The 140,228-nt window shown below is 55.6% G+C and overlaps 2 protein-coding genes across 6 annotated transcripts; one reads left to right on the top strand and one right to left on the bottom strand.

Moving 5' to 3' along the window:
* Positions 1–34,146: 34,146 nt before the first annotated feature.
* PLPPR5 (phospholipid phosphatase related 5) lies at positions 34,147–78,321 on the top strand (the record flags this gene model as incomplete). 2 transcript variants are annotated; one of them, XM_079760441.1, is made up of 6 exons in its annotated part: positions 34,147–34,350; positions 55,021–55,153; positions 56,466–56,716; positions 63,913–64,089; positions 66,141–66,260; positions 78,289–78,321. In XM_079760441.1, the coding sequence occupies 6 exons, from the start codon at positions 34,147–34,149 to the stop codon at positions 78,319–78,321; spliced, it is 918 nt and encodes a 305-aa protein (XP_079616567.1). The 2 variants fall into 2 exon arrangements, with proteins under 2 accessions (XP_079616567.1, XP_079616566.1); XM_079760440.1 differs by having other exon boundaries at positions 66,141–66,284.
* Positions 78,322–93,931: 15,610 nt separating this feature from the next.
* On the bottom strand, positions 93,932–134,129 carry SNX7 (sorting nexin 7). 4 transcript variants are annotated; one of them, XM_079761323.1, is made up of 9 exons: positions 133,823–134,129; positions 122,149–122,331; positions 119,678–119,788; positions 118,943–119,107; positions 118,294–118,492; positions 116,355–116,554; positions 113,980–114,066; positions 103,249–103,401; positions 93,933–94,319 (listed from the first exon to the last, which is right to left on the bottom strand). In XM_079761323.1, exons 2-9 carry the CDS (start codon positions 122,317–122,319, stop codon positions 94,242–94,244), a joined length of 1,164 nt encoding a protein of 387 aa, XP_079617449.1. In that variant the 5' UTR covers positions 122,320–122,331; positions 133,823–134,129; the 3' UTR covers positions 93,933–94,241. The 4 variants fall into 4 exon arrangements, with proteins under 4 accessions (XP_079617447.1, XP_079617449.1, XP_079617446.1 ...); XM_079761320.1 differs by lacking the exon at positions 133,823–134,129 and adding an exon at positions 133,317–133,491; XM_079761322.1 differs by lacking the exon at positions 133,823–134,129 and adding an exon at positions 124,466–127,046.
* Positions 134,130–140,228: the final 6,099 nt, after the last annotated feature.

The following is a 140,228-nucleotide window of genomic DNA, read 5'->3' as shown; positions in this document are numbered from 1 at the left end:
AGAAGAGACAGGACCGTCCGAGCGGAGGAGCATTTTCTCCACACCTGGGGGGTGTGGGGGGGGGGTGCAGAAAGGGGCAGCTCGGGGTCGGATCCCCAGGGCGGGTGGGCATGGACCCCAGCACGCTCCGGCGAGACCCGGCCATGGGCCCCGCAGGGCAGGAGCTCCAGGAACCTGGCCCGGCTTCCAGCCCCACCGGAGCTCTGCCCAGCAATGCCACCTATCGCCGTGAGTTCCCACGCGCAGGAAATGCAGGAAGGGCCCACGTGGACCCCGGTGAGCGTCCTGGGGACCCCGCTCGGTGTCCGCAGCTCGGTCGCCATCGCCATGAGCGTGACCCACCATCCTGTCTGCTCACGGCGGGTTGGTCCGCCACGGTCCTGGCTCGGATGCAGCCGAAGGGAAATGGTGCCCGAGCATCTGTGGGCTCTGGTCCTGAGTGGGAGGCGGGAGTGTGGTGTGGCACGTTCTGCCTCCACGCCCATCTGCCGTTCTGAAACAAGACAAGCCAGGCAGGGCCGCGGGACGTGCCCATGGCAACCGGAGGAGGAGGAAGCCCGGGCGGGGTGGATGCTCGGCCTTGTCTGACCCCAGTGCCCGTCGGCAAGGGACCCCCCACGGGCCGGGACACACCTTTGTGTTCCTCGGACGGATCTTAGAGACGCTGCCCTTCTCCCTCAGCGGAGGCAAACGTGCTGTTCCGGGTACATTCCGTTTTTTAATGGTAAAAACTCCAATCCCAGGGGAAACGGCCGGTCTCAACGTGTCAGGGACTATTCTGTTCTGTGAACATCGCCCACACGCAGATATAAACGCATCTCTTGTACATGATTCCTGTCTTGGATGGTTTAATTCTATTCAATTATTTATGGATATAACATTTCGATATGAATCCTCAATGTGACAGCAAAAAAAATGCTTGGAAAAAAAAAAAAAAAAACCAGAAAAATCACAAAGGAAAAATACCACGACTCTTGTTACCAAAAGACCAGCCATTAGCGGAGTCTTTCCGCTACCACGTGGTCTCACACGGTTAAACAACGGGGGTGTGGGGGGGGGGGGAGAGGCAAAGGTAGGCTGACAGCTGTCCATATGGAAAGCGATGCAGGAATCAATAAGTAATGACATGAGAATAAACTGTTTCGTGCACCCACACATGTAAACCTACTTTTGCCCCACCCCGTGCATGTACAGCGTCCCCCCAAAATGTAATTTGCACATTACTTTGTATGCTGCTCTACTCATTCAGCGATAGACGAGGGACCTTTTCCCGTGGCCATACTCAGCCACAGCTTTTATTTATTTTTAAAAAAATATATTTTATTGATTTTTTACAGAGAGGAAGGGAGAGGGATAGAGAGTTAGAAACATCGATGAGAGAGAAACATCAATCAGTTGCCTCCTGCACACCCCCTACTGGGGATGTGCCTGCAACCAAGGTACATGCCCTTGACCGGAATCGAACCTGGGACCCTTCAGTCCGCAGGCCGACGCTCTATCCACTGAGCCAAACCGGCCAGGGCTCAGCCACAGCTTTTAGATCAGCTGTGTTTAGAAACAGCTCTATAACCAGACGTTGTGAACTTGACGTTCAGCCCATTGTGAGGAAGGGATCATTGGCTTTTTCGTTGGATGCAAGCCTGTTGTTCTGTCCGTGGAATTGGAGGGAAGAGATGCCACGAGACAGGCTCTCCCGGAGGGCCTGCTGGCCCCTCGGGCCCACGGGCTAACCGATGGGCCGCGTGTGGGCACGGCCCTCGCGGGGGGCTGCTCCCTGGGACAGGCCCCGCGTGGTTGGAAGGCCCCCCCGGAATCAGAGAAACGTTTCCCGTTTCAAGCACGAGTGGGTCGGAGTCCTGCTCACGTCTGGGCTGTGGGAGCGGGCAGCACGAGACCAGGCCACCGGGGGGGCAGGACTTCCACGGGCGGGTCCGTCGATTTGCTGGGCACTTCACTTTGAGAAGGACTTCCGCTCAAAAAGGACCCTGGCTGAGCAAGGGAGCATCCCTCTTCTTCGTGTCACAGCCTTTGCCTAATTTCGCTGTCTCTCTCCTCCCTCCTCCGAGCCCAATTCCAGGGGTGGCCCGGCCGCCGGGGTCTCCAGCCAATAGCGACAGGCCATGGGTACCTCATTCCCACCAAAGCTTTGCGGGAGCGTCTGTGTTCTTTCCCAAGCACTCGCTCCGCCTCGGCTTCATCATAAAACCTCCCTCGTGCTGAGATCGTGTTATTGAAAACAGTAGTTTTCCATAGCCGGTGTTCTTTAACTCGAAACACCGCAGCAGCGGAGGTGGATAAGGCCTTAGAAACTGCCTCAGAAAGGGCCGCAGCATAAGGCCAGCTCTATCCGATGACCATGCTCCTCGCCGTCGGCACGCACACGAGGTCATTGTCTCTCTCAAAACAAGGCATCTCTCTCGAAACAAGGCAATCTCATTGCTTTTTCGTTTGGTTTGGTGAAAGCAACTACTGTTTTTGCCTTCTTGGATTTCCAATCTGTCCTCTTGACATTCAAAAAGGAAATTTTTATTATTATTATTTTACTTCTCCATATGCTGCTGTTTTTCACGAGGAACTAGAACATGTGAAAATCATGATGAAAAGCGTGTAAGTGTGAAAGACCACCGGGGACATTTTCTCATTCAATTAGCATCCAATTGGCACAATCACATGGCTTTTCCCCTGTAATTTTCACGCTGAAGCGTTGATTAAGCTGGTTCGGGAGGGTTTTGTATGCAATCTAGAGGGCTTTCTTAACAACGCATTTATTTCAATCCCATAATTTTGGGGAACACTCTTACTTCCATTGGCAGTACTAGCTCTCAGGTGTTTCGCTAACTCACAGATTCCTGACAAATCAGACAAATCGATAGGAAAACTGAACTTTTTTTTTTTAACCCCACAAGTGGGGGATACCCTCCTTAAGGCAGTCTCTGTCTTCACAGTACTTTTCTTCTAGTGTATTACATGTGAGATTTTCTTCATGGTGATAATGCTATCTATGTAGGGCTTCTGTAGGGTGGGAAATAAATTAAAAATAAATGGTTGCTATAAAGATATATTTGCACTAAGGAAGTCTGAGTACATAGGACATTTTGAAATTATTTGAAAACTTAGGAACATGTGGCTAGGAACAAGTTAATCGTCGATGGAGCCTCTCTCTGTAATAAATTTCAGATACTGGCAATACATGCATACATGTCAAGCCAAAAGCACTTTCATTTTGGATCCCAGATGGAAGTTGTTTATGAGCAGAGAACATCCCGTTTATTTATAGCCCAGACATTACTAACACTTGAAAAAAAAACAACAAAAAAAACCAATTACTGTATCTCCAAGCGTGTAATGACCATGTTAGACACAAGAGTCGCAAATTTCGCTTCATCATCCTTCAATCAAAAGCTGGATGGCAGAGATTATGGCTGCGCCTGGGAAATTATGGGAAAAACAACACTTTCAGAATTAGAACATAAAAGGACAATTAAGCTGCTGCCATTGTTCTCCCGAACAATAAAGTTCCATTTTGGAGAAGACATAAAAGTCATCAGAGAAATATTGAAATAAAATTAGATGATCAAAGATTCTTCCCCGATTCTCTCTCTTCCTTCTATTGTGGGTATCTCCTAATACCCTCTTTTTATTTCCAACTTTCCCTTTTCTTCAGAGTCACCATTTTCACACACACACCCCTTTTTTTTAAAGGGATTTAAGAAAATGTTTTTATTGATTTCAGAGAGGGGAAGGGAGAGAGGGAGAGAGACATCAATGATGAGAGAGAATCAAGGATCGGCTGCCTCCTGCACGCTGCCCCCCATGGGGAATGGAGCCCGCAACCTGGGCCTGTGCCCTGACCGGGAATTAAGCTGTGACCTCCTGGTCCCAGGGTCCACGCTCAACCCCTGAGCCACAGCGGGCGGGCTCCGCTTACTCTGAATTCCCGTGCTTACGTGGAGAAGGCCCGTTCCAGGCCTTGGCCTTCGGTCCGCAGGGCTCAGAAGCGATGATCAGTCATTAGAGAAGGAAAGGCGATACTGAGAGGTGAAGATGACTCCCAGCCCCTCGCCCCCTCCCTGTCCGTTCCCCTTTAAACATTAATGGCGCTGCCCTGGCAGCCTGCGAGCGTGACGGGGCTGGCACTGGGCACGGCCAGGGGAGCGGCAGGCGCAGTCCCAGGTAAGAGACTCAAGACGTCTTCTCCCTCCAGCAGGTGCTCGCCCTGCCCGCCCGCCCGCCCGCCCGCCACGCTGCCAAGGACAGGACACCCACGTGCGCCACAGGAGATCGGCTGTGCCCGGGCCGCGCCTTGTGGCCAGGACACGAGCTCCCGTGGCCACGGGACGGGGGCCCTGCTCACGGGGAGGGCGACCGCCCGGCCGGGGTTCCGGGGTGATGTCTCCACGCTCCGGGGTGGGACGAGGAGCCCCATCGGGGGCGGCCCCGCAAAGGTCGCTCCTCCCACCACGTGGGACCCCGAGGCCTGTGGCCCCCGCCCCGGGGAGGGGCCCGGAGTGAGGGCGGCGTTTCCTGACTTTCCAGGGGCTCCCTGGGGTCGGGGGTGAGGGCGCTGAGGCTGCGACGGCGCCCTGAGTGACGGGTGGTGGAGTCAGAGCAGGCCCCTGTCCAGCGCCCTGGTCTGTCTGTCACGCGCTGACACGCAGGGCGCAGGCGAAGCGAGTGGGGTTGGGCCCGTCATGAGGCTTCACATGTGGCTCAAGGGAGCGGGCACGTTGGCCGGCACGTCCCCGGGTCACGTTCGGACCATGTTGGCAAAGGGGGCACCGGAGGCATGAAAGACGCGGCAACCTGCGCCTTCTCTGGGCCTGTGTGTGTGCCTGCATGTGTGTGTCTGCATATGTATGTCTGCACGTGTGGTGTATGCCTGATGTGAGTGTATATGGTGTGTGTGTGTGGTGTGTGTGATGTGTGTGGTATGTGTGGTGCATATGTGATGTGAGTGTGTATGGTGTGTGTGTGCGATGTGAGTGTGTATGCTGTGTGTGTGGTGTGTGTGTATGGTGTGTGTGATGTGTGTGGTATTTGTGGTGTGTGTGTAGTGTGTGTGTGTGGTGTGTGTGTGTATGGTGTGTGTTGTGTGTGTGTGTGTGGTGTGTGTGTGTGGTGTGTGTGTGTGAGTATGGTATGTGTGGTGTGTGTGTAGTATGTGTGCATGGTGTGTGTGTATGGTGTGTGTGTATGGTGTGTGTATGTGAGTATGGTATGTGTGGTGTGTGTGTGTATGGTGTGTGTGGTGTGTGTGTGTGTGTGGTATGTGTATGTGGTGTGTGTGTGTGAGTATGGTATGTGTGGTGTGGTGTGTGTGTATGGTGTGTGTGTATGGTGTGTGTGTGTGTGAGTATGGTATGTGTGGTGTGGTGTGTGTGAGTATGGTATGTGTGTATGGTGTGTGTGTGCTGTGTGTGTGTGAGTATGGTATGTGTATGTGGTGTGTGTGTGTGAGTATGGTATTGTGTATGGTGTGTGTATGGGGTGTGTGTGTGTGAGTATGGTATGTGTGGTGTGGTGTGTGTGTGCTGTGTGTGTGTGAGTATGGTATGTGTGGTGTGGTGTGTGTGGTGTGGTATGTGTGTGTGTATGGTGTGTGTGTGTGGTGTGTGTGTGTGAGTATGGTATGTGTGGTGTGGTATGTGTGTGTGTGTATGGTGTGTGTGTGTGGTGTGTGTGTGTGAGTATGGTATGTGTATGTGGTGTGTGTGTGAGTATGGTATTGTGTATGGTGTGTGTATGGGGTGTGTGTGTGGTGTGTGTGTATGGGGTGTGTGTGTGGTGTGTGTGTATGGGGTGTGTGTGTGTATGGTGTGTGTGTATGGTGTGTGTGTATGGTGTGTGTGTGTGGTATGTGTATGTGGTGTGTGGTGTGTGTATAATTTCTATGAGGATAAGGGTCCCTTCAGCTCTACCTCCTGGTGGGCGTGCACTGTCCATGTGAGTCTCGTTTCCCAAGGACCAGACGTGCTGCTTCTGAAGCTGTGGTCCTAAAGGTCCCCCAAAGGGATAGTGCTGCTTCTAACCGGCTCTGAAAACTCAGTTGAATTGAACAGCGGAGTCCTGGCCAGCGGGTTTGCGATCACCACGTATCAGACCAGACGCCACACTTTCTCAGTCCCTCCGAGGGGGCCCTCGCTGTTACCACCTGCGAGCAGGTCCCCCCCCCACTGCGCCCCAGGCCTAACGAACTGGGGACCCAGGGCCCCCCAGCAGATGGCCGCGCAGTTAAGGCGTTTAACCCGGGGAGTGATACAGGAGATGTGCCTGTCACAGACAAGGTCAAGTTACCTCCAGACTCCGCCCCGCTCAGCTCGCTATCGCCACCCCAAATCTTGATTGTTCGATTGTCCGCAGGTCAGACGCGGGGGAGGGCTGCGTGGAGTTACCGCGCAAACTGCAGGCTCACGCCCGCCTGGTCGGGAAAGGCTGCCGTTGGGGGGCAGCCCTCAGGAGGGGCTGGAGTGTCTTCGTGTGAGGTCAGTCGTGTGCGTGTGAGAGGTCGGGGCCAGCCACACGGCGCTGTCACGGACCCGGTTCCCGCAGCAGAGGCTCCCAGGGGCAGGTGTTGGGGTACCCATCGCCCTGAGACAGGGTTCCGTTTCCAGAGCGCTGCGGGCCGGGCGCCAGAAAGCGTGGGTCTCCCTGCACCTCCCTTCCTGGCGGGAACCGCTTCCATCCGGTGATGTATAGAGCCCGTCACAAACGCATTTGCACGTGCTCCCTCCCCGGGGACCAACCCCGTCCCCCCCACGCCAGCTGCGCCTTTTAAAGGAGGCCCCGACTTCTCAGGGTGTTGGCGAGGAGTTTTCGCGATCCAGGGCCTTCGCCCCCGCCCCGGCCTCCGGTCTGTGGGCGCCCGGCCTCACGGAGTCACCGTTCCCGTTCCCGTACAGCAGCCAAGCCAGACGCCGCTCCTTCCCGGGCGAGAGATGGAAGGGGCCGGGCGCCTGACAGCGGAGGAAGCTTCTAGCGTTCGCGTCCACAGGTGGATTTTAAGTTTCTAAGAAAGCACCGTGCGCCCCACAGCTGAGTCCCTCCCACTGACCGGGAACGTGCCCGAAGCTGCTTGCCCAGGAAGTGCTGGGGCGGCCCGAGGCCTCGATCGCCAGCCTGACCTCCGTGTAACGAGACGTGGCTCTGGGTGTCCGGAAAGCCGAGACTGGGATGCTTCCAGATGATTCATTCATGGAACTGAATTAACTGCGCCTCTCGGGCAGGGGCACTGCGTGCTACGGGCACGATGCAGGGGCCAGCAGCTCTGTTGTCGGCTTTCCGGGCGGACGGAGCGGGAGAGAACCCCCGGAATGCTGCGGGTTCGCTTGGGTTTCACTCGGTGGGCGAGTGGGTTTCACTTTGGATCCCACCCTAACACGGCCCCGAAGAGGGGACCTGAGCATTCGCATCTGTCTTTGGAGGCCAGAAACCAGGCAGCGTTTAGAAGAGAATCTGTTTTATTACTTTTCAAATTTTTATTTTATTTTTAAAAATATTTTTATTGATTTCAGAGAGGAAGGGAGAGAGAGAGAGAGAGAAACATCACGGATGAGAGAGAATCATGGATCGGCTGCCTCCTGCACGCCCCCTACTGGGGATGGAGCCCGAAACCTGAGTTTGCCGACCACGGCTCTAGCCCCCTGAGCGATCCAGCCGGGGAGGTACCTTTCTGAAGGGAAGAGAGAAGTACGTGCTCAGCACTTTTACGGACCGACATTCCATTATCCCCCGCGGCAATGTGTCCGCATGCTCAGGAATTTCAGCAATGTCTTAAATTCAACAGCAAGTCTTTCCTACGATTGCTCCCACGCAATTACGTGAACGCCTGGGTCCCTTTGGTATCTTCATTAATATATGTTTGAAGGAGCTGGTGGTCTTGACGCTCTTATTCAAATACCATTATAGATGCTTGGAAAGTCATTGTCGTAAAGTCCCTCCTCCGTCATCCGCTGGTCATGTACCAGACTCCTCGTTCTGCTAACCTTTCTGTGCAAACGTCACGTTTCACCCTTTAAGCATTTCCTCGGGACCCTTCGGGGCAGAGGGAACCCGAGCCCACGGATGGTCTCACCAACAGCGAGAAACCCCGGCGCGCCTTCCGAAGAGGAGAGGGGGCGTGAGGCCTGCAGATGAGGCCATCATCTGGCCGCAGTGTGATTGCTATTGGAAGGAGCGGGCTTCTCCCCTTCCACAAACACAGCCCACGGGGCGCCGGAGCCCAGGGTTTTTGAGAATGCTGGCGCGGAAAAGCTGTTGTCGAAGAAAGAGATAATGGCAGTGCGTCAAATGGCAAAAAAAAAAAAAAATTAAAAAATAAAATTACATCTTTCTGTTTGCTGATGGAGGGGAGAGCTGGGGCTGCTTATGTAAAGCGTGTTTCAAATCTAGCCCCCCCCCCCCATCACCCCCAAACAGGCTCTTTGATTAGAATCAGCTTAATTTCTCTAAACCCCTCCAAGAGGTGAAAACCTGCTAGGACTCTGTTGTTTTTCCCCTTCCTGACAAGATGGTACTGTAGCTTTAATTGTGCATGGAACGGGAGGTTGTCATGGAGATGAGATCTGTGCTGGGGCTGCTCCACTTCCCTGGCCTGGTTCTGCGCCTCCAGTGGGAGGTTCCATTGTTCCCAGGGCTGGGGCTTCCTCCCGCTTTGCCTGTTTACATGCATGTTTCTCCCCGTCCCCGTGTCGCACTTCATGAGCACAGTCAGGGCGCTGGGAGCGGCGACGAGGAGGACGTGGGGAGCGGGTTTGGGGCGCCAGGGCTGCGGGGCCCCGGAAAGGTGTCCTGTGGGCGCAGGGTCTGCAGCCGCTCTGGCTGCGGTTGGAAACGCCCGCCCTCTAGCGGCGAAGGGGAGAACTGCGCCCACAAACCCGTCCTTCCCGGGATGGATGCTTTGGGTCCACCGCTTCCAGGGACACCTGCGCCTCTCTGCGCGCTGCTGCCTCCAACAGGTTTAAGGCTCAGCTCCAGCGCCCGTGCCTTTGCCAGCCTTGCTGGCCCCTCCGCAACGTGGTCGGAAAACTGCGGCTCGCGAGCCACATGCGGCTCTTTGGCCCCTTGAGTGTGGCTCTTCCACAAAACACCACGGCCTGGGCGAGTCTATGTTGAAGAAGTGGCGTTAGAAGAAGTTTAAGTTTAAAAAATTCGGCTCTCCAAAGAAATGTCAATCGTTGTCCTGTTGATATTTGGCTCTGTGGACTCATGAGTTTGCCGACCACTGCTAGGAACACGCCTTACCGCTCTGGGTGTGGAGGGGGGTGGTGGTCTCTGCACCGACCGCATCAGCAGGGACACGCGGGCTCCCGGTACATGTTCACTCCGGGAGGGAACTGGGGCCTCCAACCTTCCCGCCTCCCGAGACCCTGCGCCTCTTTCCTCGCTTTATCCCCCCACCTGCTCCTCGCACACCCCGGCTGCCCCCGCGAGGCCTGGCACACTGGTTCCCTGTGCCTGGAGCCAGGGCCGTCCCCCCTTTTGCCTGGTGGGCACGGAGGCGCCCTGGGCTCCGGGTTCGGAATCGGGGTGGCTTCCTGCTGCGCTGCGATGGGGAACACCCCTGTTCTCCCGGCTTTGCTCTGCAGAGAGCTCATGCTCTGGGGCAGCTGTCAGCGTCTCTTCCTCCGCTGACCCGGGGTGGGAGGACTGCCCCGCGGCCGCCACACCTGCCTGGTCAGTGGGTAACCTCAGGTGAAAAAACGTCTGGCTTAACTATTAATTATAACCAAGTTCAAGATTGCGCATAGAGACATTTTTATTTATTTTTTAATATATATTTTTATTGATTTCAGAGAGAGAGAGAGAGAGAGAGAGAGAGAGAGAGAGAGAGAGAGAGATGGAAACATCAATAATGAGAGAGAATCTCTGATCGGCTGCCTCCTGCACCCCCCTACTGGGGATGGAGCCTGCAACTGTGGCAGGTGCCCCAGCTGGGAATCCAACCGTGACCTCCTGGTTCATAGGTTGACGCTCAACCACTGAGCCATGCCAGCTAGGCCATAGTGACTTTTTTACACTTATTTACTTTTTAATTTTTTTAAAAAAATATTTTTATTGATGTCAGAGAGGAAGGGAGAGGGAGAGAGAGATAGAATCATCAATGATGAGAGAAAATCATCGATCAGCTGCCTCCTGCACCCCCCCACTGGGGAATGAGCCTGCAACCCCAGCATGTGGCCTTGACCAAAATTGAATTATGACCTCCTGGTTCATAGGGCAATGCTCAGCCACGGAGCCACACCGGCTGGGCTTATAGTTATTTTTGTTGACATGTAGCACTGTGTATGTTTAGGGTGTACAGTGTGTTGATTTGGTGTTTATATTTTGCAATCTTATTACCCCGTAGAGTTAGCTAACTCATCTATCAGGTCACACGGTCGTCATTTCCTTTTGTGGTGGGAATAATTAAGATCTAGTCTCTTAGCAACTCCGGACTGTACAATACAGTGCCGTTGTCTGTAATCACGAAGTTGTGCGCTAGATCACTAGGACTTATTTATCCACTGGTTGCAAGTTGGTCCCCTTAAAACCATCTCCCCCACCTCCAACCTCTGGCCACCAGGATTCTACTCTGTTTTTCTGGATTTGGCTTTTCAAAAATTCCACATGTAAGTGATACCATGTAGTGCTTGTCTCTCTCTGACTTATTGCACAGAGCATACTGCCCTGAAGGTTTACCCCAAGATTACATTGTTTGAAATGTTCCCCCAAAATAATGGTCAGAGAGGACTGATAAAGTCAGTGGGAGACAGGAAGCCTGAGATAAAGGTTAACTTCCATCACGACTAGCTCACACCAGTTGGTGGAAATGCCAGTTTTAGTTCAAAGTAATTAAAAAAAAATTAGTAAAATCTCAGGGAAATATTTAAAAACTAGAGGCCTGGTGCACAAAATTGGTGAACTCATGCGGGGGGGGGGGGGGGGGTCCCTCAGCCTGACCTGCGCCCTCTCACAGTCCAGGAACCCTTGGGGGATGTCTGACTGATGGCTTAGGCCTGCTCCCCCAGGAGCCGTCTGTCTGACATCCTTAGCGCTGCTGCGGAGGCGGAAGAGGCTCCCGCCATTGCCGCTGCGCTCACCAGTCGTGAGCCCGGCTTCTGGCTGAGCAGAGCTCCCCCTGTGGGAGTGCACTGACCACCAGGGGGCATTGAGCGTCTGCCCCCTGGTGGTCAGTGCGCATCATAGCAACCGGTTGTTCCACCGTTTGGTCGATTTGCATATTAGCCTTTTATTATATAGGATGTTGCCTCTCTACTGTTTACCAATCCACGTGGGCAGCTTACTGATGACGGGCATTTTGAGGGCCCTCTTGTGGGAAAGGTAACTCCCAGGGCAGTGGTTTTCTCTATCCGGGGATGGTCGGCCATGGGGCAGAAGTCCTAAATGCACAGACAATGCGTTACTGTCGCCACATTTGGCATCACCGCTCATGTCACTGAACACAGCCGGTCCCTCTCATGACTGACGGCTCGATGGGAAAGGAACTGGGGAAACGCTGCAGCGTGCTGAGCAAGGAAAAAACAACTTCCTAGAAAAACCGCCATCCACTTAGTCCGTATGGTGCTCACACATCGCAATAGAGCAAACTTTCCACGACTTCACCAACAGTTTCTCGAACCTTTTCCATCATCGGACCAACCCCAGGTGAAACATCGCGAGAAAACCGCCTTCGCCAGAGGAAAGGGAGGCGCCCTTGGCATTGAGGATGAAGTGATCATGTGCTTTTTTGTTTTTCGTGTCATTTATTCATTTTAAAATAAGTTTGATTAAGAAATGAACCTCCAACAACGATGAACCCTGGATATGTTAAATATGCCACGGTGTTCAGAAGGTTCTCGGCGCCATGAAAGGTCTGAATGGATGAAACGCGTGTCTGGAGGAGCCCGTTGTTGGGAGGGGTGGGGAGGGTTGAGGCGCGGGCCCCGTGGGAGAAAACATCCCCCTGGCGACGAGTGTCTGCCTATTTGTCGCCGGGTTCCCTGGCCTGTCTGTGGAAATGAGTTATCACAGCGATGCTATCTCCACTGTGGTTTACAGAGACGGTGCTGCTGGCTGCTCTCGTGGGAGGCGGACACTGCACCTCCACGCTCCTGCTTCTGCATCCTAATGAGTTTCTTTCTTCCCATCTCCCCTGCGCATTTAGAGATGATACCAAGGACCTAGAGTCCTTTCCCACAGAGACGAAGCCAGAGGAATGAGCAGGAAGATGGCCTGGGCAGGGCCGGGTCGCTTGGACATGTCACCATCCCGTGTCATCTGCTCCTAGCAATGGGACTACAGACACCCCCACGCATATGGCAAGGAGGCTTAATTCACGGGAGCAGCGGAGGGGTGAGCGGGGAGGAAGAGAGGGAGGGAGAGAGGAAGCAGGGATGGAAAAGGAAACTCGGTTTTGATGGAGCTGCATCGAAAGTTTAAGAAACGAACCTCCAACAGCGATGAGCTGGAATGAAAGCACCTCGCTTGGGGAGGGCTTGCCTTAGACATCCAGAATAGACAACTGGCTTCAGGAATCTTCTATCAGCCCTGGCCGGTGTGGCTCAGTGGATAGAGCGTCGGCCTGTGGACTGAAGGGTCCCAGGTTCGATTCTGGTCAAGGGCACATGCCTGGGCTGCAGATTCAATCCCCAGTGTGGGGCGTGCAGGAGGCAGCCAATCAATGATTCTCTCTCATCACTGATGTTCTATCTATGATCCCGCCCTCGATTGGGACCGCCCACGGGAGGCTTTGGGGTTACAGAGCGAATATTCATATCGCTCTCAGCATCGAACGTCTACCGTCTACGGGGGCTCAGGCCTTTAAGGCAGTGGTTTTGATCTTCACAACAATGTTGTAAGTTCATCGCTATGATCTCCGTTTGCTGGATGAGAACATTAAGGCCGAGTCCCCCGACAGCCCCAGAGCTCACACAGGCCCGAGGGGACGGTCCATGCTCTCACCTGTTGTGTTCCGAACCCCAATTTTTTTCCTCACGCTGTGCAGCCTCTGGAAACTGCCCCGAGGGTGAGCTGAGAAGCGGACCTCAGCTTCTGAAACCAGCCCTGGCGTGTCCTCTGTGCACGGCAGCAAAACAAACACAGCACCCCCATCCCACGTCCAGAGGGACCCCTTTCAGGTTGTGCTTGCGATTCGCCCCCTCCATCCCTTCCCAACACCCTTCCCACGGCTCCCGTGAGGATATACACTGAGTGGCCAGATTATTATGATCTCTGAATGCATAATCTGGCCACTCAGTGTGTGTGTGTGTGTGTGTATATATATATATTAGAGGCCCAGTGCATGAATTCATGCATGGGTGAGGTCTGGCCAGCCTGGCCATGGGGAGGGGACATGGGATGTTGGCCAGCCTGCCTGCTGGTCGAACTCCTGGTAGAGGGGACAATTTGCATATGAGCCTTTTATTCTATAGGATATACACTGAGTGGCCAGATTGTTATGCGTTCAGAGATCATCATCATCTGGCCACTCAGTGTATAATGGGGACACTCCCATTCAACCCTCCCTCTCAGCCCCGGACGGGGCTCCTCTCACTCCGGCAAGAAAGCCATTGCTGTCAGGCGCTGCCAGGGAGAATGACTTTCAGGTGGGGCCACCGTGCAAACTCCTTGCAAGCCCCGAGGGGTAGATGGATGTGGACAGAAAGAGGGAATTTCTTTTCGTTGCAAACAACCACTTGGTCGCTTCTGGGGAAAGTGCGAACTTTTCCTTTGGATGGAGGCGAGGAGGAAGCCTCATGTGGCCCCGGCCGAGCCCGTCGGGCACGTCTGGAATGAAGGCACCTCACTTGGGGAGGGCTTGCCTTAGACATCTAGAATAGACAACTGGCTTCTTGTATCAGCCCTGGCCGGTGTGGCTCAGTGGATAGAGCGTCGGCCTGTGGCCGTTCGATTCTGGTCAAGGGTGCAGGCCCGGGTTGCGGACTCAATCCCCAGTGCGGTGCGTGCAGGAGGCAGCCAATCAATGATTCTGTCTCATCATTGATGTTTCTCTCCCTTTCCCCCTCTCCCTTCCTCTCTGAAATCGATAAAAAGATATTTAATAAATAACTAAATGAAATAAAAATCTATTGGCTCAGTGTTTTTCTTAAACAGGTCATGGTTTGATGAAGTTTATAATAAAAGATTCTTTTTTTTTAAATTTTAAAATGTTTATTGATTTCAGAGAAGAAGGAGGAGGGGGAGAGAGAGAGAAACATCAATGATAAGAGAATCATTGATTGGCTGCCTCCTATGCACCCCCCACTGGGGGGCCTGTGCCCTGACTGGGAACCAAACCGTGACCTCCTGGTTCATGGGTCGATGCTCAACCACTGAGCCACGCCGGCCGGGCATGAGCCGATACATTTTTAAAAGCATCCGAGCACTCGCACTACCTGTTCTGAGCCTGCTGTTGACACAATCCTAAATTCTTGGGCGCCGTACGCAACTGCACTGGCGTGGACCCGGGTAGCTGTTCAGATGTCTACATGTGACCGCCTTCCTGAAGGGTCGCCCCATCTTGTCCCTGAACACTCACTTCACTGCTCGATGTTCTGCACGAGGATGTGAGGGGACCCTTTAGTGGCTGCTCTCTCTATCCTCAGAGAGCCCTGGGTCAGTACAGAAGCTTTGACCCCCCCGGCTGGCGTGGCTCCGTGGCTGAGCATCCACTCACGAACCAAGAAGTCACTGGTTCGATTCCCAGTCAGGGCCCAGGCCCAGGTTGTGGGCTGGACCCCCAGGAGGGGGCGTGCAGGAGGCAGCTGATCCCTGATGTTTCTCTCTCATCCACGTTTCTATCTTTATCCCTCTCCTTTCCTCTCTCTCTCGAAATCAATGAAAAAATCTTTGAAAAAGAAGAAAGAAAGCTTCGATCCAGGACTGGCTTCAGTGCCTCCGGTACCCAGACCTGTGACCTTCGGAAGGCCCAGGACCGGGGGGCAGGGAGAGGACACGGTTCTCAAACTGCACACAGCTCTGTGGCCACAGACAAAGCGTGGCCTCACCCGCCCTTCCCGGGAGAGGCGGCTGCAGGAGCTGGAAGTGTGGTTTCCGCAGCCGCTCCCGCTCCTGCCATCCGGCCGCCGCCTCCTCCCACAGAAGTGCGTGCGTCACGGAAGCCACACTTCCCACAACGGCCCTTTTCTGATTTCGCTCCAGCGGCTCCGCCACTGCCTGCCTGCGTTGTCTGACTCCGGGTCCAAACTGCTCGCCTCTCTGCAGTCTCCCCTTTATAGACACAGCTGCAGGCCTTCCTGGTGATTTCTGGAATAGGCAGGGAGCCCACAGTCTTTGCATAACAAAGCCGTAGATGGTGCAGGTGCACGTGTGGGTGGGAGGAGGAGGAGGGTCCACAGCAGCAGGAACCCCGGTAGAGGTCAAGGTCGGCGGAAGAGTCCATGTAGGTCTACATGCCCCATCGAAAAATAACCGCGGAAAACGAACCGCTTCCCAATAAACGAAGAACCCGAAACTCGATGGAAAACACAGCTGGAAATGCAGAATATATTCCCAGATCTCTGCGTGGCTTTAGGAGCAACAAAACCCAACATTCCAGGAAATTATCTTCCTGTGTACAGCCTGTGCATAGTGTTGGATCTACTTACTCGTCTACAAGGTTCACGGGTAGAAAAAGTGGATAGAATTATGGCCAATTATAGGGGGTTAAGCCTCCTTGTATGATTTGGGTTAATCATTTAAATTTTCATTGCTTCTTAGTTTTCCTTTGTATTTATTTTTTTTTTGCTAATCCTCACCTGGGGGTATTTTTTTCCCATTGATTTTTTTTTTCTCAGAAAGAGTGAAAGGGAGGGAGGGAGGGAGGGAGGGAAGGAGGGAGGGAGGGAGAGAGGGAGAAATATCAATGTGAGAATTTCACATCAATTGGTTGCCTCTAGCAGGCACCCCGACTAGGGTCTGGGAATGAACTTGCAACCCAGGTACATGCCCTTGACAGGGGATTGAACCTCAGACCCTCTACCATAGGCCGACGCTCTACCCCTGAGCCACACTGGCCAGGGCAATTTTCCTTTATGTTCAAACATAAATTTAACATCGTGTGTGTGTGTGTGTGTGTGTGTGTGTGTGAGAGAGAGAGAGAGAGAGAGAGAGAGAGAGAGAGAGAGAGATCAGAATACCCTATGTAAATCCTTACTTTAAGTAGGTTATTCTCACATGCTCTTTTCCTCACATAGCTTTAATGAATGTTAATGTGTTAACTGTCCCAGGTTAAAAGAATCATTCTGTAGTATTGTGTGTGTGTGTGTGTGTGTGTGTGTTTTCATTTTAAACAAGAAGTTTGTTCAACCAACAAGATGCTTGACTTGAAGGGAGAGCCATCCAGGATTCCTTTCTTTAGAGTGATTTACCTGCCGGAAGGAAGGAGATCGCAGGTGTAACATGTAACAGGGACGGACGTGCGAAAGTTGTCCTATCTTTGCAATGATGAATGGAGAACATTAACTCTCCAGTGAACAGGGCGCGCAAGGGTTTCTGTGTTGCTGGTGTTTTGTTGAGCAGCGAGAGCCGGATCCCTGCAGGGGTATCCAGATAAGAGGGCTGAGCGCCCCTCCTGGAGAGGGCGGCACTGTCACAGCACCTGCCTTTCCCGCATCTCCGCTCCATGGCATCAAACATACCATTGGCCACTCAGCTAATAAAATGCAAGTGCTGTGCACTCACCTCCGTCCCTGATGGTCCCTGGAGGAGTGGGGGCGGGGAGTGAGAGCTGGAGAAGCCTGGCCTGCAGGAGGCAGCGTGGGGAGCCCCTCGCAGCTGCTCACGGAGGCCGGAGGCTGTCTGGGGGGCGGAGGCGCGGGGTTCTGGGCAGAGCAGCAGGTGGCCTGTTCCTGGCGCCTCCCGACGGCTGCTGGGGCGCATCACTGTCTCCACCGCCCTGCCCGCCGTGCACGTGTGTGTGTGTGTGTGTGTGTGTGTGTGTGTGTGTGATTGCGTCATCGACGGGCCGCCCACCAGGTCGGAGTCTGATCAGCTTCATTGTCAAACCCTGTGGTTCATAACAGGTTTGCATGAATTCGCGAGGGGGGGTGTGCCTCTTACTCTCACACGGCACCCCAGATCCCTCCTGCCCCCATCATTCTTCTCTGTCTAGACTCCTTCCTGGGGCTTCTTGTTGACTAGGGCGCATGCCAGAGTCTCCTCCGTCCCCGTCACCAGAGGCACCAGGTCGGCACCAGGCACAGTGCTGGTTAAATCCTCAGAACATCATCAACTGATAGTATTTCTGTTCTACAGCCCCGGGGGCTTGGGGTCTATTTCTGAGACCACGTTGTAGATTTGGCACAGATTCTAACACAATCGTCACACATTTTACGTCACTTGCTCACTCCTACCACTGCTTTCTGTAGCTGCTGGTTTGGAGCCCCAACTCTCACCTCTGCATTTCGTACCGTGGTTCCTAAGATGCTCAGTGATGGGAGCAAAGAGCTTGTCCTAAACGCATCATTCTCTTTGCGTCACTGACGTCTTTACCCCCAGAAGTACCCCTGCCTGGTTCTCTCTCCCCAGTCTCCGTTCACCGTAGACGCCGGCTCTTCCACATCTGCCCGCAGCGCGGCCTCCTCTGCGCCGTCACCGCCCCGGCCCATGCACAGCCTCGGCCTCTCGTGTCCTGAATCCGCCCTCTCTCCTCCTTCAGCCCCTAACCAGCCGCCACTGTGCCCGTGTGTCTCTCTTCGGAGACCTACCGCGCGGGGCTCCTTTGATGGAGGGACTGAGATACCGTGATATCCACGTGTGTTTTTTACCCGACATATTTCCTGATGTATACCATTGGTTTTTAGTACGTGCTCAATAAAGAACAGCAATTGCTTTGTAATGGTTGTTACAATTGAAAGTCAAAACATCTCTGTGCTTTTATTATTCTTTTTAATGAATGTCTTCCCCATTAGTTAACAGCTTTACTGTCAGGGACATGTCAGTCTTGTTTACCGCTGTATTCTCAGGGTCTGGCACAGAACAGCTCATGTATCTGTTGCATACGTTACTATTACTTATTATAAATTAAAAATATTATTACTCTCATGTGAAACCACAGCACATATTCATATTAAAGGTTTGCAACGAGAAATTGTGATGTAAAGGACTAGGAGATATCTCAGGAAAAGAAACAGTATCATTTCATGATGTTTTGAGGATTTAAATAAATTCCTTATTTTGAAAGTCACCAGGAGACTGTGGCCAGGGGAGAAGATGTCCTTCAGCAAAGGAATGTCTTTATTTTGCTGTAAGTCAAAATATGATGGGAGATCGACCCATGAAACATTTATGCAACGCCTATAAATAGGCTGTTAGCAATAGAAACAGCGGCCAACTGGTTTACCCTGTCAACAGCAACTTAGTAACATGGCCGATCGGTAAAATAACATGTAAAATGAGTCAGAATTCTGCTTGATTTTCATTTCGATGATCACTTCCAGAAGAAACCGTGACATCCTTGCATTTAATTGCTTCCTTCTTAAATATGCACAGCTTTTTTTTTTATAAATAAATAAGGTTTGCAAGATGATCCAGAATTTTTTAAATGACATTCCGAGGGAATGTACTTGGAGCAGCACCGTTTTGAAAGGAGAATAACTATGAAAATATAGAAGTTACAGGCTCTCCATGAATCTGATAGAAAAGATATATACAGCATTACTGAATAATGGCCCAGCCAGGAGTCATCATATATCAAGTCACTGTGGCTGATATATACATAGTATACTTGATATATAAGCATATACATTACACTGGTAGACGTAACTGCTGGCGTAGAGTCTCATAATCACCTTTCAGTAAACATTTAATTTAAAATCTACCTCTCTAGCTCCTATTAAGAATAGGTTTGGAATCCTAACTGGTTTGGCTCAGTGGATAGAGCATCAGCCTGCGGACTGAAGGGTCCCAGGTTCAATTCCAGTCAAGGGCATGTAGCTTGGTTGCGGGCACATCTCCAGTAGAGGGTGTGCAGGAGGCAGCTGATCAATGTTTCTCTCTCATCGATGTTTCTAACTCCCTATCTCTCTCCCTCCCTTCCTCTCTGTAAAAAGTCAATAAAATATATTTTTAAAAATTAAAAATAAAAAAAATAAAAACTTAGTCCCGATTCATTAATGTGAATAGCAGCTAATATTTATTGAGAATTCACCATGCACTGCTCAGAGCAATCTACACACATTACCTCCTTATGTGACCTTTCCTATGAGCTGAGCTATACAGGGATTCTCAAACTTTTTAAATGGGGCTAGTTCTCTGTCCCTCAGACCGTTGGAGGGCCGGACTATAGTTTAAAAAAAACTATGAACAAATTCCTATGCACACTGCACATATCTTATTTTGAAGTAAAAAAACAAAACGGCACAAACACCCGCATGTGGCCCGCGGGCCGTAGTTTGAGGACGCCTGCCCTAGAGCCTAGGGCGGTGGTCGGCAAATGGCGGCTCGCGAGCCACATGCGGCTCTCTGGCCCCTTGAGTGTGGCTCTTCCACAAAATACCACGGCCTGGGCGAGTCTATTTTGAAGAAGTGGCATTAGAAGAAGTTTAAGTTTAAAAAATTTGGCTCTCAAAAGAAATTTCAATCGTTGTACTGTTGACATTTGGCTCTGTGGACGAATGAGCTTGCCGACCACGGGCCTAGGGCCCCGTACAAGCTGATTTCAAAATCATCCTCTTTCCCCGCTGCCCCAACAGGAGAACATGCTTCCGAATCCTCAGAGACGGGAGACCAGGAGCGCCACGATGGTCCCCTGCTTCATCTTTGTGGAGGTAAGAAAACCCGGAAGCTCTTCCGTGGAATCTGTACGGGCCATTTCATGAGCGTCTGGACGGACCATCACTCGTGTTGGCCTCTGGACTGTGTGTGTGTAAATAACACCCCCACAGCACAGCCACAGTGGTAACGGACACCCAGTCGAAAGGTGTTACCAGCCCCGGGTGCTGCTGTGCATTTACTTGTATCAAGCTCCTGGGGGAGGGGAGGTGGTGAAATACCCAGGCAAACGGGTTTTCAATCTTTCAAACTTTTGTGCTCCAAAAATATGTGCCAGCTCGGCTGGTGTGGCCCAGTGGGTTGAGCATCATCTCATGCACCAAGAGGTTGCTGGTTTGATGACCAGTCAGGGCACATGCCCGGGTTTCAGGCTCCGTCCCCAGTAGGGGCTGTGCAGGAGGCAGCTGACCCGTGTTTCTCTCTCTCTCCCTCTTCCTTCCTCTCTCTCTCTGTCAAATCAATTTAAAAAAAGCTTTAAAGTATGAGAACTATAAGAAATTAGGTTTTAAAGGAAAAAATTAGTAAAAAACACAAACGTAAGGTGGAATGAACTATATTCTATATTTACGGCAAAGAACTTGGGCCTTAGCGTAGGGAATATTTATGTAAAGGTAATAAACTGACAAAGGATGAGCTTTCGCTCATGATCTGGGAACGGGTTAGCACAAAGGCAGGAGGAAGAATCTGGAAACTCGGTCGGACTATGAGCCAGACGAGAAGAAGCTCCGAGGTGGCCAGGTGGGGCCGGGCCGGGGGCGCAGGTGTGAGCTGGTCACTGTCTCAGGTTCTCATGATGGGGCAGAGCGAGGGAGCAGGTCCCGGGCAGAGTGGGCGGCCACCCCGATGCCGTATCTCGTGGTTCTTTAAACGGAACCGGTTCTGGCGTCTGGGGAGCCGTGGCGCTCTGTAGAAGGATGCCAACAACTGACGCAGTGCCCGGGGGTGAGCTGGGACACTTCCCCAACCCTCGGCAGCGTAAACCCAGGGAAACAGTGAGGCAGAGAGAGAACAGCGGAGGCTGGATGGGGACGGCATGAGCGGTGACGAAGGCCTTTTAAATTAACCTGAAATAGCCCGGCGGCGTGGCTCAGGGGTAGAGCGTCAACCTATGAACCAGGAGGTCATGACTGGATTCCCGGTCAGGGCACATGCCTGGGTTGCGGGCTCCATCCCCAGGGTGGGGTGTGCAGGAGGCAGCTGATCCATGATGCTCTCTCATCACTGATGTTTTTCTCTCTCTCCCTCTCCCTTCCTCTCTGAAATCAATAAAAATATATTTTTAAAAATTAACCTTAAACAAGCTGCTGTTAACGTGTGAGCAGAGACTGTTAGTCCGTCAGGTCACATTAGGTCCGTGGCCGGCAAACTGCGGCTCGCGAGCCACATGCGGCTCTTTGGCCCCTTGAGTGTGGCTCTTCCACAAAATACCACGGCCTGGGCGAGTCTATTTTGAAGAAGTGGCGTTAGAAGAAGTTTAAGTTTAAAAAATTTGGCTCTCAAAGAAATTTCAATCGTTGTCCTGTTGACATTTGGCTCTGTGGACTGATGAGTTTGCCGACCACGGGGTCAGGTGATGTGAGCTTGGCCTCGGGGAGCTGGAAACCGGTAAAAACGCTTCGGGAGCGTCCATTCGTCCACCGCACGTTGCACAGCCGCGAGAGGAAGCCAGGCCGGCCCTCCTTCCCCCCTTCCCCGCCGCCTCATCCTCTGTCGGATGGGCCGGGAGGTGAGGGACCCTCTGATCTGGTGTCCAGGACACCCCCTGGCTGGCTGCACCCCCTGAAGAGGCGAGGCCCACGTGGGGTGTCCCTGCTCCGTGCCCAGGGGCCAGATCCTGGGACACCTCGCAACGCAGAGACCTGCGTGACCGGCCACCCCACCCCACCCCACCCCACCCCACTCCACCCCACTCCACCCCACCCCACCCCACCCCACCCCACCCCACTCCACCCCACTCCACCCCACCCCACTCCACCCCACCCCACCCCACCCCACCCCACCCCACCCCACTCCACTCCACCCCACTCCACCCCACCCCACATCCGTGAAAAGGGACCGACGGGAGTGGGTTCTTCACGGGATGGTTGAGAGGAATCCGTAAGTTATTGTTACTTTTTGTTGTTGTTCATCCTCACGCCAGGGTATTTTTTCCATTGGTTTTTAGAGAGCGTGGAACGGAGGGGGAGAGGCAGAGAGAAACATCGGTGTGAGAGAGACACATCCATTAGTTGCCTCCGCACATGCCCCAACCTTGGGCCGGTGGATCGATCCTTCAACGGAGATACGTGCCCTTGACCAGAATCGAACCCGAGACCCTTCGGTCTGTGGGCCTGTGTTCTAACCACTGAGCCACGGGCCAGGGCTCCACGTTATCTTAAGGAATGTAGGTAGCACAATGCCTGGTATGTGCTCAGTCCTCAGCGATGTTGTTATGTTTTTCATTGATGCAACACATGTCTGTTGTGCCGCACCCATGTCCTTGTCCTTTTTGAGTATCTCACGTGGGTCCTCCGTCCAGGGCTCATGGGCAGGTCACAGAAACCCGAGGGGCCTGCGGGGACAAGCCCGGGGAGCCGTACGGCGTCTCTGTCCCCTCGCCCTTCTGACCAAGTGATTGGGCCTGGAGTCGATATCCGATTCCAGGGGACTCGTCCGTCAGCCAGGTTATGACTTCGGGGAATTTGGAACTGATATTAAGAAGTAAAACTCAATCTCTGAAAATTGCCTGCATCGAGGACAAGCACACCCACGAATGACGGAAGCCACGGCCGAGGCGTTCCAACAGGGACCGGGAATCCGTGCCAGGAGGGAAAGGATGGCCGCCTCCGGGCCTGCTCCCTGGAAGGTCTCCAATCCCGGCTTCAGAGCCTCATGAAAGCCGGCTGTGCTTCCTGCCCAGAGGTTACGTTAAGAACCTGTACGGAACCAGCAATTTCCATTGTTGCTTAAGTTTGTAGGGTTTCATTTCTTAAATCTAAAGTGCTATGCTCAGCCGGCGTGGCTCAGGGGTTGAGCATCGGCCTATGAACCAGGAGGTCAGGGTTCGATTCCCGGTCAAGGGCACATGCCCAGGTTGCCTGCTCCATCCCCAGGGTGGGGTGTGCAGGAGGCAGCCGATCCATGATTCTCTCTCATCATTGAGGTTCTATCTCCCTCTCCTTCTTCCTTCCTCTCGGAAATCGGTATAAATATATTTTTAAACATTTAAAGTGCTTTACCTCTGACCCAGGATGCGATAGGAGGGAGGGAGCTGACGCTGAAGGACCTGAGACTCTCGGAGCTGAGGGTGAGCGCTCACAGGCCTAGGGAGGAGACCTGGGCTCTTTCTGGCGTTTCTCTGCCAGTAGGGGGTGTGCAGGAGGCAGCTGGTGGATGTTGTTTCTCTCTCATCGATGTTTCTGACTCTCTGTCCCTCTCCCTTCCTCTCTGTAAAAAAATCAATAAAATATATTTTTAAAAATCTTGTTTCCAAATAAGGTCACATGCTGAGGCCCGGGGGGGTTACCTATCTTTACGGGGGGTTGGCGGGGGGGGGGGGGGAAGGAGACCCGACGTAATTCTATCTACAGCACAGGCATCTACTGCTTCTTAAAGAAGCCAGCTAACGTCTAACCCGCCCCCAACCCAGAAAGGCTGAGTCCCAAGCCCTTCTCGGAGAAGTGTCCCCGCGTGCCCTACTTTTCTCCACCTCGCTGCGCGGCCACGCCCTGCCAGCCTCATTTGAGAGCTGTCCCTTGGGTCTGGGCCAGCTGTCACTCCTGGTCTAATTAGGGGCGCCACTCGCTGACCTGCGCTTCCGTGCCCAGGGGGCCCCAATTCTGCGACTCCTGGGTCAGTCCCGCCTCCCGTAATAAGACGGCCTCCCTTGGAGGCTGACCTTGACCTCACGTTGCCTCCATTGGCCGTCTTTCAAGGTCGATGGTAGCAGGAACAGCTCCTAGTTCGTGAAAGCTCTTCTGAGCGGGAGTCACGCCCAACGCGCGGCCGGCCTGCCTCCCGGGATCCCCGCGGCAGGCCTGGGTGGTGGGCCGGCCCCCATCACTAGGACGATCCTGGACCTTCTTCTCACACCAGAAGCTGGGAAACTAGCCACGGGCATTAGAACTCCATCGCAAGGACCCAGGCAGCCAACGTGAGGACGCTCCCACCAGCCAGCATGGGGAGAATCGAAGTGCAAATGAGAGTAACAACCTAATGGCTGCGAGCTCACCCAATACCCTTAAGTCCGTACATTTCAATTGTAGATGTTTTCCTGGCTGTTTCACAATAATGCCCAAAACACAGCATTATTTATTTATTTATTTATTTATTTATTTTTAATATATTTTATTGATTTTTTTTTTACAGAGAGGAAGGGAGAGGGATAGAGAGCTAGAAACATCGATGAGGATGAGAGAGAAACATCGATCAGCTGCCTCCTGCACACCCCCCACTGGGGATGTGCCCACAACCAAGGTACATGCCCGTGACCAGAATCGAACCCGGGACCCTTCAGTCCGCAGGCTGACGCTCTATCCACTGAGCCAAACCGGTCAGGGCAACACGGCATTATTTAGATCGGGGCAATGTCCATCACGTAAGAGACAAGCTGGAGCTCTTATCTCTGTCCCCACACCCCGGGCGCGGCCAGCGTGCGCCCCAGACCTCCTGTTACCCATGCTTGCATGTGAAGAAGTCCATTCTGCACGGATACTGACTTGCTGAGTCGAGGGAAATCATTGAACTGTCTTATTCCTCCTGGTCCTTCATTTCCCTCCTTTTAACCACTGCACATGGGTAATTAATAAACTTGATTTTTCTCTGCTGCGCGGTACTGGAAGAAAGTCGTTCTGGAAATGCCATGCTTTTCCATATCACCCGTCTCCCCATCAGCCACATGGCTTTGGCCTCTTGCTTTTCACACGAAACCGCTTTTACTTCACATTTTCTGGCGTGTTCGTCTTTCTCAACAAGAGGGAGGGGGCGGGACACGTGACTGGTTTTCACTGAGGAGCGCGGGACGGTGCGCACAGCCCCGTGGGGTTCACTCTCCGCGTGGCCTTTGTCTCAGATGCGCTGAGTGAGGTCAGCCCCGCGCATGGCACGGGATCAGTCGGGGGGCTTGGCAGGACTTGAGTTGCTCCACTAGAGGATTTATTAGAAAGGAGCCATAGCCACCAGCTGTTTTCTAGCTGCTCAAAGAGAGAAATAAAAGTGTGTTGAGCCCTGGTGCGCCCCCCTCCCTCCCTCCCAAAGGCTAAGAGCAGAGGGGCGGGGGGGGGGTGCTGGGGAGCGGGAGGGGCCGGCAGGAATCGGGAGGGAGCCTTTCAACTTCAGGACCAAGCTGGTTTCCCAGGGGGGTTGGGTTCAAACCAGGACGCCCAGCTCCCTTCCCCTGTGCATCCTCCTAACACTCAGCTTTCCAACTGGGCTGCGTGTTCTATTTTAGGGCGCCGCTCACCTGCTCCATCTACAGGACAGACCTCGATGCTGCAGGGAGCTGGGGAGGAGACAGGGCTGTTCGCAGGGAGAGTGAGTGCTCAGCCTTCCCCACAGCAGCAGGTGGGGTGGCCGCGCTGCCCACTCCCCCTCACGCCCCTGCCGCTTTCCAAGCCCACCCCCAGGAGCGCCCCCGCCCCCCGCCCCCCCGGCCTCTTCATCCTCTCTGACCTCGGTGGGTCTTCTTTTTATATATTTTTTATTGATTTCAGAGAGAAAGGAGAGGGAAAGAGAGATAGAAACATCAATGATGAGAGAGAATCACTGATTGGCTGCCTCCTGCACGCCCCCTACTGGGGATTGAGCCCGAAAACCGGGCATGTGCCCTGACCAGGAATCAAACCCAGGACCCTTCAGTCTGCAGGCCGATGCTCTATCCACTGAGCCACACCAGCCAGGGATGTGGGTCTTGATCATCAAATGTCTATGCTGATCATCCTTTCCTGGAAAGCAAGACAAAACAGAAATAAACAGACTTGACCCCAGGATGCCCTCCAGCCCCTGTTCTATTCTCCTCCCACGACTGATTCTCAAACTACGACAATAAGTCGAACGGGACCCGTTGCCTCCGTGTCTCCGTTTCCTTTCTGCCTCCTGAACTCCGGCTTCCTCTCTGGCCGTCACCACTCCCGGTGGCCGGGACTCTGTCCCGATGCCCCTGGTCCGCTGGGCGGGTTTGATCTGAGCCCGTCTCCCGCACGCGCCGCGAGTGAACGCTCCCTCCTCGTCTCCTGGGCGCTGGGAAATCCGCCGGATCTTCCAACACGTTCAACAATCATGTCTCTGTTCGACCGGCTGCTCTACCCCCTTCACCCTCACCCTGTCCCCCTCAACACCACTAGGATACTGGGCGCCCTGAAGGCTAACGTATAGCAGCCCTTGGTCCTACGGCCCTATGACAAACTGGACGTAGGCGGTCAGCGGTGGCTGCTCAATGTGACCGTAGCTCCACGGCCAGGGAACGGGGCGCCTTTGTTCGCTGCCGCTCCGCTCATCCCGAGCTCGGAGCGTGAAAGAATTTATTCAAGGAGACGAACTGGACCCGCAGGGCAGACAAACTACCCAGGACTTCAGTCTCCGGGAAAAGGGAGGGAGGGTGGGTCCCGGACCCTTCAGCCTTTAAATAGGTACGATTTGCCCAGAGGAATTGTGGCCGGGGAGTGTGATCGCCACTCCTGTGGGGGAGGATTCATAAGACTCATGGGGTGCTACTCCTGTAAGGCCGGTCCCTCCATAAGGAAGCAGGAAGCTACATGAATACACAGGCCGTCTGGCATCCTCTTTAAAAAAGATTTTTTTGAATTTTTTTAAAAACATTTTTTTTATTGATGTCAGAGAGGAAGGGAGAGGGAGAGGGAGAAACATCAACGATGAGAGAAAATCATGGATCGGCTGCCTCCTGCACGTCCCCCACTGGGGATTCAGCCTGCAACCCGGGCCTGTGCCCTGACGGGGAACTGAACTGTGACCTCCTGGTTCATAGGTCAACGCTCAACCACGGAGCCAAGCCAGCCAGGCAGTATGGCCTATTCTTCATTCTTGTATTAGTCGCCACCTTCATGTAGATCATTCCCAAGTGGTGACCCTGAGCCTGGTGTATTTCCGAACGTTGCAATTTGAAACCCACCCCTCCCTCCCCACTGTGGTCCGTGGCCCTGCCCCTGCCAATCATCCAGGCATCCTGCTGTGTCTCTCCCTCTTCCTGTTGCTCCTTCTTCCAGAATGGCTCTCCTACCAGATCTCCCTCTCAGGTTTGCACCTCTGCCATGCGCTCGATTCCTTCCCTACCACTGCTGCACCGCCCCCCCCACCCCCAGCTGCTGACTAAGGACCCCCGGGTGCCAGGACAGTCTTAGGCAGTGGAGATAGAAAAGGAAAGGAAACATGGATTCAGCCCTCCTGGCGCTCAGAAGAGAGGACAGAGGGCTCTCGGCCAGCCAACCAGCAAACGTCTCATCACCACCTGGATGGTGGGCTCAGAGCCGGCAGGGCGCTTGGCGCTGTGGACCCTGGAACAGGAGCCTGGGGAGGGCGGGGCATGGTGTCTGGGGAGTGAGGCTCCCACTGAAATGGAAAGTGTGAGCCGGCGTGAGGGAGGCAGAGATGGCGGGAGGAGGCGCCAGGCACACGCTATGGTGGACGGAGGCTGCGGGAAGCGAGCGCAAACTCAGGGGGACAGAGGACCGAGTCGGGGAGCTGCTGGGAGGAAGGGAGTCAGGCCCCGTGGGGCCCTGTTCACCGCGTTAAGAAGTGTTTTCCTTATTTTGCGATTAAAGAAAGCCACCGAAGTGTTTAAACCATGGGGCCACGTGATTAGCATGGACTCGGAGAGGGCCCCTCGTGCATTGTTGGATTCTCGCCTTTGCTCCCCGGATCCCGTGGTCTCCCGTCGCTCCTCCGCCCGGGGACCTGACACGAGCCGGCGTCCAAGGAGCCCTCACAAGGCGCCGCTCGAACGGCGTGTTTCCTAGGGAAACAGCTTAGATGACGCCCGTTATTTTTAGGGTAAAACTCACACAGTTGGGCCTGTTTTGCTAAGGCTTGCTACCATCTGCTTCGGTCTCCCAGTCCCAACAATCTCCACTTCTCCCCTCCGCCACCCCCCGCCCTGGCCACGCCCGTCTTCCCAGCGCACCTGCCTCGCACCTGCCTCCGTTTCTGCGCCCGAAACTTTGAGATTTGGGAACTCCTGCCAGAATGCTTCCCCTGGGAAAATCCAGGCGTGTCCCAGGCCCCGCTCACGCAGCCGGGCTGTGGCTGTGACGGCGCTCCCCGGAACAGGCCTGGCATCGGCCGGCTCCTCCGTGGCACACGGCTCATTGCCATTTCGGGTACAATCCTCCCGGCTTTTGTGTCAGCGTAGACCTGGGTTATGGCCTCCTTGGTGGTACCGCTTTTGTTCTGTTTTGCTTTTTCCTTAGGAATGTGATGTTTTTCCTACAGAAAGTTTTAGGAATAGAGAACAGGAAAGGATACTAAAAGAGTCTGAGGAGCCTCCATACTGTTTCCCACGGTGGCTGCAGTCACGAGGGCTCCCTTTTCTCCGCATCCTCGCCCGCACGTGTTTGTGGATTTACTGACAGCAGCCGTTCCGACAGGCGTGAGGCGACGCCTCCTGGTGGCTTTCGCTCGCGTCTCTCTGGTGATGGGTGAGGTTGAGCATCTTCTCATGCGTCTGGGGGCCATCGGTGTGTCCTCTGTGGAGACGTGTCTGTCCAGGGCCTTTGCCCAGGTTTAGTTGGGTCGATTATTTTGTTGGTGTGGAGTTGTATGAGTTCTTTGTAAGTAGGTATCTGATTAAAACCCGAGTCACCCATCACGCCACACCCCGAAAGCCTGGAGTAAGTGGACGAGGGTGAGTAGGGGCTCCCACAGACTGCCTCGTGGCGGACACTCAAGCCAAGTCTGAGGGTGTGACACCTCTCGGGGGGAATGGGGTAGTCGTGGGGGTCAGAGATATCTGAGTAAGACACCCCCCCCCCCCGTTTCTGGTGTATAGTAGTCACTCAATAAATACTGTTGTTTTAAGAAAACCAACACCAATTTTAGGCATTTTCCCCCACAAAACATCCAGAGTATATCCCACCACTCAGAATGACAAAACTCCGTCTCCCGCATCCGTGTCGCCACAGGAATGAGCAGTAGGACCTGAGCTTCCAGCTAATGGCTCCTGCCAGACCACAAAAGACAAATGGAGTCGGCTCAGCCGCTCGGCTGACTGATGGGCGAGTCCAGGCGGAAACACGTGGAAGATTCCTATGAATAGAGTGGAGCTTCCCCAGGATACCCTTCTCTTCAGGAGACTTTTGCGAAGCTAATTAAGGTTTTACTCTTCGTGTTCTATTTTTATCGGAGATCTATCTATATCAGAGTCAAAGAAATATTAAAGCAAGTCATCGGGTGAGCAGAGCCCAGACTGAAGTATTTTGTTCTTATCCATTGCATTACATGGAGGACACCATTCCCCATGGACGCATTCATTACAATGATAGGATTAACATGATGACGTGTGATTCGTTGAACCCAATTTAGGGACAAGCAGGGACAATCAGAAGAGTCAACAAAACAATAAGCAACGCTATGTTTCTCTTCCCCTAAGTCCTCCCAAAGCAGCACAGCACACACACAATTCCATTGAGGGCCACCTGTCCCACGACTCAGCCTCTTCCAACTCGGCAAGGAAGACGATATTTTCTCCCCTTGACCAAAAATTGCTTTTTTTGCTTATAGTTGTGAACTCCCAGGGAGAAAAGTGCTCGGTCAGCTAATAATCCATTTAAGGGTGATGACATCGTGGCAGGGAAATGAAGCCCCCATGGACAATGAGCATTTGGAAAGTCAGCTGACTCCAACCGAACAGTTGACAATGGCCCGTCGATGGCCAGGAGGGGCCGTTCCGAGTGTCTGGCTCCCACTGCCGCTCTGTTTCCGTCATGACCCAGTTCACTGAAGGACAACCCAGCCGATGCCCAGTGGCCGTCACAGTCTGCACCGTCAACAAAGGCCGGCAGCTGCCGTCAGCGTGGTTCGCCCCGTGAGTCCCAGGCCACCGGTGATGCGTGTGCGAAGTCGGTGGTTTGGGTTGGGATGGTCCTCGTTTATCACAGCGCGGCGGGGGGGCGTCCAGGTGGCCCCGGGGACCAGGAAGCTACAAAGCCGGGGCCGCGGGATTGAGGCAGGCACATTTCCAAAGGGGTCAAGGCAGCGGTTGCTGCCCGCCCCGCCGGCCTGGCTCCGTGGTTGAGCGTCGACCTAGGGACCAGGAGGTCACAGTTTGATTCCCCGTCAGGGGCCATGCCCGGGTTCCAGGCGTGATCCCCAGTAGGGGGCGTGTAGGAGGCAGCCGATCGATGATTCTCTCTCATTATTTTTGTTTCTCTGTCTCTCTCCCTCTCCACTCCTCTCTGAAACCAATAAAAAATATAATTTTTTGAAATTTTCAAAGGAAAAAAAATAGGAGGTGTTGCTGACCCAGCGGGGGCAGATGAATAGACGCGGTGCTAAAGAGCAGCAGTCACCACAGCCGTCATTGTCGTGGCGATGGCCTGGGCTCTGGGCTCCGTCGTGGTGACGGAGGCCACGTCACCCTCCTGTCAGGGCACTGCACTAACTGAGAAAGCGCAGCAAGTTGGCCAGGATCCCACGGTTCCGAATCGACAGAGCAACGATGAGAGCTCAGTTCGGCTGAGTTTCAGTCCTTCGGGTTCACCATCATCCTCACAGTCCCGCGTCCTTTTCCTTCATGATTGTTCCAAGTGACTCTCGGGGAACGTGCGTCTGTTGAAACCTCCTCTGATGTTGTGGGTCCACGGAGTTTGTCCTTAAAAAACAATGTGTGTTTTTACGATGGGAACATACGGCAAACAATCCCACAGTCCCCGAGGCGGACACAGACCAGGCGGCGATCGCTCGGAGTGGTTGGCGCTGGCGCTCTGTGCCGGGGAGAAAACCAGGACCCACCACATTGTCATCCCGCCGCCTCCTGATTCGAGCGCGCGTTGTAACGGAGACTTGCGCGATGATGCTTTAAGGTGTACGCAGCGTGTCGTGGATGCCAGCCTTTCAATGTCTTTGTGAAGATTTACTAATCCAATTTCACAGATGAGCACACGGAGAGTCAGAGGCCTAAGGGATTGCCACGCCCACAGAGCAGTTCCAATCAATAATTTTACCAGCACGTTGCAATGATTAGTGATTCAAATTTTTAATTTTAATATAGGAGGATTCAATTGCTAGCATACTAGTTAAGCTGTTCTATTCTTTCCCAGGCTTAATATTTTTAAAATATATTTGTATTGATTCCAGAGAAGAAGGGAGAGGGAGAGAGAGAGAGAAACATCAATGATGAGAGAGCATCATTGACCAGCTGCCCCCTGCACACCTCCTACTGGGGATCGAGCCCTGACCGGGAATTGAACTGTGACCTCCTGGTTTATGGGTTGATGCTCAACCACTGAGCCACACCGGCCGGGCCCAGGCTTAATATTTTTATAAGTGTGGGCTCTTTTGCTTAGTCCAGCAATGCCATGCCTAGACCCTCAGGAACTATGTGTACTGGTTACCAGGGCCTCTACGAGAACATGTGCTCTGTGGTAACTGTTTCGATAGCTATTCTAGCTGAAGAAGAGTACCAGTTGTCCAGGTCACAAGCAGCTGGCCTCAGAGGTCAACATCCCCTGACAGCAGCACCTCAAAGACAGGCGGACAGATTCCTCCACTCCCTGTTTTCCGTCCTGCGTTCTTGAGAAAGCAGCTACCTCCCGCATCACGCCCTGAAGACCATTCTGTGAGGGAGCAGCATGCTAGGTGTCCACAGCGGGGGGGGGGGGGGGTGTCAGCCCTGGCGGGGGGACTCGGTTGCTTGGAGCATCGTCCTGTGCACCAAAAGGCTGCCGGTTCCATTCCTGGTTGGGCGCATAGCTGGGCTGGGGGTTCCATGTCCGGTTGGGGGGTGTATGGGAGACAAGGGCCCCATGTTTCTCTCCCACCACGATGGTTCAGGATTAACTTCCATTTCAGCCATGGACCGTGCGTCTACCATGAGTCTTCCAACAACACTATTTGGCCACCTACTCTGAACTAATGATGGGGACACTGAGAATTCTGAAGGAAAATAATATCTTACTCCTGTGTTGGGTAGCATTTGAAAGAGAAGACAGAATGTGCACAAATCTATAGAAGAATGTACCCGCCTACAAAAGCATGGGTACTCCCAGCATCACTTTGTAAGCGAAGGGGAGGGATGTAGGATGGCCTGGGTTAAGGTAGGGCAGATACGTTGATGTCTAGACGTTACATCTCACTTAATGTAAACGCAGTAAGGTGTTCGTTACGTGCCAGACGTAACTGAGTGTGATTAACCCTCCTATCACCTTGGCGAAGGGGTGAGGTCCCAGCAGAGCAAGGCCGAGCGTCTTGCCCAGGTTTGCGCGGCTGGTGAGGGGCAGAGCTGGGTGTGAAGCGAGGCCGTCCCCACATGGCTGCTCTCACACGGACCTGGTGCCTTCCCCGTCAGTGTGCGTGTGCGTGTGCGCCCCGAGTTTACCTGGGGACATGAAGGTGGGGACCCCTAACCCTTGACATAAACTTTCTATGTGAGAACCCTTCCCTGCTGTTCTTAGAGGAGTGAGTTCATTGATTTAGTTTGATTTATTCAAGGGACCCTTCTGGAATACCTACAGTGTGCAAACGGGGCTCCCCCTGGGGGCAGAGCCGGGACATGACAGACAGGGACCCTCTGTTGTGGGACTCTGCTGGGCACTCACTACTCCTTCACAGTGGATCACAATGCGTTTTCATTTAGGAAGTGATGCATGAACACGTCGCCTACACGAGACTCTCCCTAACCCAAAGGTAACGGTGCGAACTTAAAAATGAACACCACCCTTCCGGGAGTTCCGTTCAGTGGGAAGGTTGGGGAGTCCTGTGGAGTCTCAGAATGGTTCTCTGAATGGAGCAATCCACCAGGTATCCGTGTAGCAGCCACACCGTCTGGGCAGCACAATCTTACCAGAACACGGCCCATGTAGGGGCCGCTCGCTCCACCGCCCCGGATGGCACCTGCTGCCTGGTGTCGCCTGTCTGGTCAGCGCTTGGCCGTGCGCTATTAAACGATGTCTGTAGCAACGTGGAAGAATTCACACCGCCATCAGAACAGCACCCCCAAACCACCCATCACCTGCAAATGCAAATGGCCTTTTAAGGCGAACATTCCAGAAACCCGGAAGGCAATGCCACGTTTTAAGAAGGACAGGAACATTTTCATCCCTTTGCCTCCTACACACGCTTCCTTACCTGCTCTCTGGAGTGGGGCGTGTGAGCAGTGGTAGGCTCTGGGGAGCCCCCCCCCCCAATGTGCTGCTTAAACTTAACATGCAAGACAGGCACCCCACATGGCCTCAGGAAGCGGGCTGTGTACACCTGTGGGGTTCCACCGTGACTTCCCTCCCACGCACACGCGTGTCCGCGCACGCAGGGTGCGTTCTGTGTGCATGTTCCGTATGCATGTTCCGTGTGCATGTTCCGTCTGCATGCGGTGTGCCCGCCTGGTCTCCTGGCCCTTGGGGAATCAGGGACTCAAGGAGCAGCGAGATGAGGCAAACAGCCCTTTCCTCTCCGGCGGCTGCCCCCGCCCCCGCCCCGGTCCCGGAATCCGCCCTGGCTGGCCTCACAGCAGCTAATGATGGCAGACGGAAGATGAGCAGGCGGGGGAGACGGGGCCGGCCGGGGCCACTGCGCCGGGGACAGCGCGCGGGATCGCGGCTTCCACCCGCCCAGCCCGGCACCGGCGCCGGAGGAGAGGCGGCCCCGCGGCTCCAGCCCCCCGGGATGCCCTTCCCAGCGGCGCCCGCACACCAGCGCCGGGCGTGCGTCCTGCGCCCCGCGAAGCCGGCCGAGGGCGCGCGGGCTGGGAGTCGCTCCGGCGGCGTTTGCGCTCCGCAGACGCGTGCGCGCCCCGCTCTCCCCGGCGCCGTGCGGGTTTCCTGAACCGCCCAGCGGCCGCCTCGGAAGGGAGTTTCCAGCGGCTCCTTCTCAGCCGCCTCCCCGCCCCCCCGATCCGGGTTCCCCTCGCCCCCCGCGAGCAGCTTCTCCTGCTCCACCGCGCGCGCCCTCCGAGGGGCGCAGGTGCCGCTGTCCGAGCCGACGCCGCCTCCTCCGCGCCGGCCTGGGGGCTTGACCGGCGCCGCTGCACCAACGAGGCTCCCACGCCCCGGGCTCCCCGCCCTCCCGCGCGACCCCGCGCCCCAGCGGGCGGCGCTTGCAGAGGGCAGGGGGCGGGAGGGGAGCGGGGCCGTCCGGGGGGAGCCGCCCCCGCCCCGCCCGCCGCGCCTCGCCGCCCGGCCTCCGCGCCTCCGCCTCGGCGCCCGCCCGCCCGCCCGCCCGCGGCTGCTCGGCTCGGCGGAGCGGCGGCCCAGCAGCATGCTCTATTTCCAGATGGTGATCATGGCAGGCACCGTGATGCTGGCGTACTACTTCGAGTACACGGACACGTTCGCCGTGAACGTGCAGGGCTTCTTCTGCCACGACAGCGCCTACCGCAAGCCCTACCCGGGCCCCGAGGACAGCAGCGCCGTGCCGCCCGCGCTCCTCTACTCGCTGGCCGCCGGGGTCCCCGCGCTCGTGGTAAGCCCGCCCGCCCGCGCCCCGCTCCCTTCCTTCGGGGAGGAGGCCCCGCCGAGCCTTGGCCTCCCCGAGCGTGTCCGTGTGGCGGGCAGCCCCCTCCCCAGGGGACCGCTAGGGCGTCCCCGTGGGTGCGGAGGGAGCTCCCATCGACCTCCCCCGTGCGCCACCCCGCACCCCTGCGGCGCCTGCAGCCAGCGGGGGAGGGGCGCGGAGGGCTGTCGGAGAGGCTGGGTGGGGGTTGGGGCCTGGGGGTTGGGGACCTGGGGGGTGGGGGCGAGCATTGGGGTGCATCTCGACTTCATCAGCGCGGTGGCCGGGCTCCCAGGTTGGACAGGGACAGGGGAGCCACTGCTGGGGTGTGGAGGGGACGCCCCTCTCCCCAGTCGGGACGCCTGTTCCCATTCCACCACCTCCTGCCCCGTCCATGAAGGTGCCCATGGGGCCCCCCTGACCAGGGGCGCAGAGACGCCCCCAGATGGAGAGGCTGAGCTGGGAGGTGCTGGGGGCAGGCACTGTCAGCCCCAGCGGTTACCGAGGCCGCTCCGCTCCCGCCCCCGGACCCGCGAGGTCCTCTCCGGCCACAGCCTCGCTGGCCACGAAGGCCTTTGGGCTCAGGGACTCCGAGTGTGTGTGTGTGTGTGTGTGTGTCTGTGTCTGTACGGACACCCATGTGCATGCATATGCAGAGGCAGTTATTAGATTGACATGCAAATGCAGTAGAGCCAACATGTTCTATTAATAAGCATGTAATCAGTTACACATGTGCAGAGGACGCACAGGTCCTGGTAGGAGAATCGGTGTGTTTCTGCAGAAAACATTGTGGTTCCTGTGATCTTGTCAGAGTATGGAGGTTCCCTTCCTGTGGCCCCCCATCTCCTCCCTCCCCCTCTCTCCCCCCTCCCTAGACAACAGATAACCAACAGGAAGTTAAAAGGGAGGAGGGCAGTGTTATTCTCAGGGGCGGGGGCTGCCCATGGCAGTGGCGAATGCTCGGAACATCTGTTCTATCGGCTGGGACATTCGTGTTTTCTCGGGTTTTAGGGGGATCGTTTAGTAAGTCACAGCGTCATGAAAAGTGCCCGGGGCACCTAAGGCATTCCAGGGGCAGACCGAGGGCCCCCGGCTGACCTGGGGTGACTGTCCTGGCCCGGCTTGCCCGCAGCCCAGCCTGCGGTGTGGGGAGGGGTGGCCCTCGCACCCGGAATGCCCTGCTTGGTTTTCGTTGTCATTCGCTCACGTGTGTCAGGCACCCGGAAACCCGGCCCGGCTTCATGGGGGTGTTCTCTTGCTCCCATTGAAAAAAAGTCGGTTTTCCTTGAGGCCGTTCCTGCAGACGCTGGGCTCCCAGCACGTGTTTTCCCGGGAGGCAACCCGCTCGGGTTGGTGTGTTTTCAGAGGAAAAGCCTGCCCCTCCGGTCGCCGGTTCCCTGGCACCGTCACCGGGAGGCTGCGCTCAGCCTGGGTCTGGCTGTGCTGGGTTTTCCTGAAACGAGAGACTTTCCGAGCCTCGCTGCTCGTCCGTGGTGGCGGGTGCCAGTTCGAGACGCCAAGGTATTGGCCCGAAGATGCCTGACTCCTGGCCCCTTGGGGGGACTGAGGAGGGGAAAGGGGGTGTGTCTGCTCAGTGCGGGGGGTGGGGGGGTGTCCACGTCCCCAGAGCCCCCTTCCGGGGACACTCTCCACGGAGCGTGGAGGACTCTGAGGGTCAGGCGTGAACTAGGGCCCCCCGCAAGCCGAGAGCAGGTGCGGGGTTCGTGTGCCCATGAGACCCGTGTCAGGCCTCCCGATGCCAAAGGGAGACCAGAGCGGCTGAGGGGGGGCGCCAGTTGGCCTACGTGTTCGCCGTGTTTCTTTGGCCCCAGAGATGGGACTGGGGGTCCGTGTGCAGAGGGCGGCCGGGTTTCGGAGGCTCCCTGGGGGTGGCCTCGGCTGCCCTCGGCTCTGTGGCGGGGACGGTGGGCCGTGTGCAGAGCTGGGCGGCGAGGCCGCCCCACGCCTCTCGGGGCTGGTGTGGCAGTCACGTGTGTGAACACGCGGTTGTTAATGGCCATGCAGCGCTGCCATCCCGGGTTGAGTTCTCTACCTTCTACCCATCCCATGTTTGCATTCTCTCTGACAGCAATTATTATTTTTTAAAACATATCTTATTGAGCCCTAACCGGTTTGGCTCAGTGGATAGAGCGTCGGCCTGCAGACTCAAGGGTCCCAGGTTCGATTCCGGTCAAGGGCATGTACCTTGGTTGCGGGCACATCCCCAGTGGGAGGTGTGCAGGAGGCAGCTGATCGATGTTTCTCTCTCATCGATGTTTCTAACTCTCTCTCCCTCTCCTTTCCTCTCTGTAAAAAATCAATTAAAAAAAAAAAATATATATATATACTAGTAGCCCATTTGCAGGAAGAATCCTGCAAGCGGCCACCCGCCCCGCTCCGCCCCGCCCGGGCTTTCCCTTTGGCAGCCACCTTGCTTTCCGCTTTTCCTCCCTCTTCCTTCTAAGTTGTCTTCAGTCTTCACTCCTCCCTCCCTCAGTGTATGCAAATTAACTGCCATCTTTGTTGGGTAATTTGCATACTCACCCTGATTGGCTGGTGGGTGTGGCTTGGGCATAGCAAAGGTGCAGTCAATTTGCATATTACTATTTTATTAGGTAGGATATATATATATATATATATATATATATATATATATATATATATATAATATATATAATATTGATTTCAGAGAGGAAGGGAGAGGGAGAGAGAGGTAGAAACATCAGTGATGAGAGAGAATTATGGATCGGCTGCCGCCTGCACGCCCCACACTGGGGATGGAGCCCCCAACCCGGGCATAAGCCCTGACAGGGAATTGAACCATGACCTCCTGGTTCCTAGGTCGACACTCAGCCACTGAGCCACACCGGCCGGACTGAAAGCAATTATTATTATTGTCACCTGCCACTTGGGAAAAGGAGACGTAGACAGATGAAGTACTTTGCCCAAGGACCGCAGCCAAACATGCTAGGCCCGGAATTTGACCGGCTCTGCCGTTCCTGTTGCCACAGGCGGACTTGGTTTCTCACACGGCGTTCTGTCAGGCACGTGCTCCGTCTCCTCCCCCGTTTCTCACAGCCCTCGGGCTGCAGTGATAAAGGGTCTTCAGAATAGATGGTTTCTCACTTCCGAGACTTGCCTCTAAAGCTTCAGGCTGATTTTGGAAAGTGGCTCCTCTCACTGCCACAAGCTGAGCTTTGGTTTCATTCTCGGTACACGTGGGTATCTAAACATCGAAAGCAATGCATCTTTTCAGTTTTATCATTTTTCTGTGGTGGTGACTTGGGGACCAGGTTGGAGTCTAACAAATTTGGCTTTAGATTCAAAGTCCATCCTGCTGTTGTGTTAACAGTTGGGGATCCTTCTTGCTGGGTGACCTTGAACATCAGGGTGACCTTGAACAACGGGGTGACCTTGGACAACAGGGATCCTTGAACAAGTTACTTAAGCTCCTTAGGCCTCAGTTTTCTAAGTCACAGGATTTTATTAAATTAGATTTAATAGATAAATACCACCCTTGGCCCATAGTGGATAAATACCACCCTCCGCCCTACCTGGTTTGGCTCAGTGAATGGAGCGTTGACCTGCGGGCTGAAGGGTCCCTGGTTCGATTCCCAGTCAAGGGCACATGCCTGGTTGAAGGCTCCATCCCCACTGTGGGGCGTGCAGGAGGCAGCCGATCCATAATTCTCTCTCATTATTGATGTTTCTCTCTTTCCCTCTCCCTTCCGCTCTGAAATCGATAAACATATATTTTAAAAAAAGAATTCACAGTAAGCATGTGTGACGTACTGAGTAAGCGATGGCTCTTCTTCTCACGTAGACGCCGATGATGTTTATTGATTGTGCGCAGGGAAAGGACCCTGGGTGTGTTCATCACGCCTGTGGAGTGAGGGAGCCGTGTCCTGTTCGCACCCACCCTCTCGGGTGGGCCGTCTGGGGAGCTGAGGCGGTTTGCTCCGGTTGCTGAAGGCCACATCGAGGGCGGGAACCCGTTACTTCGCGGCCAGTACTCCCACTGGTGTGATTCCTCGCACCAACGGTGGCCCTCCTACAGGACGGCGGCCGCTCCTCCGAGGGCGGGTTACTTGCTCAGTCACCTGTGACAGGTGTGGTTGGAGAGTCACCTGCTGTTTTGTACAAACAGAAACGTGGAGATCTATTTTGCAGACCAGGTGTATTTAAAACGCTCAACACAGTCTTTGGGTGGACATTTCTCAGTGCGTGCGTGTGTGTATAGTGTGTGTGTGTGTGTGTAGTGTGTGTGTGTGTGTGTATATATACGCACTGAGTGGCCAGATTATTATGATCTCTGAACGCATAATAATCTGGCCACTCCGTGTATATCCTATATAATAAAAGGCTAATATGCAAATTGTCCCCTTGACCAGGAGTTCGACCAGCAGGCAGACCGGCCAACTGCCCTTGTCCCCTCCCCGTGGCCAGGCTGGCCGGACCCCACCCATGCACGAATTCATGCACCGGGCCTCTAATATATACACTGAGTGGCCAGATTATTATGCATCCAAAGATCATCATAATCTGGCCACTCAGTGTATGTATCCTAGAGGCCCAAGGAACGAAATTCATGAAAGAGTAGGCCTTCCTTCTCCTGGCGGCCGGCACCGCTTTCCTCTGGCACCCGGGAATCGGGCTTCCCTCTCAGTCCCGGCTTTGTCCAGAAGGACGTCCAGTCTGATTAGCATATTACGCTTTTATTATTTTATATATATACTAGTAACCCTGCGCACGAATCCCTGTGCCAGTAGGTCGCTGCCGCCCTCCTGTAGCTCTCCACCCACTGGCCCACCCTCCTGTAGCTCCCCCCACCCCTCCCTCATAGCTTGCTTCCCTGCCCCCTCTTGTAGCTCTCTGCTGCCCACTTGTAGTTTGCTGCCCCATCCTCCTGCAGATCCATCATCCAGTCATTACGCAGTCAGTCGTTATGCTGTGAGGATAATTAGCATATTCCTCTCTTATTATATAGGACTAGAGGCCCGGTGCACAAAATTTGTGCACGGAGGGGGGTTGTCCCTCAGCCCAGCCTGCACCCTCTCCAATCTGGGACATCCCTCTCACAATCCAGGACTGCTGGCTCCCAACTGCTTGCCTGCCTGCCTTCCTGATTGCCCCTAACTGCTTCTGCCTACCAGCGTGATCACCCCCAACCACTCCCCTGCAAGCCTGATTGATTCCTAACTGCTCCCCTGCCAGCCTTTTTGCCCCTAACTGCTGTCCCCTGCAGGCCTGGTCACTCCCAACTGCTCTCCCCTGCAGGCCTGGGTTGCCCCCCAACTGCCCTTCCCTGCAGGCCCGTCACCCCCAACTTTCCTCCTCTGCCAGCCTGGTCACCCCTAACTGCCCTCCCCTGCAGGCTTGATCACCCCCAACTGCCCTCCCCTGCTGGCCATCTTGTGGTGGCAATCTTGTGTCCACATGGGGCAGGATCTTTGACTACATGGGGGCAGCCATCTTGTGTGTTGGAGTGATGGTCAATCTGCACATTACTCTTTTATTAGATAGGATAGAGGCCTGGTCCATGGGTGGGGGCCAGCTTGTTTGCCCTGAAGGGTGTCCCGGATCAGGATGGGGGTTCCCTTGGGGTGTGGGACTGCCTGGGCGAGGGGCCTATGGTGGTTTTCAGGCCAGCCACGCCCCCCAGAGACCCAAGCCGAGGCCCTGGTATCTGGGATTTATTTATCTTATATAATTGAAACTTTGTAGCCTGGAGTGGAGGCCAAGGCAGGCCAGGGCTTCAGAAGCTTGGCTTCCTCCATCACTGGAGGCAACCCTAGCCTCCTGCTCTTTCCAGCTCCGTGGCTGCCGCCATTTTTGTTTGGATTTATTTATCTTATATCATTGAAAGTTTGTAGCCTTGAGTGGAGGCCTAGGCCGACAAGGGCAGGCGGAAAGCTTGGCTTCCTCCATTGCCGGGAAACCCAAGCCTCCCTCCTGCTCTCTGTGGCCACAGCCATCTTGGTTGGGTTTATTTGCATATTTGCTCCTGATTGGCTTGTGGGCGTGGCTTGTGGGTGTAGCAGAGGTATGGTCAATTTGCATATTACTCTTTTATTATATAGGATGTGTGTGTGTAATGCATCTGTTCCTTTTTGTAGGAATACATTTTTATCTCCTTTGCTTCTAACACATAGGCCGTCTCCCCCTCCCAAAGAAAGCCCCACCTTCCTGGCCCATTCTGCATCGCCTTCCAGACCTGGCATCCGCGCCCCTGGGCAGGTCTCGTGGGCTCCCCGGGTGGAAGCCCTGCATACCCCCCTCTGACGCCTTCTCTCCGTCACGCATCATGGCACTGAGGTGAGCTCATCTTGCTCTCACTTCTCTGCACGCCCCATCCCTCGGCGTGAGCCTCTCCCAGCCGGGGCGTTGCCGTCCGACACCAGCCGTGCCACCAGATGCCCTTCCTGGCTGTTTGTGGTGGACGGTTTTCCAGACGCCGCTGACATCTGTGGTGATGAGGTTACCATGGCCACACAGCTCCGTAATGACCGTCATTAGCGGGCCGAGCGGCCAGCGCCCTCCCTGCGTCGTAAGCGCGATGTGTTTCGTAGAGGAAACCCTGAGTGAAGGGTTCAGCCAGGGACTCGGGGTTCTGTGTCCTCAAGCTGACAAGCTTCAAGCAGAACCCCCGCCCCCCAAGTCAGTGGCTGTGCCCTACACCCCGTCCCCAGGGAGCCAGCCAGGGGGTACCGGGGGCCGGCCTCATGCACCTTACGCGTGTTCACTCCCGGGCAGGAAGTGTCTTCAGCGATTCCCGTCGACCCACAGAGCCTGGATGTCTGTCATGGCACCAATAGAGTCCATGTTTAGCATTCGTCAGGTTCATTAAAAGTCACTACTTCCATCAATAAAAATCATTTTTAAAATAGCCACAATGCTCATTAAATCAGTTGTTAATTAACAGCAAGACAGCGAAGACTTACAGCAGCCTCTTGCGGTGGGACCCTGGGGATAAATGCTGGTGAGGACCCAGGACTCTCTCCCTCCCTCCATCCCTCCTTCCCTCCATTCCTCCCTCCCTCCCTCTCCCCTCCTCCCTCCTTTCCCTCCCTCCCTCATTCCTTCCTTCCTTGAACAAGTATTTGTGGAACACCTCCCATGCGTGGCACACCTTGAAAATAAGGATAACCGAGGTTACCTGACCTGCTCCAAAGCCCCACCCCAGGAGTAAAGTCTCCCCCTTCTCCACAAGTTCCAGAGCAGGCTCAGGAGCTACGAGGCTGTGAGGCCAAAGGGCAGCCGAGTGGGGATGCAGGCCTGGCACTGCACCTGCGTGGCCCACACCAGCGCTGTCTCCTCCCCCAGGGGGCGGGACTGTGTCCGTACAAACAGCACCTCCGCTGGGTGTGTTGTGAAAGGTGCTTCCAGTGCGAGGATCCCCCCTTTTTTAGGGGTGCTTTCGGTCGTGCAGCAGAAACTGTACTTTTCCTTTTTTAAATATATTTTTATTGGTTTCAGAGAGGAGGGGAGAGAGAGAAACATCAGTGATGAGAGAGAATCATGGATCGGCGCCTCCTGCACGCCCCACACTGGGGATCGAGCCCTGACCTCCTGGTTCCTGGGTCCACGTTTCTCACACTGGGGTGCCTGGTAGTGTGTTTCGTGCTGAGAAGCAGCTTATACTCCCAGAAGGCCGGGTTCGCAGACACCACGCCCCGCCGTGTGGGGGTGAGCTCCGGGCCCCTCCCGGTGAGGAACCAGGCCTCCCGTCGGTGCCGTGACTCTTCCTGCGCACCTGCTGCTGGGGCCAGGGGTGCTGCTGGGGCCTGGGGTGCTGCTGGGGAGCTGCTGGGGCCTGGGGTGCTGCTGGGGAGCTGCTGGGGCCTGGGGTGCTGCTGGGGAGCTGCTGGGGCCTGGGGCGCTGCTGGGGCCTGGGGAGCTGCTGGGGCCTGGGGTGCTGCTGGGGCCTGGGGTGCTGCTGGGGCCTGGGGTGCTGCTGGGGCCTGGGGTGCTGCTGGGGCCTGGGGTGCTGCTGGGGCCTGGGGTGCTGCTGGGGCCTGGGGCGCTGCTGGGGCCTGGGGTGCTGCTGGGGCCTGGGGTGCTGCTGGGGAGCTGCTGGGGCCTGGGGTGCTGCTGGGGCCTGGGGTGCTGCTGGGGCCTGGGGTGCTGCTGGGGAGCTGCTGGGGCCTGGGGCGCTGCTGGGGCCTGGGGTGCTGCTGGGGCCTGGGGTGCTGCTGGGGTGCTGCTGGGGCCTGGGGTGCTGCTGGGGCCTGGGGTGCTGCTGGGGCCTGGGGTGCTGCTGGGGAGCTGCTGGGGCCTGGGGTGCTGCTGGGGAGCTGCTGGGGCCTGGGGTGCTGCTGGGGAGCTGCTGGGGCCTGGGGCGCTGCTGGGGCCTGGGGAGCTGCTGGGGCCTGGGGTGCTGCTGGGGCCTGGGGTGCTGCTGGGGCCTGGGGTGCTGCTGGGGCCTGGGGTGCTGCTGGGGCCTGGGGTGCTGCTGGGGCCTGGGGTGCTGCTGGGGCCTGGGGCGCTGCTGGGGCCTGGGGTGCTGCTGGGGCCTGGGGTGCTGCTGGGGAGCTGCTGGGGCCTGGGGTGCTGCTGGGGCCTGGGGTGCTGCTGGGGCCTGGGGTGCTGCTGGGGAGCTGCTGGGGCCTGGGGTGCTGCTGGGGCCTGGGGTGCTGCTGGGGAGCTGCTGGGGCCTGGGGTGCTGCTGGGGCCTGGGGTGCTGCTGGGGAGCTGCTGGGGCCTGGGGTGCTGCTGGGGAGCTGCTGGGGCCTGGGGCGCTGCTGGGGCCTGGGGTGCTGCTGGGGCCTGGGGTGCTGCTGGGGTGCTGCTGGGCCTGGGGAGCTGCTGGGGCCTGGGGCCCTCGGCACCATCGCGAATGAAGAGACTTAGTCAAAACCCCGGGACAACCTTTTGGTCTGACAAAGAGTCCCTTGTTCCTCTCCCCTCGGCTCCCCGTCACGTGACGCCTCGGGGTCCCCTTCCACCTCTCCGGGGTGAGGTCTGGAATACAGATCCGGGAGGCCGGGGGCACCCCCTGCTTTGGGGAGAGATGTGTGATCAGCGTGAGAGAGAACGTGCTGCTTAGCTGGGACTTGTTAGTCATGACGAAGGCTCTCCCTCTTTTAAAACATTTTAAATAAATCCTTACCCAAGGACTTACTTATTGGTGCTAGAGCAAGGAATGGGGAGAGAGAGAGAGAGAGAGAGAGAGAGAGAGTGAGAAACATTGATGTGAGAGGGAAACATTGATCAGCTGCCTCCTGCCGCCCCCCCACTGGGAATCGAGCCCCCAACCCGGGCCTGTGCCCTGACCCACAATCGGACCGTGACCTCCTGGTGCATGGGACGACGCTCAACCACTGAGCCACACGGGCTGGGCTACCATTTTGTTTAGCAAATCATTAAAACCTTCGTTTTTCCCCTCTGGAGCCACTAAGCTCATTTCCCCAGACGTGTTCTCTATCCCAGGACTGTTTTTCCCAAACAGCACCCTGGCTGGTTTAAAGGGCACACCATCTCCTTCCTGTTTTGTAAATCAGGCCGCCCACCCTCTCCACAGCTGGACCCGCGTGCACGGGGCCTGGGACGCGTTTCCGGGGCTCTGCGGTGGGAGGGGGGGCTGGCAGCGCCGCTGAGCGAGCTGAGTCACATTCTCCCTGTCGCCCGGGCCTGTGACTCACGCCCGGTACCTTTCATCAGTAATCATAGACTAAGAGGGGACACAGGGGACTCAGCGCAGCAACTCTCTCTTGGACAAGAGTTGCTTTCCTGGGGACGAGAGGGGGTCGCCGATAAAAAGTGGGGGGACTCTGCAGAAAGACGTTGATGAGTAGAGACGAGATTCAGTGTTGCTCGGGCAGGGCGATCATCGCTTACGACTTCCATTCACGTCGGGAGGAACTGGGGGACGGAAAGCAGGGTTTTATTGTTTATGGAGACGTTGCACTGAAATCCAGGAATTCCCGATCAGGGTGGAATATCAAACCCGGGCACCTTAGCACCTCCCCCACTCAGATGGGTGCAGGCTCTGTCGCCTGCGAGCAGGCTCAAGCAGGCCCAGTGAGCGAGGGTGCAGTAATTCGCTCTTCCAGGTTCATCACAGAACATCTGCCCGCCAGCTTGACTCTGTGGGCTGGGCGTCGTCCCACGCACCGAGAGGTCACTGGTTCGATTCCCGTCCCCAATACGGGGTGTGCAGGAGGCAGCCGATCAATATTTCTCGCTCATCAATGTTTCTCTTCCTCTCCCTTCTTATCTCTCTAAAATCGATTAAAAAAAACATTTAAAAAAACCACAAACATTCCCTCAGCCCTCCCACAGGACGAGGCTGTGTGTGTGACGGGTTCTGCAGATTCAGAGGTGGGAGAACGGATTCCTGTCCTCCAGCAGCTCAAACGCCCCCGTCCTGATCGAGGGGCGCCGCGCTGGTGCTGGTGAGGGGTGAGGATGATGGAAGGGATAGAAGATTCCGGAGAGGAGGTGATGCTGGCTAGTCAGGGGAGCAGGGAGAGGGCCCCAGGCCGCCTAGGCTGGGATCCCTCCCTGGTGGATGGGGCCAGGGACTCCGAGGAGGTCGGCAGCGGGACGGATGGAGTGCGCGCAGAAGCAACTCATTTCGGCGCGTGAGGTTGTTTGGTAGAAAATGCGTGACAGTGACACTCGGGTTGAAGTCCGTTCCCGTTCCAGCCTGTAGAGGTAAACCTGGGATACACCTTCTACCTTCTCAGCCTCACTTTCTCCATCTGCAAAATGGGACAGCTGAGTCTCCTCCTCTTACAGAAGTGAGTCCAGCTCTGTGACCGGTTGGTTTTTTTTTTTAGTAAACTAAAGGAAACACACTCGAATATTGTTTAGCATTTTAAGGAATCCGGGGCAGCCTTCATCACGGGGCAGGCTGCCAAGTGTGTTCCAGAGTACTTAATGTTTTCACTGGAGGCCCAGTGCACGAATTCGTGCACCAGTGGGGTCCCTTGGTCTGGCCTGTGGGATCAGGCCGAAACTGGCTCTCTGACATTCCCTGAGAGGTCCCGGATTGCAAAAGGGCACAGGCCAGGCCGAGGGACCCCACCAGTGCATGATCAGGGCCAGGGAGGGACCACAGGAGGGCTCCAGGGCATGTCTGGCCCGTCTCGCTCAGTCCTGATCAAGCTAACCTACCGGTTGGAGCATCTACCCCCTGGTGGTCAGTGCACATCATAGCGAGCGGTTGAGCGGCCTTAGCATATCATTAGCATATTACGCTTTGATTGGTTGAATGGCCAACTGGATGACTGGACACTGAGCATATTAGGCTTTTATGATATAGGATAAGACACAAACATCGCTGTGAAATCAACTTTTAATTAGATAGTTAGGAAGGAGTTAATTCAGCCCCGGCCTCTGTGGCTCATGGGTTGGAGCGATGTAGGGAGTGGTTACAGGGTTAAGCCTCAGACTGACCTGCTGGCAAAGTCGAAAACAAGTCGCAGCTGGGAGGGCACAGCCCTCTAAGCATAATTAAGCTTGATCTTGTGACTGCTCCCTAGATCTTTCCTGGGTAGCTAATGGGCTGTGGGAGGTGCAGCAAGTGCTGCCAAAACAAGTGAAACTCACAAGAACATTGTAAATTACCTTGTTTACCTTTGACTATAAAATAAAGGCTCAGCTTGCTGTCTGGATCTGTTCTGTGGCCTCAGCCAGGCACAGAAGATCCACCTAGACCCAGCTTATTCTCTTTGTCTGTCTTTTCTTCATCCTTCGCTGGTCCTCCCTCAGGCTCGCTGAACCCTTGGCTGTGCTGGCACGGCTGAGAGGTTGTCAGTTTAATTCCTGGTCAGGGCACATTCCTAGGTTGCGGGTTGGATCCTCAGTGTGAGTGTGTATGAGAGGCAACCAATCCATGTTTCTCTCATACATCAATGTTCCTCTCTCTCTCTCTCTCTCTCTCTCTCTCTCTCTCTCTCTCTTCTCTCTCTTTCTTTCTCTCTCTACCTCCCTCACCTTCTCCCTCTCCCTCTCCCTTTCCCTCTCTCTAAAATCAGTAAAACATATCCTCCAGTGAGGCTTTAAAAAAAGTTAATGCAGTGACATGCATCCTATATGATCTTAAACCACTATTTGCAAAGTTAACAATGCTAACAGGTCACTATTTGTATAAGTATGAAAGCTCGTGTGTGCACAGTTAACATTTACATGGGCAAGGCTGTTTTTCCTCCTGTTGCTGTTTTGCTTCTGCAATTCGGTTAACCTGACTTGCATTTTCCAACTCGTATGCCCGGTGTGCTCAGCTGTGCGATGAATGTCTTCCGTCTCCTCTCTGGAAATTAAAGGGAAACACCCCTGTGTGTGGCTGTAGACACCTGGGGGCACGCTATTGGGATTCTTTCGGGAATGTGGCTGGAAGTGTACGTGAGGCGGAGCCGTGCTCGTCTCGGCAGGGGAAGCCCCGAGATGGTCCAGGTGACGGAATGGAGGACCACGTGTGCTCGGCTTCCTTGCAAGATGCTCTGTCCTGCTCCAGGCAGCCCTGTCATGACGGGTTCCGTTCCCGGGGAGTGACTGAAGGGTCCCTGCGGCCGGCTTTGGCACAGCCAGCCTTGCGGGGGCTCCCTAGATTAGCACACGGTTTGTGATGTGCAGGCGCTCGTTAGCGTCTTGGCCTCGTTCACGCAGACGGAGAACGTGACGGGACTCAGTGAGAACGCACATCACGGGCTGCGGAGGAAGCGGGAAAGCAGCCGGTGAACGGCACGGCGAGCAGAACCGCAAGGCCCTAACGTGGCGCTAACGTGGTCCCGGCTCGCAGGGTGGACGTGGCCAGGTGTGAAGAGCTGGGCAGGGAGAAGGGAGGCGGGAGCTTCAGGCGGGACGCAGAGTGGAGGGTTTTTGTTGTGAATTCTCACCCGAGGATAGTTCCCCACTGGTTTTTAGGGAGAGTGGAAGAGAAGGGGAAGACAGAGAGAAACACCCATGTGAGAGAGGCACATGGATTGGTGGCCGCCTGCATGAGCCCTGGCCAGGGCCCGGGCCGGAGAGGAGCCTGCCACCCAGGGACATGCCCTTGGCCGGAATCGAACCCGGGAACCCTTGGTCCACAGGCCGACGCCCTATCCACTGAGCCAAGCCGGCCAGGGCCAGATGTAGGTTTCGTTTTCCCCAAAGAAAAGGGATCTGGAGCGGCCCTGGCCCCTGCCGGGGGTTTGATGGCAGAGACTGGGAGCCGGTGGTACAGTGAGGACCGAGGAGGCCCAGGCGAGGGGGGCAGCCGGGCGTGTGGGCAGGCAGCGCCTGGCACGGGGTTCAGATAGACGGCCCCGTGGCCGCCAGATGCAGCGCTGAGCCCGGGCCCCGGAAGGGATGGGGGTCGGGAACTGGGCACTGGGAGGCGGGCCACGGGCAGGCAGAGGGGGCGAGGAGGTAGAGAGATGGAAGAAGGCACCCCTGAGTAAGACAGGGCGGCCGGTCCGGCAGCAGGCGGGGAGACACGCCCGTGGGGGCACCATCCAGGTCACGACCAGCACCCTTCCCGGCAGGCCCCAGCCAGGGCCTGTGAGGTGGGTTCTGAGCTAACAGGGTTACGCAGGCCTGGCTGGGGGGCCAGACTCCTGACCTCCGGCTGCCGGTGCAAATCACAGGAGGGCGGTGTCAGCGCCCACACAGCAGCAGGCCCCGCACGGCGTGAAGCTCTCACTCCCGGCGTGGCTCTCCGTCACTTGGGCGTGGTACCCAGGTGGAGAGGTTAGACTTGCTCACGGTCATGCCTCCAAACACGGCAGCAGAGGTCGGGTTAGTACCTGCCCTGCTGCTCCGAACCCCCGTCTGTGCCCGGCCCGTGGGGCCCAGTGGCTGAGCGTCGACCTCTGAACCAGGAGGTCAGGGTTCGATTCCCGGTCAGGGCACAGGCCCCGGTTGCCGGCTCCATCCCCAGTGTGGGGCGTGCAGGGGAAGCCGACCCATGATGCTCTCTCATCACTGATGTTTCTCTCTCCCTCCCTCTCCCTGCCCCTCTCTCTAAAAGTCAACAAAAACATTTGAAGAAGGTTTCCTGAACGCTCCCCTCAGATTGAGTTTGCTGGTTCTGCCACGGGCAACCCATCGGAGGGGCCGGCTCCGTCAACCCGTGGGGAGGCGCGGAGGGGCGAGGCAGAAACGGCCTTCCCGCGTTTCCGTTTGCGAGCGTCCCACCTGCCTGGATGCTCTGGCCAAGCTGAGGGTGGATAGGACACCCGGGAGCCTGCACCGGGGCGGGGAAGGCAGGGACCTGCCCATAACCTGGGGCCTGGGGCCCGTCCGGCAGCGCTGGGCATGGAGGCTGCTGAGCAGGGGCCACGGCGGGAAGGCTGGCTGGAGGGGGCACCTGGTCCTGCGGCGGAACCTGGGCTGTGCCAGGCGGGTCCCCGGGGCAGGTGCTCTGGGGGGGGAGGGTCTGGGTCGGCGAGGGGGGTCCCAGGATTGGCAGAACACAGCTCGGGGGTCTGGGAGCTGCCGGGCGTTGGGAAAACCTGTAGCCCAGGAAGAGAAGAGGGTCCGAGCCACCTCGCTGCCAGCTGGGCCGTGACGCTTCGTTTTTAATCTCACGCGCTCTGAACGGGAGTCCAGCCATGGCCTCCTGGGTCATAGGTCGATGCTCAACCACGGAGCCACACCGGCCGGGCTGGGAGTCTCTTTTGAAAAAGCAAGAACTCCTGTGTCGAAGCACCCACCCCTCGCAGAAGTCTCCTCCTCCTTCCTTGGGCGGAAACACCCCCACCCCAGGCCGACAGCTGCCACGGGCGGGGCCCTCGGGACTTGACAAATCTTCGGTCCTTTGAGGCCAAGGCCGGCCCCGCTGAAGGTCGCAGCGGAAGAGAAGGTTGGGAGCTGCAGGAAACCAGGGCTCCGTGGGAAGAGCGACAGCCAGCAGGGGTTCGGCAAACCTGCTGCCTGTCCGTGGGGTTCAGTCCGTGTTTACGAAGTGGGTCTTCGTCTGATTTCAGGGTGTGGAGCATTTCCGTTCACTGGGATAGTCTGACCTCATCGTGCGTCACAGAGGCTGGTGCTCGCCGGCCCTGTGAGATGCTCAGAGCTGACGGCGCAGGTTCAGGGCGACGCTGTTCTCCAGTTCATCTGGGGAGATGGTAGTGAGGGCTGAGGGAAGCCTGATGGAGGTTTTAACAGGCGTCGGCACCGCTCGGCCCGCACGCTGTGCTCAGACCCGCTCGGGAGGCGGGACGCCATCTGCTGCTTGCGGCGGGAACCTCTCCGTCCGAGTGCGGAGCCCTGGGTTCCACCCCCTCCACCCCCCCACCCCCCCCCGCCTGGGCCCACGGAGTCATCGCCCGCAGGACCCAAGTGCTCACAGGGTCTCAGGGTCTACAACCAACTTGCCTTTTGCTGCCAGATGGCAGAATTCTCAAGATACCTGCCACGCCAGGCTGTGGTGGCTCAGTGGACCCAAGAGGTCCTGGGTTCGATTCCCGGTCAGGGCATGTGCCCGGGTTGCGGGCTGGATCCCCAGTAGGGGGCGTGCAGGAGGCAGCCGATCCGCGATTCTCCCTCATTAATGTTTCTCTCTCTCTTCCTCTCTGAAATCAGTAAATATATATATATTTTAAATGCCAGTTGTGAACTATAATAAACCAGAGGCGAGAAGGTTGTGATTTTCCAGGGGAGCTGCAAAGAGGGACCGCTCCCTGGGGGCCCTCGCCGCTCATGCCGCGAGAGGACTCGCTTCCCTCCTGCCCGGCGCCTGGTCCCCGTGGGGCAGTCAGGTGGCAGCGGGGCGGGCGCTGGGAGCTGCAGGCAGCCCTGGACTCCGCCTCCCGGTGCTGCCCGGGTCCACACCAGGTGGGCCCAGCACCCGGGGCCCACACTGTTCACCGGAGCAGCAGGAGCAGGGAGACCCCCTTGTTTCTGCAGGAGGCAGGAAGGACAGAGCCGACGGGACTGCATCTGAGCCTCCGGGCACCGCCCGGCACCCCTGGGCTTGGCGCTGCCACGGCCCGTCCTAGCGACGCCGGGAACCGCTGAGCGTGACGCCTCTCAGGACGGGGCTCCGTGGGCAGCAGGTTTCAGGGCTCGGCGAAGCTGAGGGGTGACCTCCGCCATCCACACTGACTCCTCCGGGAACGCGTTTATAAGTAAAGTCCTTCCCGTGTCCCGGCCTCTCTTTTCCTCCGGGAAGGACGGATGGCCTGAGAAGACAGTGGCGGTCTCCTTAAAGCGGAGAGAAATGGAGGCCGAGGAAACGGGAGGAGAGGGCCCAGGGCAGGATGCGGGGGGAGGGGGGGGATCTGAACGCGCAGGGAGCGCCGTTCCTGCTTCCCTGGGCGGCGCTGTCCCATCCCAAGCCAGTTGTCGGGAAAGGAGAGCGTGAGCCCGAGCTCACAGGTGTAGGCCGATGAGTGCATGTCCCTTAGGGGGCCGGGCCCTTGGAGGTGACCGGGCGCCACCCAGGCCTGGGGTCCAGCAGAGCCTCATGTTTGGGTGCGGAAGGAATCTCGGTCACACAGCAGCGTAGATCTTTGGAGCGAGGGGGGGAAACGATAAAATTACTGTCCCCTACACGACGATCATGGTGAGCTGCCACACTGGGCAGGGGTCCCCGGGTAATTCTTCTTAAGCCGTGGCCAGAAGACACCCCAGGAGGTCCGTGGGAAAGCCGGCCCTTCGGTCCTAGCGGGGAGAATGTGAGTCTTCCTTCGCCCCTCATCAGAAAGGTCGGGCCAGGTCCCCCCTGGCCACGGCCGGCTGCACAGGTAACATCTCAAAACCCCACCTAAATGCCCTTGGATTTCCCACCTGTGTCCCTGGTCAGAGGAAGAGCTTTCTCTCTCATTGTGTGAATGAACCCTTGTTTTCTTTTTAAAAAATATTTTTTTATTATTGATTTCTGAAAGGAAGGAAGAGTGAGAGAAACATCAATGAGGAGAGAGAATCATGGACCAGCTGCCTCCTGCCCGCCCCCCACTGGGATCGAGCCCACAACCCAGGCATATGCTCTGACCAGTAATTGAACCGTGACCTCCTGGTTCATAGGTCCACGCTCAACCCCTGAGCCACGCTGGTCGGGCCACCTTTTTTCTTTTGCTTTGAACATTCTCCTCTCCTCTTCCTAATAGCCATGGAAGGGGCGACGGAGTCTGCTGTCACTTGACGGAGGTGGCCTTCCTCAGCTTCACTCTCTCTTTCTCGCAGAGCCTGGTGCTTTTACCCAATTATCAGAAATAGCTCTGCGGCCGGTCCTGCCTAAAGGCCAGTCTCTCCTAGGAAGGAAGAAGCCGTTTGCTTTTTTTCACTCTCCCTAGCGTGTCTGGGACCCACGCCCGGCCGGATACTCGGGACCATCCCTGGAACAGGTTCCTCAGGCCAAGTGAGCGTGGCGTCGGCAGCCAGGTTCACGGGTTGTCACGGGAAAGCTAACTGGGAAGAAACGACACTCCTCCGTGCGGAAGTCACACAGGAGCGCTTTCAGCTGCCAGACGCGTCTTCCTAAAATAAAGCAGAAGAATGAGCCAGCGTCACGCAGGCTGGGCCCAGAGCTGGCCAGCACGGGGTGGAGTCCGGGCCGTGGGACTGGCTCACCCAGTGACCCTGGATAAGTTATAGGGTCTCTCCGCGCCGTCCAGTGCTCATCTCTGAAACGAAGATAATGCCTCCGGGGCAGCTGGGAATTATGAATCTTGTGCTCGTGTGAATCTCTGAGAAGGGTTAGAACTTGTAACGTTGAGCTCGTTTTTTGGACCAAGAATGAAACCCCCCCTTCCCCCCGACCCACACCCCGGCAAAACACACACACTCACACAAACACACACACACACACACACACACACACACACTCCCAACCCACAGCACTTACCCTGCGGAACCTAGTTTTAGGGGCATCTAATGATTGCTTGTGCTTCAAGAGTCATTTCTAAAAACTCCATTATTTCAACGTCCCCAGAAGTGTTTAAATGTGACCAGGTTGCTGCTTTACTGTTGATAAGGACCCGGGGGATTAATTCGAACATGTGCTGTAGAAGCGCCGGCACGCGAGCTAATGGCCTGCACACGTTATTAATGAGGAGCTTCGTTAACCAGGAGGAAAGGTGGTCGGTGAGCGCGGCCCTGCCTGCGGGAGGTTCGTGAACAGGAGAAGGTGACCTCACGCCTCACAGTAAAGACTGCGCGTTCCACGCTGATCGGCATCCGGGGCCGTTCCCCCCTTCTCCTGTAGCTCACGGTCCCGGCATTTATGCGCCCGGTTGGGCAAAGGAAGGAAAACCGTGTAAAGTTTAACGAGCGGCATTGGTTTTAATCAGGGGAGACGTTTGTAAATCGTGCCCACCGGCTTCTCACCGGAAATAAACAGATTGCCTCCCGCTGGTAAACCCGTGCTTTGTGGTGGGACAGACCACGCTTCCTTCCTCTGTACCCTCATGGCCCCCCCACTTCCACCCCCCCCCGCCCCCAACACACAAGATTTGTGTCGGGACTTCCCGCTCTCTCAGCTTCTGTTTTTTCCCCACAAAGATATGTCCTTTATTTTTATTTATTAAATGTATTGGGGTGACGTTGGTCATCATGAGCACATCGGGTGCATGTGTGGATTTCCAGGTTACGAAATCTGTACGAAGCACCCAGCTTCTCAGCTACATCCTCTCCCAGGCGCCCCCCTCACTTCGAGGACCAGCCCTGCGGCTCTGGGGTGGGCGGGGCCTCCGAGGCCATCGAATGGGCCCTGTGCGAGCTGCAGGCCGCCCTGCCCTCTTTTGAGGACCTGCGGACAGTGAGCGCCGTGGGCCCTCCCACAGGCCGCGATGGTGGTGTTTCTGTCCTCGCTGTTTGACGGGGGAGGACACCAAGGCCAAGGGAAGGTCTGTGCCTTCGTTACGGTCATTCAGCGAGTGCGAGGCAAGGCCAAGACGCAGCCCCACCTCCAGGCTCTGGGCTCCCACTTCCCTGCTGTCTGGAGAGACAGGTGTGCTCGGAGCCCCCAGCCGGGTGCCACTGCTCCCCCCCCCACCCCCGTGCTCTCTCCTCGGGCCCTGGAGGGTCGCTCCTGACCACCCTGCCTGCATGGTGGCAGAGAGAGGACACCACGGCCTGGCGGGGCTCAGCTGGTGGGAGCTCAGACCGCGCACCAAAAGGTGGCAGCTTCGCTTCCCGGTCAGGGCACATGCCTGGGTCACAGGTTTGATCCCTATTGGGGCTCGAGGGGGAGGCAGCCGATGGATGTTTCTCTCTCCCATTGATGTTTCTCTCTTTCCCCATTCCTCTCTCTAAAATCAAGCAATCAGCCCTAACTGATGTGGCTCAGTGGATAGAGCGTCAGCCTGTGGACTGAAGGGTCCCGGGTTCGATTCTGGTCAAGGGCACATGCCTGGGTTATGGGCTGGATCCCCAGTAGAGGGCGTGCAGGAGGCAGCCGATCCATGATTCTCTCTCATCATTGATGTTTCCATCTCTCTCTCCCTCTCCCTTCCTCTCTGAAATCAATAAAAATATATATATATATATATATATATATATTTTTTTTTTTTAAAGGGGTCACCATGGCCCTTTTCCGTCCTCGCTTCTCACACCAGGTGGCCCGGGAGTCGGGGAGGTCCCTATGAGTGCTCTGTGCCCCATCCTTCCCCTGACAGCTGTGGGCGCTGGGGCTGTGCCCAAGCCTCGGGGGGCCCGGGCTCACCTGCTGACCCTGGGAAGTCGAGGACAAGCTCACAGCTCGGGCGGAGGCTGTGGCCAGAGCAGGCCTGAACTTGAATCGCGATTCCGCGGTTCTAGAGACTCGCTCTCGTCTCTGCGGCAGAATCAAACTTCGCAAGACCCATCACGTAAAAAACACGGAATGCGGTCACACACCAAGAACGAGTGAGCGCCCCCTGAAAGCCCGGGGCCTGGGTAGACTTCATTTATTTTATTTTTAATAAATAATTCTAATGTTGATACCATTGCACGTGCCCCCTCCTCCCCCTCCTTTGCCCACCTGCTCCCCGCTCCCCTGCCCTCACCACGCTATCGTCCGTGTCTGTGGGGTGTGCGTGTATGGGCTTTAGCGAATGCCTTCGCCTTCTTTATCCGGTCATCCCGGCCCCTCCCCCCTCAGGCACCGGCCAGCTGGGGGCCAGGTACCCATGCTTCCCATGCCATTTTGTTCATCAGTGTATGCTGTTCTTTAGAGTCCATGTATGAGTGAGATCATGTGACACTTGTCTTTCTCTGACTTGGCTTATTTCACTTAGCATGATACTCTCCAGGGCCATCCATGCTGTCTCAAAGGGTAAGGGATCCTTGTTCTTTACTGCTGCATAGTGTTCCATGGTGTAGATGGCCCACAGCTGTTTTATCCGCTCACCTGCTGATGGGCACTTGGGCTGTTTCCAGATCTTAGCTATGGCAAACTGTGCTGCTATGGACATAGGGGTGCACGCGTTCTTTCTGATCGGTGTTCTTAGGATGTAGTCCCAGCATTTTTAACGGTCTTTTATGAAAGAAAACTGTTATAGTCCACTCGTATTCATAACTTACCCGTTTCAGACTCCCTTGGATTGAGGGAAATGTGGGCTCTACACGTAGGGACACCGTTATAATCACGGGGCTCCGTGAGGCAGGCGGCTCTGTGTAATACTGAGGTTCTTGCCACTCGGGGAAGCGCCTCTGATGCTTTTTAAATGAAATTTCCTGCTTTGTGTTGGTCAGAGTCTAATGTTCTTTAACCTTTTGTTTTGTTGCCAGATAATAGTTGGAGAGACGGCGGTGTTCTGCCTGCAGCTGGCCACGAGGGATTTTGAGAACCAGGAGAAGACGATTTTATCCGGAGACTGCTGCTACATCAACCCGCTGGTGCGGAGGACGGTGCGCTTCCTGGGTAGGTGCTCGCCGAGTTGTTTTAATTCCGTTTTAAAAAAAGCCTGGTGCCCTGGCCGGCGGCTCGGTGGGCTGGAGCGTCATCCCGGGCACCGAAAGCTGGCCGGTTCGATCCTGGGGGTCCATACGGAAGGCAACGATCAATGTTTCTCTCTCTCTTCCTAACTCCCTCTCCCTCTCCCTTTCTCTCTCCCCCTCCTCCTCCCCCTCCCCCTCCCTTTCCCCCTCCCCCTCCCCCTTTCCCTCCCTCTTCTTCTCCCTCTCCCCCCAACCAACTGACCCACCCAGCCAGGGCAAAAGATACGTTTTGACAACAATGGCCAATGATAGTGCATTTAGAAAATGTTTTTGGTATTTGAGTAAACTGACAGGGGAGAGAAAATAAAATCCACGTACTTAATTTTATACCTTTAGGTAACCAAAGAACGTAAAGTTTAATACTGTGAAGATCATTGAAAAACTTACCATTTTGATCACTTTATTGTTTACTAAATTGCTCCAATTGTGATAATTAAAATATAATTCATGAAAGATAAGGTGGGACTATAGTACTAGCTGGTATGTGGCTTTAAAATGTGTTTCTGAAAGCGGTGTGCTGGATGGTGTGTAACTGAAGACGGATGGCATGGGGTTCAACCGCTAACTGGCCCCTCCTCCAGCATTAATAGCAGGCTGAGCGGGGTTCAGGGGCACCCTCCAGGGAGACGACTTGCTTTGCTTTCTGTCAGGAAAGATAAAAAAATACGTTCACCCGGCCGGTGTGGCTCAGTGGTTGAGCGTCAACCTATGAACCAGGCATTCATGGTTCCATTCCCGCTCAGGGCACACGCCTGGGTTGCAGGCTGGATCCCCAGTGGGGGGCGTACAGGAGGCAGCCGATCCATGATTCTCTCTCCTCGTTGATGTTTCTCTCTCTCTCCTTCTCCCTCCCCCTCTGAAATCAGTAAAAATATATTTAAAAATACTTTCAAAATGGGGACCAGTAAAGACTGAGGTGATAGACTGTGGCCTCGCTCGGGAGTCCTGGCTCCATGTATAAAAAATCAGTCCCAAACACAGGCTGAGAAGGTATCTTCTTGTCTTACAAGCCCGCCACGCATCAAGATGCGCCGAGGTGGCCGGCCGGGGATGTGAGCTCGTGCAGCACCCCACCTCCAGGGGCAGGAGCTGGGGCCAGGGGCCAGGGGTGCATGTGGGAGCCGTGTGCGGGCGGGATGGATGCCTCTGTGATGGTCCCTGGGATCTTCCCTCGCTGGTTCACTGGGACCCGAGACACCAGCCCCGGGGCGCTCACGGGCTGCGCTTGCTTCCAGGCATCTACACGTTCGGCCTGTTTGCCACGGACATCTTCGTGAACGCCGGGCAGGTGGTGACGGGGAACCTGGCGCCCCACTTCCTGGCCCTGTGCCGGCCCAACTACACGGCGCTGGGCTGCCAGCAGCTCACGCAGTTCATCAGCGGCGAGGAGGCCTGCACGGGCGACCCCGAGCTCGTGCTCCGTGCCCGGAAGACCTTCCCCTCCAAGGAGGCGGCGCTCAGCGTCTACGCGGCCGTGTACCTGACGGTAAGTGTGGGCCTGGCCGCCCTGGTCCCCTCCGGGCAGCAGGGCTGCCTCCCCGCCAGCGAGGAGCCCCTTTAGCGGCTTCTGCGGCCGTTTAATTGTGTTTAATCAGAGCTATTGGTACCGGGAGGAAAATGAGTAGTTGGTTGACTCTCGTGAGGTGATGCGTGGGGAGTATTGGAAAACATCGCCGCCTGTGTTTCTATTGGAGACTGTGTCTGTCTCGTGGTAAACGGGGCGGGATGGACATAACTGTCCTGGAGCGGTCAGTCCCCATGAACTTGCAGTAGCATCATGAAGAGAGGTAGCCGGCCTCCTCGCCCCAATGGGCTCTGATGGGGCTGGGAAAGGGGCCCTCCTTTTCTAGAAAGTTCTCTTGGGGATGTTTGTAACGATAACAATAACATTGAGCATTTACTACGTGCCAGGCACGACGTGCTGCACTGTTGCTAATTTATACACTAACTAGAGGCCCGGTGCACGAAATTAGTGCACGGGTGTGGGGTATCCCTCAGCCCAGCCTGCACCCTCTCCAATCTGGGACCCCTCAAGGGATGTCTGTCTGCCCATTTAGGCCTGACCCCAGTCAGACATCCCTCTCACAATCCGGGACTGCTGGCTCCCAACCGCTTGCCTGCCTGCCTGCCTGATTGCCCCTAACTGCTTCTGCCTGCCAGCCTGATCACCCCCTAACCACTTCCCTGCTAGACTGATCGACACCTAACTGCTCCCCTGCCAGCCCGATTGCCCCTAACTGCCCTCCCCTGCAGGCCTGGTCACCCCTAACTGCCCTCCATTGCCAGCTTGGTTACCCCTAACTGCCCTCTCCTGCATGCCTGATCTCCCCCAACTGCCCTCCCCTGCAGGCCTGGTCCCTCCCAACTGCCCTCCTCTGCTGGCCTGATCGCCCGGCCTGATTGCTCACAACTGCCCTCCCCTGCCAGCTATCTTGTGACGGCCATCCAGGGTCCACATGGGGGCGGCCATCTTGTGTGTTGGAGTGACAGTCAATTTGCATATTACTCTTTTATTAGATAGGATTCTTATGTAGGCATCATTGCAGTGTATTCTTCCTTTATTGTTATTGGTTACATAATAATCTATCCTTTGTACTGACTTACTGGGCTCTCACAGCGGCTCCTTGAAGCATGTCCTCTCATCATGCCCATGTCACAGATGAGGATGAGGCGAAGGGACTTGCCCGGATCCATAGAACCGCAAACTGCCCCGACGCCAGTGATTCAGAATGTTCCAGAGAGGGGATCACGTCATCCCTGAGCCCCACGGGTGGGGGGTCAGGTGACTTCCTTCCTGCCCCCGCCCGGTCCCAGCCTCCCTGAAGGCGGAGGCCCAGGGTTCAGAGGGCAGACACGTTCAGAGAAGAAACATTCAGGAACGCCCCAACACTCAGGAATCTTAAATCACGTGGCGTCCACACGTCAGGACTCGGGCCTGTAATTACACGGAAGGGAACCGCTCGCTGTCTTCTTAACAATAGGTGCTGTTCCGTGCTGACGGCTTTTCCTCGTCCCCGCCACCCTGAGCCATGGGCGTGTGGGAGGCTGCCATGGCAACGCAGCCCGCCTCCCGCTGCCAACGTGGGCATCACCAGCGGCTCTGCTGTTCCACTTGAACCTACGTGCAGATCTATTTCTTCCCCGCGTCCCTAGAGACAGCTTGGGGGGACTTTATAATAGACGCATTGGGGTGTTTCAAGCGAGTACCGTCTCGGAAAGCGCTTGCCAGGATTTTGATAAGTAGGCAAATAGCGGGGAGTGAGTAGATTCCGTGATGGCGGGGGGGAACAGGCGTGCCCCGCGTTCAGGTAGAGCTGGCTCTGCTGAATGGGGTGCGGCGTTATAAACACGCAGGCGCCGCAGGAAGGAGCAGTGAACCCGGTGATGAAGTGTGTGGGTGAGGACCGGGGTGGCGGGGGGGGGGGGGGGGGGCGGTATTTTCCTGATGTTCCTCCTTGTGGTTTAGTGAATAACATGAAGGAACGGGGTCTCTCCCTTAGCACCTGGCTTTCCGGAAGGGCTTGGGGGTAATTTGATCACAGACTTATTCTCTTTTACTTCCCTGAGAACTTTTAGGGGGGAAAAATCCCTACGCCTCTTTCTGCAAATACAGTTGGTTTCCCAGGAGGGGAAAACATTCTGAAGGTGACTGAACCCTCCGGCATTAAATTTGTAATTCAGTGTGAGTGGCATTAGGTTACTATTTAAATTTAGCTTGGTGGTGTTTCTTTTCCCATAAAATGGGTAATGTTTATTCCCCAAGGAAAGTAAAATGAACTTCAGCCCGGCCCGTGTGGCTCAGGGGTTGAGCATCCACCTGTGCACCAGGAGGTCGCGGTTCGATTGCCGGTCAGGGCACAGGCCGGGTTGTGGGCTCGATTCCCCGTGGGGGGCGTGCAGGAGGCAGCCATTTAATACGCGTGTCCCACGCAGCAGGTAGAAAAGCACTTTAGGAGTGGCTCTCCATTCTGTAGATGACACACAATGCCGCCTCCAAGGGCTCTGCTCTTCTAGCCGATGGGCGGAGGGCCGCGTGGACAATATATTTATCCGGGAGGGAGAGGGGGTCAGGCTGGGTGGAAGTGGGCCCGTTGTGGAGCCAGCCAGGGCTGCGCGGCGGGAACGAGGTAACCGCGTGGGCCATAAAGGGGCTGCTCTTCAGGCCGAGCCGTCCATCGGCCATTGTCCTGGGGCAGCCGCCACCCTGGGCCCGTCCGATCCTCACTGCGTGACCGGCTGGTCCTGACATGGAGGACTGTTCTTAGCCTCCCACGTGTGACTCCGCCTGCTGCCGCCCATTCGGGACCCGCTACAGGGTAAGCCCTGTGTTCGCCATTAGGTAGCCTTCTGTGCCCCCCCCCCCCCCGCCCCGGGTATTGCAAAGGAGAGGATGGCTACTCTTTTTTCCTGTTGTCAATCCTCATTCGAGGATGTTTTTCCATTGATTTTAGGGAGAGTGGAAGCGAGAGGGAGAGACAGAGAGCAACATCGATGTGAGAGAGACACATCGATTGGTTGCCTCCTGCACGAGCCCCGACCAGGGCCCGGGCCGGGGAGGAGCCTGTAACCGAGCTACGTGCCCTTGAAGGGAATGGAACCCGGGACCCTTTGGTCCACAGGCCGGCGCTCTATCCACTGGGCCACACCGGCCAGGGCGGATGGTTACTCTTGATTTTCAAATACAGTCATCTGTCTAAGGCCCCTTGTCCCCTTGCTCATAAGTGAGGCAGTTGGGTTACTCCTCCTCCCGCAAATAGATAGTTTCAATCCACATATATCGTTTCAGTTTATTATTTTGTTGTTGTGGTTAATCCTCACCTGAGGATATTTTTCCATTGATTTTTAGAGAGAGTAGAAGGGAGGGGGAGAGGCAGAGAGCAACATCGATGTGAGAGACACATGGATGGGTTGCCTCCCGCACACGCCCCAGACTGGTGGGGCTGGGATCGAGCCTGCAGCCGAGGCACATGCCCTTGACCAGAATCAAACCCGGGACCCTTCCGTCCTCAGGCCAAAACTCTAACCACTGAGCAACCCGCTAGGCCCAAATATATCATTTTAAACCTTTAGGTTTATTCTGGTCACGGAGCAAGGATCTTCGTGGTGCCACGTGACAGTAAAAAAAAGTTACACTCCTTGTGTGATTCCTGAGCTAAATACAAACAATTCTTGTCACATTCACTTACAAATGACATTAACCAAGACTCCGGGCAGCGAAGGAGTTTGTCTAAGCTCACAGAACTAATCAGCGGGGTGGGTGGGCATGGTAACCGGATTGCTGAGCTCCCTCAGCGGGCCGTCCCTCCTGGCCTGCCCTGACCAAGCATGGCCTCTCTCATACCTACACGGGGTCCACAAAAAACCCCCCAAACCACCGATTCACTTCGATGAAGTAAAATAGAAAAGGGCAGCTGTTAAAATAGCCGGAACATGAAAAAACAGGCTCACGTGGTCAACTCTGAAAACTCAAAATAATCCCATGATACCATTCCATGGGCATTCTGTGCTAGTTGAATCGGGAATGTGTTTAATAGACAGAACAGATAGATATAAAAAAAGATACAGAAAAGCATTGTTTGACAAAACGCCAGTGTCCTAAAAAATCGTTTTTAATAATAACAGAGCATTAAGTCGACCAGCTGGTCCAATGCTTTTCGAATATCAACCGATAGAGTTTTCATTTCCGCTGAGCGAGGGCGCCCTTGGCTAGGTCAGCGTCGTCCAACAGAATTAGGAAGGTCATTGTCCGGTAGAAGCCTGAGACGGACCGCGTTTGTGGTTTTTAATTTCCTAGCGGTCACATTAAAAAATGCTTTGAGCCCTGACCGGTTTGGCTCAGTGGATAGAGCGTCGGCCTGCGGACGGAAGGGTCCCAGGTTCGATTCCGGTCAAGGGCATGTACCTTGGTTGCGGGCACATCCCCAGTAGGGGGTGTGCAGGAGGCAGCTGATCGATGTTTCTCTCTCATGGATGTTTCTAACTCTCTATCCCTCTCCCTTCCTCTCTGTAAAAAAATCAATAAAATATACTTAAAAAATGCTTTGAAAAGGTGAAATTCATTTTAAGAATTTGCTTTGACAGATCATATCCAAAGTATCACCCTCTCAGCATGCGTCCGCATGGAAATACCAGTGGGACGTTTTACAGCCCTTTTCTTTACAAAGTCTCCTAAACTCCCAGTGTTTCTGGACCCTTCTGTTTGTAGCTGCATTTTGACATCTGGTGAACCTGGATGGCTTCGTAAGTGAATTAAAAACCAAGCGAGCATAAATAATCAATTCCTGTCCCGTGTCCAACTCGCTCGCTCCATTCTTACGCCATCATTTCCTCTTCTGCCAGTTCGGATTAAACAGGCGTTCTGTAACGGTAACAGCATTAGACCGGCTAACAGGCGCCCGGAAAGCACCGAAGAGCTGCCCGGTATAAGGGAAAACGCTGGAATTTTCCTCTTGCTTTTAGAGTTCTGACAGATGTGAAGAAATGCAAAGTGAGAACTCGCTAGCCTGGCTCCGTGGCTCCGTGGGTTGAACGGGTCCCATGTACCAAGGGGGTCCCGGGTCCCATTCCTGGTCCGGGCACATGCTCTGGCCTCCAGCTGGATCCCCCATAGGGGGCGTGCAGGAGGCAGACGACGGATGTTTCTCTCTCATCATCCATGTTTCTCTCTCTCTCCCCCTCCCTCTCTGTCTAAAAAATTCACTAGTCAGCCTCACCACTGTGTGAACGAAACTCGCACACGCAGCCCGCAGAGCTCTCCCACTGCCTCTCAGGATGGCCACCGCGTGGTCTTCTCCTCCTCGCCGCCTCCCGGGCCCCCTCCCTGCGCTCACCCCCAAGACCCACCGGGCTTACGCCGCTCTCCCAGCGCGGTGAGCGTGCAGACCCGCCGGCAGCGGTCACGGCCCAGATGCGGGCAGTCAGCGTCTATTTTCTCCCTGGAGCATTGGTACCTGGGATGGACGGGCTGGAGGTTGGCGAGATAGAAGCTGTCGGTCACATGGGCTGTTCACATTCAGACAGCCTCTTCCGGCAGCCCACAGGGCCGTGAACTTGGCCCAGGAAAAAACAAAACACAACACAACCAGCAACAGGAGAGAAGATAATCGCTGAATTTCGTAGCCTTCTAAAATGGCTGCTAGGAACGGACACTGTGAGCACTGACCTTTGTTTCCTCTCTTAGGCAACTTTTTCCATTTTTAGAGAGAGAAACACGGATTTGTTGTTTCACTGATCTGTGCACTCATCAGGTGATTCTTATAAATGGCCTGTCCGGGGATCGAACCCGCAACCTTGACATATCGGGATGACGCTCTAACCAACTGAGCCTCCGGCCAGGGCCGGCAAACGTCTTTTTTATTCACCTCAGGACCATAGGCGAGTGTTTCTGCGTCTGTATTATCACTGTCAGCCACACACTGACATCAACACCCTACAAACGTGTGCAGTGTCAGAGCCTCCTTCTATGATCCCCTCACCAGGACGGGACTAGTAACTGACCCCTCCCCTTGCAGTCAGCCCGTTGGTTTCCATAGTAACACGAGTTAAAGGATGAGAACTTGCGCTACAGAATCCATCAGATTAGGGGAAGAACCGAGTTTTTCCTGAGCGTCGTGTTGGCCACTGGAGGACATGCCACTCACTAGTCAGCTGACACGTTCTTTTTGCACATGTGAACATACCACAGATGTATGCATCTGCTCACTGTTTTGCACATGTGAACATACCACAGATGTATGCATCTGCTCACTGTTTTGCACATGTGAACATACCACAGATGTATTCATCTGTTCACTGTTTTGCACATGTGAACATACCACAGATGTATGCATCTGCTCACTGTTTTGTTTTGCTTTTAGCTGACGTTTTCTGTTTGTATTTACGTTTCTGTGTTGTCCTAATTGGGGCCAATAAAATGTAAAGTCATTTCCCAATTTCAGATAGCAACATAAAACAAGTCTTGGCACTGCATTGAACCTTAAATTCCTTCTTTAAAGGACTAACTACGTAGTAAAAGTTTGCTCCATTTTACCTTTTATGACCATATTCACAAGTTTTGCTTTTATCGAGTATGCGTCTTCTCAAATGGTCTATAAAATGGAAATGTTAAGGACAGGTCTTCAGCCCTGGCCGGTGTGGCTCAGTGGGTTGGAGCATCATCTTGCCAAAAGGTGGTGGGTTTGATTCCTGGTCAGGGCACATACCTAGGTTTTGGGTTCAATCCTGGTTGGGACACATGCAGGAGGCAAGCGATCTGTTTCTCTCACATCGATGTTTCTGTCTCTCTCAATCTCTCTCTCAAATAAAATAAAAATAAAAAAGAACACGTCTTCCTCAGCAGTCCCTTGCTAACAATATGTATTTGATCTAAAATGTAAATTCATATAAAACAGGAGCATCGAATGCTTAAACACAAGGTTCCTTGGAATGGCTGAGCTGGGTGTTCCTAAGTGATGCCTATATCACATCAGAACCAGCTACTAGTAGATTTGGGGCAAGTAAATTAAATAACCACTGCCCTTAAATTCTGCTTTTAAGAAACGTCCTTCCAAGGATTAATAAACCGTCGTGAAGGGTTGAACCCCGTAGGCGTGTGCTCGTCTGTAAACACACGTGCACATACACACGTGTGCGGCGCCCTCGCGGACCTGCGGCGTGCACAGCGTGTCTCCGTTGCCGTTTCAGATGTACATCACCAGCACCGTCAACGCCAAGGGCACGCGGCTCGCGAAGCCCGTGCTGTGCCTGGGCCTCCTGTGCTTGGCCTTCCTCACCGGCCTCAACCGCGTGGCCGAGCACCGCAACCACTGGGCCGACGTGATCGCGGGCTTCCTGGTCGGCATATCGATCGCCGTGTTCCTGGTGAGTACCGAGAAGCGCCGTTAGGACAGAGCGCGGGGGGAGGGGGGGAGTGTTTGTTGTTGTTAATCCTCACTCGAGGATATTTTTCCATTGAGGTTTTAGGGAGAGTGGGGGGAGAGGGAGAGACAGAGAGAGAGGGACACATCGATGGGTTGCCTCCCTCACGCGCCCCGACCAGGGCCGGGGATGGAGCCTGCCACTAGGGTGGGTGCCCCTGGGCCGCAGCGTAGCACCCTCCACGGGCACCTGTCACAGCCACCGTCTCCCCAGCGGGGGACCCCCCTGGTGACAGGGCCTGGGTCCCTCCGGTAACCAGAACCCCGTGTTTCCAAGGCCAGGCACCGCCCCGCGGCTTTGGCGGGGCTGGAGGGCACGCGGGGGGACTGGCCACGGCCTGAGCCGTCGCTCCTCGTTGGAAATCTCCCTGGAGCGCTTCGTCGCTCTGGCTGCTGGGAGAGAGACTTCCGCCCGCTGCGGGGTGCGCTGGTCCATCGGAAGCAGGAGTAGCTGACCTTTCTATCCAGGAGCAGCTGACCTTTCTATCCAGGAGTAGCTGACCTTTCTATCCAGGAGCAGCTGACCTTTCTATCCAGGAGTAGCTGACCTTTCTATCCAGGAGCAGCTGACCTTTCTATCCAGGAGTAGCTGACCTTTCTATCCAGGAGTAGCTGACCCTTCTATCCAGGAGTAGCTGACCTTTCTATCCAGGAGCAGCTGACCTTTCACCCGGATGGAAAGCTGTGCCCACTGTAAATCGCAGCCGGTTTCCGCGGTGACGCAGTAGAGGACGCACTTTCGTTCCGTTCGGTTTCCTTTCAATTGCTCCGCACAGTCCCCTGTGCTCCCTGCCGCCTTCACCGTGGAACGCCCCGCGTGGGAGCCGGCCCGCGTGGGAACTGGCCCGGCCGCGGGAGCCCACAGACATGCCAGGCCTGTTAGAGAGGCTTTCCTTCTGGGACGCCCTGCGTAGAGGGGCGGCCGTGTCCCGTCCTCGGCGTGCGCCCCTGCTGCTTTTCCTCCCGATGCCATCCCTCTGACTCCCAAGTCCCTGGGAGACGGATCCCTCCTGCCCCCCGAGATTCCCAGCAGCCTCATGGGAGCTGGGCCCGCCTCCACTCTCCACAGTGGAAGCAGGTTCACAGTGAGCAAAACAAAACGAGACAAAGGGCATCTCCCAGGAACCCCAGGACGTCACCCCGGCGGGGCCGGGAGCCGAAGCCTGACCCTCAGCGCGAGGCCCTGGCGTCCCTGGGGTACACCCGCCGGCACGGGGCCCGCCCCCTCGGGGAAAGGCCTGCCAGCTCCGGAGCGGCCGTGAGCTGCCGCGGAAATGCGAGTCCACGCGGGACAGGATCAGGGACAGTAGCCGGGCTCGGTCAGAGGCGCTGCTGGAGGGGCGCGTGCCATGGGGCGGGTTTCTGAGGAGTGCTCCGTGACCTTGAGCAAGGGGAAATAATTAGCATTTAAATTAAGTTGTAGGTTAGCCACGCTGGGAAAGGTCAGCTTGCTCTGCATTTTTATTAGGTTACGATGTTATTTTTGGATTCATTTGAGCATGGACTGTTAACTAATTTAATGAACATTTTGGAATCATAAAATTGCCATGATTAACTGAGCTAGGCATTTTTAAAAATACATTTTTATTGATTTCAGAGAGGATGGGAGAGGGAGAGAGAGAGAAACTTCCATGTGAGAGAGCATCATCGATGGGCTGCCTCCTGCATGCCCCCCACTGGGGATCGAGCCCACAACCCAGGCCTGTGCCCTGAGCAGGAATCGAACCCTGACCTCCCGGTTCATAGGGTGATGCTCAGCCACTGACTGTACCCGGGCCTGAGCTAATGTTACTTGATGGATTTTCTTGAACATACACGCACCTGGAGTAACTATTTCAAATTTACACAAGCTAAGTCTGGGTGTAAAGTCACGTACATGTAATAGCCAAGTAGTTTTAATACTTTATTATTAGGATTCGATTTACGGAGCTACTCAAAGGTCGTTGTCAGGAGGGCATGGCGTGGCTAACGCTGCAGTTTCTTCTGACCTGCCAGGTGGTGTGCGTGGTGAACAACTTCAGAGGAAGACACCCCGAGAGTGAGCGCGTGCACGTGGCGGACCTGGCGCACGCGCCGATGATCAGCATCCCGCGGGTGGAGAGCCCTTTGGAAAAGGTAACGTCTGTCGGGTGGCGCCAAGTTTAAGTTCCGGGATGTGGTCCTTGCCTGGAGCGAAGGAGGATTGGTCCCGTGTCACCACAGTCCTTTCCCGTTTGCTGCCACGGGCTCCGGTCTCAGCGGCATTCAGCGAGGACTCCGTCCCTGACGACCCGGTGGAGAAGGGAGGTCCCACCTGAAACGTCCCGGACCCGCGCCGCCCGCTGAGCAGCGCGCTGGAGCGCTGGGGGCTGGGCCGGAGCGGAGCGTCGGTCGGGGGGGGGGGGGGGGGCCCGCTGGGCGGCGGGCTTCTGCGGAGGCAAAGAATAGGTGTCTGCGCTTGAGAACGTGCGCTTTCCCACAACACAGTCCACTCTCCCCGCTCCATGGACAGAGCCCTTGAGCAGGACGGGTCCGACCTGCCGGTCCACCCGAGCAGGTTTGTCAGTAAATGCAGGAAACGTGCTTTCCCTTCCCAGGACTCTCTTAGGGCGCTTCCTCGTCTGCAGCTCGCTGTCCGGGGAGAGGGCAGTGTGAGCCGCACATCACAGAAAACATGGTTCGTCCACTCTCAGGTGCCGGCAAGGCCGCGGTCAGCAGCCGGCGGTCGGGAGGTGCGTTTCGGGGCAGCCACAGTGGGGTCCCCTGAACCAGCTCGGTGACTCCCGTGGAACAGGACCAGCTGCTAGCCGGGGTCACTGAGAAAACTACCCCATCGCCCCCCAACAAACATGCTGCCCTTTCACCTACTGCCCTTTCACCCTCTGCCCTTTCACCTCCTGCATTTTCCTGTCTTCCCCTCAGAGGCTCTCTTGCCCAGACCTAATGGCAGGGAGTCCAGACATTGGCCCAGGACCCTCGGGGTCAGGCTGCGGTCACGGCAGCAGCAGAGCGCTGGGCACGCTTGTCCTGTCTCTCCTGCCCCCACTCGCCCTCCCTGTAAGGCGACGTTCAGCGTCCACAGGTGAGCACGTGTCAGGAATGCACGCGTGTGCCTTATTGATCCCCACGGCCGCCGTGCAGAAAATCTGAGGGAAGGGGCATTCTCTCATCCAAAAACCTTTCAAAATAAATATAAGCCAGGATGGGATGTGATAGAACATGGACTAGTTCCAACCGATCTAAGAGGCATTAATATCTACAGAGCTTCATGAGGCAGCTAGGACAGGCCTCTGTAGCCACATCCGGCTACTTTGGGGTAACGCCGAGAGGTAAATCAGTGGTATAGGAAATGCTTTTCGAGAAAATAATTTTTTTTCTTGGGTTTAGGTGATCTAACTGAAACAAAAGGAAGTCCCCCTTGCCAATGACAAGAAAGGGGAGCTAATGCCAGGAATAATTTGCAAATTACAGCCTGGTAGTTCCGGTCAGGGGCTCTGTACCAGCCTGACTACCCAGGATGCTGTGCGTGTAAGAGCACCCCGTGACTGAGAGCGGCGCCGCCTGAACGCAGGTGGTGAGCAGCGAGGACGGTTCCCCAAAGCGGGAGAGGCCAGTGAGTGCGTGCCGTCACGGACGGAAATTACCATGTTTCGTTCCCATGGCAACCGTGGAGGGAAAGTACAGGGCTAGGAATATTCTAAGGGGACTCGCAATGACCCGGAGAAGCAAACACACGGACTGTTTTGAAGGTTAGAACATCACAGGGTCAAGGTGAAGCCTGAGCTGCAGGTTAGGCAGAGTGGGGGGGGGCGGGTGGAGAGCCATGCTTTTGCAGGTGTGGGCAGCCCTGGGTTGGAGGGTTGGCTTGGCTATATAATGACTAAGTAGGATCAGACAAATTCCTCCTTTTCTCCTTACCTGAAAAAAATGGATACAATTATGGTTCTTTTATAGGGTAACTAGAGGCCCGGTGCACAAAATTCATGCACGGGTAGGGTTCCTAGGCCTGGCCAGCAATCAGGGCCAATCGGGGGCCTTCCAGCTGCCAGCCAGGGCCTTCCTTCATTCTGCACCGCCCCCTTGTGGTCAGCGCACATCACAGGGAGCAATCGGACTCCCGGTCCCTGGTCAAACTCCTGAGGGGACACTTTGCATATTAGCCTTTTATATAGAGAGATTGTTTGAAATGACAGATCACAAATAAACTTCTTGGCACACAGTTGGTGCTTAAATCAAGGTAGCTCCCTCCTGTAAAACGAATGATTCCCTTAATAGGATCTTCGTTGTATTTCGGACTGGGATACCCCATAGAGCTATTTCGTGGACTTGAAGGTTTATGCAGATTGTCTGTGCCATACGTAGAGCATATGGCAGAAAGTCTTACAGCAAAAAAATGCCGCATAGATTAGTGTCACAGCAACAGCAAAACAGCCCCATGGTTTCTTGCCAAGACCAACGTGATTACCCATGACTTTGCTGTCTGGGATAAGGCCCTTTGAGGCTTCAGCATGTTGGCACGAATACGTCTGGGAATCCATTTAAGTCGTGTTTGCTTTTCTCGAATGCAAATCTTTGTTTTACAGAGCTGCCCAACTGTAACGTAGACGTTCCATAGGAGCTTGTCAAAACAGCTTTATTAGGGGCCAGATATTGGAATAGTTCGTGGAACTCAGTCTCCTCATATTTTCGCCAGTTTTTCTCGCCGGAGCTTCGAGCACTTACGAGACGTATTCGCCGTCAATCAACGCTGGCGTGCTGTGCTCGGCTCTCGTTTGTCTCATTTCATTTCGCTTTGAAGAGTCCATTGAAAAGGGGAGTTAAACACCCCAACAGGCGCCAGCATTGCAGGATCCGAGGACGCGTGCACATGGCTATTGTTTGCCGTGTCATCTTCCCTGTCTGTGCCCTCCCACATTCAGTGCTTATTTCTCCACGCTGTTTACAAATTATAATACACTCTGCAAAAGATTAAAAGCCGGGTTTTTTTCAACGTTATCTAACAGGCCTTTTATGAAAGCATCTTCTCAGTAAGTTACCTCTGAGCACAAGCCGTCTTTCTCGTCTCTTTGGAGGGAATAAATAGCGAGTGGCTGGCTGCATCTTCGGATCCTAGGGTTCCTGCAGCCATCAGTCAGGGAGGCGATCAAACGACACAGGATGCAGAAGTCACTGGCAGTGCACACCCGCCAGGGACCCGGAGACGCCCCGCCCGCCCTCCCCGCTCCCTCTGCTCCCTCACGCACGGCGGACGGTGCTAGGAACGCTTCCCCGGCGGTCTGGCTGCCACGGCGCGCTGAACTTTGTTTTCTGGAAAAAAGGAAAGTTGCATCTGACGCAAGCAAGGAAAACGACGACCCTTCCACCATCTTAGGAAACAGCCACGTTTTTTTCTTGCTTGTTGCTTCCTTTAAAGAAGCAAAAAGTAATCCGTGTCCCTTGTTTAAAAGGTGACAGTCAGGCCCTGGCCGGCGGGGCTCGAGGTTGGAACGTTGGCCCAGCACGGAAGGGTCGTGGGTTCAATTCCCGGTCAAGGGCATATACCTGTGATGCAGGTTCCACCCCAGCCCCCGTGGGGTGTGTGTGGGAGGTGACCGATGCGTCTCTCTCACATTGATGCTCCTCTCTCTCTCTCTTCCTTCCACTCTCTAAAAATCAATGGGAAAAGTTATCCTCTGGGTCCGTGGTTGGCAAACCGCGGCTCGCGAGCCGCATGCGGCTCTTTGGCCCCTTGAGTGTGGCTCTTCCACAAAATACCACGGCCTGGGCGAGTCTATGTTGAAGAAGTGGCGTTAGAAGAAGTTTAAGTTTAAAAAATGTGGCTCTCCAAAGAAATGTCCATCGTTGTCCTGTTGATGTTTGGCTCTGTTGGCTAATGAGTTTGCCGACCGCTGCTCTGGGTGAGGATTCACCACAACAGCGAGGTGAAAACCCGGATAAGAAAACCACGTGAACTGGGAGTTCCTGTCTCCTGCGCAGCCCCTGGGTGTGATCCCCGGCCTCGGCCCGCGGTGCGTGGGCGCCTGTGAGCCGGTTCTCTCTGGCCTGCTCCTGCTCCTGCTCCTGCTCACCTTGTGCTTCCCGGGTGTGGCCCCAGGTCCACGCGGAGATCGCTGGCCAAGCCGAGCAGAAAAGGCTCGCCTTCAACAAGAGCTTCCGTGTCTGGAGTCACGCGCAGGACGTCACGCATGAAGCATCGTGCTCATGCCGCCGGGGACCATTGCGTGCACCTGCTTCCGTGTTGCAGAGGAAGCAACATGGTCAGGTTAGGGAGCGTGTCCACGGTCACACGACGGGTCCGGGCTCTGACCCAAGAACGCGGAACCGAATTCTCCTTGTTTATCAGGTCGGAGCTCACACTCCCAGCCCGCGCTGCACAGCAGGGGCTCCCCGGGGACAGAGCCCTGGCCCGGCTCCACGCCACCGGCGGTGTCCTCAGCCGGGGCAGAGGGGACGAGCCGTCCCCGGGACAGCGCAGGCCCTGGGCGCACACCCAGCGGTTCTGACCCAGCGGGCCTGGGGCGCACACCCAGCGGTTCTGACCCAGCGGGCCTGGGGCGCACACCCAGCGGTTCTGACCCAGCGGGCCTGGGCGCACACCCAGCGGTTCTGACCCAGCGGGCCTGGGGGTCTGGATGGCACCAGGCATCACCGGTGATTTGGGTCCAGGGCCAACCGCTGCCGGGGGCCAGGGGCCTGCAGAGCTGAGACAGTGGGTTTGAACATGGGCTGCGCATTCGTTCGTTCGTTCCAGCCGCCTGGAGAGCCTTTGCGAATCCCATGGCCCGGCCCGCTTCACACCAATTAAGTCCAAGTCCCAGGAGAAGCATCAGTGTCGTGGTAAAACTCCCCGGTGGTTCTGCGAGCAGCCAGGAGGGGGACCCAGGGCTCCTGGGGTTCCTGCGGAAAGCCCGCGCCCCCGAGCTGGGGCTTGGAGAGACTCAGATCTGAGCTGACACCCCTCCGAGGCTGGCTGCCTCTGCTGAACCCGCCGATCAGGGGAAGCCGCCCGAGAGTTCGCCCAGAAAGTAGCTCTTCGCCCCTTCAATTCGAAGTGATTCTAAAACTCTGCCCGGAAACAGGACCCAGGGGAGAGACGGGGTTCCCAAAGGCGCCTCTCCCCAGGGAACGGGGTCTGAGGTCAAGGCCCAGCGGCAACTCCCTTATTTAATGACGGGACCGAGACTCCTCATCCTAACCCTCAGGGCCAGGGGCCCCTCAGGACTCAGACACTGTGCAGTTCAGGGCAAACGCCGTGTGTTCTGTAGAAGCAGGACCGGAAGCAGTGCTTCACCATCAGCGATGGGCATCGGAGCAGACAGACAGACAGACAGACAGTCCCCATGGCCTCCCATCCACCCAGGCCCCCTCCTGCCCCCAGATGAGTTTGTAGCAACCGTGTAAGACATATTTGGGGGTTAACGTGTGTACGCTAGATCTGTAAACTTGCAGAATTGTGATGTTCCAACCAATTGTTTTTTTTAAATCTCCATGGTTTTATTTATTTATTACCTTGTATTTCGTTTCTGTGGCTTTTAAAAATATATATATATTTCTGCCCTAACTGGTTTGGCTCAGTGGATAGAGCGTCGGCCTGCAGACTGAGGAGTCCCAGGTTCAATTCCGGTCAAGGGCATGTACTTTGGTTGCGGGCACATCCCCAGTAGGGGGGTGTGCAGGAGGCAGCTGATCGATGTTTCTCTCTCATCGATGTTTCTAACTCTCTATCGCTTTCCCTTCCTCTCTATAAAAAATCAATAAAATATATTTTAAATATATATATTTCTTTTATTGATTTCAGAGAGGAAGAGAGAGATAGAAACATCAATGATGAGAGAGAATCATGGATCAGCTGCCTCCTGCACACCACCTATTGGGGATATGCCCGCAACCAAGGTACATGCCCTTGACCGGGAATCGAACTGGGACCTCTTGGTTCATAGATCGATGCTCAACCACTGAGCCACGCTGGTCAGGCTATCTCTGTGGCTTTTACAGGCGACTATAATGAGATGTTTGCGAAGACCGGGACCTTTGTGTGTGTATATGATCTCATTTGCTCTTAATTTAAAAAACCCGTGTAAATGGTCTTCTCCCCATTGCACAGACGAAAGAGCTGGGTCTCAGAGAGGCTGTGTTGCGTGTGAACATGCTGTGGTCAGGGGCCCACATGCAAACACACTGAAGCCCACCGGCCACACAGCTTCCCCACGCGGGAGCTGAAGACTGAGTCCTTGAATGGAAGACATTGACGCACAGACCCCGTTTTCTGTTTAGGCCCCAAACCTACGCCGACGGCTGACAGCCTCCTGATCAAACACAAAGGCTGCTTATGAGCGGCTGGAAGGGAAGGAAACGGGGGCCGTACCTGACCTCAGCCTTCGGCCTAACACCGGGACCCGGGGGCCTCAGACTCAGCCTGTCGGGCTGCATGAGTGGACACCCACAGAGGCACTGACGTAATGGCTGCGCTACCTTTTGTAGGTGTCCCGCGGCCAACCTGCGGAGGGCGGCGAAGAGCACGCACAGGGGAGGCCCTTCAAGGACTGTCTGGCTCGGCTCTTCGGCTGGGTCCTGGGGATGAGCCACCGCGAGCACCTCCGATTAAGGCAATAAACGTAGGTGCGCCGAGCGCACTGGTGTTGGAGCTGAGCTGCAAAGCTCTGGCAAATACAGAACACGCGTCCCTCTGGGCAGGTCCCAGGGCTCCCAAAGGGAGCTGGGTCCGCGGCCACTGTTCTCCTTTACCTTCCAAATAGGTCTCATTTTCCCACGGAGTGTGCACGCATGAGCGGGGCTTAGCATCCCTCAGCCCAACAGCCCTTGCTGGAATGGCTCTTCTCGTTTTGTGTGTTTTTTTACATATATGTAAATATGTTTTTATTGATTTCAGAGAGGAAGGGAGAGGGAGAGAGAGATAGAAACATCAGTGATGAGAGAGAATCATGGATCGGCTGCCTCCTGCACACCCCGCACTGGGGATCAAGCCCGCAACCTGGACCTGTGCCCTGACCAGGAATCTAACCGTGACCTCCTGGTTCATAGGTTGATGTTCAGCCTCTGAGCCATGCTGGCCGGGCTAGAATGGCTTTTCTTGTTTTCCTACATGAATTGCTCTTTTTTTTTTTTTGCATTTCCCCCTATTTTTCCAAAGGCAAATAAATAAACCGCCAGTGGCATGCCTTGTCTGGTGGCAAGTCACCCCAACATTGCGTGTCCTAAGTAAATGCAGTGCTGTCTGAAATCACCAGAGTGAAATACAAATTATTTTTTTAATATGTTTTTATTGACTTCAGAGAGAAAGGGGGAGAGAGAGAAATATCAATGATGAGAGAGAATCATTGAATGGCTGCCTCCTGCACAACCCCTACTGGGGATCGAGCCCGCAACCCGGGCATGCACCCTGGACCGGAATCGAACCTGGGACCCTTTGGTCCGCAGGCCGACGCTCTATCCACTGAGCCACACCAGCCAGGGCTGAGATACAGCTGTTCGCAGAGAGCACAGAGCTTCGGAAGTCGGCGTGCTGCCTGGCCCTCGGCACTTGCCGAAGGGGAGGCTCTGGGGGTTGCCGTCAGGGCCGGTGCTGGGTCTGCCTGTGCTCTGCCCTCAGGGACCGGGTTTGGTATTTGGCTCGTGGACTTGCTGTGAACTTGGGCGATGCTTTCTGAGGGGGCAGCGCTTTCTCGTCTTCAGCTCTGGGTCCCGCCTGCCCCCCGCACCCCAAGCCTCTGCCTGTGTGACGGCGGAAGCAGTCATCGAACTGGTACGTGATACACGGGGTGTCCCCCCAAACATGTCTACACACTCTGAATACTTACCCATTCCAATGCGTTCAGTCCGAAAGAGAGAAACGTCAGCGGAGCCACCCGCCGTAAAGGGTGCGTACATTCTGGGGGGACGCCCCGTCGATGACCACCTGTTCTCGTGACTCTGAATGACGTGCTTTTCTGCGTGCGTTCTGGCGTGGCCCGCTGCGTGTTTGCGCTGTTCTCTACTAATAAGATCGGCTGCTGCAAAACGCGGGTTCGGCCGGCTCAGAGGGAGACCCCTCGGCCCCCTGTGTGCGGGGAGCCCGTTCCCCGACACGGGTGACCTGGGAGTATCACACGCAGTTCTGTCTCACGTTCCCGAGCAGATGCCGGTGGGGGCCGAGCCGGCGCACACCTCCTGCCCGGGAACGCTGCCCTCTGTCCTGGCCGGTCAGGGCGGGCGCCTACGCACCTCGCCGCGGAGGCTGCTGTGCTGCAGACGCGTGGCCTGGTGGACGGGGAGGACCGGAGTCATTGGCTTGTCCCGCCTCCAGGTGCCGTCTGGGAGAGCCGCCCCAGGCCGGAGGGGAACCATCGCATTCTGTAAAGCCGACGGAGATCAACGGTCCCTCCCCTCCACGCCGCAGCCTGGCTGCACTTGCTCTCGACAGAGAGAGTAATGGCAGAGGGCGCCCGTGCCACCTGCACAGCCCTCCCGAGGACTCAGAACCGGGATTCCATTTCCCCCGCTATTGCTCTGCCCTCGGCACAGTCCCTCCCGTCCTGCGTTTTCATCTGCTTCTCTGCAGACGGCCACCTTTAACAGACAAGCCCGGCACGCGGGGTCCCTCTCGTCCAGTCGGTTTGGAAGTGACGTCCCACAGGTTAAAGCTTATGTGTGGCCCGGCCGGTGTGGCCCAGTGGGCTGGACATCGTCCCAGGCACCGCAAGGTGGCCAGTTCCACTCCCTTCAGGGCACCTGCCCGGGTGGCAGGCTCCATCCCCAATAGGGGGCGTGCAGGAGGCAGTAGCCGATCGATGTTTCTCTCTGGCATCATTGTTTTTTTCTCTCTCTCCCTTCCTCTCTCTCTAAGAAATAAAATAAAATAAAAACAACAACAACACCTTAAGTGTGATACGAAAAGGAAATAGCGCTGTTTGCTAAAAAGCAGGCGTTTTCCCAGGGCGCTGGGGCCTAAACATGTCGTCAGCCACCTGCAGTCTAACCCGGTAATGACTCCGCGGAAGCACGGGGTTTGGGGCAGGGAGAGGAAGCCTGAGTGGGCACCGAAACATGGTTTTATTGTATTATTTTTTAATACGTTTTTTATCGATTTCAGAGAGGAAGGGACAGGGAGAGAGAGAGAAACATTAATGATGAGGGAGAATCCTTGATCGGCTGCCTCCTGCACGCCCCTTTAGTGGGGATCGAGCCCACAACCCGGGCATGTACCCTTGACCAGAATTGAACCTGGGACCTTTCAGTCCACAGGCCGATGCTCTATCCACTGAGCCACACCAGCCAGGGCCTGAAACATGATTTTAAATGCCAGACTGAGCTCAGCACGCCGGAGCTCAAAGTTATACGTCCAAGGCCTTATTTCCCAGGTGACTTCCTGTCCCTCTCTGGGGCGGTCTCACCGAGGCCTGTTGTCTGTGTGTTATTAGCATCCGTTTCCCCCCTCAGGGGGTCCAGGTGTAGATGACCATTTACGCGGTCACACTGCACATTCTTTTTTGTTGTCGTCGTTAATCCTCACCCGAGGACACGTTTCCGTTGATTTTTAGAGAGAGTGGAAGGGAGAGGGAGAAACACAGAGAGAGAGAAACATCGATGTGAGAGGGGCACATCCACTGGCCGCCTCCTGCACGCGCCTCAGGGTCAGGGATGGGGCCTGCAACCGAGGTTCGTGCCCTCGACCTGAGGGGAACCTGGGACCCTGCCGTCCGCGGGCAGATGCTCTCTCCACTGAGCCGCACCAGCCAGAGCCCATGGCTCTTTCCTGGTGTCACTCACTACCTGCCTTCGCCTCTGCCCGCGTCCTGCCCTGCGTTCATTCTCGGCGGCTTGTCTCTGATCCTTTTCCTGCTTTGTGCCGCTCCTTTACGGTTTCTCTCCCGCCTTCCCAGGTCCTGGCTGTCCCCTGCGCGTAGGACCGCCTTCGGCAAATATAATGAGCCTCGCAGGCCTCCAGACCTAGGCCAAGGGGACCCGGCACCTCGGCCTCCCGCGTACCGTCCGTTTCCTGTCTGATCTTCTGTTCCTAACTCCTTTCCTTCCTTTTTAGCTGCCACTGCCTCGCCCTTCACCTCCCCACCTTGCCGCAGAGGGATGAGTCTCCAGTTTATTTCTTAACCTCTTCCCAGCAGGTCCTGCCCGGATGGGGGCGCCCTGGCCAGCTCTGTCCTGAAACCCTGTATCCCACACACGGTCTCGGCTCCCAGGGGTCGGGGCCTCTGAGGCCGGGGGAAGTGAGCCTGGGACGGACTGTGTCCGCCCTGCTCGGGGCTTCCATTCCATCCTCGGGCCTCCGACGCCTGGGCCAGGTCTGTGTGTCCTCGGGTCAGCCTGCGCTTCTGTGAGGGAGGCACGGGGACACGCAGAGCGGCCAAGGAGCTCCCCACGTTCCCACCAGGCCTTTCTCACGGGGCACCCACGTTCCCGCGGTCCTGTCGGAGTGACAACGCAGGCTCGCTGGCCGCTGGTTTTCACGGACACTGCTTCTCTCCAGGGTCCCACCCGGGAAATAGCGCCCGGGGCAGCCGTCGGCAGTATCCTCCGCGTTGGGACTTGATAGGCCCACATCCAGGGAAAAGGGATTTCCATTTCTTCACACACACTTTTTTAAATAATTTGTATTGATGTCAGAGAGGAAGGGAGAGGGAGAGAGACAGAGAAACATCCACAAGGAGAGAGAATCATGGACTGGCTGTCTCCTGCACGCCCCCCACTGGGGATTGAGCCTGCAACCCGGGCATGTGCCCTGACCGGGAATCGAACCGTGACCTCCTGGTTCATAGGTCAACAACCCCTGAGCCATGCTGGCTGGGCCCTTCACACACCTTTTTAAAAAATGTTCTAAGTAAACAGTTTACACTTGAATTTGCAAAAAGCTCCCGTGCACAGGAGACACCTCTTGGCATGCGTTCATTACACAGAATGCCTTTGTAGGATGCGCGTGACTTAGAGTGAATACAGAAGCCACTCTGATAAGCATTCCAGACGGGGGCTGTGAGGGTCACGCCCTTTTGTCCAGCCGCCGCTGCCGGGCCATCCGTCACTCACCTTAGATCTAGGCGCCCCTGGAGGTGGCGTGATTCGTTACGTCAGGGCCGTTTGGTGCTGCGATTCCAGCAGCCGCGGAGGGCCTGTTGCACGTCGGAATCCATTGAAATGTTAGTCGTTCCGCAGGGTTTCTTTGTACCCAATGCTGGGGCTTGGAAAAATAAGAAATAAAAACAAGCCAAAGGCTGTGGGGAGAACTCTGCGGTTGAGGTCACGGCAGACAGGGCCGTCTGGGGCCCGGCCTCCTGCAGCGGAAAAGCGGTGTCTCAGTAGGTCTCTGTCCGCCAGCCACGGACGGAGCCCATGCCCACCTCATCTGCGCCACCTGTCGCCCGGGAGCAGCGACGCCGAGGCTCCCACGTCCCGTCGGCCCTGAGCGGAATATTAATGTGTCCGGCTCTGCCGTTTCTCTCCAGATTTCAGTGTTCGTTTTGAAGAGAGCAGGTACAACATTTCCACTTATTTGGTGAATTAAGAATGTTGAAGACAGCCCTGGCCGGCGGGGCTCAGTTGGTTGAGCATCGTCCCTTGCACCAGGAGGTCACGGTTCGATTCCCGGTCAGGGCACAGGCCCGGGGGGTGGGCTTGATCCCCAGTGTGGGGCGTGCGGGAGGCAGCCGATGGGTGTTTCTCTCTCATTGATGTTTCTATCGCTCCCTCTCCCTTCCTCTCTCTCTCTCTCTCAAATTAAAAATAAAAAGCATAATAAAGAATGTTGGCCTGGCCAGCATGGCTCAGTGGTTGAGCATCGACCTAGGAACCAGGAGGACACGGTTCGATTCCCGGTCAAGGGCACAGGCCCAGGTTGCGGGCTCCATCCCCAGTGTGGGGCATGCAGGAAGCAGCCGATCCATGACTCTCTCATCACTGTTGTTTCTCTCTCTCCCTCTCCCTTCCTCTCTGACATCAATAGGTATATACGTATTTTTAAAGAACGTTGAATACAACATGTACTTAGCAGCTAAGTGTATGTCACGGTACATGGGACCTAATACCACTGTGTGTTGTGCAGCCTGAGCCTACGGGATGTGGCTGTCCGCGCGGCTGGGGACGGTTGGCACAAGCACTAATTCCTGGACGGAGTCAGCCCCGCCCAGACCCTGACTTGGCTTCCTCTCTCTCCCCGCAGAACCACATCACCGCCTTCGCCGAAGTCACATGATATAGAAGCCGCCGGGCCGTCCCTGCACTGGACGGCGTCCCTCTTCACCGTCCATTCCTAGCACCCAAAGTTTGTCCGACTGCAAAGGAGTTTCTCCAGTTGTCCGATGGTTTTCCTCAGTTTAAAGTCAGTGTCAACGTCTCCGTTTCCCCCACTAGACTGTGAGCTCCTCCCAGGCGGGCCGCGTCTCCCTCCTCCGGGCCCCCGTCCCCGGCGGCGCGGCCGGGCACAGAGTAGGTGTTCAGCTAACGCGGGAGGCCCCGGGGGAGCCCCTTGGTTCTGACCTGAAACACCCCCCTGGGTTTCTCCCTGAATCCCCGAGGCTACGGGAAAAGAAACCGGCTACACACACGGGTCACATCTGTCTCAGAAGTCCCTCCGTTCGGGGCTCGTTCGTGTTCTCCTTGTTCACGTCGGAAGGCGGAGGAGCCGGCCGCCCGCCCCGCAGCCCGCCGCGCTTCCTGTGACGTGGACGTGGAGCGACACGGGGGGGGTTTTCACTTCATTCGTCCGCATGACACCACGGCCGCCCTCGCCGAGCTCGGTGTGCGAACCGGCCTTCCTCCTGGGGAGTATGTTCTGTACGAGACCCCGTTTGCACACGAGGTTCCGCTCCATTTCCCTGACGACACCTTCCACTCAGTCCCTTCTCAGACTGGTGCTTCTGCTTTTGGAGGGGGAGATGCCAATTTTTACTGTAATCAGTAATGTATCATAATTAAAAGCTATTTATTTGGACGCGGGTTCCTGACGACTGTGGTGTGGCCGTGGACGCGAGGCTTCGGAACGGGGCAGCGGGCTGGGCGGCTCGGGGCGCTGAGTCCGGCGATGGCCCGACGCCCTGAGCGGGGAGCCGTGTCTCCCGTTGATGGCAGTGTCTCCAGACTGGTCAGAGCTCCCTTCTGGGGCTTTTTACGCATCAAGTTCCCACGTAACTTCTAAAAATGTGTTTCTATTGACGTCAGCGAGGAAGGGAGAGGGAAGGGGGGAGAGAGAAACATCAACGATGAGAATCATGGATCGGGTGCCTCCTGCACGCCCGGCACGTGCCCTGACGGGGCATCGAACCACGACCTCCTGGTTGGTAGGTCGATGCCCAACCACTGAGCCAGGCCGGCCGGGCTTGACCACGTTTTTAAACCGACTCCTCTCCGCATCAGGCGGGTCCCACTGGGTTCTCCCGCAGGGCCAGCCAGCCCTCCGTCTCAGCCCCAAGCGCTCACTGCTTCTTTCTGGTTTACACGGCACGGCCACCGGGGGGCACTGCGGCTGGCGACTATTAATAGTCACGCGACACGGAGAGCCCGGCTGGCAGGGGCGGCACGGCGCAGAGCATGGCACTGACGCGTGCAGGGGCCGAGAGCCCGGGGGAGGGAGGCCGGCCCTTCGTCTGCCCGAGACCCTCACACACGCACCACTTCTGCGCGCCTCCCATTGGCCAAGGCGCACCAGCATGCTTGGCCTTACTTGGCCTTGCTTGACCTTGACCTTGCTGGAATGTGACCCAGTGGGGAAGCACCCACACAAGGGGAGACGGACGAGCTGTCTGTCAAAGGTCCGAGTGGCCATCGGTCAGAATCGCTACTGTTATAAATTGAGATCCGTTCCTTAAGCCTTCATCGTCTCACTCAGCGACGTTTATCCCGGCCCCACCGTGTGCCAAGTCCCATCCCAGACCAGACCCGCCCTGCGCCCGCTGGGTTGCGCTTTATTGGAGGGGTTAGTGACGTGAAGACGAGCGTACACGCGCGATGCAGCTTCAGGTCCTGACGCGGGGGTGAGGCGGGCCAGGCTGCGGAGGGGCGTGGCGTGGACGGCGAGGCCGGGCCCTCAGGCAGCGTGCAGGTGCCCGCGAGGTGACGGGCAGGGGAGGCGCCCGAGAAATGCTCCTTTCCTCCCCCCACCCCCACCCCCCCGACACCGAGACCATGAGCACCCACAACGGGAGCCGCCAGTGGAGGTGCTGACTAGCCACTTACAAAACATGGAAAAGGTGAGAACGCCCCCACCCGGCAAGGATGGGACGTGGCCGACGGGACGTGCTTCCTGCTGGCGGGTACGTCGCTGCGAGCGCAGCGGGGCCACACACGTCGGGGTCCAGTCCCTCGCTTCCTGGGATCTGCCTCCCAAAGCAACGTGGCCACAGGTCTCAGAGGGGGCTGTGGCAGCGTGACCCGCGTGACCTCAAAACCACGTGCAGCCACGGCAGCAGGGGCCGGGCGCGGTGCGAGCCCACGGAACACTCAGGACGTGGTCGTGCGGGTGATAGCTACGCACGTTGTGTAGCAGCAGCAAATGTGTCTGCTGGAATTCCAGGTTGAAAAGGGATGCGAATCACACCCCATGATTGCTAGGATGCAGCCGTCACATACGTGACTGCGCAAGGTTGAAAGACAGCGCGGAGACGGGGCTTCCAGAACGTGCGCATTTGCCGCCGTGAAAGATACAGCTCGGCGACGCCGTGGCCTTTCGCAGGTGTTTACAGCGGTAAGGCGAAGGGCCACGGAGGACGAGGCCTTTCCGCTCCACGGGCTTGGTCTTGACCGAAGTCCTGCTATCTTTGTTCTGCAATCTGGCCGAACCTTAGCCGATCCTAATTTATACACCCCAACTTAGCACCTTTCTGATTTATTGAGTGGCTCTTTCTTTATTGAATGGCCTAGATCTTAAACAAATAAATCCTGACATTTAGTGAGTGACGTGTGATCAGCAGGAACGTATTTATGATGCACTGCAGTGAAATGTGGGTTTTACGTTATATGGTATGTGTTGTCTTCATTACTGAAGTTTGTGGGGGGCGGGGGAGGGGAGGATCTGGCCCTTCCTTGCTTAAAAACTGGTTGTGGGCGGAAGGCCAGCTGTCCTGTCACAGGGGCTCGATTTTGTCCCCCAGGGGACACTGGTGATGACTGCAGACATTGTCCCGCCATGGGGGAGGAGAGCGTGTGACTGCCAGCCGGCGGGCTGAGGCCAGGGATGTGGCTAAACACCCCACGTGCCCAGGACAGCCCCTCGATGAACAGTGATCTGCCAGCCAAGCCCAGGACGAGAAACCTGGTGGAAAAAAAAACACAACTTTTGGTTTTATTTCCTCTCTGAAAGCATGACTCTGCGCAAGCCACTTAGTCCCAGGTCCCAACTTACACATTTGTAAAACGGCAGAGCTCTGTGTCCCGATCACGGGGCTGTGCTGAGGGTAAAGAACAGGACGGGGCTTGGTGTTCTAAAACACGCCATCTCCACGTGATCCTCCGGGGGTCTGAGAAACCTCTGGGAGCGGGTCACAGAGAATGAAGGTAGGAGTTCTAAATCGCTGGTGACTAATTGCTTTTGACGCTGTCAATTTCCATGGCGGGACCCAGACCTCCACCCGGGGCCTTCACCTACATCCGGGTGTCTGAAGTCAATCCTGTGGCCCAGACCTCTATCCCGGGACACAGAGTCCTTACCGGAGGCCAGACCCCAATCCAGGGATCAGACCTTCATCTAAGGATCAGACCTCATTTCGGGGCCCAGTCCTTCGTGGGAGGACCCCTATTTATTTACAAGGCGGGACTAGGACCTCCCACAGGGCCCTGCACTGTGGCCCCGGTGCTGACTTCAATTCCGGGGCCGGTACCACTACCCCGGGACCCAGCCTCCAATTCAGGCACCCAGACCCCCATCCCGGGGCCCAGACCTCCATCGAGGGATCAGACCTCAACTCAGGGCACAGACCTCATGGGAGGACCCCTGTTTCCATGGCGAGACTCAGACCTCTATTCGGGGCCTTCACCTTCATCCGGGTATCTGAAGTCAATCCTGTGGCCCAGTCCTCTATTCCGGGACACAGAGTCCTTATCAGAGGCCAAACACCAATATAGGCACCCAGACCCCCATCCCAGGGCCCAGAACTCCGTCCAGGGATCAGACCTCAATTCGGGGCCCAGACCTTCATGGGAGGACCCCTATTTATTTACATGGCGGGACTCGGACCAACCACAGGGCCGTGACCTATGTCCTGGTGCTGACTTCAATTGCGGGGCCTGTACTACTAACTGGGAACCAATCCCGAATCCACGCACACAGACCCCGTTCCTGGGTCCCAGACCTCAATCCAAGAATCAGACCTCAAATCGGGGCACAGACCTTCATGGGAGGTCCCCTGTGTCCATGGCGAGACTCAGACCTCCATCCGAGGCCATCACCTACATCGGGGTATCTGAAGTCAATCCCGTGGCCCAGAGCCTTTGTCCTCTATCACGGGACACAGAGCCTTTACAGTAGCCATGACCTCAATCCAGGCACCCAGACCCCCATCCCAGGGCCCAGACCTCCATCCAGGGATCAGAACTCAATTCTGGTACAGACCTTCATGGGAGGACCCCTGTTTACATGACGGTTCTCGGATATGCCACAGGGCCCGGACCTGTGTCCCGGGTGCTGACTTCAATTCCCGGGCCGGTACCACTACCCCGGGACCCAGCCCCGAATCTAGGCACCCAGACCCCCCTACCTGGTCCCAGTCCTCCATCCAAGAATCAGACCTCAATTCGGGGCACAGACCTTCATGGGAGGACCCCTATTTCCATGGCAAGACTCAGACCTCTATCCGGGGCCTTCACCTACATCCGGGTATCTGACGCCAATCCTGTGGCCCAGACCTCTATTCCGGGACACAGAGTCCTTATCAGAAGCCAGACACCAATCTAGGCACCCAGACCCATATCCCAGGGCCCAGAACACCGTCCAGGGATCAGACCTCAATTCGGGGCCCAGACCTTCATGAGAGGACCCCTATTTACAAGGCGGGACTAGGACCTCCCACAGGGCCCTGAACTGTGTCCCGGATGCTGACTTCAATTCCGGGCCGGTACTACTAACTGGGACTTAACCCCGAATCCACGCACACAGACCCTGTTCCTGGGGCCCAGACCTCCATCTGAGAATCAGTCCTCAAATCGGGGCACAGACCTACATGGGAGGTCCCCTATTTTCATGGCGAGACTCAGACCTCTATCGGGGGCCATCACCTACATCCGGGATCTCAAGTCAATCCTGGGGCCCGGTCCTCTATCACTGGACACAGACTCCTTACCGAAGGCCAGACCCCAATCCAGGCACCCAGACCACCATCCCAGGGACCAGAAATCTGTCCAGGAATAAATCCTCATTTCGAGGACGAGACCTTCATGGCGGGGCGGAGAAGATTATCCCGGGGCCCAGGCCTCAAACACAGAATCCAGTCTTGTATCAGGGCAACAGTTCTTCTGTAACCCAGACCACCATTCCATAACCCAATGTCCAGGTGAGGTACCGGACTGCACCCGTGGCTCAGACCTCCCTCCCCAGCCTGAAATGCCCTCACAGGACCCAGACCTCCAACTGGGGCTCAGACATACATATGGGTCCCAGCCCATCATGGCGGGGCAGAGAAGATTATCCTGGGGCCCAGACCTCAAACACAGAATCCAGTCTTGTATGAGGGGTGTAGTTCTCTATCTGTAACCCAGACCACCATTCCATAACCCAGATGTCCAGGTGAGGGAACAGACGGCCGCCCGACACCCAGATCACCCTCTCTGGCCTGAACTGCCCCCCAGGACCCAACCTCCATCCGGGGCTCAGACCTACATCCAGGTCCCAGACCTTCATGGCAGGTCCGAGAAGGCCAACCCAGGGCCCAGGCTAAAAACAACGAACACAGTGTTGTATCAGGGGACTAGGTCTCCATGCGTAACCCAGACAACAATTCCATAACCCAGGTGTCCTGGTGAGGTACCAGACCGCCTCACGGGGCTCAGACCTCCTTCTCCAGACCAAACTGCCCTCACAGGACCCAGACCTCCATTCGGGTCCCAGACCATCATGGCAGGGCCGAGAAGATTATCCCGGGGCCCAGGCCAAAAACACAGAATCCAGTCTTGTATCAGGGGTGTAGTTCTGCATCTGTAACTCAGACCACCATTCCATAACCCAGATGTCCAGGTGAGGTACCAGACCGCCCCCGGGGCCCAAACCTCCCTCCATGGCACGAACTGCCCTCCTAGGACCCAGAACTCCAAACGGGGCTCAGACCTACATCCTGGTCCCACAACACCATTCTGGGATGAGAAGATTATCCCAGGGCACAAGCCTCAAACACAGAATCCAGTCTTGTATCAGGGATGTAGTTCTTCATCTATAACCCAGACCACTATTCCATTACCCAGATGTCCAGGTGAGGTACCAGACAGCCCTCTGTGCCCAGACCTACCTCCCTGGCCTGAACTGCCCTTCCAGGACCCAGACCTCCATCCTGGGCTCAGACCTACATTGGGGTCCCAGACATTTATCACGAGGACCATTCCAGGGATCCAACTAGAACACAGTGCCTATTCCTTTATTGGAATCTGAATAACCAGGCTAGTCCTGAGCATCATTTCATCATCCCGAGGTCCTGCCCTTGACCCAAACCTCCCACCTGGGCGCATAGCGCCCCGAGTGAACACACCTCTCTCCCAACACCCAGACCTATCAGGGGCACAGACCTATATCCGGGTCCCAGACCTTCATGGCGGGGCCGAAAAGATTATCCCCGGGCCAAGGCCTCAAACACAGAATACAGTCTTGTATCACTGGTGTGCTTTTGCATCTGTAACCCAGACCATCGTTCCATAACCCAAATGTCCAGGTGAGGTACCAGACCGCCCCGCAAGGCTCATACTACCTCCCTGACCTGAACTGCCCTCCCAGGACCCAGAGGTCCCTCCGGGGATCAGACCTACATCTGGGTCCCACACCATCATGGTGGGTCCGAGAAGATTATCCCGGGACCCAAGCCCCAAACACAGAATCCAGTCTTGTATCAGGGGTGTAGTCCTGCTTCTGTAAGCCAGACCACCATTCCATACCCAGATGTCTAGATGAGGTATCAGACCCCACTCCTCGGGGGCTCAGAACTCTCTCCTCGGCCCGAAATGCCTTCCCAGGACCTAGACCTCCATCCGGTGCTCAGACCTACATCCCGTTCCCAGACCTTACTGACGGGGCTGAGAAGGCCACACCGGGGCCCAGACCACAAACACTGAACACAGTATTTTATCAGGAGACTAGATCTCCATACGTACCCCAGACCACTATTCCATAACCCAGATGTCCAGGTGAGGTACCAGACCGCCCCCCGGGGCTCAGACATCCCTCCCCAGCCCGAACTGCCATCACAGGACCCAAACCTCCATCCGGGTCCCGGACCATCATGGTGGGGCCCAGAAGATTATTCCGGGGCCCAGGCCTCAAACACAGAATGCAGACTTGTATCAGGGGTGTAGTTCTGCATCTGTAACCCAGACCAACATTGCATAGCCCAGATGTCCAGTTAAGGTAGCAGACTACTCCCCCGGGTCCCAGAACTCCCTTCCTGGCCCAAACTGCCCTCCCAGGAACCCGACCTCCATCCGGGACTCAGACCTACATCAGGGTCCCAGTCCTTTAGGGCGAGAACCAAAAGGCCTCTCCGGGAACCCAGACTAGAAGCCAGTGCCTATTACGTAATTGGAGTCTAAATATGCAGGCTAGTCCTGACCACACTTTCATGATCCCCAGGTCCTGCCCTTTACCCAAACCCCACACCTGGGCCCATAGCGCCCTCTAGTGACCATACCTCTCCACCAGCACCCAGACCTACAAATGGTGCTCAGACCTACATCCGGGTACCAGACCTTCCTGGCATACCCCAAAAGGCCAACCCGTTCCCCGGGCACAAATACCGAACACAGTGTTTTCTCAAGGGACTACATCTCTATGCATAACCCAGACCTCCATTCCATAACCCAGATGTCCAGGTGAGGTACCAGACTGCCCCCCAGGGCTCCGACCACCCTCCCTGGCCTGAACTACCCTTTACACGAGCAAGACCTCAATCAGGGGTTCAGACCTACATCCTGGTCCCAGACCCTCATGGCGAGTCATTGAAGGTTATCCAGGAGCCCAGGCCTCAAACACAGAATCCAGAATTGTATGAGAGGTGTAGTTCTCCATCTGTAAACCAGCCCACCATTCCATAACCCAGATGTGGAGGTGAGGTACCACCCCCCCCCCCCCCCAGGGCTCAGACTTCCCTCCCTGGCCCGAACTGACCTCCCAGAACCCAGACCTCCATCCGGGGCTCAGACCTACATCAGGGTCCCAGACCTTCATGGTGGTGCCCAGAATGCCAACCTGCGCAACGGCCACAAACACCAAAGACAGTGTTTAATCAGGGGAACAGATCTCCCTGCGTAACCCAGACCACTATTTCATACCCCAGATGGGCAGGTGAGGTACCAGACCACCCCCTGTGCTCAGACCTCCATCCCCCACCCGAACTGCCCTCCCGGGACCCAGGACTCCATCCAGGTCCCACACCTTTGTGGAGGGGCCGAGAAGATTATACCGGGGCTCAGGCCTAAATCACAGAAACCAGTCTTGTATGAGGGGTGTAGTTCTCCATCTGTAACCCAGATCACCATTCCATAACCCAGATGTCCAGTTGAGGTACCAGACCACCCTCCGGGGCTCAGAACGCCTTCCCTGGCCCGAACTGCCCTCCTTGAACCCAGACATCCATCCGCGGATCAGACTTACATGGGGGTCTCAGACCCTAATGGCGAGGTCCAGAAGGCCATTCCTGGGACCCAGACTAGAACACAGTGCCTATTCCTTTACTGGAGTCTAAATATGCAGGCCAGTCCTGACCACCCTCTCATGATCCCCAGGTCCTGCCCTTTACCCAAACCGCCCACCTGGGCCCATAGCGCCCCCTAGTGACCACACCTCTCTCCAAGCACCCAGACCTACATCCGGACCTCAAAGCTACATCCAGGTCCCAGACCTTCATGGAGGGGCCGAGAAGGCCAACCTAGGCCCAGGCCACAAATACCGAACACAGTGTTTTACCAGGTGACTAGATCTTCATCTGTAACCCAGACCACTATTCAATATACTACATGTCCAGGTGAGGTACCAGACCGCCCCCCAGGGCAGATCCCAGCCCGATCTGCCCTTACAGGATCCAGACCTCCATCCGGGGCTCAGACCTACATCCGGGTCCAAGACCTTCACGGTGGTGCCGTTAATGACAACCCGCGCCCCGGCCACAAAAACCAGACAGTGTTTTTCAGGGGACTAGATCTCCATGCGTAAACCAGACCACCATTCCATAACCCAGAGGTCCAGTTGAGGTATCAGACCACCCCCGAGGCTCAGACCTCTTGCCCTGGCCCAAACTGCCCACCCAGAACCCAGACGTCCATCCGCGGCTAAGACCTACATCTGGGTCCCAGACCCTTATGGACAGGACCAGAAGGCCATTCCTGGGACCCAGATAGAACCCAGAGCCTATTCCTTTATCGGAGTCTAAATATGCAGGCCAGTCCTGACCACCCTTTCATGATCCCCAGATGCTGCCCTTTACCCAAAACGCCCACCTGGGCCCATAGCGCCCCCTAGTGACCACACCCCTCTCCAAGCACCCAGACCTACATCCGGGCCTCAAACCTACATCCGGGTCCCAGACCTTCATGGAGGGGCCGAGAAGGCCAACCTGGGCCCAGGCCACAAATACCGAACACACTGTTTTATGAGGTGACTAGATCTCCATTTGTAACCCAGACCACTATTCCATAACCCAGATGTCCAGGTGAGGTACCAGACCACCCCGCAGGGATCAGACCTCCTTCCCTTGCCCGAACTGCCCTTACAGGATCCAGACCTCCATCCGGGGCTCAGACCTACATCCGGGTCCCAGCTCTTCATGGTGGTGCCGAGAATCTCAACCCGCGCCCCGGCCACAAAAAACCAAAGCAAGTGTTTTATCAGGGGACTAGTACTCCATGCGTAACCCAGACCACTATTCCATAACCCAGATGTCCAGCTGAGGTACCAGACCACCCCCCTGGGCTCAGACCTCGATCCCCGACTAGAACTCCCCTCTCGGGACCCAGGACTCCTTCTGGATCCCAGACCTTCGTGGAGGGGCCGAGAATATTATACCGGGGTCAGGCCTAAATCACAGAAACTAGTCTTGTATGAGGGATAAAATTCTCCATCTGTAACCCAGACCACCATTCCATAACCCAGATGTCCATTTGAGGTATGAGACGGCCCCCGGGTCTCAGACCTCCTTAACAGGCCCGAACAGCACTCCCTGAACCCAGACATCCATCCGAGGTCAGACCTACATCGGGGTCCTAGACCCTTATAGACAGGACCAGAAGGCCATTCCCTGGACCCAAACTAGAACACAGTGACTATTTCTTATTGGAGTCCGAATATGCAGGCTAGTCCTGACCACCCTTTCATGATCCGCAGATACTGCCCTTTACCCAAACCGCCCACCTTGGCCCATAGCGCCCCCCTAGTGACCACACCTCTCTCCAAGCACCCAAACCTACATCCGGGCCTCACACATACATCCAAATCTAGAACTCCCCTCTCGGAACCCAGGACTCATTCTGGATCCCAGACCTTCGTGGAGGGGCCGAGATTATTATACCGGGGCTCAGGCCTAAATCACAGAAACCAGTCTTGTATGAGGGATAAAATTCTCCATCTGTAACCCAGACCACCATTCCATAACTTAGATGTCCAGTTGAGGTATCAGACCACCCCGAGCCTCAGACCTACTTCCCTGGCCCGAACTGCCCTCCCAGAACCCAGACGACCATCCCCGGCTCAGACATACATCGGGGTCTCAGACCCTTATGGACAGGACCAGAAACCATTCCTGGGACCCAGACTAGAACCCAGTTCCTATTCCTTTATTGGAGTCTAAATATGCAGGCTAGTCCTAACCACCCTTTCATGAACCCCCGATGCTGCCCTTTACCTAAAATGCTGACCTGGGCCCATAGCGCCCCCTAGTGACCACACCTCTCTCCAAGCACCCAGACCTACATCCGGACCTCAAACCTATATCCGGATCCCAGACCTTCATGGAGGGGCCGAGAAGGCCAACCTGGGCCCAGGCCACAAATACCGAACACAGTGTTTTACCAGGTGACTAGATCTCCATTTGTAACCCAGGCCACTATTCCATATACCAGATGTCCAGGTGAGGTACCAGACCGCCCCCCAGGGCTCAGACCTCGCTCCCAGCCCGATCTGCCCTTACAGGATCCAGACCTCCATCCGGGGCTCAGACCTACATCCGGGTCCCAGTTTTTCATAGTGGTGCCGAGAATCTCAACCCGCGCCCCGGCCACAAAAAACCAAAAAAGTGTTTTATCAGGGGACTAGTACTCCATGCATAACCCAGACCACTATTCCATAACCCAGATGTCCAGGTGAGGTACCAGACCACCCCAATCGGCTCTGACCTCGATCCCCCACTAGAACTCCCCTCTCGGGACCCAGGACTACTTCTGGACCCCAGACCTTCGTGGAGAAACCGAGAATATTGTACCGGGGCTCAGGCCTAAATCACAGAAACCAGTCTTGTATGAGGGGTATAGTTCTCCATCTGTAACCCAGACCACCATTCCATAACCCAGATGTCCAGTTGAGGTATGAGACTACCCCCGGGGCTCAGACCTCCTTAACTGGCCTGAACAGCCCTCCCTGAACCCAGACATCCATCCGTGGCTCAGACCTACATCGGGGTCTCAGACCCTTATGGCGAGGACCAGAAGGCCATTCCTGGGACCCAGACTAGAACACAGTGCCTATTCCATTACTGGAGTCTAAATATCCAGGCCAGTCCTGACCACCATTTCATGATCCCCAGATGCTGCCCTTTACCCAAAACACCCACCTGGGCCCATAGCGCCCCCTAGTGACCACACCTCTCTCCAAGCACCCAGACCTACATCCGGGCCTCAAACCTACATCCAGGTCCCATACATTCATGTAGGGGCTGAGAAGGCCAATCTGGGCCCAGGCCACAAATACTAAACACAGTATTTTACCAGGTGACTAGATCTCCATGTGTAACCCAGACCACCATACCATAACCCAGATGTCCAGTTGAGGTACCAGACCACCCCTGGCGCTCAGACCTCCTTCATCGGCCCAAACTGCCCTCTAGAACCCAGACGTCCATCCGCGGCTCAGACCTACATTGGGGTCCCAGACCCTTATGGCGAGGACCAGAAGGCCATTCCTGGGACCCAGACTAGAACCCAGTGCCTATTCCTTTACTGGAGTCTAAATATGCAGGCTAGTCCTGACCACCCTTTCATGATCCCCAGGTCCTGCCCTTTACCCAAACCGCCCACCCGGGCCCATAGCGCCCCCTAGTGACCACACCTCTCTCCAAACACCCAGACCTTCATCCGGGACTCAGACCTATATCCGGGTCCCAGACCTTCACGGTGGTGCCGTTAATGACAACCCGCGCCCCGGCCACAAAAACCAGACAGTGTTTTTCAGGGGACTAGATCTCCATGCGTAAACCAGACCACCATTCCATAACCCAGAGGTCCAGTTGAGGTATCAGACCACCCCCGAGGCTCAGACCTCTTTCCCTGGCCCAAACTGCCCACCCAGAACCCAGACGTTCATCCGAGGCTCAGACCTACATCTGGGTCCCAGACCCTTATGGACAGGACCAGAAGGCCATTCCTGGGACCCAGATAGAACCCAGAGCCTATTCCTTTATCGGAGTCTATATATGCAGGCCAGTCCTGACCACCCTTTCATGATCCCCAGGTCCTGCCCTTTACCCAAACCGCCCACCTGGGCCCATAGCGCCCCCTAGTGACCACACCCCTCTCCAAGCACCCAGACCTACATCCGGGACTCAAACCTATATCCGGGTCCCAGACCTTCATGGAGGGGCCGAGAAGGCCAACCCGGTCCCAGGCCACAAATACCGAACACACTGTTTTATGAGGTGACTAGATCTCCATTTGTAACCCAGACCACTATTTGATAAACCAGATTTCCAGGTAAGGTACCAGACCGCCCCCCAGGGCTCAGACCTCGCTCCCAGCCCGATCTGCCCTTACAGGATCCAGACCTCCATCCGGGGCTCAGACCTACATCCGGGTCCGAGACCTTCATGGTCGAGCCGAGAAGGCCTACCCATGCCCAGGCAACAAAAACCAAAGCAAGTGTTTTTTAAGGGAACTAGATCTCCATGCGTAACCCAGACCACTATTCCATAACCCAGATGTCCAGCTGAGATACCAGACCACCCCCCGGGTCTCAGACCTCCATCCCCCACCAGAACTGCCCTCCTGGGACCCAGGACTCATCCGGGTCCCAGACCATCATGGAGGGGCCGAGAAGATTATACCGGGGCCCAGGCCTAAATCACAGAAACCAGTCTTGTATGAGGGATGTAGTTCTCCATCATTAACCCAGACCACCATTCCATAACCCAGATGTCCAGTTGGAGTACCAGACGGCTCCCCAGGGCTCAGACTTCCTTCCCTGGCTCGAACGGCCCTCCCTGAACCCAGACATCCATCGCGGCTCAGACCTACATCTGGGTCCCAGACCCTTATGGACAGGACCAGAAGGCCATTCCTGGGACCCAGACTAGAACCCAGTGCCTATTCCTTTATCGGAGTCTAAATATGCAGGCCAGTCCTAACCACCCTTTCATGATCCCCAGGTCCTGCCCTTTACCCAAACCGCCCACCTGGGCCCATAGCGCCCCCTATTGACCACACCTCTCTCCAACCACCCAGACCTACATCCGGGCCTCAGACCTACATGCAGGTCCCAGACCTTCATGGAGGGGCCGAGAAGGCCAACCCGGGCCCAGGCCACAAATACCGAACACAGTGTTTTTTCTGGTGACTAGATCTCCATTTGTAACCCAGACCACCATTCCATAACCCAGATGTCCAGGTGTGTTACCAGACCACCCCCGTGTGGTCAGACCTACATCCGGGTCCTAGAATATCATGGCGAGTCCCAGATGGTTATCCCAGGGCCCAGACCTCAAACACAGTATCCAGACTTGTATGAGAGGTGTAGTTATCCATCTGTAAACCAGACCACCATTCCATAACCCAGATGTCCAGGTGAGGTACCAGACCACCCCCTGGGTCTCAGAACTCCATCACCCTCCAGAACTGCCCTCCCGGGACCCAGGACTCCATTCGAGTCCCAGATCATCATGGAGGGGCTGAGAAGAGTATACCGGGGCCCAGGCCTAAATCACAGAAACCAGTCTTGTATGAGGGGTGTAGTTCTCCATGTGTAACCCAGACCGCCATTCCATAACCCAGATGTCCAGTTGAGGTACCAGACCGCCCACCGGGGCTCAGGCCTCCTTCCCTGGCCCGAACTGCCCTCCCAGAACCCATACATCCATCGCAGATCAGACCTACATCGGTGTCTCAGACCCTAATGGCGAGGACCAGAAGGCCATTCCTGGGACCTAGACTAGAACACAGTGCCTATTCCTTTATTGGAGTCTAAATATGCAGGCTAGTCCTAACCACCATTTCATGATCTCCAAGTCCTGCACTTTACCCAAACCGCCCACCTGGGCCCATAGCGCCCCCTAGTGACCTCACCTCTCTCCAAACACCCAGACCTACATCCGGGTCCCAGACCTTCATGGAGGGGCCCAGATGGCCAACCCGGGCCCAGGCCACAAATACTGAACGCAGTGTTTTATCAGGTGACTAGATCTCCATTTGTAACCCAGACCACTATTCCATAACCCAGATGTCCAGTTGAGGTACCAGACCACCCCCAGGGCTCAGACCTCCCTCCCTGGCCCGAGCAGCCCTTACAGGACCCAGACCTCCATCTGGGGCTCAGACCTCCATCCGGGGCTCAGACCTACATTCGGGTCCCAGTCCATCATTTTGGGGGCTGAGAAGATTATCCCTGGGCCCAAGCTTAAATCACAGAATCCAGTCTTGTATGAGGGGTGTAGTTCTCCATCTGTAACCCAAACCACCATTCCATAACCCAGATGTCCAGTTGAGGTACCATACCGCACCCCGGGGCCCAGACCTCCCTCCCTGGCCCGAACTGCCCTCCCAGGACCCAGACCTCCATCCAGGGCTCAGTCCTACATCTGGGTCCCAGACCTTTATGGAAAGTATAAGAAGGCCATTATGGAGATCCTGGCTCGAACCCTGTGCGATACCTTTATTGGAGTCTAAATATCCAGGCTAGTCCTGACCACTTCATCATCCTGAGGTCCTGCCCTTGACCCAAACCTCCCAGTATGGGGCGTGCAGGAGGCAGCTGTCCAATGTATCTCCCTCATCATTGATGGTTCTCTCTCTCTCTCTCTCTCTCTCTCTTACTCTCTGTAATATAAATAAAAACATATTTTTTAAAAAAGAAATAAAAGCTAGGTCTGAGTTGTGAAGACTATATAAAAAAGACCCCCCAAAATTTACCACTGGGAATATGATCGCATAATGATTTCTAACTAAGAACTTCAATAACCATTTTGGTACCTTTTTTTGTTTTTAAATTGTGGAAAACACTTACTTGTCTTTTAACCAACCAACTAATAGTTATCATTCATGTTTAATGATATTAAATCATTTTCGTAATCACCTCAAGTTCCTAATATCGAAGTGAATAGTATTTCAAGGAAGCTGGGATGAAGTTAACGGTGACCATCCACCGAATTCATATTAGAACCTGCTTCGGGTTCTGTAGAAAAAGAACACACCGCAGCCCGTCCTTTCATATCAAACGTTTTATTAAAATTGAGTCTTTACAATATATTTGGAATGACACGTTCCACGGACAAATACTTAAAATGTTCGACATCTCACGGACTGTGGGCATACCAATGTGAGAACAGAAGGAAAACTAAGCGATACACGTACATCCCACTTTACAGCAGCCACCTGGAGCTCCGAGCTCCGCCTGCTGGCGTCCCAGACCCCGTGGAGGGTTTTCCGTCCACTTCAGAAGGACACGACCCATCCCGAGGGAGTCACTTTGGCCAGTGGATGCAGTCTCTCCGGGGCCCCAGAAGCCGGGCGGCCGTGGGACTAAGGCTTGTCCTCGGAGGGCTCTTTGGCGTAGAGGGCGGTCTGCGCGGTGAGGAAGGATTCCCAGGTGGCCAGGCACTGAGGAAGGGAAACACACACGGCAGATGAGCCGCGGCTCACGGTCAGTGTTCAAGCATGGGCGGCCCTGCATCACCTGCCCACAGCCCTCCGCCCTCTCCACTCTCCCCCCAGCTTGCCAGACCCTCGTCCTGTTCTACACACTTTAATTCTTTTTTAAAAAACACTCTATTAATCTCACCGGAGGATATTTTCCCATTGACTTTAAAATATATTTTATTTATTTTTTACAGAGAGGAAGGAGAGTTAGAAACATCGATGAGAGAGAAACATCGATCAGCTGCCTCCTGCTCACCCCCTACCAAGCTACATGCCCTTGACTGGGATCGAATCCAGGATCTTTCAATCAACAGGCCGACGCTGTATCCACTGAGCCAGACCGGTTAGGGCTCCACTGACTTTTAGAGAGAATGGAAGGCGGGGAGAGACACAGAGAGAGAAGCATCGATGTGAGAGAGACACATCAATTGGTTGCCTCCTTCACGCACCCTGACCAGGGACAATGATCGAGCCTGCAACCGGAGTAGGTGCCCTTGACTGGAATCAAACCCAGGACCCTTCAGTCCACGGGCCGACACTCTATCCCCTGAGCCAAACCGGGTAGGGCTCGACTTTAATCCTCAATGAGGGAAACTATTGCTCAGTGCGGGGAAAGCCTGTACAAGGTTGGAAGATGAGCAAGGGTTAGTTGGCTGAAATGACCCACTGGGACCCCACTAAGTTACCCAGGAAAAGGTGGGGCGTTTGGCTGTGAGGGGGCAGGTGTGAGGCAGCCAGGCAGAGGACGGAGACTCAGCCACGCCTCCGCCAGGTCCGAGTCCCACCACAGCAGACGGGTTCGCACCGGCTGGTGATCTAATCCGAGTCTCTGCAGCTGAAAACCAGGTCACTGACGGCGCTCCCTTACCACGAAGCAACCGTGAAAACGCATTTCCGTGACCTGCACGAGCTCTCGGCGGAATGCCTCGCACAAAGCCAGTGCTCAGCCAGTCAGCGGCGATGCCGTGAGGGTCAGTGGGATCCGCTGGGGCCAGCTGGCCATCGCTGTGCCCGGGAAGCGAGACCGGGGCAGGACACTGAAGAAGACGCTCAGACGTAAATGGGGTCGTGACCTTGCCTGGGGCCGAGCCTCCCGATGGCCTAGCCTCTGATGCCCGTGTGAACTTCATCCACGGAATCATCTTAAAGCTGTGTGTCATCTACAGAACCAAGGATGACAGCACAGCAGTTTTTTCAGTCGTGGAAGAAAACACACCATCAAGGGAATGATTTTTTCGATTCTGAAATCATCACAACGTGTGGCGTGAGCGAAAAACCTAAAAACCAGAGCAAGACCCGCAAGTGCCCCGTGTCTCCGATGGCCTGAACTTTCAGGGAACCCGTCAGCTCGCTCAGGCTTCGTCGTCATCGGAGAATCAGCACAGGAATTCCACGTCCCCGGTGCGTCTATTTCATCGGCTCCAGGCGCTGATGACACCCCGCCCCGTGGCTGATCGATGGTTACGGAAACTGTGACCTGCAGCGTCCAGGGAGGGCATCTCTCTCCATGTCCTCGGAGGCAGCGATGCCGGTGCCATTAGGAGAGACGCCTGGATGGTGACCCCACAGCGAGGGGCCGAGCTTCCTAAGGAACAAGTGAGGACACGCACGGTGTTCCCACAGGCACAGCAGAGCCTCCGCGGGAGCTTCCGCATTTCAGGGTGAGCATTTTCCGAGCCGCTGGGGCGGGAGGCGGCTGGGACCCGGTGGGACTGCGGGCAGACCTGGGTCCTCCTTTGGGCCGTCGTCACATGCCCAGGAGAAGGGCACGGACTGTGTGTGTCCATCAGGTGTCATCTGAGAACTAAAGGGCAGGTGTCCCAGGGCTGACTGTGACCCCACGCAATGGCTGAACTTGCCTGGCGCTGCGGGGCAGGACAAGGTGTGGAGACGCAGCAGGGGTAACACTGCCCCTCCCCGCCGTCCTCGATATTTGTCATCATCATCATCATCATCATCGCAAGGGATGTCCAAAGATGCGTACACCACGAGACGTACTGCCAGGGGCTGCTACTCCTCCAGGGGTGTGCGTTTACGGAAACCTCCCTTTGTGCTGGGCACGGAGCTAGGGTGACTTGTGTCTCACGTGTCTATCGAGCAGCTTGGAGACGTACGTTCTACGTCAGCAATTTCAGGCTCAAGGGAAAGAAATTGCGACTTACAGGATAAACTGGTTGAGACGCCAAAAAAATATTTCTGAGTAAGTAAGCTTCAAAATCGCCCTAACCGGTTTGACTCAGTGGATAGAGCGTCGGCCTGCAGACTCAAGAGTCCCAGGTTCGATTCCGGTCAAGGGCATGTGCCTTGGTTGCGGGCACATCCCCAGTAGGAGGTGTGCAGGAGGCAGCTGATCGGTGTTTCTCTCTCATCGATGTTTCTAACTCTCTAGCCGTCTCCCTTCCTCTCTGTAAAAAATCAATAAAATATATTTTTTTTTAAAAAAAAGAAAGCTTCAAAATCATTTATCTTAGTGACTTACCCAGAACGTTCAATGTTGCTTCTAGGCCTTTTCTTTCATCTGACTTCATTCTGTTCTACACACACACACACACACACACACACACACACCACACACACACACACCTCACACACACACACACACACACACACACAGCTCACTCACACATACACACACACCTCACACACTCACACACACACACACACACACACAGCTCAGCACCCAAGCATATCTGTGATTCTCAGTGCTTTATAGATGAAGACCCTGAAGTATAAATCTTCAAGGGCTCCCAGCTCAAGGTCACAGTTGCACCTGCCCACAGTCCGTGCTCTTAGCCACCAAGGGACAAGGCCAGTGTAAAGTTTAGTATTTTTATAGGTAACTAGAGGCCCGGTGCACGAAATTCATGCACTGGGGTTGGGGGGGTAGGGGGGGAGGAGGGTCCCTCAGCCTGGCCTGCACCCTCTCACAGTCCAAGACCCCTCAGGGGATGTCCACCTGCCTGCTCGCTGCTCCTTACCGTTTGGCTCACTGCTCCTTAGCGCTGCCGTGGAGGCAGAAGAGGCTCCCACAACCGCCACTGCGCTCACCAACTATGAGCCCGGCTTCTGGCTGAGTGGCGCTCCCCCTACGGGAGTGCACTGACCACCAGGGGGGCAGCTCCTGTGTTGAGCATCTGCCCCCTGGTGGTCAGTGCACGTCATAGCAACCGGTCGTTCTGGTTGTTCCGCCTTAATGGTCACTTAGGATTTTATTATATGGACTAGAGGCCTGGTGCACGAAATTCATGCATGGGGGGTGGTGGTGGTGGTGGTGGTGGTCCCTCAGCCCAGCCTGCACCCTCTCCAATGCGGGACACCTTGGGGGCTGTCTGACTGCCGGCAGTCAGACATCCCTCTTGCAATCTGGAACCGCTGGCTCCTAACTGCTCACCTGCCTGCCTGTCTGCCTGATGGCCCCTAACTGCTTCTGCCTGCTAGCCTGATCGCCCCTAACTGTCCCCCCCCCCCCCCCTTGCCAGCCTGATCACCCCTAACCACCTCTGCCTCGGCCCACGCCACTGTGGCTTTGTCCGGAAGATGTCCAGTCTAATTAGCATATTACCCTTTTATTAGTATAGATGCTACGACCCTGTTCACGGAACAGCTAACAGAAAATTTAGTTTCATCCAGACTGACAGATACAGAGAACAGATGGATGGTTGTCAGAGGGGAGGGGCCCGGGGGCTGAGTGAAAAAGGCGAAGGGGTTTAGAAGTACACAGTGGAGGTTTCAGAATCGCCTTAAAGACATAAAGCACAGCATAGGCAACATGGGCAATCATACTGTCCTATTTATGTACGGTGCCAGGTGGGAACTGAAGTATTGGGGGGACCACTTTGTAAAGCAGGTGATTGTCTAACCTCTAGGCTGTACACCTGAAACTAATCCAAATAACACTGAAGGCCAACTGGAATTGCAAAAGAAAACGTGAGAAAAGAAAATTTAGTTTCATCTGAAGTATCACATAAACACATTAATATTGCCTATGACAGTAAAGTAAAATCGCCATACGTTTATAAACTGTGATAAAAGCCAAACCTTGCCATGTATTTCTTTTAAAACCAGGAATTTCCATACGAAGGCAGCAATTGTGGTGCCTCTCGTCCCCCCTGATCTGAAAGCGTATTTAGACAGCACAGTGCTACGTGATTCTCTCTGACAACCTACAAGTGGGCGCCGTGGCTGCGGGTCCGCTGAGTGTCCCAACGGCCTTGGGCGCAGACGACATCACTGATGTTTGAAGAAACACTGAGGCTCAAACATGTGAACATCTCTGCCTGGATCCAATATGGTTGCAAAATAAATGACGTTATCGAAGTCGTAGACCGGGCCTAAGATGAGGGCGACGAGCTGGCGACATTTTAGGAACTGCTCTTGACCACCGACACCTGAGATTCAAATTCGTCAGGAAACCTCTTGGGAGCTGCATGTTTTAAGATTTCAAAAAGTCACCCATCCAGAGAGGCCTCAGAGACCATGTAACTAGAGGAAAGCAAGTCCTGGTATTCTGCAGCAGCTCGAAATGATTCACAGATTCCATTTTGGGGAAAGCCTACATTCAGCTTCTCAGAGTCGTCTGCCAACGCACGATTTTAGAAATGCCAATAACTTAAGAATGACGAGATCTGCACGTTTTTCTAAAAATTGCCTCTCTCTCTCTCTCTCAAGAATGTAAGTAAAAGTGTGCGTCTGTAAAGACATGAACTGCAAGGGTGAAGGCAAAAGGACTCATTAGCTAGAAACGCCACCTGGTGGCCCATTGCTTTACTGCTTTGTCCTGTGAGTCAGCTCTCACTCAAGGTCTGCTGAGGAGAGGATCCGGGGACTTCCTTTGTTCCGCTTCTCACTCTCACACCCGGGGAAACGGGGCTCTCCTCCAGGGAGAGTCTTACAGGAAGAGTCAATCCAGGGGCGTATCTTTTCCACGCGTACTTTTGCCGTATCGTATCATCATTGTTTTTGACTCATAGCCAGCCGATCACATGAGGCGTGCCCAGTTTCGTATTGAATTATACGTCAAACGTCCAGGGTCCCTGTGTCTGGTTAACCAAAGTCCAGAACACGGAAAGGAAGACCACCCTGACTTCTGGATTCCTGGACAGCTCTCGAGGCCCGGCTGTGGTGGTGAAACATCGCACACGTTTCCTCGTTTTCTTTTCCTCAGCTGTTGTGAGGACGATGTGGATAGGAGGCGGGGTGACAGGAGGAATACCAATATCTCTACTTGACAGACTAGATCCTTAAGGGAGTGATTTTACATGAGGCAACGGACATAGGAGACTGACAGCACCGGAAATGACGTGACCTCTGACCTGGTCATGCAACCACATGTTATTTTTTAGTATGTTTTTGTTGATTTTTAGAGAGAGAACAAGGGAGAGAGAGAGAGAGAGAGAGAGAGAGAGAGAGAGAGAGAGAGAGAGAGAGAAACATCGCTGAGAGAGAAACATGGATTGGCTGCCTGCTGCACGCCCCCTACTGGGGATCGAGCCCACAACCCGGCCAAGTGCCCCCACCGGGAATCGAACCAGCGACCTCTTGGTGCATGGGACGAGCCCAACCAACTGAGCCACATGGACAGGCGCAGCCTCATGTCTGTATGTTGACACAGGCAGAAAGGGCCCTGCAGACATGGAATAACAGTGTGATCGAACACTGCACACTGTTCTCCGACAATGTGCTTAAAGGCACCACTCGAGGAGACACGGCCATGGGCTCTCTTCATTCTTCACTCGTCAGAGGACTCAGCTCTGTGGTTGCTGTTCCCATTTGTTCTAAGTGCCCTTGTATTAGCTTTACAGCCAGAAAGATGAGGCCACGGAACAAGGACCTCCATCCTTTAACTAGTAATTCTGAAATAAACTGTGCAAAGGAATACATTCTGCTACTCTGAGTATTATGTCCAGCTAACAGCAAACTGCTGTACTTGGCAAAAAAAGTTAACATGACATGCTCTTTTCATGGTTATGACGTCAAAATTAAGCTTTCAAAGCGTCTATCCTTTCAATTTGTACAACGTAGTAAGGATCACTTCCTTCCAAATCTCTTCGCCGTCATCATCATCATCATCTCTATATCAGCATCTCTATCATCAGCATCTCTATATCAGCATCTCTATATCAGCATCTCTCATCAGCATCTGTCATTAGCATCTCTATCATCAGCATCTCTTTATCAGCAACTCTGTCATCAGCAACTCTGTCATCAGCATCTCTGTCATCAGCAACTCTGTCATCAGCATCTCTATCATCAGCATCTCTTTATCAGCAACTCTGTCATCAGCAACTCTGTCATCAGCAACTCTGTCATCAGCCTCTCTATCATCAGCATCTCTTTATCAGCATGTCTATATCAGCATGTCTATATCAGCATCTCTGTCATCAGCATCTCTGTCATCAGCATCTCCATCATCAGCATCTCTATCCTCAGCATCTCTGTCATCAGCATCTCTATATCAGCATCTCTGTCATCAGCGTCTCTATCATCAGCATCTCTATATCAGCATCTCTATATCAGCACCTCTGTCATCAGCATCTCTGTCATCAGCATCTCTGTCATCAGCATCTCTATCATCAGCATCTCTATCATCAGCATCAATGACACAAACAGCTACTGCTGGGGGACAACTAGAAAACGGCCATGTTGATCCAGCATGATTGTGGTGCGCGTCCCTTCACACTGTGGCAGGAAATCGCTGTCCTCGGTTATCTGGGTACCAGTGGACTTTGAAACGATTCACTCATGTTCAACTGGATTTGGGGTTTCATTGTTTTGCTCTTCTCATTTAAAAAAAAAAAAAAGACTCAATAAATGTATCCCTACTTATCGATCCTACAGGACAAAGTGGGAATGACCTCATTTTATAAAGTTCCTGTTTTATATTTGCTGTCAACTGCCTCTGGGTAAATTCGCACATCCAAGCACATTTCACCACGACAATAATTGGCTTCTGGTTCAGACCTCTGCCTTATATCCATAATCTGATTTTCCTCGATCACTTTGGTATTTAAATTTTACGTTATAAACCAGCTGTGACCATTTGTCTTCATAAAAGTAAGTCCAGAGGCAAATGTTCGTTCTGCATTTCATCCATCACACTAGAAACAAACCCCGCTGGGGCTTTGTCTGTGCAAATGTTGATGAAAAAAGAAGTATTTCCATAAGAATGTGATTAAACTTACAAAGGAAATGGGACGATCTGGAGCATTCCACTTCCCTGTGTGTCTGAGAGATTCTGAAGTTAACGGACAACAGCAGACGGTGGGTGACAGTCCAGGCCCCCAACACATTCTGTGTGCAAATTAGGGAGCCTGGACTGAAGGGCTCCACCCTCCCCATCGCACTGGGACTGACCTGCCAACCACTTAGAAGTTACTCAGGAAAAAACCAACAAAACAAATAACTGTGGGCGTTTTCTGAAGGTACAATAAAGTTCACACATACCATATAATAAAAGCCTAATATGCAAATTGACCCAACGGCAGAACGACTGGTCGCTATGATGCACACTGACCACCAGGAGGCAGACGCTCAACGCAGGAGCTGCCCCCTGGTGGTCAGTGCTCTCCCACGGGGAGCGCCGCTCAGCCAGAAGCTGGGCTCACGGCTGGCAAGCGCAGTGGCACTGGCAGGAGCCTCTCCCGCCTCCACGGCAGCGCTAAGGAGCAGTGAGCTGAGCGGTAAGGAGCAGCGAGCAGGCAGAGCGAGGGGTCCGAGACTGTGTGAGGGATGTCTGCCTGCTGGCTTAGGCCCGCTCCCCATGAAGGGTTCCAGACTATGAGAGGGCACAGGCCAGGCTGAGGGACCCTCCCCTCACACACACACCCCCCCCCCCCGCCAGTACACAAATCTCATGCACCAGGCCTCTAGTCCAATTATAATTATAACTGACACCCTGGCTGGTGTGGCTCAGATGGTTGGACATGATACCAAGCACCAAAAGGTTGCCAGTTCGATTCTCGGTCAGAGCACATGCCCAGATTTGGGGCTGCAGGAGGCAGCCAATCAAAGTTTCTCTCCCACATCAATGTTTCTCTCTTTCTCTCTCTCCCCTCCTTTCTCTCTAAAATCAATAAAAAATACCTCAATAAAAACATATTAAAAAATTAAAAAAGAACTATAATTTACTTGGAGGTAAGTGTTAAAAACATAACATCTGATAGCAAATGCTGTGATGGACAAAACTTGCAAAATGGCAATGTGGTACGTGACGCTAATTGGATTGTTTCTAAGAAAATCGTTTTTTTCTTTCCTCACTTTGCAAACCCTTTATTACATAAGAAAGTGTGAGTCTGGCCAGCATGGTTCAATGGCTGAGCGTCAACCTATGAACCAGGAGGTCAAGGTTCAATTCCTGGTCAGGACATGCCCCGGTTGCAGGCTCCATCCCCAGTGGGGGCATGCAGGAGGTGGCTAATCAATGATTCCCTCTCATCACTGATGTTTCTATCTCTCTCCTCTCTCTTCCTCTCTGAAATCAATTAAAATACTTAAAAAGAAGGAGAGAAAGAGGAAATAAGGGAGGAGATGACGAGGAAGCATTATCAAGTGCTCGTAAGGAATCCGAATCCTTCCAGAACAAGAGACCGAGGAGAAAGACACCAGACGAAACGGTGGCCTGTCCTCTCGTGGCGCGCTCAGCTGCATGAGCCCCTGGGGGCTTGTGTGGAAGAAGAAGACAGAAAACACATCCTCCTCCCTGGTCCCCCACACGCGCGTCTCAGGGGGCGGGTTTGGCGTCACCCCATTAACTGGCAGGTCCGTGGGCACCGAGCCACCGAGAGGCTCTGGAACGTGGCACCTGCTTCCTTACCACTCTCCCAGCACAGGCCAGGGGGCAGAAGGGAGAGGACGCCCTTTTCCAGGAGGCGCCGTCCCGGGCCACAATCACCTGCTCATAGTAGTGGATGTTCCGCTCGGCCGTGTCCGCAAACGCGGACTTGATGTCGTTCCGCATGTTCTGCTTCCATCGCTCCCAGTCCGCTCTCAGCGCCGTGTTGGCGCACTCCACCTTGTCTTCCAGCTTCCCGATCTCTTCCGTGAGCTGAACGGGACACAGAGAGAGAAGAGGATCTACCGATTCCAGCCACTGAACAGCGAGTCTAGGCCGCACTTTACATTATATCAAAACTAGAGGCCTGGTGCACGAAATTCGTGCACGGGTAGGGTCCCGAGGCCTGGCAAGTGATCAGGGCCAATCAGGGCCTTCTGGCTGTCAGCCGGGGCCTTCCTTTGTTCCATGAAGCCCCCTGGTGGTCAGCACACATCATAGCAAGCGATCAAACTACCCGTCTGCCAGTTGACCTCCTGAGGGGACACTTTGCATATTAGCCTTTTATATATATAGATACCAAAACAGCTGAAGAATAATTCTTCTTCTTCTTTTTTTTTTTTTTTTTTTTTTGCAAAATCACTGGCATTTACTGTGTACGACCTCGTTCACATCAGAAGAACACCGGGTTCGGTCAGAGGTGCTGAGTGGGGGCCCGAGATCTGAGCCCACTGAGCACGGGACCCTGGCTAGCTCTCCAACCCTGGGCCTCAGCCCCACTGTTCACCAAACACAGGGAACGGAACCACCACTTGTCTCCAAGCTCTGCACGGACACTCGCATCACCTCTGCGGTGTGTGCTGATGGGGTTTATGCTACAGGAGGGTTCCGTTCGCTGCGGCCTCCCACCCCTGGCCTCCGTGTCCAGTCACTGTGGCGGAACGCTCAGTTAACCGGCGTTACAACCTCCACAGACAGGACGCGGTCCAACCTCCAGGCCAGAGGCGTCCCCGTCACCCAGTCAGCTCCCAGGATTCCAATCCTCGGAAACTCTAATCCTATGTAATAAAAGCCTAATATGCAAATTGTCCCCTCGACCCGGAGTTCGACAAGGGGGCGGGGCTGGCCGGCCAAACGCGGGTAGGGAGGCCCCAGCCAGTGGTGGTGGCCGGCAGCTGGGGTAAGGGAGGCCCTGGCCGGCAGCCGACAGCTGCTAGGGACCCTACCTGTGCACGAATTTTGTGCACCGGGCCTCTGGTTTATAATAAGCACACACCACCTAACTCAGACTAGGAATGACCTGGACTATACCTTTCCCAACAGTTTGGAAAAGTACACTATTGTCGAATGCCCTTTCCCTTAGCTGACTTTAATCGCACCGAGTCCTTGGCCACAGGAACTCACTGAACATGGACCATCGATAAAAGTTAACAGGCCCGGCCGGCATGGCTCCGTGGTTGAGCGACAACCTATGAACCAGGAAGTCCTGGTTCGATTCCCGGTCAGGGCACAGGCCCGGGTTGCGGGCTCCATCCCCAGTTGGGGATGTGCAGGAGGCAGCCGATCCATGGTTCTCTCTCATCACTGGTGTTTCTGTCTCTCCCTCTCCAAAAAAGTATATATTTAAAAAATAAAAACAGCCCTGGCCGGTTTGGCTCAGTGAATAGAGTACTGGCCTATGGACTGAAGGGTCCCGGGTTCGATTCTGATCAAGGGCACAGGCCCGGGTTGCGGACTCCATCCCCAGTAGGGGGCGTGCAGGAGGCAGCCGGTCCATGATTCTCTCTCATCATTGATGTTTCCATCTCTCTCTCCCTCTCCCTCGCCCCTTCTCTCTGAAATCAATAAAAACATATATTAAAAGTAATAATAATAAAAATAAGAACAGATGGTAACAGTTAACTGAAGTGGGGGTGTAGGACGACGGAGAAACGCGGCAGGCCCAGGAGGCCCCGCCAGCCACACGCAGGCGTCAGGAGCCCTCCAAGGAGGACGTGCCACGAGCGTTCTCTGCGGAAAGCAGCGCGGGGAGGGCTGGAGAGGATGAAAGGCTGAGTAATTCTTTCCAGATCGGCAGCTACTGGGCCCTCTGTTGGTGGGAACGTAGAAGCAGCAGCAAGCTTTCCCCCATCAAACGCTGTAATACTGGAATGAGCAATAAACGCTTGTAAGCTGGGGGGGGGGGGGGGGGGCGCGACTGATATTTCACAGCCAGGCTAGTGGGTAATTCGTAGCCTCCGTTACACACAGCCAGACATTAGCCACCCAGCTCAGTGAAAACCATTAACACTAAGAGCTCGGGCGCACAACACGGGATCCCGCTCCAATCTCGAGTCCGGCACTAGAACCGGTGCCAGCCGCAGGGTGACGGCCACTGAGGAAGTCACCCACTTCCCGTCCACGCTCTCAGCGCATCTGCAGACAACGCTGCGAACTGGGCACGCGTGTCACTGGGACCCGGGAGGGAGGGTGCGAGAGATCACACAGCCTTTGTGGCCCAGCAGCCGGACCCAGGGCCAGGGCTGCCTCGTCCCCTCCCCTCCCCACTGACTGTGCAAGCCACGCCGGCGCCCGGGGCTCTGGGGGCCCAGCTGACAGCTCTCCCTGGAGGGGGATGCGGTCCGTGAGAATACATAACACAGCACCCGAGGCGGCCGTGCCATGCAGAAGCCATCGATGCCACAGCAGAGGAAACAGGAAGGGGTCCCCCAGGAAACGCAGGGAGGGGCAGATGGACCGCGAGAGGGGGGAGCTGGGGAGCCGGCTTTGAGCAGGGCGTGAGCCTGCGGGGAACGGGGGTCCCCTGGGAAGGGGCGAGCAGGGCCCAGCTGTGCTGCAGGAGGGTTCCTGAGTCCCAGGGAGGTGGGGAGGGTGAGCAGGGACAGGAGGGGGGGGGGGGGGAACCGGTCGGTCCACCTGCATGGAGCGATGGGCCGCCATGCACAACGCGGAGGGAGGGTCTGGTTCATTCCCGGCCCCTTCCACCCTCCCTCAGCAGCCCTCTAGCCTGAGCGAGGGACTCCGTGCGGGGACAGCCGTGAGCTTGCCCTCCAGGGCTCACGCCTAGACGGAGAGGGAACAGGGCGGGGGACCAAGAAAAGGGGCCATCCATCGTGAGCGCAGCCGCTAGCCGGTGGCGCCCGGAGGCTGACGTCGGCGCCTGTGAGAAAGGACGGGGTCCCTCCGGGCGGGCACCCAGCGGTGAGTGAGGGGACGGCAGGAGGTGGGGACAGAGCAGCAGGCAGCCCGGCCCTCCTGTGGGTGTTCGGATTTTCACGGAAGCCAATGGAACAACTGCAGAAGCTCCCGGAGGGGGCGGGCAGCGGTACGCGCGCTCAGAAACATCGACGTGAAAGTCCGAAAACGGAGCCCGCCAAATCCAGCGGGACCGTGTCCACTGGACCCCGGGGACCCGGGGTGGTTCAAGGGAAAGAATCTCCGTGCAAACCCCACACGGAGGGCGCACGGAGGAAAGCCGCACCATCACGTTAGTAGAACCAGAAACCCACGCGGGGACATGGGGCACCCACTTAGGACCCAACCGCCCCTCACACAGGAGGTGAGCACGCCCTCCCCAATTAGAAACACGTGCACAGGGGTCTCCCCAAGGGGCACACACGCCTGTAGGGTAGCTCAGTTTTGAAAATGAGACGCATCTTCATCAGCATGGCCTTTGTAAGTATTCAAGGTGTCTGCATCCATTTTCTAATTCATGACGCATACAAGCAAAAACGCAAGACACTTAGGAATACATTTACCCAAAGAAGCAGAAGACCCTTTTGGGAAAAGCATGTTTAAGGTTTCTTAGAGGATTTCAAAGGGGACAAGTACTTGGTGAGGTTTCTAATCCTCTGGCTCGTTCGCTTTTCCTTTCAGCTTAAATGCCAGCTCCTCCGCGCATCCTCCCGAGAACAGCATCTCCCCACCAGTCGGTCCGCGTTGCTGCGTCTGTCCCCGCCCACTGGCCTCTCCCTGTCCCTCCTGGAGACTCGAAGTTACTTCACCGACTTGCCCCCTGCGGGAGGGGAGCTCTCCTTTGGGGCCCCAGTCCCTTCTCCCACCCCACAGCGCCGTGCGCACGCCCAGTGGGAACCTGATACATATTTGTGGAAGGAAGGAATGCTTTTAGAAAAGTAAAATATTGGTCATAAATCGAGGCGTGTTCCCTCCTGCCTTCCCAAGGTTTGTTTTCTTTACTTTGAAATATTACAGACACGCAGGCCCGGGCCCGCCCGGTAGCTCAGTTGGTGAGAGCGCCGACATCGCGACATGTCAAGATTATGGGTTCAATCCCCTGTCAGGGCACCTATAAGAATCAGTCAATGAGTGGAACAAGTCGATGTCTCTCTCTCTCTCTCTCTCTCTCATGAATAAATAATAATAAAGATCACAGACACTTGAAATGGGCCTGCCCCTACCCCTAAAGGCACACAGCACCAACACTTTTGAGCGGAACAACACAATTTGAGCATAACAGCTATTCTTACTGGGGGGGGGGGGGGGGGCTTGTTTTCTTTGTTAAATGGTTTCTGTTATTTCCTTTTACGGAATAGAATCAACCTATTTATTCAAATGCTAAAAATCTCTCTTCATAATCAGGAGAGCGGGAACGGATCCTTTAGAAACGTTCTTGAAAACAATCCGCCTAAATAACAAGATTTCGATGGCCCTCCATCAGAAGACAATAGCGGATTCAAGATCTGACGGCCGCTCCTCACAGCAGCAATTACACCGCAGGGCGAGCGGGGCTCTCAGCGAGGACGCGCTGTTGTTTTCTGATGTGCGCGCGAGGGGAGGGGGGTGCGGAGAGAGAGATGAGGCGCCCGGTTAGACCAGGCCCCGCAGCCGGGGGTCCCTGAGCCGCACCTTCCTCGCCGACGGCACAGCACACGCTCTCCCTGCCGCCCACGGTGGACTCTGTGCTCGAAACGGAGCGTGTGCAGTCAAAGCGCGCTGTGCGCTTGGTGAAACCGACAAGGGAGGCATAAAATACCACACGTGTCGTGGACACGCCCCCTGTCAAGCAGGACCCCCGACACCTTGAGCATCCCTCAGAAAGAGGGTCCCCATGACTCCCTGTGACACTGGGGGCCCCATTTTAGGACATGCTTTCCTTTGAGTCCTCTGCACACAGCCCCCGCCCCCCCCCCCCCCAATACATTAGACAGAAGAGGACGTGTCTGGGAGCTTCTATGAGTCCTCTTGAAAGAAACCCTTGGGAAGAGAATCGTGTGGCCCCCGCCGGTGGGGGGGGTGGGGGGGTGGGCGGGCTCCATTCCCAGTAGAGGGCGTGCAGGAGGCAGCCAATCGGCGTTTCTCTCTCATCAATGTTTGTCTCTTTCTCCCTCTCCCTTCCTCTCTCTCTCTCTCAAATCAATAAAAATGTATTTTTTTTTAAAAAAGAATAATGTATCTGCTTAGAAAATTCAAGGTCCTTTAACCTCTTATAGATAATAATTTCCTCTATTTGTTCCTAAAGAGCGTCATCTAAGCTGAGAAATTACACTGTATTATCATAAGGTCGCACTGAGGTTAAAAATCATTTTGAAGCCAAAATCTGAGCTTCTCGGGCTATACAGTTTTGTCCTAAATTATTTTATTTAGCACTTAATCCAATATCTCACGTATTATCTCATTAAAATCCGCACAATACACCTGTTGGGTAATTCTTATTTTCCCCATTTTACTGACAAGAAAAAGTAAGGTTTATTGAGGTTGAAGGGACTTTTTTGGTAACTTCTTCTGGAACCCAGGTTGTCTAACCTGGGAACCAACCCCCAGAAAACCTTCCTCCCCAGAGCCTGGAGCCCGGGAAATCCAAGGGCACTGACGCTGGGGTGCGGCACCGGCCAGAGGACGCGCTCTGGTCTCAGTGGAGCAGAACTGCTCTCTGGACGCACCACTGAGACGGTTCATTCCTTAAATCAGGGGGGGACACCCAGCCCGCGGGCCGTCTACGGCCCCAGAAACCATTGGGCCTGGCCCCGCCCGGGCCTGAGGGGTGAGTTAATTCACTGTCTGGCCACACAGAGCAGGCAGGTTTTTGAGCCGATCATTTTGTATGGCCCCTGGCAGGAAAAAGGTTCCCACCCCCGGCTTAAATAATGTGTTTTGTGATGCCATTAGATAGCCTCCAGTAGATTATTCTTTTGTACTTTTTTCCCTCTTATCAACATTTCTACTGACACAAGCTCTACCTTTATACACATCAATTCACCTTCAAAACGTTTTTCTTCAAAGCCAGCGTTATCGTTTCTGCATGTTCACGGATAAAGCGTAATTAATGTCTGATTAAGGTCACACGGTAACAGCGTCCGAGCCCCCTCCAGGCCTCGGACGCCCAGGGTGTTACTGCTGCTCTGAGCATCATCGCATGTTTACTGAGGCAGGGCTGGGGGGCGGGGGGAGAGGGAGCGGGAGAGAGAGAGAGAGAGAGAGAGAGAGAGAGAGAGAGAGAGAGGAAGAGAGAGATAGATAGATGTGAGACAGGCCCTCAGGACACATTCCTTATGAACAAAAAGCCTAAATTAAAAGAGAAAGTAAAGGAACTGGACCTGTTTTTGAGTTCCCAGAGGGGGCAGCTGTTCAAAGGACTCCGTCTGCGGTGGGCAGGGCTCCCCAAACCACACCGCCGCCCGCAGGACACCGTGCGGAGGAGCGCGGACATCCTGAGAAGAAACAACTGGGACCCTTTTAAAAACGTATTTCCATTGATGTCAGAGAGGGAGGGAGAGGGAGAGGGAGAGAAACACCAATGATGAGAGAGCATCATGGACCGGCTGCCTCCTGCACGCCCCACACTGGGGATCGAGCCTGCAGCCCGGGCCTGTGTCCTGCCCGGGCATCGAACCCTGACCTCCCGGTTCATGGGTCCACGCTCAGCCCCTGAGCCCCGCGGCCGGGCTGACTGGGGTGTTCAACCACCCTCTCCGCTCACCCTGTTCCTTGCTCCGCAGCAGGGGAGACGGGGGAGCGTTGCTGGAGACAGACACGGGGCTGAGTGTGTCCGTGGGAATCACCGGCGACCACGTCCCGCTCCAGAGTCTCCCTGACCTCTCCCCACGCTCAGCCACGCAGCACGGGGCCCCGTTCACCGCACTCCGCGCTGGGGCGCCCTCCCCTCAAACCCGGCACCTCACCCGCACCAACGCCCCGCGCACATTTCGCGGGCGAACGTTTGGAGGCGCTGCGACCCTTTCTCGCCCTCAGAGGCCGCCTGCGAACGTTCCGGGTCACCGTGGGCGTGGGTCCGGCCCATGTCGGGTTCACGACAGACAGGCTGGCGTCCGCAGGCTCCAAAAGGCTCGTAACTAGAAACGCCTTTCGGGGTCACATCTCCACAGTAAAGACGGGGTGTAAGCGTGGGAGAACCTGGGGTCCTTCACCTGGAGGTCCTGCCTGTTCCCGCCGGGGGGCTGGGGGGGCGCCCACAGTTACACTCCAGGTGACGCCTCTGACCCGGGCTTGGCTTTGGGATGCGCCGATCCAAAGACACCAGCAAGACGAGGGGCCCTTCTCCTCCCCGGGCCACGTCCACGTCCGCCACGGCCCTCCCTGCCGGGTGAGCGTGTGCGCGTGGACACGTGTGTACCAGCGTCTCTCTCACTCACACACACACACACACACACACACACACACACACACACACTCACACACAGATGCAAACAGACGACAGAGCAGCAGAGAGAGAACCGATACTGGGAAATGAGGCCTATTGGAAGAAGGACTTTTGCAAAAAGGTCGGGAGAGGAAGGCAAGAAATAAATATCTGAGAACAGGTAGAGGCAACCTCTGCCCCCCCCACCCCCGCCCCACACGCGGGCGCACATATGCTCACATACATGCACGCACGCACTCGCACGCTGTGTCAATATTATCCTTTCTTTAGCGCTCAGCGAGCAGGCAGTGCTGGCCGTGCCGGGTGCTGTCGAGAGCATCAGGAGACTAACAACCGTTGTTTGAAGATAAGAGCAAAATACCGGCTCAGAACGAGCACGCCGCCCAGAGCGAGGACCGGCGAGAATAAATCCGTGTCTGTTTGGAGCTACCGAACGCTGCTCCCTGCAAACCCGGGCCCCGGTGATCTTATGAAAATGCAAATCCACTTTTTGCTCACATCAACACCCTGCCGAACGGCGACGGCACCGCTCCCAGATCCGACTCGCGGGTTCTGTGCACACATTGCTAAATGTCAAGGGTATTCGTATGCATTTAAATCTGAATGCGGCCTTGAGTGGAACACGATCCATCGCCCGTTCAAAAGTAAAAATAACAACACGGCGGAGCGGCGGCATCTGCACCACGGAGGCCCCTGCTCTCTGACGGGGAGGCGGCGGGCGAAGAAGCGTTTTCAAACAGCTCTGCCTCGGAGAACTCCTAGCCCAACGGCAGAGACCACGGTGCCCACACGCGCCGCGCCCCCCTCCCCCCCGGGGCCAGCGCTGCCCTCCGTCTCCACCGGCAGATTCCGGCTCTGACTCGGCAGTGTGGCATCTTCTTCATGGGGCTCATCACACAGCTCCCAGCTTCTCTTGAGATGCGTTATGGCCTGCACATGTCCCAGGCCCACACATGTCCCAGGCCCGCACGTGTCCCAGGCCCGCACATGTCTCAGAAAGGCCTCCCACGTGGAGAAGTGGGTTAGAGCAGTCGAATGACCCTCCACGTTCAGTCCATTTTGCTGGTCCAGTTCCCTCCCAGCAGCCGAAATGGCAATTCCCTTCCTTCGCACCAGACGCCCCCGGCCTGGCCCTTCGTGCTGGAAAGGGCCACGGTTCGGTCATGGGGCCTTCAGTCTCCCCCTCAAGTGACCTCGGCAAGTCTCATCGCTTCAAATGCTGCCTGTCTCTAAGCACTCCCACATGTGTATCTCCAGGGGGGTCCCCAACGTGACCTCTGGGGCGTCCCATCGGGGTTCCGTTTCCACCCAATAATTACAGCGCCCCAGGTCTCCGCCCGTCCTGGGAGGGCTTCGTGTTGAGTGGCCTTCTCACGCTGAGCTGCTGAGCCGGGTGTGCCCAGGGCGTCCCGCCCTCGGGGGGCTGGGATGAGCCTCTGGAGGCAGCCCGGCGGGTCTCCATAGAGACGGCCCCGGGGTGGGCTCTCAAATGGCCCTGCTGGAGTTGCCATGGTGAACACCCGGGCTGGGTGGCTCTATTCAGCTCTCTGCCAGGGTCGCCATGGCGACTGCAAAGGATGGCTCCTTCCAAGGACCTCACAAGGGTGCGTTTCCATGGTGATGCGATCCTGCATCTTTCTAAGCAACTTCCTTTCCGTTGTTCTGGGACCATTCCTGCCAGCTTCCTCCTGGAGGTCTCCCCCGAAGACGCCATCCCAGCCCGCGGGCTTCTGCAGGGAGGTCTGTGAGCAGATGCCGCCGCCCACAAACCCCTCAACGCTCCCTGCACGCGCTGGGAAGGACCGGTTCTGATGGCCACACCACGTACCCCCGATGTCCCTGCTTCAAACCTTAGTTAATTAAAGGTATCTTACGGAATGTCATGCAGACAATGAACGCTGCAAATTTCTCCACTCTTTCAACAGAGCAGCTAGCCAGGAAAAAACAAAAACCTTTATAGTGGACCTGGCAAATGCAATAATGGATCAGAAATACAGATGGATCAGTAGGTTATAATGAGATATCAAGGAAACTTTTATAGAGAAAAGACAAAATATTTGCAAAATATTTGGGGGAAAAAGTGCCCATTTTAGGTGAGTCGGGAAAGCCGAGCCGTATGTGGCCGCAGCTCTCTTCCCGGGCCGCTGGCGGACGGAATGGTCCCGGCACCTCTTCCGGTCCGCGTGCTGCTGACAACAGGCGCGGAAGCCGTTCTGGACAGACGCGTGGCGTCTAAGCCGGACGCTGCTCCTGAAACGCTAACGCACCTTTTCTAGGGTTTGGTCAACGGCAACATCTTACCTCATCGCTGATTTCAATATCTTTAAAAATCATTTAACAAATAAAAGAATTCTACAGTTTAAAAGATAAGAATACTATTTCGGTACATGTGTTCCCCCCCCCCCCCTTCTTGTTCCTTCTACTGGACTCTTTCAATAAAATAAAAAAGTTACACACACACACCCCTGACTGAATGGAATGGCTCATCCAGGCTCAGTTCCTCTGCTTCTCTGTGGTTCTCTCTCCTCTGCTGCCCACGGCACCCACCGCGCCCACTCACACCCTGTTCGGGAGAATGAGCTCGACTTTGAAAAACACACTCAGCCCAGAGAGAAACCCCGCCCGGAACGCAGAGGACAGTTCATCGCCCCCCCCCCCCCCCCAGTCAAGTCTCGGGGTTCTGCCCTGAGGAGACTCCTGGTTTCCAGGCACCAACGTCGGCCCCGCAGTTTTCGTCCATCCCCCACGAAATGCTCCCTGAGTGACTGCGCGTACCCGCGCCACGCGGGGCTGAGAGCACATCAGGGAGGAAATAGAAGCTCCCTGCCCTGAGGGGCTCAGATTAGACAAGGAGAGAGAGAGATGCTGCCAAGAGAAACAGGAAGGACATCCTATCTTTGGTAGGAAAATGCTTCCAATGAGGGACACATTGACGCAGGGTGGATGGGGGTTAGAATCCTACGGATTCATGGGGGTTTCAAGGACACCCCCACACACCTGCCGTTCGTGTCCTCAACACTCATCTGCATCCTTGGAGTAAAAAAAAAAAATTATTAACCAAGTCGCTTTCCTAGAGAACTTCAACAGAAGGTACAGAAACTTTGGGAGAAATCTTAGTGCCTTTGGCTGAACGCTGCAAAGCAAGCGGTCCTGGGGCCCTCTCTACGCTGCCAGGAAAAGTCTCAGGTAACCCGTAAGCCGACGCCATCACATCGCGAAACGTGCAAGCTCACCAGGTCCGTGTCCGCCTTCTTGTAGGTCAAAGCCTCCGCCTTGGATTCCAGCTCTGCCTGGATGTGGTCCCTCCGTTTCATGACGCCCTTTTGGGAAACAGAAGGACCTCATCAGCGGCGCGTCCACAGCACAGACGTCCCGGGGCCTCGGCAGCCACCACTCAGTCGGGCACAGAGTGACTTCACACGTGGCTTTCACCCTCCAACAGCTAAACCGACAGAAGCTTTAGGGAAATGCGCTTATAAACCCTCGTCTTCCCCGCGCGTGCCTTGCTGGTGGAAGCACTTGAGGAACCACCGTGGACGGAGTACCCTGGGCCGCACAGTGATTCAGAAAGAGCCAAGGACCGTGGTCGGCAAACTGCGGCTCGCGAGCCACATGCGGCTCTTTGGCCCCTTGAGTGTGGCTCTTCCACAAAACACCACGGCCTGGGCGAGTCTATTTTGAAGAAGTGGCATCAGAAGAAGTTTAAGTTTAAAAAATGTGGCTCTCAAAAGAAATTCCAATCGTTGTACTGTTGGTATTTGGCTCTGCTGACTAAGGAGTTTGCCGACCACTGGCCAAGAACAAAGCAAGTAGAAGGCCGCGGAGCACTGGCCCGCAGGGTGCCAACTCGCTGCAGCTGGAGGTCACGCGGGCCACCCCCCCGCCCCCCCGCCCCCCTGAAACCACCCACCCTCCCTGGCTGCCCTGAGCTGACTCCCAAGGTATGGTGATCAGTCCGTGAGGCGGGAACCGCCAGTGTGTGCTCACATCTGAGGGTTTTATTTTAGCTTCACACACATGAATATGAGTCATGAGCGCAGCTTTGCAGGGGGAGGCACGGCCTCTTCTCCCACGGGCGGGAGTGCCATCCTGTTTTCCTGGACAACCAGGGTTCCTCGCTTGGCGGCTTAAGCTTCACACACCTGGGGGGGCACCCGCGTGCGGAATTCATCGGAAGCTTTCCCAGCGTTTGCTGGTCTTTTTTTTTTTTTTAATATATTTTTATTGATTTTTTACAGAGAGGGAGAGGGATAGAGAGCTAGAAACATCGATGAGAGAGAAACATCGATCAGCTGCCTCCTGCACACGCCCTACTGGGGATGTGCCCGCAACCAAGGTACATGCCCTTGACCGGAATCGAACCTGGGACCCTTTAGTCCCCAAGCCGATGCTCTATCCAGTGAGCCAACCAGCTAGGGCCATTTGCTGGTCTTTGACCAGGTCTTTTCCTGACTGCCTCCCTCTTCTTCCGAGACCTTCTACTTAGGTTCAGGGCCTAGGGACTCTTGCTATTAGCACTCACCTTTCCCTGGCTGTCACAGTGGTTTTTTCTTACATCAGAGAGGAAGGGAGAGGGAGAGAGAGAGAGAGAAACATCAAGGATGAGAGAAAGTCATGGATCGGCTGCCTCCTGCACGCCCCCTTCTGGGGATCAAGCCCGCAACCCGGGCCTGTGCCCTGACCGGGAAATCGAACTGTGACCTCCTGGTTCCTAGGTCGACGTTCAACCACTGAGCCACGCCGCCTGGGCACTGGATGTCACAGCATTAATCAAATAATAATGAAGTTATAATAATGGACACAAGTGGCCTCAACAGGTTAAAGAAAAAATTGACTCCACCAGAGAGAGTGAAAGGACAGAAAGAGAAGGGCCTTGAGGAGAAACGGGTCTCTTGGGGGGTTCAGGGCGGGGCGGGGCCCAGACACAAATCCCTTCCGTGGGCGAGAGGAGGTGGCTGTCTGTATCCGAGTGAGAGCTCAGAGGCCTGGAGTAAAAGCACCCCGAACACAGCGCTGGCTGGTTCCGTGCTGGTGAAACACCCTGGCAACGTGCAGAGGAGACGAAGAGTCTCCCCTCTTAAAGAAACCAACACCAAGTTCAACTGCTGACCACAGGTTCTTTTACGTTGACCTCACTGAGTAATTGCCATTAACGCCAGGAAGCCCTTTGCTCCTTTTTTTCCTTTTTCTACTTCGCTCCTTTTTAATATATATATATATATGTATATATATATATTATTGATTTCAGAGAGGAAGGGAGAAAGAGATAGGAACATCAATAATGAAAGAGAGTCATGGATCAGCTGCCTTCTGCACGCCCCACACTGGGGATGGAGCCCACATCTTGGGCATGTGCCCTTGATGGGGAATCAACCCCTGACCTCCTGGTTCCTCGGTTGATGCTCAACCCGAGCCCCACCGGCCAGGTGTCCCCTCTTTGGCTAATGTATTCTTCCGCTCATCACTGCACGGGCGGGCGGGCAATCCGTCTCTCCACGCGCAGCGTCCTGCTGGGACGGGAAGACGTGCAAAGGCAGAAACAGCAACTGCCTTTGTGCAGCTCACGCTCGGGTCGGGGACAAAGGTCACGTCACGGAGGGGCCCTCACCATCAGCATTTCGCCGTAGAGCACGTACTCGTGCACGACGGGGAGCAGGGCCTCGGACAGGCCGCTCAGGCGCCGCGCGGTGGCCTGGCAGCACCGGTCCAGGCAGCTGGCCACGCCGCCCAGCGTGTCCGCCAGGTCCTCTTCCGACTCCGACCACAGGGCGTGAATGGGGCCGTATTCCTTCATTTCGTCAAAATATTCTAGAAATAAATAAATAAAAGTTCTTCAGTTCACGGAAGTGTGACAATCCCCGCTGACAGACGGACAGACAGAAACGTATTCCCGTCCTTGCTCGGCAGGTGCTCGTACATGAACAGGAGGAACTGGGCAGCACCTGCAGGGCGGGACGGGTGGCCCCGGGCGCTCAGGGCAGTGCTGGGGCGACCCTTGTCCGTGTGCAGCCAGCAGAGCGTCCTTCTTCGGGCGCAAAGGTGTCCTGGCTGGGACGTGACGACTTCCGCCTCCCAGACACCGACACCCGCGTCTCCCGCAACGTGGCTGGGACAGAACGTGCCGCCTTCTCCCTTCTCCTGACCGCGTGTCCCACCCCAGGGCCAACGTTCCCAGTGAGCTATGCAGGAGTCCGGGCTGCATGCTAGACTCACACCTGCTCACTCAGCCAACCACCACTCCCCATGTCTTCATCTTTACCATCTACCCATCTTCACCGTCTGTCATCTCTCTCCCCACCCACCCACCCACCCACCCACTTACCTGTCACCATCTGCACCTCTAACCTGTGCCCCCCGCGGCCCTCTCTCCATCTCTGTCACAGAACAGAAGCACTGACTTGGGCCTTTTGTGACTCCTCTTCATCTCGCCTCTCTGGGCCCAGCTCTTTCGATTCTCTCCCAGAGATACTTCAATTGAAGCCAAAAGAACTGCTCCTGCATGACTGTCTCCGGAGCCCTCCTCACTCCCGCCCTGCCCGGACCCCTCTGCCGTTCCTATCATCCAACAAACTCCTCTGAACCCTTTAAATGGCCGAGGACATACATCGCTCTGATTCCGTTCCAAAGAGCTCGTAGATGCTCTGTCCTCAACCGTGACTGTGCACAGCTCTGCCCTCGCCTGTGATGACCGTTACGCTCCCGTCACCCCACTCCAGGGCGCCAGCTCGCAGGCCTGGCACGCCCCCCGGCCACGTGCTCCTTAAAACAGGGCCGAGTCTTACCGTATTTCCAGCATATAAGACGACTGGGCGTATAGAAGATTTTCCTGGGTTAAAAAGTCGTCTTATACGCCAGAAAATATGGTACTTTTTTTTTTTTTAAATCTCAAAGCCCGATACACAACGTGTTCAATAGATATTCTCACATCAGTGAAAGAATAATGAGTAACAAAAGGGCTCTTCAATGCTCGATGAGCCATTTGTCCAAAAGTCTGGATTTCATTTTAAAATCTGAGGACTTGCACATCTCTGCGTTCGGACCATCCCCTCTCCGTGACAGCTTTCTACAGGAGAGGATGAATAAGCAGTGAGCATTTTTTCCTTCTTTTGGTCTGGCAGCACATAAATAACACCAAATTCTCTGTATGTCATCATCTTCCACTCATTAGGGTTAGGTGTAATGTCATATTGCTCTAAAACAAACTAGTATAATTTCAAAAGCTGGTACGATGAGGTAAACTGGAAAATGTTAAAAACGTTTAAAACAACTGCCGTCTGGTGGGACCGCTATCTACACAGCTACCCTGACCGTGTTCATCGCGCCCGGGGACCACGAGAAAACCCCGCGGCAGGGCCGCCGGCACCGGGGGAGCAGGAGTTCACAGCGCCCACGACTGGCACGCCGAGGGCGCGGGGGCAGGGAGTCGCGGGTGCGGAGACCGGGCCCGAGAGAGGCGCCACCTCCACGCCGCCTGCCAGGCCGCGACGGCGAGGACCCGTCAGACACCGGGCCTCCGGAAAAGCACCGGCGCAGGCGCGGCTACGTACCGCGTTCCTCCTTGTAAATCCTCTGCGAGATCTTGTCGATCAGGTTCATCTTCTGGCTAAAGGCTTCGATGAAGTCGTTCATCTCCGTGAACTCCTCGGGGCGGCTCCTCACGCCCCGCATGGACAGGGCGACGGCTCGGACCGTCTGGCCCACCTTGCTCAGCAGCCCCGGCCCCTGCTTCCTGTACGCCGACAGCTCCTGGGAACGAGGGGGAGGGAGGGGCGGGGGGTCTGTGGCGTTGGGATGGGAGACCTGCACGGGGCTACACCTGAAGGCTGTCCCTCCGGTGTTTAAAAACCCTTCCTAAGCCCTGGCCCGTGTGGCTCAATGGATAGAGCGCCCGCCTACGGACTGAAGGGCTGCCAGGTTCGAATCCGGTCAAGGGCACGTGCCCGGGTTGCGGGCTCGATCCCCCGTGTGGGGCATGCAGGAGGCAGCCGATCCATGACTCTCTCCCATCACTGATGTTTCTATCCCTCTCTCCCTCCCCTTTCTTCTCTGACATCAATAAAAATATATATTTTTAAAAAATCCTTCTTAATTCCAGGGCCCTGCTGCCTGGCTTCTAAATTAGGCCAACCAGGGGAGGGGACAGTCTTCTGTCACAGGACACGAGAGGGCGCGGGAGCGTAAGTCCGGAGGCTTTACCCCAGCCTGCGCGGTGAGGAACACTTTGAAGTCTTCACTGAACGTTAGGGTTGGATGGTCGGCGATTCGGTTCAAAAACTTATTCAAGGCCCTCCTGCGCGTCTCGATGAAGTCGTCGTTGAAGCGCTCCACCATGCCCTTCACCACGAACTTCTCCGGCAGCGGCTGCGGCGAACACAAACCCGCACGTGAACGCGGCCCCGGCCTCCGGCGGCAGAGGGTTGGGGGAAACCCTACACGTGCCCGTTTTACAGGCTATTTGAACACGCCATCACTTCCCATGAAGACACTTTAAAAGTGCCCAATGCTGAGTCCAAACACAACAAAGCGTTAACATGAAGCAGTTCAAACAGCCAATCTGGCCCGGCCGGCGGGGCTCAGGGGCTGAGCGTCGACCTATGAACCAGGAGGTCAGGGTTGCATTCCCGGTCAGGGCACAGGCCCGGGTGTGGGCTCGATCCCCAGGGTGGGGCGTGCAGGAGGCAGCCGGTCCATGATTCTCTCTCATCACGGATGCTTCTCTCTCTCTCCCTCCCTCTCCCTCCCTCTCTGAGATCAATACAAAAATATTAAAAAATAAAAAAGCAAATCTGTAGTTAGGTGGAAACGTGTAAAACGAATGTTCCCAAGATGAATGAGCTCCACTGAATGGGAAGGCCTGGGATTTGGTGCGGGGCGTGTTCGCAATCCGCAGGACAAGGGGCAGCCGTGGTGGGGAAGGCGGGGCCGACGTACCGGGACGATCAGCGTGGGGTGGGCTTCCTCGAGCCTCCCCTTCAGCCACAGGAAGTCCTGGTACCGCCTCCGGACCTCGAACTCGCTGGAGTCAAACTCCCCGCGTGACGTCTGCAGGAGGAAGAAGCGGACAAGCGATGCCGGACGGGGCCACACGCGGCCAGCTCAGACACCCCGTGATCAGCTCAGACACCCCGCGATCACCTCAGACACCCCATGGTCAGCTCAGACACCCCGCGGCCAGTTCAGACACCCCGCGATCAGCTCAGACACCCCGCGATCACCTCAGATACCCCACGGTCAGCTCAGACACCCAGCGGTCAGCTCAGACACCCCACGATCAGCTCAGACACCCCGCGATCACCTCAGACACCCCGCGGCCAGCTCAGACACCCCGCGGCCAGCTCAGACACCCCGCGATCAGCTCAGACACACCGCGGCCAGCTCAGACACCCCGTGATCAGCTCAGACACCCCACGATCAGCTCAGACACCCCGCGGTCAGCTCAGACACCCCGCGGTCAGCTCAGACACCCCACGGCCAGTTCAGACACCCCGCGATCACCTCAGACACCCCGCGATCAGCTCAGACACCCCGCGGTCAGCTCAGACACCCCACGGCCAGTTCAGACACCCCGCGATCACCTCAGACACCCCGCGATCAGCTCAGACACCCCGCGGCCAGCTCAGACACCCCACGATCAGCTCAGATACCCCGCGGTCAGCTCAGACACCCCACGGCCAGTTCAGACACCCCGCGATCAGCTCAGACACCCCGCGGTCAGCTCAGACACCCCGCGATCAGCAGGCCTCGCCACGCAGCCGGTGCACGGAGCAGCGAAGCGCAGCCCGCTCTCAGCGTGCCCAGCAGGAAAGCAAACCCCACGCTCGGGTTTGAGACCCGCACGGGAGCCTGGGTGAGAGCCCCTCTGCCTCCCGGACGCAGCCACCCGCAGGGGCGTGCGCCCCGCACTGAGGCTTACACACGGGTCTGGGGTTGGGGGCGGGAGGCAAGTCCCGTGACTGCCGTGTGGGAGGGAACTGAACACGACCGAGAAGAAACGTCTCCCCGGAATGTGCTCCAACCCACCGCTTGGCTAAACTGTGCGTTTGGCCTGCGAACATTCCAGCATCTGCCGGAGCGGTTTGACCCGCTGTTTCAAACGTGTTATTAAAGGAGACTTGATGTGGGAAGACAATGCTCCCGTCATTCCCAAGGAATTCTATTTTGAGGTCTGTGCTGAGCTCCTAAAAGCTAAGCAAATCTCTTCAAACATCTCCTCTCAACAAACCAAAAAGCTACGCCGACACGGGTATAGTACCAACCGCGCTTCCACTGCCGAATGCCGAGCCAAGAACAAAAGCAGACCATCTAATGCATGCGCCCCTCTCGGGAAGACAGCCACTCCCACCAGTGTCGTATGTAGCTGCATTTTTGCATGTTAAAAACCACAGGCAGTCATGTGAAGGTTGAGATTTTTCTGGAGTAAGAATGGAATAACACATGGCACGCATATCCCACACTCACCCCCGCAGATAAACACAATTGTAGAATCGAGCAGTGCAAGAGCTAAGCAGCCTTAATTGCCGTGAAATAAGGCTCCCCTGAGCTATACTTTCCGAGATTTAATCTTTTAAAATGCATGTTTGGAAAAACATTCCCCTTTTAGTGGAAAAGCGTGAGGTAAGTGAGATGCAGAAATCTAAAGAACTAAATGCTCACAGAACACTACAAAATCTTAGCTATTATGCAGAAAGGTGCATGTTATAGAAATGTTAAAAATAGGAAAACTAAATCTAGCAGAGGCAGTTTAACAATATATAAGAGTTGGTATGTGGACCTATATATGCAAATATATACACGTGAACATACATATGCTCACAAAACATAGGTTAGAGTCACTCGTTAAAATATATTTATTGAAGCCTGGCAGGTGTGGCTCAGTGGTTGAGCATCGACCTATGAACCAGGAGGTCACGGGTTCGATTCCCGGTCAGGGAACAGGCCTGGGTTGTGGGCTTGATCCCCAGTAGGGGGCGTGCAGGAGGCAGCTGATGGATGTTTCTCTCTCATCGATGTTTCTGACTCTATCCCTCTCCCTTCCTCTCTGTAAAAAATCAATAAAATATATTTTAAAAAATACTTTAAAAAAAAGAAAAGAAAGAAGGTGTGTTCTAGAACGTGAACTCGGAGCATAACTAACTCCTCCAACCTAAAACAGTTTCCCCGGGAGCTGTTTTGTAAATGCTTCGTTTTCATGTCTCCCCATAAAAACCTGGGCACTTGGGAGTTCAGGACGAACGGGCTCAGGCGATCTACACCCCAAAATGCAGTATCTTACCCAAAATGGTTAAAAAACAACACAGATAAAGTCGGCCAAGGCTGTGCGACGCTGAGCGTGTCCAGTGAGCGGGGTGCACGTCGAAGTCCGCGGACAGCCACGTGCTCGGGGCCCGGCCTTCCATACGCACCTGCGTGGCCACCCTGTACGTGATGAAGGTCTCGATGGTGGTGACGTGGCTCTCGGGGTCGTCGACCGTGATGAAGAGATCCTTCAGGTCGGGCTCATCCTCAAACCTGACCTGGTTGATCATCGACAAGGGGGACGTCGGCATCGTCGGGCTTAGGGAGTTCATGTCCATCAGGGAGGCATCCTGAGGAGGAACGGCAGCTGTTAGCCTCTGCAGGGAGGAGTTAGAGCCTCCTTCCCAGTCCCACGCGACCCGTGAGACACGTCGAGAGCAGAGAGGGATGGACTCCCGGTGCAGCCGGGCCCGTGGGACGTAGATTTCTATCTCAGCTCCTGCTAAGTCCCCACGAATATCAGTTAAGAGCGACACAAATAGATAAAAACAAAACAAAACAGGACCCCGAGGCCTAAGCCGCAACGGAAAAAGACGAGACCGAGCAAAGTTGCCGTTTTCGGAAGCGGCGGCGGGGACCTCGGCCGGAGGGAGCGGAGGAGTCGCCCCGGAGAGCAACCGGCCGCGAGGACACGGAGGCCCCTGGTGTCCGAGAACCCAGGAGCCTGGGACCTGGAGTCCCGACACCGCGGGCACAGAGGGAGGGCACAGCGGGCACCGGAGGGTGGGCTGGAAAGCGAATGCCCGACACCACCACCACCACCACCAGAGCCGGGGACCAGGTGAGCGTCCGCGATTGTGCGGAAAACTGCGTCCTGGAGGTCTCTGCACTCAAGGGCGCCCCGCAGGACGGAGGGAGATGGGTCCTGAGGAAGCACAGAACCAAGGCCAAGTCCCTCCCCTCCATGCAGGGGACCCAGCCCGCTGGCCTCGCTGGCCCCGGGACGTGGGCAGGAAGCTGGCTGGAGGTGCCCTCTCGCAGCCGACCCTCCAGCCTCGGCAGCATCGCCCACGGGGAGGCCGGCCGCGTGCAGTGCGTCCACTCAGCTTTACGGCCCAGCGATGGCGGCGGGGGGCGGGGGGGGAGGGAGGGGGCGGGAGGGGAAAGGGGGAGGGATGCAAGATGCACTCTGGGTGCAGGAACTTAAAAGTGATAGCAAAACAGCTGAAAAGGATGCCAGGTGTCTGAATTGCTGCTGACTTTCACGTTTTTAGCGTGAGCGTCTGTATTTCCAAATATTCTAAAATAAACACGTTATCTTCAAAAAAATACTGAAACTGTTCGAGTCACCAGCTCTGCGCGGTGTTCAGAGACGGAGAAACCCCTGTGACAGACGACAGGCGCCGTCCAGGGCATCTGGGCAGAAACCCTGGGTCGCATTGGACTTCTTTTCTGAACTCATCCCAGAGGCACAGTGACACAGAAAATGCAAAACTATGCTGGGAGCACACGGAAACGGGACTGTCAGGATAAAGCATGGGATGCCAAGACCATGGAATACTAAGCAGCCATCAAAACCAGAGGTTCCGGTCCGGCCCGCGTGGCTCCATGGCTGAGCGTCCACCTACGAACCAGGAGTTCACGGTTCGATTCCCCGTCAGGGCACAGGCCCGGGTTGCAGGCTCCATCTCCAGTAGGGGGCGTGCAGGAGACAGCCGATCTGTGATTCTCTCTCATCATCGATGTTTCTCTCTCTCTCCCTCTCCCTTCCTCTCTGAAATCAATACAAATATATTTAAAAAAACAAAAACAGAAGTCCCAAATAAATGTGCGATCAGTGTCCCAAATCTCCCTCAACAGCCATTGCATAGAAAGGGGAGGATTTAGCTGACACGTTTTGGGTTGATGGGCAAACGTTCTTTGAAAGTCACTGGCATTCCACGCAGTCACCTATGAACCCACCCCTCCAGTCGCCCACGGCGTCGTTCAGCACTCTATTCCTCCCGCTAAGATGCGTCCTCCGTGGCGTGGGAAGATGGCCGCTCCAGGGAGCGCAGTGTGGTGTTGAAAACATGCTTCCGTGTCGAGCACAGAAAGAAAATCACAGACTGAGCTTGAGCAACGCCCCACATTTCCGCAGAAGCATCTGAATGACTATGAGTCACTCAAAAACATTCTCCCTGGCTGGAGTGATTCAGTGGATAGAGCGTTGGCCTGTGGACTGAAGGGTCCCGGGTTCGATTCCAGTCAAGGGCACCTGCCTGGATTGCAAGCTCAGTCCTCAGTAGGGGGCATGCAGAAGGCCGCTGATCAATGATTCTCTCTCATCATTGATGTTTCTCTCTCTCTCCCCCTCTCCCTTCCTCTCTGAAATCAATAAAAATATATTTTAAAAAACCACATTCTTAAAGTCTCAATAAAACTGACTATCCGAAGTGTTTTAGAGTCACTTAAAAAAATGGAAAGGAACTATGCTGCTAATACCGAAAGGACTTGCAGTTGGACGTGAGTGAGTGAAGAAAATAAGTGTTTGAGAAGATCCAAAACAGCACGTCACCGATGGATGATTCTCCTCACTGATGTTTCTCTCTCTCTCCCCCTCTCCCTTCCTCTCTCTGCAATCAATTAAAAACGTATTTAAACACACACACACACACACACACACACACACACAAAGCGGGGTTTGCCAATCTCTGACTGCTCAGGCGATGAACACCAAAGGCCCAGGTTGGAGGAGAGAGGGAGGACACCTCTAAAGTCCTTCCTCCCAGCCCTCAGTCACACGCCTCAGGGGCATCGCACACCCGCCACAGAGCACTCCGACGGCTCGAAGCCGCCTGCACACGGCTATCTTCTCCCTACAGGCAGAGGAGAGAAGACATCAGCGTGCGAAGTGTGAGACACAGAACGCTGGTGTGAAAAGGCCGTGAGAACAGAACTGCTGAGGCCCCGGAGCCGGTGCCCGGAGGAGCCGGAGGAAAAGCGGCGTCCGAGCAGCAGTGAGGCCGGGAGGGACACGCCTCTCCACGGGCCTAAATTTAGACTCCGCAGCTGTGTTTTGGTTGACGGCTCCTTCCCACCCGCCTGCTTATAATTACAATAAGAACGAGGCAGGCTTCTGGGGACACTGCGGACCACGTGCCTGGAGGTCCCAGCAAAGGGGCGGGCGGCATGCCAACCCTGTTTAACACTGTCCCGCGGGGCGTAGTCTCCACACCCTCCTGCGCATAGACCTTCATTAATTCATCCGTGTCTGTGTTTCTAATTTTGCAACTGTGTTGCCTGGAATGTACCTGGACTTCCTTGGGTTTTGTGCACGGCGAGGCTATACTGGCCATAGACATTTTTCACATAACTTTATTTTACAGGATTTTCCCCTTCGGCAAAAAAAAAAAGAGGCACATTTTTAAAAAAAAGTCTCTGTAGTCAGGCAGAGCTGAACTTCATTCAAGCGTAGACACATACCACCTGGGTGAGCCCGGTCACGTCACTGCACACATACCACCTGGGAGAGCCCGGTCACGTCACTGCACTTCCGAGCGGGGAAGGGAACGGGTCAGGAGAGGACAGAAAGTGAGGCATACACGAACCAATGTGATGCGCACGGGGTCTGCCTGAAGGCTCGCTGTCCGTTATCTTATGTGGGACTTACCAGGACCAGCACAGTATGTTCTAACACCCAGCAATGAAAGTCAGCCGCCCCTTCATGCAAGAACACGGGGACACCTCTCAGGCTACATGTTAAGGGGGAAAAGCAAAGCAGAGAGGAGTGTGAATTCATGTTTAAAAGTCCTAAAACATATATGATCCAAAACCGCATAAATCCTTAAAACACATGGCTTCGAGCTACAGGTATAAACTTTATGAAAACCAAACAAATGACCGAGTTCAGGTTCTCACTTTCCTTCCAGCAGAGGAGCGAGAGCCTTGGGGAGGCCACACGGGAACATCAGAATGTGGGTTAGGGTTTCTGTCCTAAGCCGAGTCCCGGGAACGTGGGTGCCAGTCTTAGGATCCCACTACCAGGAGCCTGCAAGCATTTCACAGGAAAGGCCAGACAGGAAGTGTGGTCTCCGTCCCCGTGGCCACGGTAGTGACTGCGGTCACGGGCGGCACACCAATGAGCAGATGTGGTGGATGCCAATAAAGCTTTATTTGCTTGCCCCGACTGACCGCTAGCGACATGAGGTCTAGATGTGATGCGGTTACGGAACATACAGAGACAGGCAGAACGCACACATGCTTCTCTAGCTATTCTTTTGTGTGTGTGAGAATATTCTACAATGAAAGTCATTTTAAACGTTTTAACGATCATTAAAAAGGTAGGCTCCATTAAAAAGAATAAGGATATATTCTTGATGGTTGGAAATGGCGCAGGGATTTTCTCTTCGCAGTTTTCTCGTGGAACTCAGACACAAACAGGCGTCCTGACCTCTGCCAGGGAGGCGGGGGGGCGGTAATTCGCTCAGATTCCCGCACCTGCGTTGCTTTTGGGGCTTTTTCTCTTACCCTCAGACAGACAGACAGACACACACTCATGAACGTTTTTAACCAGCTCAGTGCAGGTGGCTGCATGTGGAAGCAAGAACAAGGAAAGAACAAGTAAAATGTGGAGGCTGAAAGGCAGGCAGGGCTCCCTCATACACGTAACATACATGTAACATGCGCAGCTATGTTCTGTTCCTGTGTGCCACGAATGCCAAATTCCACCGGGCGGGGTTTCCTGCACTGGCCGGGGGTCCTGGGGACGCGAGGGAACCCGCAGCCACCGCAGCCGCCGTCGTGGCTTCAGGGATGACTAAGCAGAGGGGGGTCATTACTCAGAGCTCCCGGGGTGGAAAGTGTGACCGTGGGCAACGCCTCTGCACACCCAGCTGGGAATGCAGCCGGTCGGCCCGCTGCCTCCGAGGCCGGGCTGGGGGGCCTGCCCCCCCACACCGCTCCCCTCCAGGGGGGGCCCTCCCTGAGGCCAGCCACGCCCGCACTCCAGGCGCATTCCTGCGGGACCTGAACGCCCTGAGGCCAGGAACGCCAACCTGCCCTCCCTGTCTCCTCAGCAGCCAGGCAGGCTACGTGGGATGACTCACGGGGGCACAGCCCCGCCCCCCCACACACACACACACAGCCTCCAAGAAACACTCCCCGCAGCCCGGAAGCACCGCCCTCGCTGTTTCACGGAAAAGGGCCGCCTCCTGCAGGTGCCTCCACGGCCCTCCTTGGACTCCATGGCGTTTCCCATCGGGTCCACACGGTCCAGAACTGCGAGCATGCGCATTTCACCTTCCAGGCCTTGAAAGAAGGAGGGGGAGAAGCCCAGGATAAACGAACGTGGCCCCTCACGGTCCAAAGGTGGGGCCCCTGTGCCCCCGCGGGAGGTCTTGTCTGTTTATTTATTTGTTTCTGTTGACTTCGGGGAGAGAGGGAGAGGGAGAGAGATAGAAGCATCCACGATGAGAGGGAATCACTGATCGGCTGCCTCCTGCACGCCCCCCCCCCCCCCCCCCCCAGTGGGGATCGAGCCCACAACCCAGATATGTGCCCTGGACCAGGAATCCAACCTGGGACGCTTCAGTCTTCAGGCCGACGCTCTATCCACTGAGCCACACCAGCCAGGGCGGCCAGAGGCCTTCATGCATGTGTGCGGTCTCCCTCGGATGACTCGCGAGCGTGAGCCATGGAGGTTATCAGTTATGACTGACGCCTTTCCATTTATCTCCATTCCACTCGGCAATTTCTTACCCAGTGGGACGTTTTCTCTCTTTCTTTGGAAAAAATTGGTTGTTCTTATTAGAGAGTTCCACCATGCTATCTGCCTCTAACTTGGCCACAGGACCACTACGGGAGACGGGGTGACTGCTCCCAGGGACCCCTCTTCCGGTGAGAGGGCCGCTCCTCCCGGTCAGTTACTGGGTCCGTCTCAGAGCCTCCGCGGCCGGAGAAGAGGGCCTGCCGCGGCCCTGGCCGGGGACGTGCCGCGGATAATGGCAGGTGCCTGGGCAGCCCCTGCCCGCTTCCCGGGTCAGGGTCCCTCCTTCCGTCTGGATCCCCAAAAGGAAGGAAGCCAGCCCCCAGCCTGGGACCGAGCAGCCCCGTCCGCCCTGCCCCAAACGTCATGCTACGTGGCAGAATCGGCACAAACGAGCGCTGGTGGGCGATTCCGGGGGCATGGGTGCTACCCCTGGGCGCAGGCCGCAGCTGGGGAGGGCCTGGCGGGCGGCGGGGGCTGGAATGGGCGGGGGCGGGAGGGGACAGCTGTAATTCTCTCAACAATAAAGATAAGTTAAAAAGAACACACGGTCACTGCTTTTTTCCTCTCGGTGTTTACAGACAAAGTTCTAACTTGTTCTGCAGCGGCGACAGCTTTGCTGGAGTCTGAAATGAAGCCTCCTACGGCACCTCGCGGAACTTCCTTTTTGACCAGGACTTAAAACACACGTGCAGCCCTGACCGGTGTGGCTCAGTGGATAGAGCATCAGCCTTCAGACTGAGGGGTCCCAGGTTCGATCCCGGTCAAGGGCATGCACCTTGATTGCGGGCACATCCCCAGTAGGAGGTGTGCAGGAGGCAGCTGATGGATGTTTCTCTCTCATCGATGTTTCTAACTCTCTATCCCTCTCCCTCTCTGTAAAAAAAAAATCAATAGATCTTTTTAAAAAATTTAAAAAAACAAAAACACACACATGTGCTGAGCGGTCTGTAGCTTTGGGGCCCCACGTGGGAACCCCAGGCTGCTCACAGACCGTCCTGGTAATGAGGATAATTACGCCTGTAAATCCCCGAGCTTCCCGCACGCGCCAGGTCTTATCTCACATCCTGGGCTCGAGTTCCTGTAAAAGGCCGGTAATCAGAGCTGCCACCCACTGAGGGCCACATTGCACACGTGGCTGTGACCTCGTTCCCCGCTCTCGCTCAGTGACTGCTCCCTCCACACAGCGTCTTCTCGGGGAAGAAAGATCCGCTTGTTTTATTGTCACGCATCCTTTTCCTCCAGAGGAGAACTTTTCCCTTTTCCCTTCAGGCTGGTCCCACTTTTTTGCACGCTTCCTCCTCTCCTCGGCCCAGTTCTCACACTATTGTTGAAACTGCTACCTTTGCCCTAACCGGTTTGGCTCAGTGGATAGAGCGTTGGCCTGCGGACTCAAGGGTCCCAGGTTCGATTCTGGTCAAGGGCATGTACCTTGGTTGCGGGCACATCCCCAGTAGGGGGTGTGCAGGAGGCAGCTGATCGATGTTTCTAACTCTCTATCCCTCTCCCTTCCTCTCTGTAAAAAATCAATAAAATATATTTAAAAAAAAGAAAAAAGAAACTGCTACCTTTTTCTTTTTCTGAATCATCAGGGAGGCAGCCTACCTGCCAAGGCCGAGGCGTGATCTTTTAAGTCAAGATGCTGAGTCGCTCTGTGGTCCCCGACGGGGCCTCCCGTTCTCCTCCCGGGACGAGGTGAAAACGTAGAACAAGGCTTCCCTTGTCCACGCTCCCTCTCTCCTGGATTCATGTTGCCCCATCTCCCACCTGGACCCCAAGAATGGAATCTCACATTCCTTTTCCCCCAAAGAATCCTTAGCACAGAGTCTTATGTAAAAACTAGAGGCCCAGTGCACGAAATTCATGCACGGGGGGGAGGGGAGTGTCCCTCAGCCTAGCCTGCACGCTCTCCAATCTGGGACCCCTCAAGGGATGTCCGACTGCCCACTTAGGCCCGATCCAGTCGGACATCCCTCTCACAATCCAGGACTGCTGGCTCCCAACTGCTCACCTGCCTGCCTTCCTGATTGCCCCTAACCGCTTCTGCCTGCCAGCCTGATCACCCCCTAGCCACTCCCCTGCCAGCCTGATTGATGCCTAACTGCTCCCTGCCAGCATGTTTGCCCCTTAACTGCCCTCCCCTGCAGGCCTGGTCACCCCAAACTACCCTCCCCTGCAGGCCTGGTCACCCCTAACTGCCCTCCCTTGCAGGCCTGGTCACCCCTAACTGCCCTCCCCTGCAGACCTGGTCCCCCCAACTTCCCTCCTCTGCTGGCCTGGTCACCCCTAACTGCTCTCCCCTGCAGGCTTGATCGCCCCCAACTGCCCTCTCTTGCAGGCCTGGTCCCTCCCAACTGCCCTCCCCTGCTGGCCTGATCGCCCACAACTGCCCTCCCTTGCAGACCTGGTCCCTCCCAATTGCCCTCCCCTGCTGGCCATCTTGTGTCCACATGGCGGCAGTCATCTTTGACCACATGAGGCAGCCATCTTGTGTGTTGAAGTGACAGTCAATTTGCATATTATCCTTTTATTAGATAGGATTAGATAGGATAGAGGCCTGGTACAGGGGTGGGGGCCGGCTGGCTTGCCCTGAAGGGTGTTCCGGATCAGGGTGGGAGTTCCCTTGGGGTGTGGGGTGGCTTGGGCGAGGGGCCTGTGGTGGTTTGCAGGCCAGCCATGCTCCCTGGCGACCCAAGCGGAGGCCCTGGTATCTGGGATTTATTTATGTTCTATAATTGAAACTTTGTAGCCTTGAGCGGAGCCAAGCCTCCTGCTTGCTCCATGGCGGCAGCCATTTCTATTGGGACTTATGTATCTTCTATAATTGAAACTTTGTAGCCTTGAGTGGAGGCCTGAGCCCACCAGGGCAGGCAGAAAGCTTGGCTTCCTCCATTGCCGGGGGCGACCCAAGCCTCCTGCTCTCTGCAGCTGCAGCCATCTTGGTTGGGTTAATTTGCATACTCACTCCTGATTGGCTGGTGGGCATGGCTTGTGGGTATAGCAGAGGTACGGTCAATTTGCATATTACTCTTTTATTAGATAGGATACTTAACATGGACTTGCCAGGTATTTGTACTATACTGGGGGGGGGCGGGGGGGGGGAAGGTGCCGGTGTGGCTCAGCGGTTGAGCGTTGACCCATGAACCAGGACAGTGGTTGGCAAACTGCGGCTTGCGAGCCACATGCGGCTCTTTGGCCCCTTGAGTTTTTAGCAAAGGCCAGCTTAGGAGTATCCTAATTAAGTTAATAACATTGTACCTACCTATACAATTTAAGTTTAAAAAATTTGGCTCTCAAAAGAAATTTCAATCGTTGTCCTATTGATATTTGGCTCTGTGGACTAATGAGTTTGCCGGCCATTGGCCTAGACCAATGGGCCAGGTGCCCACAGACTAAGAGCCGCAGGTGGTTCTGAAACTTCCTAGGGGCCTGACAGGGAGCAGGAAGCACTAACAAGCAGCTGGGGCCAGGGATGGGGCCGAGGCTCCCGTCCTTTTAAGAAAATGCAGAAGTACACAGACAAAATCAGGTGGGAAAACACGTTTTGCTAGAATGAAGAAAGAAACCTCCACGCGGCTGGGTGCCTCGGAGAGCCTTGGAGATGTAGTCCCAGTTCCGCCCAGACAGCTGCAGGCGATGGGAGGAAAGGGTGCTCCTTTTTTCCTAATCCCTCCCCCTTTCACCCAACCCCAGCGCCCCCTCCCCTCGGCCGCTGCCAGTCCGTCCTCTGCACCCAGGAGTCTGTTCCTGTTCTGCCCGTCAGGTTGGTTTGTTCACTAGACGCCACACAGACGTGAAGCTCACGGTGCTGGTCTCTCTCTGGCTGGCTAACTTCACTCGGCACAAGGCTCTCCAGCTCCCTCCACGCTGTGGCAAAAGGTCCGATGTCACTTGAACCCCGGATGGTTTCGTGAACCAATGTCACCCCAATACATGCAATACAAACATGACCTACAGAACGGCCCGGCTGCACCCTGCCCGTCCCTTCCCACCTACACCCCCACAGCCCCGGTAAGGGTCCACGTTTCCCGGGCCGGAGTACCCCTCCCCTGAAGCTCCAACCCCATCAGCTTCGCCTTAGATCCGCCCCTGCCAACAGGGGCTCAGGACATCCGGGTTCCCTGCCAGAGGGCTGGGGCGCTCCGAATCTGGGACAAGAAGTCATGTGACCAGTTTAAGAGGATCCCAGGTGATAAGGCGGCGCCACTCCCACCACTCGGCCCCTCCCAGGCCGGACCTGTCCCCCGTGCAGAACCTTGGGGATAGTCCTAGCCCAGTGGTCGGCAAACGCATCAGTCCGCAGAGCCAAATATCAACAGTGCAGCGATGGAAATTTCTGTTGAGAGCCACTTTTTTTAAACTTAAACTTCTTCTAACGCCACTTCTTCAAAATAGACTCGCCCAGGCCGTGGTATTTTGTGGAAGGAGCCACACTCAAGGGGCCAAAGAGCCGCATGTGGCTCGGGAGACGCAGTTTGCCGACCACGGTCCTAGACTAACGGTACCCTCCCAGGCCAGCCAGCTGTCCCTCATTGGACAGAAAGGACGTGTGGGACGTGGAAGGCAGGCTCACTCTGTGCTGCGAGGGGACCTCAATGGAACCCCCTTTTACGAGGTGAACACGCGGGAAAGGCGATGACTTTAGCAAGAGCCACTCAGCTGACACGGGCTGCCATCGGGCCTGCAGCCCTGCCTGGCATTTCTGTATTTCCCCCTTACATTGTCTTCCTCTTTGGGGTCTGAGTCTAACTGGTCACCTTCTCCCTTCAGTCGCTCTCCCAAAATAAAGCACTGATTACATGTGTTGCTTTACCCAACACCTCAAGGTAACATTTACCTACTTCCCAGGCGTCTCAGCCATGAATACAGTGTTGTCGTCTCTTCTACCCGGGGCAGCAAGGTGAGAAACTGGGGTGACATTCAACTTCCCCCCTGCCTCCCCCCCACCCCCGCCTCCTGCCAAGAAAGGCATTTTTCTTTACAAATAGCAACTGTATCCACAGCCCACACACACACCGTCCACCAGGAACCCAGTGGGGTTCTCTCCACCTCCACCACACCTCAGAGGGCCTGGGGTCCCAGATGTGCCCGGCCCGGACAGAAGCGGTGGCAGGGGGGGTGGGGGGGAGCAGCTGGGTGTCTGAGATCCAAGGCTCCGCAGGGGAGCTTCCTGGTGGACCCTGGAACCGGTCCCCCCCACCCCCCCCAAGAGGGGGCTCCCTGGCACCTTTCCCGGGGGACTCGAGACGCACCTCGGGTGTCCCCAGGCCCCAAACCCGCCACCGGCGACACAAAATCAAAAGTCACTTCTCTAGACTCCATCTCCCTCCCGGAGCGCTGGTCTGGCCGCAGCCGAAACCAACCGGCGAGGGGCGGGGAGCTCGGCGCCACCGCCTCGGGGTTTGGCCCCCGGCCCCAGAAGTCCGCGTCGGGGCAGAAGACAGGAGATCAAAGCGGGGAAATCACAACTTTGCAAACTCCCCGGAGCCGCGGCCCTGCCCCGCGGGCGGCCAAAGGGCGGGCGGCGGGGGGAGCGGCGGCGGCGGGGACCCGCCCGCCGGCATCGCGGGGCGCGGGGCGCGCGCTCACCTTGCTGAACACCTCCAGGTCGTCCTCGTCCCCGTCCAGGGCCAGCGCCTCGGCCGGCAGCAGGGCGCACGGGCTGTCCCCGCCGGCGCCCCCCGCCGGGAGGCCCGAGGAGCCGCGCGGAGCCGCAGGGAGCTCGCCCTCCATCCCGGGAGTGCGCGCCCGCCCCGCCGCCTCCGCCTCCGCCTCCGCGCGCCCATTGGCTCCCGCGCGGCCCGGCCTCCCGGCCTCCAGCCCCGGCCGCGCGCAGACGCGGAACTGCCCGCTCGGCCTCCCTGGCCCGGGGCCCGGCGGGGCGGGCGGGACGCCGATCCCTGAAGATCCCGGAGGCCCCGTCCCCGCCGCGCCCCGCCTCCGGCCGCCCGGCCACGTCTCCGCGCGCGCGGCGGTCCCAGCGCGGCCCCCGGGACTCAGCGGGCCCGGCGCGCCCGGAAGGGAGAAGCGATCCCGTGTTTGCTGGACTTTGGCGGGTTCACGCCTCTCTCGGGGCGGTGGTCTTAGGCTCTCACCAAAGGAAGGCAAATAGGAAAGAGACGTGCCGCGCTCTCCCTCCGGGTTCGGAGTGGGTTTCGGACCCGGTGACCGGATTCCTGCGGCCCTTCGCGGTGGAGACAGGGACCTGGGAGTGAGACGCGATTTCAAACTTTAAAGTTAACGCCTCCCGCGCGCCTCCCGACGGCCGAGGGGAGAGCCCAGCTGGGCGCTGCGCCCTGGCCCAGCGGGGGTCAGTGCTCTGCCCACACCTTTCCAGAAAAGCCTCCATTCCAGGGCCTGAGGGCAGGGCGCAGAGCTGGCCTCGGCCTCGGTGGGCGACTCCCTCCGGCCCAGCCTTTCCCTCCCCGATTCCCTGGAAAGAATGTCAGACATTCAAACAGCGCGAGGGCGGCGCCGCTCAGAGGGCTGCTCAGACCTTCCCTGGCAAAGCATCCAGCCCAAGGCGTAGACATTTCAACCTGAAAGAAATTTGCCGGCCGGCGGGGCTCAGGGGTTGAGTGTCCACCTATGAACCAGGAGGTCAGGGTTCGATTCCCGGTCAGGGCACAGGCCCAGGTTGCAGGCTCCATCCCCAGTGTGGGGCGTGCAGGAGGCAGCCGATGCATGTTTCTCTCTCTCTCTCCCTCTCCCTTCCTCTCTGAAATCAATAAAACTATATTTTAAAAAATAAAGAAATTAAAAGATATAAGATAACTTGGGGAAATAGAGAATGTCCCTATTTCTGATTGGAGGACAGGCCTTAGGGATACACTCCCTCCAAACTACTCGAATGCACTGCGCGCTGGTCAGTGCCTGCCCACCTTCTTCAGCAGGACGGCCCCGCGCCCTGACTGACTGCCAGTCTCCTTCTGTGCTCTGCCGTCCCTGGTCCCCAAATGCCACCCCCCCCCACCCTTGGGGAATGAACCACACTCCCATCCCCTCCAGGAAAACTTTACAAGGGACACATTCTATTCCCCAGGTAGCATTTAATTTTATTCCATCTTTTTTTTTAAAAAGAAAAATGTATTTTATTGATTTCAGAGAGGAAAGGAAAGAGAAATAGAAACATCAATGATGAGGGAGAATCACTGATCGGCTGCTTCCTGTACGCCCCTCCTCCCCCGCACTGGGACTGAGCCCGAAAGCCAGGTCTGTGCCCTGACCGGGAATCGAACCCTGACCCCCTGGTTCATGGTTTGATGCTCAACCACTGAGCCACACCGGCCGGACAATTGTATTCCACTTTGAAGGCTGTGTTTGTTTCGTGTGCACGCCTTGCCTTCTTCGGTAAACGATAACATGTCGAGGGTGGGGATCACGTGGTTGAGTAATAAACACACTGTCCGATGCGGCCCGGCCTCTCCCTGAGGTCTGCGGGGAAGGAACACCGCTGGGGGGGATGTTTTCCCGCTGAGCCCCCTCTGGCGCGGGAGGCAGATGCGAGGGTTTCTGGCCGCAGCCCGGACCCGGGACTGCGTGAGGACACCACAGGGACGCCCGGAGCCCGGCTCTGAAGACACACGGGCGGCGGCACAAACCCAGACGAAGACAGGGCGAAACCACGGGAGAGCTGACGGGCACCCACCTCTGTCCCCTCTCTGACCCCCGCCGCCACCTCCACCTGCTGCACCCCACCGCGGCCCCTGGCGCCCGCTGTCCCTGCTCTTCCTGCCACAAAAGTGCCCCCCCCCCCCCAGTCCTATTTCTTCGTTACTAGTTCTCCTTTCAAAACCCAGGCGGGCAGATCTCCTTGGCATCAACCCTGTGGCAACCGACTCCTTTGGCTGCGCCACGTTACTAAGACGCTCCTCCACGTGTCCTCTCCCCCTCCCTCCAGCGCCTGGCACTCGCCCCCACCTCCCCAAAGGAAGAAACCCCGACCTGCCCACGGGCGCAGCTCCGGGCTCCTGGGCCTCCACGTCTTCCCGTGGAATACAATGAGCCCCGTGCCTATGGCTTTAGAAGCTGCCCCTACCCGTCTGTGACCATATCCGTTTTTTTCCGACGCCGCCACTCGGTTTACCAAGAGTCTGAACCGAGAGACTCTGGCGTGCCTGTGGCTCTCATAGACAGGTTTTGCAACAACACAGGAAGGTGCCAAATGGCGGACACATTCAGTGTGACACAGTGTGGCGATTTGAATGTAAAATTGTAGAGACCATAGCTATATGTGGTCATAAAGATGATCAGCTATTAACTACCCATGTCGGCATATGAAAGCCTATGTGCTGTATAGAAATCCCTCATTTATTTTTTATCTTTATTAAAGGGATTGGGGTGACATCGGTGGACACGATCCTATAGGGTTCAGGTGTGGGAGTCTGTGTGACAGGATCCACCCCCCACAGTCAAACCTCCTCCTGTCACCTTATCTTAGGGCCCCCTTTCCCCTGCCCCTATAAATCATTTATATGTGATCCCTCCTCCTCCGCTGCACCCCCCCCCCCGCCCCCACACACACACACACAAGATCACTAGATGCCAGTGAAATGATTGCTTGGTACCGTCGAAAGCCAACAACCTCAGCAGAAGGCTGGAAAACAGACCGGAAGTGAAGGAGTTAGGATAACACGGAACGTGGTTTACCAGGCTCCTAAAGAGACGGTAGCATATCCTTTCCTACCTGGGTGTCCCCAGGAGGAGGCGGGGAGCGGCCCTCTCTTCTCTGTCCCTGGGGTGGGGGGTGGGGGGCCCTACTGTGTGAATCAGCATCAGGACTCCTGCCAGCGTAAAGGACAAGAGCTCTTTATGTGTGTGTGTGTGTTGGGGGGGGGTAAAACATGGGTACCAGGGGGTAAACACACTCTTTAGAAAAACAAGGAAAATGCATGAGATCGTTGATTAAGTGAAGTTTGCAAAAAATAACCTTAAAAGATGCCCGTGTTGAAGGAAACAGAGAGAACACATTCTCAAAATTCTAACCGAGAGAACGCTGACGCCGGGCTGACGTGTCCCGGCAGACCCGAAGGGAGTGCTGACAGGTGTGGACTTTGGAGGCGACGGGAGAAGGCAAAGTGCTGGCATTTGGAAGTCGGCAATGAGCCCCGCGCTTCTGGGGGAGTGAGCGAGGGCTCTGCAGCAGACGGGAGGGACTCATTACACCCCTGTGTCCCGCACACGGGGGCTCCCCGGGGGTGAGCTCTGAGGCCCCATCGGGCGCCCGCCCTCTGTGATGCTTTGCCGCGTGTCGGTGCTGCATTCTGAAGCGCGGAGGCCGCAGCATTACCACGCGGGGAATCCATCACGGCCCAGAAGCCCGGGATTAGCGGGATATACGGTGGTCAAGTCCCAGGGTCTCAGCAATCGATAGCTAACTGCCATTTGCCGCCTTCAAAATGCCGCCCCTTATATCACCAGAACGGCCCAGGGCTCTGTTTATGGGAAAGCAATCCCGGGAAGAGTGATTTAGAGAGAGGAGCTCAAGGAAAGATAAGCAAAGTCAAGGAGAAATACAAGGCGGCTTACAAAACGGACCCGAATCAGGAATCAAACTGACGTGAGGATTCGAGCTAATAGGTACCCGGTGGTTAGAAAAAGACTCGCCTTCAAGAGAAAACAAGGAAAAGCCATACATTTGGTGAGACGCCTGCGGGCACCTGGAGAGGGATGTGGAGAAGGAAGGAAAGAATGGGAGGCCCTCAGGCTCGGGTTAGTGTAGGGTAGCAGGTGCATGCTCAGACCCGGGAGCCTTTGGGGTTAGTGTAGGGTAGCAGGTGCATGCTCAGACCCGGGAGCCTTTGGGCATCCGGCTGCGGCGGCCACACCTACACAGGGCTTCCCTTCGCTCCCGCTCCCCAGAGCCGGTCTCGTTGTTTCCTATAACCAGACATCCGGGCCTAGCTGTGTGGCTCCGTGGTTGAGCATCCACCTAGGAACCAGCAGGTCACGGTTCAATTCCCAGTCAGGGCACATGCCTGGGTTGCGGGCTCAGTCCCCAACAGGGGGCAGCTGATCCATGATTCTCGCTCACTGATGTTTCTATCTCTCCCTTCCTCTCTGAAATGAATAAAAATATATTTTATTTTTATTTATTTTTTAATATATTTTTATTGATTTCAGAGAGGAAGGGAGAGGGAGAGAGAGATAGAAACATCAATGATGAGAGAGAATTATGGATCTGCTGCCCCCCTGCACGCCCCCTACTGGGGATTGAGCCCACAACCCGGGCATGTGCCCTGACTGGGAATTGAACCTGGGACTCTTCAGTCCACAGGCCGACGCTCTATCCACTGAGCCAAACCAGCTGGGGCGATAAAAATATATTTTAAAACAAACAAACAAACAAAACACCCGAGTTGCTTTCAGTCTTTTTCAACGTGTATGCAAGCGGTATCATTCGTGTTGCTAATACTCCCTTCCATGTTTCATGAACAGATAAACCAGGCGGGTGTCCAGTTGGATCCTGCCCCCTGGGGGGCACCCCCTGCCCTGTCCCCACAGGACCTCGCCTCTGTGACCCCACCTCCCAAACACACTGCACATCTGCGCCCCACTTGGTTTGGTCTCCTGCGGCTCCGCACACGGGGAGGTGGGCGGTGGGAGGGTCCAGGGGAAGGTGCCCGTGGGGTTACCGGGAAGGACAGGCCTGCTGATGTACGTGGGCTGAGGGGGAGGAAACCAGCGCGTGTAACTGGTCCCGCCACGTGGTTTGCGTTGATGATTGTCTGGTCCCACCGGTGGGACATCCTGACGGAGCCTGAGCGAATAGGACTCACCGGGCCTGAGCTGACCATACAGGCAGCCCAGCCCAGCCGGGATCCCAAGTCAAACCCGCTGTTTGTGTGGTCCGCGGCCCGGCTTTCTGTAGGAACTCTGGGGCCCTGTGGGGAACGGGGACCTGGCATTGACTTTGAGCTGAATTATCAACGATGCCACTGAGGTGGTAGATGCACCTGTAACGGCTATAGGACCCTCAAAAAAAAAAAAAGGCAAGATTTTAAAGAGCACACGGAATCAGTGCCAATCAGTGAGAACCTCATTCAACGGGCATGATTAGGGGAGCGAAGCTCACGTGTTTTCTCTCTCAGTCTTCCGTTTATAAAATACATTAGTCAACAACATGCCTCTCTTCTCTGGCCCTGGCGGTTCTCGTTTCTATAGTTACCACTTTTACGACATTTGGGTCCCATAAATCCTTTGTCAATCAATACAGAGAGGGTTGTTTTTGTCCGTTTTTTTTTACATCTTCTCGGGGTTGAAAGTCTGCTGGCAATTCTTAGGCCTACAATGTGTACCAGGCGAAATGTTACCGAGGCCTTCATCTGTTTTCCGTCTGGATCTAGACGCATTTGCGGTGGCCCCCCCGAGCGGGAAGTATTGATTTTTTAATGGGTACACTTTTCTCTAATGGAGGCCATCGCTTCATCCGACATCCGCTCCTCTGTCCAAGGAGCTGCTTCTCGTTCCCCAGCCATCACCGCTCTCCGCGGCCCGGGAAGGCTGCCCTCGCCAAGAGCCTGTGCGTTCTCTCCAGGAAAGGGGCCATGGGCCTCCTGTGCCGGGAAGGCGAGGGGATGTTCGTCATTGATCCGCTGTGACACAGAATTTCAAACCCGGGGTTTTAAAACAGAATGAGCTTTATTCTACGTAACAGACACACCTTCTCTCTGTGGACATCGGGTGGGCACTGTCCCCACACTGGTCATTTTCTCCACTTTGTGCAGATCCTGTCGGGGAGTTAGGGTGGCGGGGGCTGTGGGAAATTCAGCCTTTCTAGTCCACCTTTAGGAACAGGAAGATGCCTCCTGCCGGCGAGGAGGGCGGGACCCCCTCAGCCAGAGGCCCAGGCACTCAGACTGTTGGCTGGAAGGGGAACCTGGAGAACACAGCGTGAGCCTCAGGGAACCTAACGGACGCCAAAGGGAAAGCTGGTTCTGTGAGCCGAGGCCTTGCCCAAACATGCTCCCCTTGGGTGAAGACCATCGCCCCTGCACAGCCCCCCGAGAGAGGGCGTCTGGCGCCAGCAGAAGGACGAGGGCAAGGTCGTAAAACTACACGGGGGTATGGTCCTGAGACCTGGGCCAAGCCCAGCCCCGACTGCAGCTCTCCCTGAGCATAAAGCCTGCTCCCTCCCCCATTCCCCGCTGGCTCTTTTGGAGTCAGACCACCTGCACCCAGGTGCCCGGAATAAATTGTCATTTTGAGGACACTGAGCCCTGAGTCCGTTCTGTGTGACCCCGGCCCAACCCCGAACCTTTCCTTGGCCACATAACCGCTAGGCGTCCCCCAATAATCTGAGCCCCAGGGTGTAGAAGGTGCCAGAAGAGGGGCTTCTTTTCTGGATTTGCTACAGCTCTCTGGTCTTGGGCCAGGAGGGGTGGAGACGCGTCTGCCCTCTCAGTGCTATCCGGCTCCCTGGACTAGGTGCTCTTAAGTGCCTTTTGGCACCTGCCGCCACCAAGGCCTTGCTCATGGAGCTGGGCTACTAGCCAATATTGA

Source organism: Cnephaeus nilssonii (genome assembly GCF_951640355.1).
Source record: "Cnephaeus nilssonii genome assembly, chromosome: 21".
Taxonomy (NCBI): Eukaryota; Metazoa; Chordata; class Mammalia; order Chiroptera; family Vespertilionidae; genus Cnephaeus; species Cnephaeus nilssonii.
This window is presented reverse-complemented; position numbering and strand designations above follow the sequence as displayed.

Bases quoted from the DNA above. Each gene is read 5' to 3' on its own strand.
- SNX7 (XM_079761320.1), bottom strand. From the start codon at position 133,460: ATGGAGGGCGAGCTCCCTGCGGCTCCGCGCGGCTCCTCGGGCCTCCCG. The intron at 122,332-133,316 runs GTGAGCGCGCGC...GTTCCTCCTCAG, and splicing joins ACCTGGAGGTGTTCAGCAAG to GATGCCTCCCTGATGGACAT. The intron at 94,320-103,248 runs GTGATTGTGGCC...TCCCTTCCTCAG, and splicing joins ACATCCACTACTATGAGCAG to TGCCTGGCCACCTGGGAATC.